Source organism: Oncorhynchus mykiss, chromosome 11 (genome assembly GCF_013265735.2).
Source record: "Oncorhynchus mykiss isolate Arlee chromosome 11, USDA_OmykA_1.1, whole genome shotgun sequence".
NCBI classification, from domain to species: Eukaryota; Metazoa; Chordata; class Actinopteri; order Salmoniformes; family Salmonidae; genus Oncorhynchus; species Oncorhynchus mykiss.
Window position 1 is genome coordinate 73,867,297 of NC_048575.1, and position 126,789 is coordinate 73,994,085.

Below are 126,789 nucleotides of genomic sequence, written 5' to 3' on the forward strand. Positions count from 1 at the left end.
ATCATGAAACATACACCTCCACCTCCACTTTTCCTGGAGAGTTCTTTCATCCTGTCCTCGCGATGTACAGAGAAGTGAAAAGACAAATGCCAACTTAAATGCCAGCGTAATTATCAAATGCACTGCAAAGGCTCATATTTGGCAAATCATCACTTCAGCCAAATAATTTACATGGGAATATTGACTGAGTCGAAGAACACAGCTTAGTAGTTTATGAGACCAATTTAGCTCATCCGTCAAATTTCAGCACAGCTTGTCGAAAGAAAGCAACACACAAAATCGAATTAGTGGATAAATATCAAAGCCTCTATATCCACAATAAAATGGCACGTGTAGTTTATTCAGTATGTAGGTTAGTCCATGGCATTTTAGATATACAAAGATAAGACATCAAATACCAGAATGAGGTGTTTATACAATGGGTGATTTTTGCTTTTAATCATCCTAATGAACTCTTCTAATGAGAGAGAGAGAGAGTGTGTGAGAGAGAGAGAGAGAGAGAGAGAGAGAGAGAGAGAGAGAGAGAAAGAGAGAGAGAGTGAGAGAGAGAGAGAGAGAGAGAGAGAGAGAGAGAGAGAGAGAGAGAATTGTTGTGGCACAGACAGATGTGGAAGGCAAACTGGATGTCATTAGGTTTATAAAATCATAAGGAGTAGGTTTGGGGTTGTTCTGTGGGTGGATAGGATAGGATATACTCTGTTTTGGCACATCTAACAGACCTGGTTTCAAATACTATTTTAAATAATTTAAAATACTTTATTGGGAGTTGATTGAGCTTGCTGGCCCAATAGAACCAATAAAACAGTCACACAACTGTATACCTTGCCCATCTGTCACTTCAGGCAGGCTAAAGCAAAAGCTAAAAGATTTCAAATACTACGTGAACCCAGATCTGATTGTCTTTAACCAACATGATGCTAGCTACAGTACAGTAGGTGAGCGGAAATAGTGCCAGTAGAGACAATAGATGGAGCAGAGTCACTCTCACCACTCACAGCACAATGGATTTATTTAAATGGTTGTTGTTGCTCCATTTTGCTCTGTGTCATTTATCTGCTGTTGTTTTGAGAACTTGGACAAAGAGCTAAATGGCAATTGTGATTTGGCACAGGATTTACATTTAGTACGCGGACTCCCCTATCATGTCAGTACAACAGCAGTGGAAAACTAGGTTGCAGTAAATTAACTAATTTAGACCTCAAATAATGTGTTTTGAGAGACACTAGTCTGTGAATCAATTGACACCAGCCCTACAGTACATTTATGCTAGGGCATTGTCACAGTGTAATCATTTGACATATTTTATTTTAAAGCATAATAGAAATAAAAATACAAATCTGTCAGTTTAAGCTAGAGATGCGTCTCAATCCACTACATCTGTCAGTTTTGGCCTTCCACACTTGTGGTGGAAGGTGGCAGAGCTACAGCGGTGTTTGTCCGACCATGAGACATCCCGAAAATCGTTCTTCTGACAAAAATGTCTGTACCTTCCGAACGATTTTGCCTACAACCCCCACAAGCATCATGGGACTCGTCTGAAGTCTGTACCGCTGAAGTCGGTACCTACAACACAAAGCAACATCTATACTAGAGTTGCTTACCAAGAACACAGTGAATGTTCCTGAGTGGCAAAATTACAGTTTTGAGATATACACTGAGTGTACAAAACATTAGAAACATCTGCTCTTTCCATGAAATAGACACACCAGGTGAAAGCTATGATCACTTTTTTATGTTGCTTGTTAAATCCCCTTCAATCAGTGTAGCTCAAGGGGAGGCGACAGGTTACAGAAGGAATCTTCAGCCTTGAGACATTTGAGACATGGATTGTGCATGTGTGCCATTCAGATGGCGTATGGGCAAAACAAAATATTGAAGTGCCTATGGTAGTAGTTGCCAGGCGCACCGGTTTGAGTGTGTCAAGTATCCTGTGTATCAAAAATGGTCCACCACAAAAAAGGACACTCAGACAACATGACACAACTGTGAGAAGCACTGGAGTCAACATGGGTCAGCATCCCTGTGGAATGTTTTTGACTACCTGTAGAGTCCATGCCCCATTGTAATTAGTCTGTTCTGAGGGCAAAAGGGGAGCAACTCAATATTAGGAAGGTGTTCCTAATGTTTGTACACTCAGTGTATGGCAAGACTTAAACATTAATGTCTAGTCATGATCCACAACACCTTGACAAAGCTTGTAGTATTTTGAAAATAATGGGAAAATATTGCACAATACAGGTGTGCAAATCTCTTAGACTTACACAAGAAGATGCAGCTGTAATCACTGCAAAAGGTGTTTCTAACATGTATTGACTCAGGGGGTGAATACTTATCAAATCAAGATACACCTTTTGAAAAAAATAACAATTTCTTTACACTTCGACATTAGAGTATTTTGTGTATTTTATTGACAAAATAATTTTTAATCCCACCTTGTAACAAAATAAAATGTGAAGGGGGGTGTAGACTTTCTATAGGCACCATAAGGAAGTGCATGATTTCTTCTAAAGTACCATGTATACTTCCATAAATGTTTTAAACTGATACCGTGCTACCTTCAGAACAGGCTTGTGAGACTGGTGGGGTCATATTAGTGTGTAGCCCAAACAGTTTGGACTCTACAGACAGAAGTTGGCAGATCGGCGGTACTGACGACAACAGTCCGTGACGCTTGTGGGGGATATAGAGCAAAACAGAGAAGTCCATTGTGTTCGTGAGAGTCTCCTCTTTCCATAAGAGGGTCATATTAGTTTGTACACTAAACCGTTTGGATGCTACAGACGTTTTTGTGACAAGACCGATTTTTGGGATGTCTGACAAAAACCGCTAGAGCTCTGCCACCTTCTACTTAGATTTTTGGGGAGTGGAAGAAACACATGTAGAAACACATGACTGTAGTGCTAACCTGTACCTGTGATACATATGACTGTAGTGTTAACCTGTACCTGTGATACACATGACTGTGGTGTTAACCTGTACCTGTGATACACATGACTGTAGTGTTAACCTGTATCTGTGATACACATGACTGTAGTGCTAACCTGTACCTGTGATACACATGACTGTGGTGTTAACCTGTACCTGTGATACACATGACTGTAGTGCTAACCTGTACCTGTGATACACATGACTGTGGTGTTAACCTGTACCTGTGATACACATGACTGTAGTGCTAACCTGTACCTGTGATACACATGACTGTAGTGTTAACCTGTACCTGTGATACACATGACTGTGGTGTTAACCTGTACCTGTGATACACATGACTGTGGTGTTAACCTGTACCTGTGATACACATGACTGTAGTGCTAACCTGTACCTGTGATACACATGACTGTGGTGTTAACCTGTACCTGTGATACACATGACTGTAGTGCTAACCTGTACCTGTGATACACATGACTGTAGTGTTAACCTGTACCTGTGATACACATGACTGTGGTGTTAACCTGTACCTGTGATACACATGACTGTGGTGTTAACCTGTACCTGTGATACACATGACTGTAGTGCTAACCTGTACCTGTGATACACATGACTGTGGTGTTAACCTGTACCTGTGATACACATGACTGTAGTGCTAACCTGTACCTGTGATACACATGACTGTGGTGTTAACCTGTACCTGTGATACACATGACTGTGGTGTTAACCTGTACCTGTGATACACATGACTGTAGTGTTAACCTGTACCTGTGATACACATGACTGTGGTGTTAACCTGTACCTGTGATACACATGACTGTAGTGTTAACCTGTACCTGTGATACACATGACTGTGGTGTTAACCTGTACCTGTGATACACATGACTGTGGTGTTAACCTGTACCTGTTATTAGGACTGTGGCGGTTACGACATTTCGTCAGCCGGTGATTGTCAAGCAAATAAATCAAATCAACAGGTGTAGACCTTACAGTGAAATGCTTACTTACAAGCCCTTAATCAATAATGCAATTTCAAGAAAATACCTAAAAAAAGCAGTAAATAACAATAGTGGGGCTATATACAGGGAGTACCGGTACAGAGTCAATATGCAGGGTCACCAGTGTCGAGGTAATTGAGGTAATATGCACATGTAGGTAGAGTTATTAAAGTGACTATGAAAGTGACTATGCATAGATAATAACAGAGTAGCAGCAGCATGGAAGGGGGGGAGTGTAGGGGTGAAATCAGGCGCAGGAAAGCAGAGAGTTCAATAAAGTGCTCCTTTAATGCACACACGGTGAACCACGACCACCCCACTTTTGGGTGCTCAAACAAAATGCCCCAGATACAGGGAACGAAAACAGTTTAGCATCAAATACACGAACACGTTCGTCTGTAGCAAACACCAGGGTTACAATGATCAATCCCGCACAAAGAAACGGGCGGGCCAGCTGACTAATAAAGCCCCACTAATATAACCAACTCAAAACAGGTGTAATCAATAAACACATAAGGAGGGGGAGAAAATAATCAGTGGCAGCTAGTAGGCCGGCGACGACGACGGCCGAGCGCCACCCGAACGGGAAGGGGAGACACCTTCGGTTGGCAATGCAAATATTCTAGGTAGCCATTTCATCTGTTCAGGAGACTTATGGCTTGGAGGTAGAAGCTTTTTAGAAGCCTCTTGGACCTAGACTTGGCGCTCCGGTACCGCTTGCCGTGTGGTAGCAGAGACAACAGTCTATGGCTAGAGTGGCTGGTGTCTTTGACAATTCTGACACCGCCTGCTACAGAGGTCCTGGATGGCAGGAAGCTTGGCCCCAGTGATGTAATGGGCCGTACTCACTACCCTCTGTAGTGCCTTGCAGTCGGAGGCCAACCCGTCAGGATGCTCTCAATGGTGCAGCTGATGGTGCAACCTTTTTGAGGATCTGAGGACTCATGCCAAATCTTTTCAGTCTCCTGAAGGGGAATAGGTTTTGTCATGCCCTCTTCATGACTGTCTTTGTCTGCTTGGATGCCAAGAAACTAGAAGCTCTCAACCTGCTCCAATACAGCGCCATCGATGAGAATGGGGGCATGCTCGGTCCTCCTTTTCCTTTAGTCCACAATCATCTCCTTTGTCTTGGTCACGTTGATGAAGAGGTTGTTGTTTGTGCACCACACGGCCAGGTCTCTGTCCTCCTCCACATAGGCTGTCTCATCGTTGTCGGTGATCAGGCCTACCACTGTTATGTCATCAGAAAAGTTAATGATGCTGTTAGAGTCGTGCCTGGACGTTCAGTCATGAGTGAACAGGGAGTACAGGAGGGTAGTACTGTCGGTCTCACAGTAATTGACAGTTAATTAACATGAACACATTTAACATCTCCTGGCTTCCACACTGATGCAGACCTTGGGAACATCTACATTTAAAAAGTATAATAAATCCATGTAATATAGCCTACACCATCACAATAAATCCATAATTTATTTTAGACAGGTCTAAAGAAATTATATGAAGAAAATGTTTATATGGCTGTGGGCTACACTAGATCATTTAGCAGACAAGATTTGGTTAGAATTCCGTGGCATTATTTTATATTATTTTATAGTATGAAGAATACAATTGAACAAAGCTGAATAAAATAGACAGGATATTTTCTTCAAACAATATGAGGGAGTGCGCACATGCATCTATTCTGTGTTGAGTGGTTAACAAAGAAATAGATATTCCAATACGCTTAACTTAGAGTAATTAATGTAACTTTAGTTGTTCTACAACCGTTGGTCGATATGTTTAGATGTTTAATACATTGTAAGGCTGCATGATGTGACTCTAATGATGATCTGAAAAAAGTTGCTTGAAAGACATGAGCTCTGCTTTCTTTTTTGTGCAGCCTGTACACAGGTAATCAGTCTCTCGTTAACAATTTGACAAGCACTTGATAATGCCTCGAGTTTCACGGCAGCATCCCCTTAGTGTGGTCGTAATGCACTCTAAAATAAATCCATCCCCTTTGTGTGGTCGTAATGCACTCTAAAATAAATACATGCCTTTTGTGTGGTCGTAATGCACTCTAAAATAAATCCATCCCCTTTGTGTGGTCGTAATGCACTCTAAAATAAATCCATCCCCTTAGTGTGGTCGTAATGCACTCTAAAATAAATCCATCCCCTTTGTGTGGTCGTAATGCACTCTAAAATAAATCCATCCCCTTTGTGTGGTCGTAATGCACTCTAAAATAAATTCATCCCCTTTGTGTGGTCATAATGCACTCTAAAATAAATTCATCCCCTTTGTGTGGTCGTAATGCACTCTAAAATAAATGTGTCCCCTTTGTGTGGTCATAATGCACTCTAAAATAAATTCATCCCCTTTGTGTGGTCATATTGCACTCTAAAATAAATTCATCCCCTTTGTGTGGTCGTAATGCACTCTAAAATAAATTCATCCCCTTTGTGTGGTCATAATGCACTCTAAAATAAATCCATCCCCTTTGTGTGGTCGTAATGCACTCTAAAATAAATTCATCCCCTTTGTGTGGTCATAATGCACTCTAAAATAAATCCATCCCCTTTGTGTGGTCATAATGCACTCCAATGGCCGTTGTTTCCGTCTTATTATTTTTATTTATCCTTTTCATCTTATTTAATTTAATTAAATAAGAACAAATTCTTATTGACAATGACGGCCTACCCCGGCCAAACCTTAACCCAGACGACGCTGGGCCAATTGTGCGCCGCCCTCATGGACTCCCAATAAAGGCCGGTTGTGATACAGCCCAGGATCAAACCAGGGTCTGTAGTGACGCCTCTAGCACTGAGAAGCAGTGCCTTAGACCGCTGCGCCACCCACATCTCCCTATGTGCTGCATGCTCCTAAGCAGCCCTCACTCACATGGCTCTCCATCACATGATCGGGTCTTTCTCACAGTCTATAAGTGAAGACAGACACTTTGGAGACGCAACTGCTTGAGTCCTTATCCAATTCCAAGGTGCATATTGAAGATAATGGAAGAACTGTCCACATTTACTTTTCGTCAGCCAACAAGATGAGTAGGCCTAAAGTACAGCAAAAGCACTAGCCTATGTCAATCTACTATCCCCATAGTACAAAAGTTGACCTATTCTATACTGAGAGAGAAATAAATATTCTGGGACAGTTGTGTGATGCGATAGATCCCAAATTAACACAATCAGTAGCATCCCGAAAACTTTTTCATACGATGCTTATGTATGCCAGTTAGCCTCTACACCCCTTGTAAGGCGGATTAATGTGCTTAATTTTAAGAAGTCATTTGGCTACGTTAGTTGTGATACAAACCTTATAAAAAAATATAGGCCTATGGGCTAGGATACATGAGGTGTGTGACTATGATTCGAAAAAGTAAAAAAGGCATTGTTTCTTGACTTACGCTAGGCATCATTCACAAGTGATACTATATCATTCACAAGTGATACTATATCATTCACAAGTGATACTATATCATTCACAAGTAATACTATATCATTCACAAGTGATACTATATCATTCACAAGTGATTGGCTAATATTGTCACCGGTCAGACTATTCTTGATTTAATCTTGTCTTTAGAAATACTAAATAATATATGTCTGAAATTTGTTTTGATTTAGAATGGACCATTATCATTCACCTGTCTCGAAACAGGGGTAGGGGGAAAAAAAATATGTCATTTAAATAGCGTGGTTCATTTTCATGCAAGCCAGGTACCACTAATGACCATCAGCAGCATCAGAGCTTGGAGAAGCCTAATTAAAATGAGTAAACAGTCACATGGAATACAACTGCCTTCATTTGATGTATTTATTCTTATGTAACCTTTATTTAACTAGGCAAGTCATTTAAGAACAAATTCTTATTTTCAATGAAGGCCTACCAAAAGGCAAAAGGCCTCCTGCAGGGACGGGGGCTGGGATTTAAAAAAATATATATATAGGCCAAAACACACATCACGACAAGAGAGACACCACAACACTATATAAAGAGAGACCTAAGACAACAACATAGCATGGCAGCAACACATGAGAACACAGCATCACCACATGATAGTAGCATCACCACATGACAACAGCATGGTGGCAACACAACATGACAGTAGCACAACATGGTATCAGCACAAAACATGGTATAAATATTATTGGGTACAGACAACAGCACACAGGCAAGAAGGTAGAGAAAGCAATCCATCACATGAAGCAGCCACAACTGTCAGTAAGAGTGTCCATGGTTGAGTCTTTGAATGAGGAGATGTTTTTTAAAGATGTTTTTTGCAGCTCGTTCCAGTCACTAGTTGCAGCGAACTGAAAAGACGAGCGACCCAGGGATGTGTGTGCACTGTATGTGGAGGATGAGGGCTGCCGTAGTTATCTCAGATAGGGGGGAGTGAGGCCTAAGAGGGTTTTATAAGCATCAACCAGTGGGTCTTGTAACCGGTATACAGGATACCAGTTTATAGAGGAGTATAGAGTGCAGTGATGTGTCCTATAAGGAGCATTGGTGGCAAATCTGATCGCCAAATGATAAAGCACATCTAACCGATCGAGAGTATCCTTACCTGCCGATCTATAACTTACATCTCTGTAATCTAGCATTGGTAGGTTGGTCATCTGAATCAAGGTTAGTTTGGCAGTTGCGGTGAATGAAGAGCGATTACGATAGAGGAAACCAAGTCTATATTTAACCTTAGCCTGCAGCTTTGATATGTGCTGAAAGGACAATGAACCATCTAGCAGCCATACTCCCAAGTACTTGTATGAGGTGACTACCTCAAGCTCTAAACCCTCAGAAGTAGTAATCACACCGGTGGGGATAGGGCATTCTTCATACCAAACCACTTGACCTTTGTTTTGGAGGTGTTCATAACAAGGTTAAGGGCAGAGAAAGCTTGTTGCACACGAAAATAGCTTTGTTGTAGAGTGTTTAACAAAAAATCAGGGGAGGGGCCAGCTGAGTATAAGACTATATGCAGATGATACAGTCTTATACTCAGCTGGCCCCTCGCCGGCCCCTCAGCTGCCTAAGCTTTGTTGTTGGTGTAAATTAAGAAGTGCATGAGGCCTAGGATCGAGCCTTGGGGTACTCCCTTGGGTACATGCAGTGGCTGAGACAGCAGATGCTCTGACTTTATACAGTGCACTTTTTGAGTGAGGTAGTCAGCAAACCAGGCCAAAGACCCATCAGAGACGCTAATACTCCTTAGCTGGCCCACAATAATGGGTATGGTCTACTGTATCAAAAGCTTTGACCAAGTCAATAAAAATAGCACCACCTTTTAACAAAGGACACACCGTGGTTGCCTTCCAAGCAATGGGAACCTCCACAGAGAGGAGAGGCAGGTTAAAAAGATCAGAGATGGGCTTGGTGATGATAGGGGATGCAACTTTAAAGCAGAAAGGATCTAACTCAGATGTTTTTGGGGGATAAAGTATAAGGAGATCCTTTAGCACCTCAGACTCAGTGACTGCCTGCAGGGAGAAGCTTTGCAGCGGGGGCAAAGAGGGAGGAGCATCGGGCGAGTCGCATTAGAAGGGGTGGGAGATGTGGACATGTTGGATGGGCAATGAGGCATGGCTGAGTCAAATAGGAATCTTGACTTAATGTTGTGGTGATTAAAGAGCTCAGCCATTTGTTCCTTGGTAGTAACAACCTTATCAACATTAAGGAACATGGTCAGCTGTGAGGAGGAGGGTTTCTTCTCCAGGTCTTTAACAGTATTCCAGAACTTATACTGGTTAGACCCACAGAGAGAAAACTGCTCCTTAAACTTTGGCTTTCCGGACTGCCTGAGTGCACTTATTTCTCATTTGCCTGAACGAGAGCCAGTCAGCCTGAGTATGCTTGTGCCGAGCCTTTCGCCAAGTACAATTCTTGAGGTGGAGTACTCTGCAAGATCACGGTCGGACCAGGGGCTGAGCTTGTTTTTAATGATAATTTCCTTTATGGTGGTGTGTTTGTTTACAATTCCACTGAAAATATTTTTAAAAAGGTCCAAACGTCTTAGACGGAGGGGATCAAACTGATTCTATATCAATTTACAGAGGCCAGGTCATGAAGGAAGGCTTGCTTATGAACATTTTTTAACAAGCTTCTATGACAAATCAGGACAGGCCGTTTCACTGAGCAATCATTACGAACACTGGCTGTAAAATAGTGATCACTAAGGTCATTACAGAAAACCCCAGACTGATACCTATCATTATTATTTGTGAGGATAACATCAAGGAGAGTAGCCTTTTCTGGGTTTTGGGAGTCATACCTTGTGGGATTGGTAATAATCTGAGAAATGTTTAGGGATTCCCATTCCTTAAGGACTTGGTCAGGTGGTTTAAGCAGGTCCCAGTGTAGGTCACCTAGGAGGACTAATTCAGACTTTCTGTAAGAGGCCAGGAGAGAGCATAGGGCAGGAGGGGTACAGGCCAGTGCTGATGGTGGACAATAACACCCAGCAACAGTCAACAAAGTGCTATTTGAAAGGTTAATACTTAAAACCAGCAAATCAAATTGTTTGGGGACAGACTTGGTGGAGATAACCGGGCACTGAACGTGTTCCTTGGTAAAGAATGCCACTCCGCCACCTTTGGAAGATCTGTCTTGCCGAAAAAGGTTATAACCAGAAAGGTTAACATCAGTGTTCAAAACTCTCTTTCTTAACCACATCTCAGTAATGACCAACACATCTTGATTGGAGATGTGAACCCACACTTTCAATTTATCCATTTTAGGAAATAAGCTTATAACGTTAACGTGCAGAAAACCCAGGCTTTCACAAGAGCAGAAATCTTCACAAGGTCCTTTGCTGTTGTTCTGGAATGGATTTTTTTGAACGTACCAAAGTATGTTCATCTCTAGGAGACAGAACGCGTCTCCTTCCTGAGCGGTATGACGGTTGTGTGGTCCCATGGTGTTTATACTTGCGTACTATTGTTTGTACAGATGAACGTGGTACCTTCAGGTGTTTGGATATTGCTCCCAAGGATGATCCAGGCTTATTTTTTCTATATTTTCTTTTGATTTTCCCATGTCAAGCAAAGAGGCACTGAGTTTGAAGGCAGGCCTTGAAATACATCCACAGGTACACCTCCAATTGACTCAAATGATGTCAATTAGCCTATCAGAAGCTTCTAAAGCCTTGACATCATTCTCTGGAATTTTCCAAGCTGTTTAAAAGGCACAGTCAATTTAGTGTATGTAAACTTCTGACCCACTGGAATTGTGATACATTGCAAAATAATCTGTCTGTAAACATATTTTGAAAAATACTTGTGTTATTCACAAAGTAGATGTCATTTGTGGAGTGGTTGAAAAATACGTTTTTATGACTCCAACCTCAGTTTATGTAAAATTCCGACTAACTGTATATAAAAGTTTTTGGACACCCCTTCCAATGAGTTGATTTGGCTATTTCAGCCACACCCGATGCTGACAGGTGCATAAAATCGTGCACACGTTCATGCAATCTTCATAGACAAACATTGGCAGTAGAATGTCCTTACTGAAGAGCTCAGTGACTTTCAACGTGGCAATGTCATAGGATGCCACCTTTCTAACAAGTCAGTTCGTCAAATTTCTGCCCTGCTACACTTGCCCCGGTCATGTGTAAGTGCTGTTTTGTGTTGTGGAAACGTCTAGGTCAACAAGCGACCGCCGAGTGCTTGTTTGCACTTACTACTGAGTTCCAAACTGCCTCTGGAAGCAACGTCAGCACAAAACTATTCGTCGGGAGAGTCATTAAATTAGTTTATATTGCCTAGCTGTCACAGCCTGACCTTAGTTATCTTTGTTTTCTTTATTATTTTGGTTAGGTCAGGGTGTGACAAGGGTGGTATGTGTGTTTTTGTCTTGTCTAGGTTTTTTTGTATATCTATGAGGTTTTGGTATTGTCTAGGTAATGTAGGTCTATGGTGGCCTGAATTGGTTCCCAATCAGAGACAGCTGTTTATCGTTGTCTCTGATTGGGGTTTCTTATTATGTTTGCCACTTTCCATTTTGGCTTTGTGGGTTATTGACTTTGTGTAGCTGCCTGTGAGCACTTGTGGTTAATAGCGGCACGTTCATTTTGGTAGTTTGTTTAGTGTTCTTCGTTTTATTTAAGAAGAATGTATTCATATCACGCTGCGCCTTGGTCTCCTCATTACGACAAACGTGACACTAGCAGTCGCACACAAGCCTAAGTAATGCCAAGCATCAGATGTAGTGGTGTAAACCTCGCCGCCATTGGACTCTGAGCAGTGGAAACGTGTTCTCTGGAGTGATGAATCACGCTTCACCATCTGGTAGTCCGACATACAAATCTGGGTTTGGCAGATGCCAAGAGAACGCTACCTGCCCCTGTGCATAATGCCAACTGTAAAGTTTGTTGGAGGAGGAGTAATGGTCTGGGGCTGTTTTTCATGCTTTGGGCTAGGCCCCTTAGTTCCAGGGAAGGGAAATCTTAACGCTACAGCATACAATTACATTGTAGACAATTCTGTGCTTCCATCTTTGTGGCAACAGTTTGAGCAAGGCCATTTCCTGTTTCAGCAAGACAATGCCCTCGTGCACAATGCGAGGTCCATGCAGAAATAGTTTGTTGAGATCGGTGCGGAAAAACTTGACTGGCCTGCACAGAGCCCTGACCGTAACCCCATTAAACACCTTTGGGATGAATTAGAACGCCGACTGCGAGCCAGGCCTAGTCGGCCAACATCAGTGCCCGCCCTTACTAATGCTCTTGTGGCTGAATGGAAGCAAGTCCCTGCAGCAATGTTCCAACAGCTAGTGGAAAGTCTTCCCAGAAGAGTGGAGGCTGTCATAGAAGTAAAGGGGGGGGGGGGCTCCAACTCCATATTAATGCCCATGATTTTGGAATGAGATGTTTGACGAGCAGTGTCCACATACTTTTGGTAATGTAGTGAATATTAAACATTTTATGAATTATGTTATAAATCATTGTTTCATACTTCAAAAGTTGCTTAGAAATGTGTGAATAACTAGCTTGCTAATATTCACAAATGTGGGAGTAATGAAAAGTAAATGGTGAGCAAACTGCTAGTAAATGCCTTATACATGGTTTATGACTGATTGTTATTATAAAGTCTTACCAGGGGATGTCTGTTTGGTAACTATGTTATAAGAAAAAACCCAATGATTGTCCACAATATTTGACTTATTAAATGTGGATGACAGGTACATTTTGTGAAATGTGTTAGAGAAGGTTCAATGGAACCTCGGGGCGGCAGGGTAGCCTAGTGGTTAGAGTGTTGGACTAGTAACCGGAAGGTTGCGAGTTCAAACCCCCGAGCTGACAAGGTACAAATCTGTCGTTCTGCCCCTGTTAACCCACTGTTCCCAGGCCGTCATTGAAAATAAGAATTTGTTCTTAACTGACTTGCCTGGTTAAATAAAGGTAAAATAAAAAAAATAAATAAAAAAAAAAGGGGGGGGGGGGTAATACAAGCCATGGCACATACTGGATGGAATCCAAATGTGTATTGTCAGCATGAAACCTGTCAGACAAATGTGTCATTTGACACCCACAAAAATCTGATGAGGAATCAAGACCAAAGCTTTCTCTCCCTTTCCTTCTCCCCCTCTCTTTCTTTCTTTCTGTTACTCTATCGTTCTCTCTCTCCTCTATCATTCTCGCTGCTCTCTTCATCCCCTCTCCCTCTCTCCCTCTCTACCCTTCTCTACCTCTGTTCATCTTCTTTCTCCCTCTCCATCCCCTCTCCATCCCCTCTCTCTCCTCTGATCCCTCTGTTCTCCCGTGTGTTTGAGGGGGATTTGTGACAGAACAGACAGCAGACAGATGTGTTTTTTTGTCTCTGCTCTCTCAGTTCCTCCACAGAACAGAGACACAGCGGCGTTAGCTTGGCTCTTCCCTCTGTCTGTTTGTTTAGGGGGATTACCACCCGGCTCTCTAGGGGCACTGACCTTGTCTCTCTCTCTGAGATGCGGACCTAGAACGGCCAAGACTGCCTGGAGAAGCAGCAGAAGCTGCAGAACACCACATGAGAAAAGCTGATGAACCGTTACAATTCTGAGGCATGACGAGTCGACCACTGAGTCCTATGTGATCTTCCCTTGCATTCAGGGTTGCAGGCACAGCAGCACACCTGAATCAAGACTGAATGTTGATTTAAGGCACATACGTGATGGCACTCTCAGCATCCGCAGTCCTCCCGGGTGTCAGTAAACACATGAGAGTGCTTTCATGTTTTTGGTCTCATGGGAAAAACAAGGCACTGGTTCCATGGCCTTTCCGTTATGCGGGTGTATTCACTGCATCTTTCTCTTCCTTTATGGAATCATCCAATTGCATTTCAAACGCTTTTAGTTATTGTGAGGTATGAAAATGGATTTCATCTCCCGGGATAAATCATGCACATGTATGCATAACATAACGTGACGTAAAATATGATTTGCTTAAACGTATATGTGCCGAGGAAATTCCCAAGTCCTTTCGACAAACAAGCTGAATGGAAAAGGGAAAAAAATATGAAACATACAATCAGCTGCCTAATATGCCTCGACAAGATTTTAGCTTGAACATTTCTCCTCCATTTCCCAGCTGAACTTCGACAGCTCTTTTGGAGCAGCAGAGGGGATTGGGTTTCCCGACGTATGGAGTATCCGGAATAATTGAAGTGTTGTGCTTGTGGGAGGAATATTACAGACTGGATGGAGAATTTCCTCCCTTGTTCAGTCACCTTGACGATCAAAGCCCTCTATCCTTTGAACACTGTGTGTATGTGTGTGTGCACCTCTACCCAAATTACACACGGGCATGTTATATACTGCTCAAACTCTCACGCTGAGAGCCATGTATGCATGGCAGGCTTAACCATAGGCAAAAGCAGGTCCCCTTGTAAGAACCTTCGGAGGCTAGCAGAGGGGAGCATGTCTGGAAAAAAAGGAGCGGGGAAATAAGCAGCAACTGTCCTACATAAAAGTGGTGTACATGAGGAGTGTATTAGTTCTGATACTACATATGAAACACATCTCCAGTATTGAGGGAATGATTTTAATTTGGAATGAAACACAGAATGTAGTGTTAGAGTGCTAGCCTGGGCTTAAAGAAATGATCCGGTACTTTTGTATACTTTTAAGCTGATAGTTCTGAAAGTAGCATTCACAAGCCAAAAGTGCCCCCCCTCGAAAATGGTGTACTGTTGTACGTCACATACTGTATATCCTCTCTCGTTCTCTTGCTCTGCTATGTGTACATCTTGCTAGCTGTAACTCAAATGGTGAGGAGCAGAAGCTAATTTACAAGAACTCAAATCGCTAAGTGGGGCTGACCCACATGGGGGAAAAGTAGGGAAAATAGTGCAGCACAGCTTCCAGAGTTAAAACATTTGCTTTCAAACTGAGTTAAAACAGTAATTCTGCTCATAGATCATGAACTACACATTGACACAACCAGCACAAAATGGGAGGTTTAAAAAAAAACGTAGTATTTCCCATAGTCTTTAAGGAAATTGGTCTTAGAAATGGATTGTATACACATACAGTTGAAGTCGGAAGTTTACATAGACTTAGGTTGGAGAGAACCTGTTAGGGACAGGGGGCAGCATTTTCACTTTGGATGAATTGCGTGCCCATAGTGAACTGCATCCTACTCTGTCCTAGATGCTAATGTATGCATATTATTATTACTGTTTGAATTATGTCTGTGAGTGAAGTCATCGCCTATTCACACCCTAATAATTTATGGGTCTGTTCGCACTTCCTATGCCTTCCACTAGATGTCAGCGTTCAGTACAACGTGGAATGAAGCCCCTAGTGTGATATTTGACCAAATGGGAGGGGAATGAGTCACTGTCCTGGCAGAATGCCATTTCCTGATTGCGCAATTTTCTGTTGATATTGCCTGCGTTCCATTACTCTGTAGACAAAAACGAATGCTCCGGTTGGAAAGTTATTGGATATATATGAAAATAACATCCTGAAGATTGATTCTCTACTTAGTTTGACCAGTTTATTTGACCTGGAACATATCTTTTTGAAGTTTTCGTCCAAGTTCGCCTGGACCAGCGCCAGCTTTTGGGCATGTGAGCTAAACGTGGTAGCAAATGCAGCTAATTGGACACTAGTAATGGACATTATGGAACATAACAACGATTTATTGTGGAACTACGACCCCTTCCACTGCATTCTGATGAAAGATCACCAAAGGGAATATTTTATGATGTAATTTCGTATTTCTGTGGACTCCAACATGGTGGAGAAATATATTTACTTCTGAGCGCAGTATCAGATGGTGGTGGTATACATGGTATACTGTTTTTGTAACGTTTAAAAAAAATCGGACACAGCGGTTGCATTAAGAACCAGTGTATCTTTAATTATATGTAAAACATGTATCTTTCGTCAAAGTTTATGATGAGTATTTCTGTTATCTGACTTAGCTCTCTGTAATTACTCCTGATATTTTGGAGGCATTTCTGAACATGACGTCAATGTAAACAGATATTTGTGGATATAAAATGCACATTATCGAACAAAACATACATGTATTGCGTAACATGATATCATATGAGTGTCATCTGATGAAGATTATCAAAGGTTAGTGATTCATTTTATCTCTAATTCTGCGTTTGTGAATCTATCTTTGGCTGGGAAAAATGGCTGTGTGTTTTTTTGGATTTGGCGGTGATCTAGCATAAATATATGTTGTGTTTTCGCTGTAAAACATTTTAAAAATAGGACATGATGGGTAGATTAACAAGATGTTTATCTTTCATTTACTGTATTGGACTTAATGTGTGAAAGTTAAATATTTCCCAAAAATATTTTTGAATTTCCCGCGCCACCATTTCAGCGGAATGTTGGGGGGGGTTCCGTTAGCGGAACGTGTGTCCTAGACAGGTTTTTTAAAAAGTGTTTTTCAACCACTCCACAAATGTATTGCTGACAAACTATGGTTTTGGCAAGTCAGTTAGGATATCTATGACAGAAGTAATTTTTCCAACAATTGTTTACAGACAGATTATTTCACTTATAATTCAATGTATCACAATTCCAGTGGGTCAGAAGTTTACATACATTATGTTGACTGTGCCTTTTAAACAGCTTGGAAAATGACAGAAAATTATGTCATGTCTTTAGAAGCTTCTGATAGGCTAATTGACATTATTCGAGTCAATTGGAGGTGTACCTGTGGATGTATTTCAAGGCCTACCTTCAAACTCAGTGCTTCTGCTTGACATCATAGGAAAATCAAAAGAAATCAGCCAAGACCTCAGAAAAAACATTGTAGACCTCCACACGTCTGGTTCATCTTTGGGAGCAATTTCCAAACTCCTGAAGGTACCACGTTCATCTGTACAAACAATAGTACGCGAGTATAAACACCATGGGACCACGCAGCCGTCATACCGCTTAGGAAGGAGATGCAATCTGTCTCCTAGAGATGAATGTACTTTGGTGCGAAAAGTGATAGAATCCTAGAACAACAGCAAAGGACCTTGTGAAGATGCTGGAGGAAACAGGTACAAAAGTATCTATTTTCACAGTAAAACGAGGAAGAAGGCACGGCTCCAAATCCGCCGTAAAAAAGTCAGACTATGGTTTGCAACAGCACATGGGGACAGATATCGTCATTTTTGAAGAAATGTCCTCTGGTCTGATGGAGAAAAAAAAGAACTGTTCAGCCATAATGACCATCGTTATGTTTGGAGGAAAAAGGTGGATGCTTGCAAGCCGAAGAATACCATCCCAACCGTGAAGCACGGGGGTGGAAACATCATGGTGTGGGGGTGCTTGTCACACCCTGACCTGAGATAGCTCTGTTTTCTTTATATTTTGGTTAGGTCAGGGTGTGACTAGGGTGGGTATGCTAGTTTTGTATTGTCTAGGGTTTTTGTATTGTCTAGGCTTTTTGTATGTGTAGGGTTTTGTAGGTCTAGGGTTTTTTGTAATTCTATGTTGGCCTGATATGGTTCCCAATCAGAGACAGCTGTTTATCATTGTCTCTGATTGGGGATCATATTTAACCTGTCTACGATACTGGTTCCCAATTGGGAATCAACCCTCCCACGTTCAGCTGAAACGGTGGCGCATGGAACGCAAAAATATTTTTAAAAATATTTAACCTCCACACATTAACAAGTCCAATAGCTCAAATGAAAGATAAACACCTTGTTCATCTAGCCAGCAAGTCAGATTTCTAAAATGTTTTACGGCGAAAACATAGCACATATATATGTAAAACCACCACCAGACACAGCTCATTTGAATAGCCAAAACATGCAATCAACAAACGCAGGATTAAAAAATAAATCGCTCACTAACCTTTTGAAAATCTTCATCAGATGACAGTAATATGACATGTTACACAGTACATATTTTTTTTTTTCAATAATATGCCATTTATATCCATAAATGTCCATTTACAGTGAGTTCACGTTCAGAAATTACTCAAAAATGCCCGCAGGAAATCTATGTAGCGCGGCAAGATAACGTAAATAGACATCATAAACTTTGACTAAATATACATGTTCTACATATAGTTAGAAAGATACACTGCTTCTTTATGCAACCGCTGTGTTAGATTTATTTTTAACGTTACAGAAATCGCACACTATTCCATATGCTGAGACAGCGCTCAGTTCCAAGCTACATTTCTACGTAATGTTGGAGTCAACAGAAACACAGATTTAAGCATAAATATTCCCTTACCTTCGATGGTCTTCGTTCAGAATGTTCTGGAAGGCTTCATACTTACCCAATACATCGTTTGGTTTCAAGTCTTGCGTCTTTGTATTAGCTACTGCTAATAACATCAGCTGAAATGCACCCAAAACGTCCTCTGGTCCGGAAAAGTTGCGCATCAAAACTTCAAAATTACATATTATATGTCGACTAAACAGGTCAAACTAAGTGCAGAAGCAAGCTTTATGATGTTTTAGACACGCAAAACAAACTTCAATTCAATCGGCCATCGTCTGCCCTTCTCCTGAGTGCTGGAACAAAGGAATGGCTGGGACCAATTCGCGCCCATACGCACAGCCTATTCTCTCGTGGCACGCACTAATTTCACTCCCATAGGGTCAATTCTCGCGGGATTTGAACGATTCAAAGCTCTACTGAAAGAGGACATCTAGCGGAAGAGATAGCAAGTGTCCCCAGAATCATAACTGGTTGGGAAGGGTGGGGGCCATGACGTCAAAGTTGCTCCAACTTTCATGGCCACAAAAACTAGTTTGGAAGAATGCCTGCCCTGTGAGTTCTGCTATACTTACAGACATAATTCCAACGGGTTTAGAATCTTTAGAGTGTTTTCTATCCAATAATAATTTTTATTTGCATATATTAGCAATTTTTGACAGATTTCTTTTCCAGTTTACTAGGGGTACCCAATCTCTCCAAAGGGGGCGTATGTCTGCCATATCCTTAACAGGTTGTAGCCATTTCCCTTTGGTGTTTGTGGGATCTTGTCTATGTGTAGTTGCCTGTCAGCACTCGTTTGAGTAATTTTCACGGTTCGTTTTGTTATTTTGTTAGTTTGTTCAGTGTTTCAATCTTGAAATAAATAAGAATGTAGGCATACTACGCTGCGCCTTGGTCCGGTCCTTATAACGAACATGACAGAAGATCCCACCAACAAAGGACCAAGCAGCATGTTCAGAGGAATGGACCTGGGAGGAGATTCTGGATGGAGCAGGACCCTGGAAGCAGGCTGGTGAGTATCACCGTCCTAAGGAGGAGTTGTACCAATGAGACAAGTATGAGAGGCAGCCCCATAAAACAATTGGGTGGGGGCACATGGGGAGATTGGCTGAGTCAGGTTGGAGACCTGAGCCAACTGCTCGTGCTTACGGTGGGGAGCATGTGACTTGTCAGACACCTGTTATGCAGTGATGTGCACGGTGTCTCCAGTTCGCATTCATAGCCCTATGCGCTTTTTTCCAGCTCCTCGCATTAGCCGGGCTAGAATGGGCATCCAGCCAGGATGGATGGTGCCGGCTCAGCGCTCCTGGTCTCCAGTACACCTCCTTGGACCAGGATATCCTGCGCCGGCTCTGCGTACTGTGTCTCCGGTGCGCCTGCACAGCCCAGTGCATCCTGTGCTAGCGCTCCGCACTTGCCGGGCTCAAGTGAGCATCGAGCCAGGACGCATTGTGCCAGCTCTACGCTCCAGATCTCCAGTGCGCCTCTGCAGTCCAGTACGTCCTGTGCCTCCTACCTGCACTCGCCCTGAGGTGCGTGTCTTCAGCACGGTACCACCAGTGCCAGCACCACGCATCAGGTCTCCAGGGTTTTTGTATGTCTAGGGTTTTGTAGGTCTAGGGATTTTTGTAATTCTATGTTGGCCTGATATGGTTCCCAATCAGAGACAGCTGTTTATCGTTGTCTCTGATTGGGGATCATGTTTAGGTAGCCATTTCCCTTTGGTGTTTGTGGGATCTTGTCTATGTACAAACGAGTGCCTGTCAGCACTCGTTTGTATAGCTTCAAGGTTCGTTTTGTTATTTTGTTCAGTGTTTCATTCTTGAAATAAATAGGTCTTGCTGCACCTTGGTCCAATCCATATAAGGAACATGACAGTGCTTTGCTGCAGGAGTGGTTGGTGCACTTCACAAAATAGATGGTGTCATGAGGAAAGAAAATTATGTGGATATATTGAAGCAACATCTCTTGACATCAGTCAGGAATTTAAAGATTGGTCGCAAATGGGTCTTCCAAATGGACAATGACCCCAAGCATATTTCCAAAGTTGTGGCAAAATAGCCTAAGGACAACAAAGTCAAGATATTGGAGTGGTCGTCACAAAGCCCTGACCTCATTACTATCGAACATTTGAACACAGAACTGAAAATGTGTGTGCGAGCAAGGAGGCCTACAAACCTGATTCAGATACACCAGCTCTGTCAGGAAGAATGGGCCAAAATTCACCCAATATATAGTGAGAAGCTTGTGGAAGGCTACCCGAAACGTTGACGTTAAATCATTTAAAGGCATTGCTACCTTTGACCCAAGTTAAACAAGTTAAACAAGGCAATGCTACCAAATACTAATTGAGTATATGTACACTTCTGACCCACTGGGAATGTGATAAAAGAAATGAAAGCTGAAATAAATCATTCTCTCTACTATTATTCTGACATTTCACATTCTTAAATAAAGTGGTGATCCTAACTGACCTAAAACAGGGAATTTTTTACTAGGATTAAATGTCAGGAATTTTGAAAAACTGAGTTTTAATGTATTTACCTAAGGGTGTATGTAAACTTACGACTTCAACTTTTGCATTGCACTAACCAGGATCGTGTCCTGAATGGTATTGTATACCCTATACAGTTCCCATGGGGCTCTGGTCAAAATGTGTGCAATGTGTAGGGTGAAGGGTGCCATTTGGGATGTGGACTATATACAGTGTACACTGAGTGTATAAAACATTAGGAACACCTGTTCTTTCCATGACATAGACTTACCAGGTGAATGCAGGTGAAGTTCAGGATGCTTTAGTGATGGAACTTGTTAAATTCACTTCAATCAGTGTAGATTAAAAACTTCTTAGGGCTGCAATCCCATTAACGGGATCAATATGACAACAGCCAGTGAAAGTGCAGGGCGCCAAATTCAAAACAACAGGTATCTCATAATTAAAATTCCTCATACATTCATGTATCTTATATCATTTTAAAGGTAATCTTGTTGTTAATCCCACCACAGTGTCCAATTTCAAATAGGCTTCACAGCGAAAGCACCACAAACGATTATGTTAGGATTTCATGTTACACAATACATGTATGTTTTGTTTGATAAAGTTCATATTTATATAAAACAATCTCAGTATACATTGGCTCATTGCATTCACTAGTTCCAAAAACATCCGGTGATATTGCAGAGAGCCACATCATTTTACAGAAATACTCATTATAAATGTTGATGAAAATACAATTGTTAGACATGGAAATATAGATATACCTCTCCTTAATGCAACCGCTGTGTCAGATTTTAAAAAAACTTTACGGAAAAAGCAAACCATGTAATAATCTGAGAACTGCGCTAGGAAGAAAAAAAATTATCTACCATGTTGGAGTCAACAGAAATCAGAAATAACATTATAAATATTCCCTTACCTTTGATGATCTTCATCAGAATGCACTCCCAGGAATCCTAGTTCCACATTAAATGTTTGATTTAGTTCGATAATGTCCATTATTTATGTCCAAGTAGCTACTTTTGTTAGGGCGTTAAGTACACAAATCCAAACGCTTGTGCAGGTCCAGCCGAACGTCGGACGAAAACTTCAAAAAGTTATATTACAGGTCGTAGAAACATTTCAAACTAAGTATGGAATCAATCTTTAGGATGTTTTTATCATAAATCAATAACGTTCCAACCGGAGAATTCAATTGTCTGTAGAGAAGCACTGGAACGCAGGTCGCGATCATGTGAAATGCGCATGACCAGGACCTGGCTCTCTGCCAGACCACTGACTCAAAGAGCTCTCATCTGGCCCCACTCACAGTAGAAGCCTCATTCAAGTTTCTAAAGACGGTTGACATCTAGTGGAAGCCTTAGGAAGTGCAACATAACCAATATCCCACTGTATATTCAATAGGGGCGGGGTTGAAAATCGACAAACCTCAGATTTCCCACTTCCTGGTTGGTTTTCTTCTCAAGTTTTTGCCTGCTATATGAGTTCTGTTATGCTCACAGACATTCAAACAGTTTTAGAAACTTCAGAGTGTTTTATATCAAATACGAATAATAATATGCATATATCAACAACTGGGACTGGGGAGCATGCCGTTTTCTCTGGGCACCTCTGGGCACATTTCATCCAAGCTACTCAATACTGCCCCTGCAGCCATACGAAGTTCAGGGGAGGAGACGGGTTAAAGAAGGATTTTTGAGACATGGATTGTGTATGCATCCCATTCAGAGGGTGAATGGGGAAGACAAAATATTTAAGTGCATTTAATCAGGGTATGGTAGTAGGTGCCAGACGCAGTGGTTTGTGTCAAGAACTGCAATGCTGCTGGGGTTTTCACGCTTAACAGTTTCCCTTGTGTTTCAAGAATGGTCCAGCACCCAAAGGACATCCAGCCATCTTGAGACACCGGTGGGAAGCTTCGAAGTCAACTTTGGCCAGCATCCCTGTCGAACACTTTCAATACCTTACAGCCCATGCCCCAACGAAATGGGCAGAAAATGGAGAGGGGGGGGGTGCAACACAATATTAGGAAGGTGTTCTTATTGTGTTGTACAGTCAATGCATGTGATTTAGTTCCTTGGCTGAACTGACGTCCCTGGCTGGTCCGACTGAGCTAGCTAGGCTGCTTTACTTTCTTCTCCAGACCACCACAGAACTTGTCAAACACTAATTAGGAAGCTTATTGGAATACAACAGCAATCTATATCCATATAATGGGTTGGAAGAGAGTGAGATGGGTTGTTTGGCACCATCTAATCATTGTTGATGGTTATTCAATCTCACTTAGCAACTGGATGGCTGGTTGACCAATGATGCTCATAGGCAAGGCCAGATAGATTGCTATTGACTGGCTCTCACAGTCCATTGAGCCAATTAAAGTGAATTACAGTAAGATGGCCACCGTTGGGCGCCACACAGAGCAGGCTGGGACAGCTTCTCACAGAGAGGTATAGCCAACTTGAGGTATAACAATAGCCTTCAATGGAAGCGCAATAAAATAGTAGATTTTCGCCCTCAAAGTTCATAAAAAATTACAAAGAAAGCCTGTATACTGCAGAGATAATACTTAGACAGGTGCGGAGCTTTAGTCTCAGGAACAGGTGAACTATACACTGAGTGTACAAAACATTACGAAGACCTGCTCTTTCCATGACATAGACTGACCAGGTGAATGCAGGTGAAAGATACGATCTATGTTGATGTCACTTGTTCAATCCACAGTGTAGATGAAGAGGAGGAGACAGGTTAAATAAATATTATTTTAGCCTTGAGACAATTGCGAAATGGATTTTGTATGCGTCACATTCAGAGGGTGAATGGGCAAGACAAAATATTTAAGTGCTTTTGAACGTGGTATGGTAGCAGTTGCCAGGCGCACCGGTTTGAGTTTCCACACTCAATAGTTTCCCGTTTATATCAAGAACGGTCCACCACCCAATGGACATCCATTGGGACAGCATCCCTGTGGAACGCTTTCAACACCTTGTGGAGTCCATGCCCAGACAAAATGAAGCTGTTCTTTTTGTGCAAAAGGGAGGTACAACTCTATATTAGGAAGGTGTTCCTAATGTTTTGTTCACATATTTACTGCGGTAGGCGCAGATCAGAAGAAGGTTACAGCAGGTTACAGCCGAACAAACAAGCTTTTCAGTTCATCACAAGGAAAAGGCGTTGTCACTTTCCTTATTATTCATCCTTTTATTGAGTGCTCTGAGGCCAGCCCAGATTAACTGATAAATCCTGGACATAAATCATTTGGCTAGATGCATTTTACTAGTGGTGTTGTTTGTGTTGTATCTCCGCTGTATACATTCATGCATATTCATGATTCTATTCTATATTTGATGTGTTTTAAGCCTGTGAGGGTTACAGAGTGCTTCAAAAGACACTCTGCTGCTTCCTCCTGTATGTTCTATGGAATATTTGCATAAAACGATAGGAGCAGGTCCTCAATGTTTTTCATCTGCTTACTTGCTCCTTTGTGTTTTCCTGTCAGCAGTATAGCATACGTGCATCTCCATGCATGTCTCTGTGTGTGTGTGTGTGCGTGCGTGCGTGCGTGCGCGTGACTGAGAGCTGACACCTGTAACATGTCATCCTTTATTAATTGAACAGTCCCAATTGAGTGATGGAAAACAGGTGATATTCATGCTTACAATGGCTAACATTAGCCTCTTACCCTAAACCTTGAATATCACTGTTTTAAGTTTCAGCACATACAGTTGAAGTCGTAATTTTACATAAACTTAGGTTGGAGTCATTAAAATCCGTTTTGCAACCACTCCACAAAGTTCTTGTTAACAAACTATAGTTTTGGCAAGTAAGTTAGGACATCTACTTTGTGCATGACACAAGTACTTTTCCAACAATTATTCACAGACAGATTATTTAACTTATTCACTCTATCACAATTCCAGTGGGTCAGAAATGTACATTTACTATGTTGACTGTGCCTTGAAACAGCTTGGAAATTTCCAGAAAATGATGTCATGGCTTTAGAAGCTTCTGATAGGCTAATTTACATTATTTGAGTCAATTGGAGGTGTACCTGTGGATGTATTTCAAGGCCTACCTTCAAACTCAGTGCCTCTTTGCTTGACATCATAGGAAAATCAAAAGAAATCAGCCAAGACTTCAGACAAATTGTAGACCTCCACAAGTCTGGTTCATCCTTGGGAGCAATTTCCAAACACCTAAAAGTACCACGTTCATCTGTGCAAAAAATGGTACGCAAGTATAAACACCATAGGAGCAAGCAGCCGTCAAAACTGCTCAGGAAGGAGACGTGTTCTGTCTCCTAGAGGTTAACGTACTTTGGTTGCGAAAAGTGCAAATCAATCCCAGAACAACAGCAAAGGACCTTGTGAAGATGCTGGAGGAAACAGGTACAAAAGTATCAATATCAACAGTAAAACTAATCCTATGTCATCATAACCTGAAAGGCCGCTCAGCAAGGAAGAAGCCACTGCTCCAAAACCGCCATAAAAAAGCCAGACTACGGTTTGCAACTGCACGTAGGGACAAAGATCGTACATTTTGGAGAAATGTCTTCTGGTTTGATGAAACCACGTTAGAACTGTTTGGCCATAATGACCATCATTATGTTTGAAGGAAAAAGGGGGACGCTTGCAAGCCAAAGAACACCATCCCAACCGTGAAGCACGGGGGTGGCAGCATCATGTTGTGGGGGTGCTTTGCTGCAGGAGGGGTTGGTGCACTTGACAAAATAGATGGCATCATGAGGTTGGAAAGTGATGTGGATATATTGAAGCAACATCTCAAGACATCAGTCAGGAATTTAAAGATTGGTCACAAGTGGGTCTTCCAAATGGACAATGACCCCAAGCATACTTCTAAAGTTGTGGCAAAACGGCTTAAGGACAACAAAGTCAAGGTATTGGAGTGGCCATCACAAAGCCCTGACCTCAATCCCATAGAAAATGTGTGGGCAGAACTGAAAAAGTGTGTGCGAGCAAGGAGGCCTTCATAGTGCTCGATGATTTTTGCGACTGCACTTGAAAACACATTCAAAGTTGTTGAAATATATTCCGTATTGACTGGTCTTAAAGTCAATATAGTCTGTCATTTCTCTTTGCTTATTTGAGCTGTTCTTGCCATATTACGGACTTGGTATTCTACCAAATAGGGCTATCTTCTGTATACCCCCCCTACTTTGTCACAACACAACTGATTGGCTCAAACTTTAAGAAGGAAAGAAATTCCACAAATTAACTTTAAGAAGGAACACCTGTTAACTGAAATGCATTCCAGGGGACTACCTCATGAAGCTGGTTGAGAGAATGGCAAGAGTGTGCAAAGCTATCATCAAGGTAAAGGGTGGCTATTTGAAGAATCTCAAATATAAAATACATTTGAATTTGTTTAACACTTTTTTGGTTTCAACATGATTCCATATGTGTTATTTCATAGTTCTGATGTCTTCACTATTATTCTACAATGTAGAAATTAGAAAAATAAAATAAAAACCCTTGAATGAGTTGTGTCCAACTTTTGACCGGTATTGTATCCTCATACTATTTATCAACCCAAGTATATGGACTATTTTGATTTCATCTTCAAGTTATAACCTTAATCTAAAACCAAGCTCATATTTTGCATTGCAAAACCTTGGTTCATGTGTGTGACTCAACCTTTTTTGGTCAACAAAAACAGAAATACATTACTATCATATCCTGTCCCATTCTACCATCCTCCTCCTATTAACTGTCATGTGAGCCTGTCTGCTGCATCTCTCAGGTAATTGCACTCTGGGGCTCTCTGGCATCCTCAACAGTGAGAGTAGACACAGTCCCTTAAAGTGCCAACTGAGAGAAGACATGCATATTAAGTGAAGATGTGTTCCAGACATGGGTTGAAATACTATTTGAACTCAATTCAAATACTCTATTTAGGCTTGATTGAGCTTGCCTGGTGCAATGAAACCAATGGAATAGTCTATAATATCTGACAGTCCAGGCAGATGTCAGCAAACACTAAAAGTATTTTAAATAAACACCCAGGTGGGTTGTGTCCCTATAAACACCCAGGTGGGTTGTGTCCCTATAAACAACTTTGTCACCACATGGAAGAAACAGACTCATGACACAACTAGTCTCTCAGCCTCTGTGGATCAACATAATCTTGTGTGTGTCTGTGTGTGTGTGTGTTTGTCTGTGTCTGTCTGTGTGTCATGCTGATACATGAGTCACTAGTCTATATACTGTACCACAAATCTCATTTACATTTACGTTTTTTCCGGGCTGCTATATTCTATATTCCGTGTCTCCAAAATGAATGAAATGGGAATGATGTGTTGGAATAATGATTAGGCTTCTTCATTGAGATAGAAAGGCAGAGAGGGGGGAAGGAAAAGCCTGTTTTATAATGATATCATAAACACACAGTAGTGCCAGTGCAGCAGCGGAGGACGAGCATCCCAGCTTAAATTGGCTGGAATCAAATCAAATTTGATTTGTCACATGCGCCGAATACAACTGTAGACTTTACCGTGAAAAGCTAGCTTTTTTAAATCGTAACACAATAATGGAGCTTTGTACAGAAAGTACCAGTACCAGATACAGTGCCTTGCGAAAGTGTTCGGCCCCCTTGAACTTTGCGACCTTTTGCCACATTTCAGGCTTCAAACATAAAGGTATAAAACTGTATTTTTTTGTGAAGAATCAACAACAAGTGGGACACAATCATGAAGTGGAACGACATTTATTGGATATTTCAAACTTTTTTAACAAATCAAAAACTGAAAAATTGGGCGTGCAAAATTATTCAGCCCCCTTAAGTTAATACTTTGTAGCGCCACCTTTTGCTGCGATTACAGCTGTAAGTCGCTTGGGGTATGTCTCTATCAGTTTTGCACATCGAGAGACTGACATTTTTTCCCATTCCTCCTTGCAAAACAGCTCGAGCTCAGTGAGGTTGGATGGAGAGCATTTGTGAACAGCAGTTTTCAGTTCTTTCCACAGATTCTCGATTGGATTCAGGTCTGGACTTTGACTTGGCCATTCTAACACCTGGATATGTTTATTTTTGAACCATTCCATTGTAGATTTTGCTTTATGTTTTGGATCATTGTCTTGTTGGAAGACAAATCTCAGTCCCAGTCTCAGGTCTTTTGCAGAATCCATCAGGTTTTCTTCCAGAATGGTCCTGTATTTGGCTCCATCCATCTTCCCATCAATTTTAACCATCTTCCCTGTCCCTGCTGAAGAAAAGCAGGCCCAAACCATGATGCTGCCACCACCATGTTTGACAGTGGGGATGGTGTGTTCAGCTGTGTTGCTTTTACGCCAAACATAACGTTTTGCATTGTTGCCAAAAAGTTCAATTTTGGTTTCATCTGACCAGAGCACCTTCTTCCACATGTTTGGTGTGTCTCCCAGGTGGCTTGTGGCAAACTTTAAACAACACTTTTTATGGATATCTTTAAGAAATGGCTTTCTTCTTGCCACTCTTCCATAAAGGCCAGATTTGTGCAATATACGACTGATTGTTGTCCTATGGACAGAGTCTCCCACCTCAGCTGTAGATCTCTGCAGTTCATCCAGAGTGATCATGGGCCTCTTGGCTGCATCTCTGATCAGTCTTCTCCTTGTATGAGCTGAAAGTTTAGAGGGACGGCCAGGTCTTGGTAGATTTGCAGTGGTCTGATACTCCTTCCATTTCAATATTATCGCTTGCACAGTGCTCCTTGGGATGTTTAAAGCTTGGGAAATCTTTTTGTATCCAAATCCGGCTTTAAACTTCTTCACAACAGTATCTCGGACCTGCCTGGTGTGTTCCTTGTTCTTCATGATGCTCTCTGCGCTTTTAACGGACCTCTGAGACTATCACAGTGCAGGTGCATTTATACGGAGACTTGATTACACACAGGTGGATTGTATTTATCATCATTAGTCATTTAGGTCAACATTGGATCATTCAGAGATACTCACTGAACTTCTGGAGAGAGTTTGCTGCACTGAAAGTAAAGGGGCTGAATAATTTTGCACGCCCAATTTTTCAGTTTTTGATTTGTTAAAAAAGTTTGAAATATCCAATAAATGTTGTTCCACTTCATGATTGTGTCCCACTTGTTGTTGATTCTTCACAAAAAAATACAGTTTTATATCTTTATGTTTGAAGCCTGAAATGTGTCAAAAGGTCGCAAAGTTCAAGGGGGCCGAATACTTTCGCAAGGCACTGTACATTTGAAGCTATATACATGGAGTATCAGTACCAGATAAATGTGCAGCTATATACAGGAATTACCAGTACCAGATCAATGTGCAGATGTTTGAAGTATTAGAGGTAGATACAGTATGTTCATGAAGGCAGGGTAAAGTGACTAGTCATCAGGATAGATAATAAAGTATTTGAGGTAGATATGTTCATGAAGGCAGGGTAAAGTGACTAGGCATCAAGATAGATAAGAATAAGGTATTAGAGGTAGATATGTACATGAAGGCAGGGTAAAGTGACTAGGCATCAGGATAGATAATAATAAGGTATTAGAGGTAGGTATGTACATGAAGGCAGGGTAAAGTGACTAGACATCAGGATAGATAATGATAGATAGATAGATAGAGGATAGATGTCTCAGCCTCCAGTATTTATGCTGCAGTAGTTTATGTGTCGGGGGGCTAGGGTCAGTTTGTTATATCTGGAGTACTTCTCCTGTCCTATTCGGTGTCCTGTGTGAATCTAAGTGTGCGTTCTCTAATTCTCTCCTTCTCTCTTTCTCTCTCTCGGAGGACCTGAGCCCTAGGACCATGCCCCAGGACTACCTGACATGATGACTCCTTGCTGTCCCCAGTCCACCTGGCTGTGCTGCTGCTCCAGTTTCAACTGTTCTGCCTTATTATTATTCAACCATGCTGATCATTTATGAACATTTGAACATCTTGGCCATGTTCTGTTATAATCTCCACCCGGCACAGCCAGAAGAGGACTGGCCATCCCACATATGCTCTCTCTAATTCTCTCTTTCTTTCTCTCTCTCGGAGGACCTGAGCCCTAGGACCATGCCCCAGGAATACCTGACATGATGACTCCTTGCTGTCCCCAGTCCACCTGACTGTGCTGCTGCTCCAGTTTCAACTATTCTGCCTTATTATTATTCGACCATGCTGGTCATTTATGAACATTTGAACATCTTGACCATGTTTTGTTATAATCTCCACCCGGCACAGCCAGAAGAGGACTGGCCACCCCACATAGCCTGGTTCCTCTCTAGGTTTCTTCCTAGGTTTTGGCCTTTCTAGGGAGTTTTTCCTAGCCACGTGCTTCTTCACCTGCATTGCTTGCTGTTTGGGGTTTTAGGCTGGGTTTCTGTACAGCACTTTGAGATATCAGCTGATGTACGAAGGGCTATATAAAATAAATTTGATTGAGATAATAATAAGGTATTTGAGGTAGGTATGTACATGAAGGCAGGGTAAAGTGACTAGACATCAGGATAGATAATAATAAGGTATTTGAGGTAGATACAGTATGTTCATGAAGGCAGGGTAAAGTGACTAGGCATCAGGATAGATAATAATAAGGTATTAGAGGTAGATATGTACATGAAGGCAGGGTAAAGTGACTAGGCATCAGGATAGATAATAATAAGGTATTTGAGGTAGATATGTACATGAAGGCAGGGTAAAGTGACTAGACATCAGGATAGATAATAATAAGGTATTAGAGGTAGATACAGTATGTACATGAAGGCAGGGTAAAGTGACTAGGCATCAGGATAGATAATAATAAGGTATTTGAGGTAGATATGTACATGAAGGCAGGGTAAAGTGACTAGGCATCAGGATAGATAATAATAAGGTATTAGAGGTAGATATGTACATGAAGGCAGGGTAAAGTGACTAGACATCAGGATAGATAATAATAAGGTATTAGAGGTAGATATGTACATGAAGGCAGGGTAAAGTGACTAGGCATCAGGATAGATAATAATAAGGTATTTGAGGTAGATATGTACATGAAGGCAGGGTAAAGTGACTAGGCATCAGGATAGATAATAATAAGGTATTAGAGGTAGATATGTACATGAAGGCAGGGTAAAGTGACTAGACATCAGGATAGATAATAATAAGGTATTAGAGGTAGATATGTACATGAAGGCAGGGTAAAGTGACTAGGCATCAGGATAGATAATAATAAGGTATTTGAGGTAGATATGTACATGAAGGCAGGGTAAAGTGACTAGGCATCAGGATAGATAGCAGCAGCAAATTATGAGTATAAAAGTGTGTGTGTCTGTGTAATGTGTATGTTTGTGTTGTGTCGATATGCATGTGTGTGTTGTGTATGTAGTGTATGTGAATGAGTGTGTATACGGTATGTGTATATATAGCCTAGTGAGTATGCGTAGGATCAGTGCAGATAGTTTTGGTACCATTAATTGCCCATTTAGCAAACTTGCTCTAACCAGAATAGAAGGAGGAGTGGGAGGCTCAGACTAGCCAATAAATAGAAAATATTAAGATGGGCAAAGGAACACAGACACTGGACAGAGGAACTCTGCCTAGAAGGCCAGCATCCCGGAGTCACCTCTTCACTGTTGACATTGAGACTGGTGTTTTGCAGGAGACTGTTTTATGAAGCTGCCAGTTGAGGACTTGTGAGGCGTCTCAGAAGAAAGTTATTTGTTTCTGGCCATTTTGAGCCTGTAATCGAACCCTCAAATGCTGATGCTCCAGATGCTCAGCTAGTCTAAAGAAGGCCAGTTCTACTGCTTCTTTAATCAGACAACCGTTTCAGCTGTGCTAACATAATTGCAAAAGGGTTTTCTAATGATCAATTAGCCTTTTAAAATTATCAACTTGGATTAGCTAACACAATGTGCCATTGGAACACGAGTGATGGTTGATGATAATGGGCCTCTGTACGCCTATGTAGATAAAAATCAGATTCCATTAAATATCACAGCAACAAGTCATTTACAACATTAACAATGTCTACACTGTATTTCTGATCAATTTGATGTTATTTTAATAGACAAAAAATGTGCTTTTCTTTCAAAAAAGAAGTGACCCCAAACTTTTGAACAGTGGTGTAAATTGTAATAAACATTTGATTTGGTCTTACTGCTATTAGCCCATACAAATACATTGAATGACAGATCCACTACATGGAATAACATCTAAAATAAGTGTATCCTATGACTATCACTATCCTATGTCTGAGAGATATAATAAAGATCAGGAAACACGTAATTATTTTATCATGTATTTAACCCCTTACTTTTCTCACTTAACAGTCTCCACATATACTGTACTTCCAAAATGTTTTTCAACTGGTACCGGGGAACCTTCAGATGAGTCTTGTGAATCTATATAATTGTTAAGGCATGTAGCCTAGGGCTGGGAGAGAAAAAAAATCGCTCCATGAAATTGATAAAGTATGATTTATGCATCTCTCCGTCCGTAATCAGTCTTGCCTTGCCCTGGAACCGTCTTGGGGTAGCAAATGAGCAGGGGTTAAATTGTGTTAACCTCTGTCTCTTTAGGAAGTGCAGGGAACGCTATGGCAGCGCCAAATAATCTAAATGTCATTAATCAATCTATCTCCACCACTCCATCCACCCTGAGATACTACAGTACCTCCTCTCCCTCTCTTCACCATCCCATCCACCCTGAGAAACTACAGTACCTCTTCTACCTCTCTCCATCACTCCATCCACCCTGATCTACTACAGTACCTCCTCTCCCTCTCTCTACACCATCCCATCCACCCTGATCTACTACAGTACCTCCTCTCCCTCTCTCCATCACTCCATCCACCCTGATCTACTACAGTACCTCCTCTCCCTCATTCCATCACTCCATCCACCCTGATCTACTACAGTACCTCCTCTCCCTCTCTCCATCACTCCATCCACCCTGATCTACAACAGTACCTCCTCTCCCTCTCTCCACCATCCCATCCACCCTGATCTACTACAGTACCTCCTCTCCCTCTCTCTACCACTCCATCCACCCTGAGATATTACAGTACGTCCTCTCCCTTTCCATCTCCCTCTCTCAACCACCCCATCCACCCTGAGATACTACAGTATGTCCTCTCCCTTTCCATCTCCCTCTCTCCACCACTCCATCCACCCTGAGCCTGCTGTGTCTGGAACACTGCTGCTACCCTCTCTATCTGTTCCTGCCAAAGCATCATCTGCAGCTCCAATCTCTCTCCTCTCCCACCCTGGGCTCACTGAGACACTACTACAGTACCTCGTGTAAAGTGAAAAGAGGAGAAGGCCTAGAAAAGAGGAGAAGGCCTAGAACTGAGCCCTGAGCCCTGAGAAAAAACATTCTCGTAATAACAGAGAGTAGCAGCAGCATAAAAGAGGGGGTGAGTGCAATGCAAATAGTCTGGGTAGCCATTTGATTAGATGTTTAGTAATCTTATGGCTTGGGGGTAGAAGCTGTTTAGAAACCTCTTGGAACTAAACTTGGCGCTCCGGTACCGCTTGCCAGTGCGGTAGCAGAGAGGACAGTTTATGACTAGGGTGGCTGGAGTCTTTGACAATTTTTTGGGCCTTCCTCTGACACCACCTGGTAAAGAGGTTCTGGATGGCAGGAAGCTTGGCCCCAGTGATGTACCGGGCCGTACGCACTACCCTCTGTAATGCCTTGTGGTCGGAGGCCAAGCAGTTGCCATAACAGGCCGTGATCTTCAATACTGAAGTGGTCAGACATCACGGAAGCTACGCAACAGGACGGTTTTGCTAGAACAGACTGGAATATGTTCCGGGACTCATCCAATGGCATTGAGGAGTACACCACCTCAGTCATTGGCTTCATCAATAAGTGCATCGACGACGGCGTCCCCACAGTGACCATACGTAGTACATATCCTAACCAGAAGCCATGGATTATGGGCAGCATCGGAGCTAAAGGCTAGAGCTGCCGCTTTCAAGGAGCGGGACACTATTCCGGACACCTATAAGAAATCCCGCTATTCCCTCAGACAAACCATCAAACAGGCAAAGCTTCAATACAGAATTTAGATTGAATCCCACTACACCGGCTCTGACGCTTGTCGGATGTGGCAGGGCTTGAAAACTATCACAGATTACAAAGAGAAACCCAGAGGTGAACTGCCCAGTGACGCGAGCGTACCAGACGAGCAAAATGCCTTTTATGCTCGCTTCGAGGTAAGCAACACTGAAGCATGCACGAGAGCACCAGCTGTTCTGGATAACTGTCTGATAACGCAATCGGTAGACGATGTGAGCAAGACCTTTAATACAGGTCAACATTCACAAAACCACGGGGCCAGATGGATTACCAGTACGTGTACTCAAAGCATCCGCGGACCAACTAGTGTCTTCACTGACATTTTCAAGCAGACCACCATAGTCCCTGTGCCCAAAGAAGGGGATGTAACCTGACTAAATGACCACTGCCCCATAGCGCTCACATCGGTAGCCATGAGGTTTCTTTGAAAGGCTGGTCATGGCTCACATCAACAGCATCCTGCCGGATACCCTAGACCCACCCTAATTCGCATACCGCCCCAACAGATCCACAGATGACGCAATCTCATTCGCACTCCACACTGCCCTTTCCCACCTGGACAAAAGGAACACCATGTGAGAATGCTGTTCATTGACTACAGCTCAGTGTTCAACACCATAGCGTCCACAAAGCTCATCTCTAAGCTAAGGACCCTGGGACTAAATGCCTCCCTCTGGGACCCACTGGGTCCTGGACTTCCTGACGGGCCACCCCAGGTGGTAAGGGTAGGCAACAAGCCTATAGAGAGGAGGTCAGATAACTGGCAGTGTGATGCCAGGACAACAACCTCTCCCTCAATGTTAGCAAGACAAAGGAGGTGATTGTGGACTACAGGTTAAGGCGGGCCGAACAGGCCACCATTAACATCAACGGGGCTGTAGTGGAGCAGGTTGAGAGGTTCAAGATCCTTGGTGTCCACATCACCAACGATCTATCATGGTCCAAACACACCAAGACAGTCGTGAAGAGGGCAGAACAAAACCTCTTCCCAATCAGGAAACGGAAATGATTTGGCATGGGACCCCAGAGCCTCAAAAAGTTCTACAGCTGCACCATCCTGACCGGTTGCATCACCGCCTGGTATGGCAACTGCTCGGCATCTGACCGTAAGGCGCTACACAGAGGGTAGTGCATACAGCCCAGTATATCACTGGGGACAAGCACCTGCAATCCAGGACCTATATTTTATTTACCTTTATTTAACTAAGCAAGTCAGTTAAGAACAAATTCTTATTTTCAATGACGGTTAACAGTGGGTTAACTGCCTGTTCAGCTCCATCCCGCCTCTAACCCCTCTATCCCCTCTCTATCCTCTCCACCCCCCCATCCCCTCTATCCCACTCCATCCCCCCTCTAACCCCTCCATGCTCCCTCTATAACCTCCATCCCCCCATCCATCCCCCCTCTATCCTCTCCATCCCCCTCTATCCTCTCCATCCCTGCCTCTAACCCCTATATCGCCCCCCCTGTCGTGTCTTTGGCATCATTAAACTGAAGATTAGTCTTTATCAAAGATTCTCTGTAATTATTATTACGCAATTAAACTGATTAATCATGTAACTGTAATTGACTAGGAAATCGGGGCACCAAGGAAAATATTCAGATTACAAAGTTATAATTTTCCTAATATAACTTTCAGATATTTTAATATCTGATCAATTAGACTTCGAATTAATGAATTATTATTTACCTCACGTTAGTCTCATTCTAAACATCGCAAATTGTTGGTTATCTGCACAAACCCAGTCTTCACTATGAGTCATCCATACATAAATTGTCTTAAATCCTTTATTTACTAACTAAGTAATTAACAGAAATGCATAACAAACAGTAGATATGGTTACAAGGAAATGATAGGGGAATGTGCCCTAGTGAGCTAAACCGGCATGGCGGCTTGGCTGGACTAAAGACTGAGGGGCGCGAAAGATAAAAGACACTACAAAGTTGATAATTATAACGATTGAAATGCTAATCCTTTGCACATGAACACTCACTCATTCGGGAGTAATTGCAATCATTATAAATATTTACACTCAGTGTGTCACGTGATCTCTGTTGGAATTGTCCTTTCTGTTGGAAGTTCAATTGTCTTTCGTGGTTAGAGTGGATACTTCAGAGTCCCATTCAGAAATGTTGTATTAGAATAGATGTTTCGGCGGTTGTCGGTCTTCGCATTCAAATACACCGAATTCCTAGCTACAGACTAGTAATTAATATCAAAGACTTGTTTTTATTCTGTCGGTATCGATAGTCTAAGAGTTTAACCACGTGAGATGGTTAAAAGATTCAGCAATCTACTTAAACCGTATTTCCCTCTTTGATAGATGTACTGGTCTGGTCTCAAACCTTAGCCCTCTCGTAATTGAGGTAAGCTAGGTCTGGTGATGGAAAACCCACGTGGGGGTTTAATTCGAAACATAGAAAAGGGCTGTCCCATGATTCCAGGTCCTGTCTGTGCCCCTGGGGGTGTGCCAGAAATACAATTATCTCACATTAACATCATTACCTAGCATAACATTACCTAGCATTACTCATTCATTTTATAAAACAATTAGATGTAAGCCTCATAACTGAGGCTATTGTATAAACAGAGTTTACCTATCTCTCTCTTACCTATCTCTCTGATTTGGTCCTGCCATACATACCTGCACGTACTCTACGGTCACAAGACGCAGGCCTCCAAATTGTCCCTAGAATTTCTAAGCAAACAGCTGGAGGCAGGGCTTTCTTCCATAGAGCTCCATTTTTATGGAATGGTCTGCCTACCCATGTGAGAGACACAGACTCGGTCACAAACTTTAAGTCTTTACTGAAGACTCATCTCTTCAGTGGATCATATGATTGAGTGTAGTCTGGCCCAGGAGTGTGAAGGTGAACAGAAAGGCTCTGGAGCAACGAACCGCCCTTGCTGTCTCTGCCTGGCCGGTTCCCCTCTTTCCACTTTGTGGGCTATACTCGGCCTTGTCTCAGGATGGTAAGTTGGTGGTTGAAGATATCCCTCTAGTGGTGTGGGGGCTGTGCTTTGGCAAAGTGTGTGGGGTTATATCCTTCCTGTTTGACCCTGTCCGGGGGTATCATCGGATGGGGCCACAGTGTCTCCTGACCCCTCCTGTCTCAGCCTCCAGTATTTATGCTGCAGTAGTTTATGTGTCGGGAGGCTAGGGTCAGTTTGTTATATCTGGAGTACTTCTCCTGTCTTATCCGGTGTCCTGTGTGAATTTAAGTATGCTCTCTCTAATTCTCTATTTTTCTCTTTCTTTCTCTCTCTCAGAGGACCTGAGCCCTAGGACCATGCCTCAGGGCTACCTGGCATGAGGACTCTGTGGTATCAAATCAAATCAAATCAAATCAAATCAAATTTTATTTGTCACATACACATGGTTAGCAGATGTTAATGCGAGTGTAGCGAAATGCTTGTGCTTCTAGTTCCGACAATGCAGTAATAACCAACAAGTAATCTAACTAACAATTCCAAAACTACTGTCTTGTACACAGTGTAAGGGGATAAAGAATATGTACATAAGGATATATGAATGAGTGATGGTACAGAGCAGCATAGGCAAGATACAGTAGATGGTATCGAGTACAGTATGTACAAATGAGATGAGTATGTAAACAAAGTGGCATAGTTTAAAGTGGCTAGTGATACATGTATTACATAAGGATACAGTCGATGATATAGAGTACAGTATATACGTATGCATATGAGATGAATAATGTAGGGTAAGTAACATTATATAAGGTAGCATTGTTTAAAGTGGCTAGTGATATATTTACATAATTTCCCATCAATTCCCATTATTAAAGTGGCTGGAGTTGAGTCAGTGTCAGTGTGTTGGCAGCAGCCACTCAATGTTAGTGGTGGCTGTTTAACAGTCTGATGGCCTTGAGATAGAAGCTGTTTTTCAGTCTCTCGGTCCCAGCTTTGATGCACCTGTACTGACCTCGCCTTCTGGATGATAGCGGGGTGAACAGGCAGTGGCTCGGGTGGTTGATGTCCTTGATGATCTTTATGGCCTTCCTGTGACATCGGGTGGTGTAGGTGTCCTGGAGGGCAGGTAGTTTGCCCCCGGTGATGCGTTGTGCAGACCTCACCACCCTCTGGAGAGCCTTACGGTTGAGGGCGGAGCAGTTGCCGTACCAGGCGGTGATACAGCCCGCCAGGATGCTCTCGATTGTGCATCTGTAGAAGTTTGTGAGTGCTTTTGGTGACAAGCCAAATTTCTTCAGCCTCCTGAGGTTGAAGAGGCGCTGCTGCGCCTTCTTCACAATGCTGTCTGTGTGAGTGGACCAATTCAGTTTGTCTGTGATGTGTATGCCGAGGAACTTAAAACTTGCTACCCTCTCCACTACTGTTCCATCGATGTGGATAGGGGGGTGTTCCCTCTGCTGTTTCCTGAAGTCCACAATCATCTCCTTAGTTTTGTTGACGTTGAGTGTGAGGTTATTTTCCTGACACCACACTCCGAGGGCCCTCACCTCCTCCCTGTAGGCCGTCTCGTCGTTGTTGGTAATCAAGCCTACCACTGTCGTGTCGTCCGCAAACTTGATGATTGAGTTGGAGGCGTGCGTGGCCACGCAGTCGTGGGTGAACAGGGAGTACAGGAGAGGGCTCAGAACGCACCCTTGTGGGGCCCCAGTGTTGAGGATCAGCGGGGAGGAGATGTTGTTGCCTACCCTCACCACCTGGGGGCGGCCCGTCAGGAAGTCCAGTACCCAGTTGCACAGGGCGGGGTCGAGACCCAGGGTCTCGAGCTTGATGACGAGCTTGGAGGGTACTATGGTGTTGAATGCCGAGCTGTAGTCAATGAACAGCATTCTCACATAGGTATTCCTCTTGTCCAGATGGGTTAGGGCGGTGTGCAGTGTGGTTGAGATTGCATCGTCTGTGGACCTATTTGGGCGGTAAGCAAATTGGAGTGGGTCTAGGGTGTCAGGTAGGGTGGAGGTGATATGGTCCTTGACTAGTCTCTCAAAGCACTTCATGATGACGGAAGTGAGTGCTACGGGGCGGTAGTCGTTTAGCTCAGTTACCTTAGCTTTCTTGGGAACAGGAACAATGGTGGCCCTCTTGAAGCATGTGGGAACAGCAGACTGGTATAGGGATTGATTGAATATGTCCGTAAACACACCGGCCAGCTGGTCTGCGCATGCTCTGAGGGCGCGGCTGGGGATGCCGTCTGGGCCTGCAGCCTTGCGAGGGTTAACACGTTTAAATGTCTTACTCACCTCGGCTGCAGTGAAGGAGAGACCGCATGTTTTCGTTGCCGGCCGTGTCAGTGGCACTGTATTGTCCTCAAAGCGGGCAAAAAAGTTGTTTAGTCTGCCTGGGAGCAGGACATCCTGGTCCGTGACTGGGCTGGATTTCTTCCTGTAGTCCGTGATTGACTGTAGACCCTGCCACATGCCTCTTGTGTCTGAGCCGTTGAATTGAGATTCTACTTTGTCTCTGTACTGACGCTTAGCTTGTTTGATAGCCTTGCGGAGGGAATAGCTGCACTGTTTGTATTCGGTCATGTTACCAGACACCTTCCCCTGATTAAAAGCAGTGGTTCGCGCTTTCAGTTTCACGCGAATGCTGCCATCAATCCACGGTTTCTGGTTAGGGAATGTTTTAATCGTTGCTATGGGAACGACATCTTCAACGCACGTTCTAATGAACTCACACACCGAATCAGCGTATTCGTCAATGTTGTTGTCTGACGCAATACGAAACATGTCCCAGTCCACGTGGTGGAAGCAGTCTTGGAGTGTGGAGTCAGCTTGGTCGGACCAGCGTTGGACAGACCTCAGCGTGGGAGCCTCTTGTTTTAGTTTCTGTCTGTAGGCAGGGATCAACAAAATGGAGTCGTGGTCAGCTTTTCCGAAAGGGGGGCGGGGCAGGGCCTTATATGCGTCGCGGAAGTTAGAGTAACAATGATCCAAGGTCTTTCCACCCCTGGTTGCGCAATCGATATGCTGATAAAATTTAGGGAGTCTTGTTTTCAGATTAGCCTTGTTAAAATCCCCAGCTACAATGAATGCAGCCTCCGGATGAATGGTTTCCAGTTTGCAAAGAGTTAAATAAAGTTCGTTCAGAGCCATCGATGTGTCTGCTTGGGGGGGGATGTATACGGCTGTGATTATAATCGAAGAGAATTCTCTTGGTAGATAATGCGGTCTACATTTGATTGTGAGGAATTCTAAATCAGGTGAACAGAAGGATTTGAGTTCCTGTATGTTTCTTTCATCACACCATGTCACGTTAGTCATAAGGCATACGCCGCCGCCCCTCTTCTTACCAGAAAGTTGTTTGTTTCTGTCTGCGCGATGTGTGGAGAAACCCGTTGGCTGCACTGCTTCGGATAGAGTCACTCCAGTGAGCCACGTTTCCGTGAAGCAAAGAACGTTACAGTCTCTGATGTCCCTCTGGAATGCTACCCTTGCTCGGATTTCATCAACCTTGTTGTCAAGAGACTGGACATTGGCAAGAAGAATGCTAGGGAGTGGTGCACGATGTGCCCGTCTCCGGAGTCTGACCAGAAGACTGCCTCGTTTCCCTCTTTTTCGGAGTTGTTTTTTTTTTGGGTCGCTGCATGGAATCCACTCAGTTGTCCTGTTTGTAAGGCAGAACACAGGATCCGCGTCGCGAAAAACATATTCTTGGTAGTACTGATGGTGAGTTGATGCTGATCTTATATTCAGTAGTTCTTCTCGACTGTATGTAATGAAACCTAAGATGAGCTGAGGTACTAATGTAAGAAATAACACGTAAAAAAACAAAAAACTGCATAGTTTCCTAGGAACGCGAAGCGAGGCGGCCATCTCTGTCGGCGCCCAGTCAACCTGGCCGTGCTGCTTCTCCAGTTTCAACTGTTCAGCACCTGAGGTGCTGACTTGCTGCACCCTCGGCAACTACTGTGATTATTATTATTTGACCATGCTGGTAATTTATGAACATTTGAACATCTTGGCCATGTTCTGTTATAATCTCCACCCGGCACAGCCAGAAGAGGACTGGCCACCCCACATAGCCTGGTTCCTCTCTAGGTTTCTTCCTAGGTTTTGGCCTTTCTAGGGAGTTTTTCCTAGCCACCGTGCTCTTCCACCTGCATTACTTGCTGTTTGGGGTTTTAGGCTGGGTTTCTGTACAGCACTTAAAGATATCAGCTGATGTACGAAGGGCTATCTAAATACATTTTATTTGATTTGATTTGACCTCCAGTTCTGTGAGGTGGACGAAATTCCTTTGTTCTCTCTATAAAAACTCACTCTCTCTCTATACTCTGGTCATGAGGAGAGGATCTCCTCTAGGAATGTACGACCTCTCTGACCACAGCAGCCTGGGTGTAGGAGACAGAGAGAAGGGGATAGGGCAGAGGTAGGGGCTTGGTGCTCGCTGTGTCCAAAGAGGGCAACGTCATGACACCCCTCTATATCCTCCATCCCCCATCCATCCCCTCCATCCCCCTCTAACCCATCTATCCCCCCTCTAACCCCTCCATCCCCCATCTATCCCCTCCATCCCCCCTCCATCCCTGCCTCAAACCCCTCCATCCCCGCCTCTAACCCTATCCCCCCTCTAAATCCTCCATCCCACCTCTAACCCCTCTATCGCCTCCATCACCCTCTAACCCCCTCTATTCTCTCCATCCCCCATCCTTCCCCTCCATCCCCCCTCTATCGCCTCCATCACCCTCTAACCCCTCTATCCCCCTCTATTCTCTCCATCCCCCCTCTATCCCTCCATCCCCCCTCTATCCCTCCATCCCCCTCTCTCGCCTCCATCCCTCTCTAACCCCTCTATCCTCCTCTATTCTCTCCATCCCCCCTCTATCCATCCCCCTCTCTCGCCTCCATCATCCTCTAACCCCTCTATCCCCCTCTATTTTCTCCATCCCCCTTCTATCGCCTCCATCACCCTCTAACCCCTCTATCACCCTCTAACCCCTCTATCCCCCTCTATTCTCTCCATCCCCCCTCTATCCCTCCATCCCCCCTCTCTCGCCTCCATCACCCTCTAACCCCTCTATCACCCTCTAACCCCTCTATCCCCCTCTATTCTCTCCATCCCCCTCTATCCTTCCATCCCCCCTCTCTCGCCTCCATCACCCTGTAACCCCTCTATCCCCCTCTATTCTCTCCATCCCCCTTCTATCGCCTCCATCACCCTCTAACCCCTCTATCACCCTCTAACCCCTCTATCCCCCTCTATTCTCTCCATCCCCTCTATCCCTCCATCTCCCCTCTCTCACCTCCATCACCCTCTAACCCCTCTATCCCCCTCTATTCTCTCCATCCCCCCTCTATCCCTCCATCCCCCCTCTATCCCCTCCATACCCCCCCCCCCCCCCCCCACCTATCCTCTCCACCCTCTCATACATATGATTATGTTATATATAGGCATATTATGCATGTTACATTGTTATAGCTACCATGAAGTGGTGGTTATGGAGAGCCATCTCTCCAGAGGTTCTGAATAGTTTATCACCTGTATCAGCTCTCTACTGCTGTATGGCACTTCTTATTGGTTACATCAGCAGCCTCTCGTACAGATAGTGGATTTTAAATTTGCCGTTGTTCTTACGACTCGATCCTATCCCCGCAACACCAGTATAGGTGCTTTGAAATATGATGTACTGCATATGGTGTTCAGGATGTGATGACAAGATTCAATTTAACAGAATTGCATTTCCTTTTTCACACATATTTCATGAAATAGCAATGCAGTGTAGGCATTCTAGTATTGTTATTGGAATGTAGCCTTGTTATTGGAATCTAGGCTACATTCCAATAACAATACTAGAATGCCTACATTGCATTGCTTTTAAACTAAGTGGTATGGAAGTGTGGATATTGCAACAGAACCCATGTCCTGTAAATACTTGTACTAAAAAAACGATATATAATTTAAAAGTAATGTAACTTATAATTGTGTCATGAAAGTGATACATAAGGTAAATGTGTGTACAAGAAACAAGCCTGCACCTTCATGTTCCATGCTGAGATTGAATTTTTATAGCCATACTATAACCTACTACATCTATTTCCATATAGGTATTTGAATTAGATTTCCATAGTTATTCAAGTAATGGAGCATTGGTATCGCATTGGGATCTGATAGATAGCTTTGCGCTGTGTCATTTAGCCACCCAACAGATGACTGTCTTTCAGTCAGAAAGTATGGACTAATGTGGAGGAGACCTACCGGTGTGACAACCATTAAATTCAAGTGTGGCTTTCAATTTGTTGGTCAAATATTCTCATTATCAATCATTGGCTTGTGACAGACAGAGGCTGGCTGGGGGAGGTTTTGTCAATCAGACACATGACTCTGTGAGAGTGCTTTGCTTGGCCCTGGATGACAGCTGGATGAGCTCTCTGTGTTGCCCATGGAAATACACTGACTAGAGCAAAATGGCTGCCGGGGGCCACCCATCATGGAACATCGAACATGAATGGGACTGTCCATTCTAGTCAGTTTATTGCTGTGGCCCTCGATGACAGGAGCTGGCCTGCTCATGGAATTAGAATTACTCCCATAGATACGTTCAATATGGCTGCCGGGCCAAACAGATCATTGACTTGAATGGGAATGTCCATTGTAGTAATATTTCCATCACCCATCTCTCATTGCATAGGGAGAAGAAGAGTCTCCGAAGGCCCATAATCAAGGTCATCTTTGACAGATATGTAATGTGATTGATTGGTTCGCTGGTTTATTCATGATCAACTGATAGATCTATTGGCTGATTGTTTCATGCTTGTATTTATCCTTGCTCATTTCGTTGGTGTTCGGTTTAAGTGTCATCAATACTGCATGAACAGTTGCCTAAAGTTACAGTTAATAGTCTTGAGCACACATTTGCATAGATTGGTAAGAAGAGATAAGATTCACTTTATTATCCCTGAAGGGAAACTTGGCCATCATATTTTGTTGTTGTTTAGGAATCCTTACCAGGGATGTATTGTGCACTTACACAAGCATCGCCTGAACCAACCTGACCGTGTAGGGTTGGGAACTCCCTATCACATCTGCACCATCTGCGTTGACTTAATACTGACGAGTTAAAGCCTCCATCTCCTCCATCCCGGTTGCTGTACACAGACAATTGTAGGCGCGAACACACACACAAGAGGCATGAGTGACACACACTCACTATCACACTCAGACATATGCCCCCCCCCCACACACACACACACACACAGTCGGTGTCCTCTCCCAGAGCCGAGGGTTAATCCCTCTAGCTATCCTTCCATTAAACTACCCGTCCACCTTTCATTCACCAGACCGTAGCCGGATCTTTAATCAGGGTGACCTTTTGACAAGGCATAGGGCTCAGCTTAGGTAGCCATTTTGCGCCCTCTCTCCTCTTTGTCATGCCATTGGTCCAATATGTGTCGCTCCATAATGGCAGGTCAGGAGAAAAAACATGTGGGTGGTGTTGTTAGTACTGATGAGATTAGTGGTGCAGGAGAGAGAGATTGAATAGAGAGCGCAAGAGAGAGAGAGAGACGGCAAGAGAGACAGAGATAGATAGAAAGAGAGAGAGAGACAGAGAGACAGAGAGAGAGAGAGAGAGAGACAGAGATAGAAAGAGGGAGAGAGAGAGAGACAGAGAGAATGAGAGAGAGAAAGAAAGACAGAGACAGATCGAAAGACAGAGAAAGAGTGCAAGGGAGAGGGCAAGAGAGAGAGAGAAAGAGAGAGAGAGAGAGAGAGAGGGGAAGAGAGAGAGGAGAGAGAAAGACAGAGAGAGAGCAAGAGAGAGAGAGCGAGACACTGAGAGAGATAGAGAGAGAGAGAGAGAGCAAGAGAGACAGACAGAGCGAGACCGCCCGTGGTTTCCTCAGACAGACAGAGGGTTGTGTCCGAAATGGCACCTTATTCCTTGTGTAGTGCAGTACTTTTGACCAGGGCCCATAGTGAGTAGGGTGCCACTATATAGGGACTAGGGTGCCATTTGGTAGACCCTAAAACCATCAGTGTCGACTCTGATAGCAACAGCTGGAGCGGGGTTCTCAGTCTACTGTAATACAGTGTGTCATCATCTGTTCTGTCTTTCTATTGGTGATGGTTGTGTCAGCTGTTCTGAATGCTTTAGATTAGAGCGATGTGACAGTTAATCACAGAATTGGAGTGTAATTCTATTTCCAGGAATGGAATCTAGTTCTGTTTCCTTTCAGTCCAATTTCTGGGTTTACGTGCCTGCCCCATCTTAAACAACGTTAAGATGTCGCCGACACATACGGCAGCTCTGCTTCTAGCTCCTACAAGCATTTCTCTTTACCCGCAATAACATCTGCTAAATATGTGTATGTGACCAATACAATTTGATTTGATATATTTGTAGCCATTTGTGTCTGTGTGTATTGTGTTTGTGTCGGTGTGTATTGTGTTTGTGTCGGTGTGTATTGTGTTTGTGTTTATGTGTATTGTGTTTGTGGCTGTGTGTATTGTGTTTGTGGCTGTGTGTATTGTGTTTGTGTCGGTGTGTATTGTGTTTGTGTTTATGTGTATTGTGTTTGTGGCTGTGTGTATTGTGTTTGTGTCGGTGTGTATTGTGTTTGTGTTTATGTGTATTGTGTTTGTGGCTGTGTGTATTGTGTTTGTGGCTGTGTGTATTGTGTTTGTGTCGGTGTGTATTGTGTTTGTGGCTGTGTGTATTGTGTTTGTGTTCATGTGTATTGTGTTTGTGTTTATGTGTATTGTGTTTGTGTCGGTGTGTATTGTGTTTGTGTCTGTGTGTATTGTGTTTGTGTCGGTGTGTATTGTGTTTGTGGCTGTGTGTATTGTGTTTGTGGCTGTGTGTATTGTGTTTGTGTCGGTGTGTATTGTGTTTGTGGCTGTGTGTATTGTGTTTGTGGCTGTGTGTATTGTGTTTGTGTCAGTGTGTATTGTGTTTGTGGTTATGTGTATTGTGTTTGTGTCTATGTTTATTGTGTGCATTGTGTGTATTGCGTTTGTGTGTATTGTTTGTGTCTATATTTATTGTGTCTGTGAGTATTGTGTTTGTGTCTATGTGTATTGTGTCTATGTGTAATGTGTTTGTGTCTGTGTGTATTGTGTTTGTGCCTATGTGTATTGTGTCTATGTGTATTGTGTTTGGCTATGTGTATTGTGTGTGTGTGTGTGTGTGTGTGTGTGTGTGTGTGTGTGTGTGTGTGTGTGTGTGTGTGTGTGTATTCTGTTTGTGTGTGTGTGTATTTTGTCTGTGTGTATTGTGTTTGTGTATCTGTGTGCATTGTGTTTGTGTATCTGTGTGTATCATGTTTTTGTGTTTTGTGTTTGTGTCTGTGTATTGTGTCTGTGTGTATTGTGTATTGTGTCTGTTTGTATTGTGTTTCTGTCTGTGTGTATTGTGTTTGTGTCTGTGTGTATTGTGTTTGTGTGTTTGTGCTTGTGTCTGTGTGTATTGTGTTTGTGTCTGTGTGTTTTGTGTTTGTGTCTGTGTGTATTTGTACCAGTATCTGTACCAGTATCTGCACCAGTATTTTTATCAGTATCTCTACCAGTATTTGTACGAGTATTTGTACCAGTACCTGCAGCAGCCTATATCCTACTGTAGGTCTGAGTAGCAGGATAATAGAGTTGGGTAACAGAGTGGCGTAGAGGGCACGGGAACAGCAAGGGTAGAGAACAGATGATCTCCACTCTCTGTGATACAGTACAGTAATCCTAGCCTGGAAGAAGTCTCAGCCTGCCATACAAACACACACACACATACGTCACACATGGGTAGAGAACAGATGATCTCCACTCTCTGTGATACAGTACAGTAATCCTAGCCTGGAAGAAGTCTCAGCCTGCCATACAAACACACACACACATACGTCACACATGCACAATCTCACGCATACACACATAGACACCTACACACACTCCTCGCAGTCCCCGCTGGCTTATCTCCACAGCCCCAAATCAGCAGGAAATGGCGTCTACACAGTCCTACCGCGAGCCTCACCCTGCAGAGGTGTTATGATAGTTCTCACCCACTGCTTATCAGACATTCAATCAGTTTGGGACCAAAATAGTTTGAGGGGAGGAGAGAGGAGGATGACAGGCTTTCTTTCTGTTGACTAATGGAAACCCTGAGGTTGAGCCCCCTCCAGAAAAGTATGTGAGAGAGAAGGGGGGGTGAAATATTAGAGTTTTGGCGTGTGTGTATGTACCCATCTCTGCCATGCGAATTTATAAGAGGCACTGTAGTTTGATTTCCTCCGATAAAAGGAAGGAAAAGCATGAGAGAGAGAGAGAGAGAGAGAGAGAGAGAGAGAGATGAGGGGTGAAGAGATATGAGGACAAGGATCCTGCACTCTTCTTCTTTCCCCCTCTCTCTCTCTTTCTGATGATACCCCTCTCTCACTCTCTTTCTGATGATACCCCTCTCTCTCACTCTATTTCTGTCTCTCACTCTTTCTGTCTCTCTCTCACTCTTTCTGATGATACCTCTCTCTCTGGCAGGATATAAACATGTGTGTAGACATGCCACCAGTTAAACATGTTCATGTGATGACCTTGTCGCTTACGTGTGTGTGTGTCTGTGTGTCTGTGTGTGTATGTGCATGTGCTTATGAAAAAAGATTATGATAATCCATTAAATATCAAGGTAGGATTTATGCAGTTTATGGCTGCTGCGTGCTGTTATCAAGCGACAATATCGTGTTGTTACTTCAAGAGGGTTTATAGGAATGGAACTCGTGGCTGGACAGAGACTGAGGGGGAAAAGTGGAATTTCTATGTGATGCACGACAGGAAGAAATAAGATATACATATGAGCCTGTGGTATTATTCCCTGATTAAGACAGGAAGAAATAAGATATACATATGAGCCTGTGGTATTATTCCCTGATTAAGACAGGAAGAAAGAAGATATACATATGAACATGAGGTATTCTTCCCTAATTAATAAAATAGGAATGAAGATATACATATGGGCCTGTGGTATTATTCCCTGATTAAGACAGGAAGAAAGAAGATATACATATGGGCCTGTGGTATTATTCCCTGATTAAGACAGGAAGAAAGAAGATATACATATGGGCCTGTGGTATTATTCCCTGATTAAGACAGGAAGAAAGAAGATATACATATGGGCCTGTGGTATTATTCCCTGATTAAGACAGGAAGAAATAAGATATACATATGAACATGAGGTATTCTTCCCTGATTAATAAAATAGGAATGAAGATATACATATGGGCCTGTGGTATTATTCCCTGATTAAGACAGGAAGAAAGAAGATATACATATGGGCCTGTGGTATTATTCCCTGATTAAGACAGGAAGAAAGAAGATATACATATGGGCCTGTGGTATTATTCCCTGATTAAGACAGGAAGAAAGAAGATATACATATGAGCCTGTGGTATTCTTCCCTGATTAAGACAGGAAGAAATAAGATATACATATGAACATGAGGTATTCTTCCCTGATTAATAAAATAGGAATGAAGATATACATATGGGCCTGTGGCTCACAGTAAAACAGATCTGCATTCTTCCCTGACTAAGACAGGAGGAAAGAAGATATACATATGAGCCTGTGGTATTCTTCCATGATTATGCTATCAAGGCTCTATGTTTCCAACCATGCTGTTCAGCAGCCCTGAGAGGCAGGTCCGACCCTTAAGAAAAAACATAAACCAAAATAGGTCAGCATGTAACCATGAATTTTCATAGACTAAAACAGCTTCTCGCTGGAGGACTAGCGGATGGAATGGGATGGTATTTGTGAGAGTAAAGGTCACTACTGCCCTCTGCTGTCGAGCTGTGGTACTACCTCCTTTCCTCAACCAGAATTGATTCTATCCAGGGCAACGCTCACCTCTATCTATATTTGCTATGTTTGAAGTGTGTGGGCTTAGCGGTATGAATCATGGTTTCAGCTCGGCCATGGGAGTGGGTGGACGGAATGCAACAGAGAAGCGAGAGGACATCCTTTTCTTGTGGATCACACACTGCCCGCCCGCCGCATCTCTCAAAGCCCACACACACACACACACACACACACACACACACACACACACACACACACACACACACACACACACACACACGGAGAAATCAATGAAGATGTTTTAGACTTGTCTGCTATTCAGCTGACTTTTATATGCTGCGTTCTACCATTGTGCCTGGGGTTAGGAAGAAGGAGTGGAAAGGAGCGGAGGCACTGTGCCGTATCTATCTCTACACTGACTCATCATCCTGAAATAAAACTAGTAATTATTCATTTCCTGTTTGGAGATGGAGAGGTATAATAAGAATGCAATGACGATGATGATGATGTGGAACTGTTCTCTTTCTTTCTCTCTGCTCGCTTCCCCCACAACACATCTCATGAAGTTATGAATCCACAGTCCCTCAGTGCAACCTGGTCTCACAGAATTTCGTATTATTCTGTATGTAAATTTGAGACACTTTATTTAGTATGATATGTTATGTTTCGTATTGTATTCATGGGTGTCCATCTCCCATGTCAAATGATATGTTACCAATTATAATTCATATTGTATGTTACGAATTTGCAAAATGTGCTATATGTTACACATTTTCAAAAGGTATGACATGTTAAGGATTTTAGCTAGGTGGTAAAGGTTAGCTAACATGCTAAGTAGTTGTAAAACTTGCTAATATGATAAAAAACAAAAGTATATGATGAGATTCGAACTCGCAACCTTTGGGTTGCTAGACGTTATGCCTTATACACCAAACCATCCATCCCCCCTACTTTAGTTTTTGCCTTAACTTGTTTGGGATATGGGGCAGTATTTTGACGTCCGGATGAAAAGCGAGCCCAAAGTAAACTGCCTGTGAATCAGGCCCAGAAGCTAGATATGCATATAATTGGTAGATTTGGATAGAAAACACTCTAAACGTTCTAAAACTGTTAAAATAATGTCTGTGAGTAGAACAGAACTGACATGGCAGGCGAAACCCCGAGGACAAACCATCCCAAAAACAAACTTACCACTATTTTCAATGGCTATCACTTTTATTATAAGGCAAAGTCCTCCCCGATTGCAGTTCCTAGGGCTTCCACTAGATGTCAAGAGTCTTTCAAAATAGTTTTAGGCTGGTTTTTGGAAAAATGAGCCAGATACTGTTGTTTTTCTAGGTGGCTCCCATTTTGGCTGTAGTGTTTCCAGGCGTGTGGAAGAGAGCGCGTTCTGTTATTTTTCTCCGGTAAAGACAATAACGATTCTCTGTCTTAAATTTGATCATTTATTTACGTATTAGGGTACCTAAGGTTCGATTATGAACGTTGTTTGACTTGTTTGGAAATGTTTATTGGTAAAGTTTGGGATTAATTTTGTATGCATTTTGATGGAGGAAAACTGGGCTGATTATTGACTGAACCACACCAGCTAAACTGAGTTTTTATGGATATAAAGAAGGACTTTATCGAACAAAAGGACCATTTGTGATGTAACTGGGACCTTTTGGAGTGCCAACAGAAGAAAACCATTAAAGGTAAGGCTTTTATTATAGAGCTATTTCTGACCTTCGTGTGGCACCTGCCTGGTTGAAATATGTTTTCAATTGTTTTGTATGCGGGGCGTTGTCCTCAGATAATCGCATGGTTTGCTTTCGCCATAAAGCGTTTTTGAAATCTGACACAGCGGCTGGATTAACAAGAAGTTAAACTTAATTTAATGTATTACACTTGTGATTTTATGAAAGTTAAATGCTTATTATACTGTAGTTTGAATTTCACACTCTGCAATTTCACCGGATGTTGTCAAGGTGTCCTGCTAGCAGCACGCCTTTCCCAAAGTTAAGTAACCATCTGTTTTATGTAACCATACCAAACATAACATATCATATATTTTTGAGGTTCCCAGATTTAACTGACTATGTTATGTCTAGTCTATGAGACCAAGCTGCTCAATATGGAACACTGTTTGGGACTTTGCACGTCAAAAAAATACACTTCAAATAACAAAGTTATATTATAGTATGTTGTGTGTCTTAAATTTGCACGTATCTTTTTTGACATGCAAAGACCCAGACGGCGTTCCATACCTCAGAGGGAGGAAGCACTGGAGAGGTGTAAGTAGGACGTGATGATGATGATGATGATGATGATGATGGTGTGGTTCTTTCTCTGCGCTTCCTCCCACAATACATCTGTCCTTCTTTTCTTCCTTCCATCTTATGAAGTTTTAAGTTCACAGTCCCTCTGAAGTCATCAGGCAGGAAAGAAATAAACAATTATATTCTATTTGAAGTAATCACCAAACACTATACAGTAGTCCCTAGCTGGAAGTGCTGGTGCAAGAAGAAAAAAATAAATTAGCTAGCTTTCTCTTCTTTTCTTTTCTTCTCTCTCCTCCTATTGACTAGGCAATATTCATAGGTAGACTACACCTGGGATGTGTCCCAAATGAGCCCCTGTTCCCTATACAGTGCACTACTTTTAACGAGAGCCCTATGGACTGTCGTAAAAAGAAGTGCACTATATAGAGAATAGGCTGCAGTTTAGGACGCCTACATACTGTTTTAGTTCTCCCCTGCATACAGTAATGTTTTTTTTTCATATTTAAAAAAAAATATATTATTTAAGAACAGGTTAAATATCTGTAACATAATACTAATTTTTCACCAGCCTCGTGCTTATTGAGCTGCAGGATGCCAGACTAATAATCCAAACATTCGCTCTGTCCCATTCATTCCTCAGCCTGACTGATGGGTCGGTGGTGAGGAGAAATCAAGGCCCTGAAATAACTCCTGGCTGGTTGATTTCCTAAGGGCTACACCACCATGGACCACCTGTTGGCCTGCTACTCTGCTGGGTACTGTAGCACAGAACAGAGGGCATCATCCTCCATTACAACTCTCACACACACACAGGCTAGCACACGTGTGTGTGTATGTTTGCATGCTTTTATGCTTGTGTGTGTATACAAGTGCACACACAAGCACACACACCTTACATCCCCACATACACACACAACCTCACGCACTATCCCTCCTTTCTGTCTTTCATCCGGTGGACAGCTTGTTCCTCCTCCTCATGATCGGCATGATCATTTTCAAAGGGAAAATGGGACACATCTCAGAGTACTGAGATGAAAGCAGCTTAATGATGTATAATACATGGCCACCATTCATTGGCTACAACAAAAGGAGGTGGTGGTTTGAAAGACGGAAAAGGGGAGAGATCGAAAGGAATCTGGTCAAGATTGATTTTTCTTCGCTTTTTGTGACTTTAGAGAAGGGAGAGGAGCTCGGGATTTCCCAAATGGAACCCTATTCTATGAGCCATGGTCAAATACAGTGCACTGTATAGGGAATGGTGTTATTTGAGACACAGATGTTGAGTTAGTTATTTCTATCAGGACAGCTCTGCCTCTCATCTTCTCGGAAAACCGAATGGAAACCAAATTAGAGAAATAGTCAGCCAGACAACGAACTGCCATGGAAGAAAATTCAATGAATTATTCCTGAGATGTGTGATGTGAACATCGTGTTCCCTTCTCTTCTAGACCCCCCTGTCTAACCCAGGTACTGATATCTGACACCCTGATATCTGACACACACACACATACACACACATACCCACGCACCACAAGTACATGCTCACAAAAGTACACGCTCACGAAAGAGGCTCCGGTTTAAATGAGAGGTACAATTGTCCCGGGGTCCCTATTAGAGGACAGAAAATACCAATGGGAGACAGGAATACAATCCACACTTTATTGCCACACAGAAAAGAGACACACACACAGGAAACAGACACACACACAGGAAGCAGGAAGATGAATTGAATCTGTGAAAGTAATAGTGATGGTGATTTTCTCTAGCACAAAAGAAACAGTGAGTATATATTGCACCAGAGTAATAGCAATGTAAGGCTGCACAATAGGAATGGCAATAGGTAGCTACATGCAGCAGCTGCAATGGGCTAGCACCCAATAGAAATGGCTATAGTAGAATTCGCTATGCTTGCATGCTAATGGTGTTGGCTGTGAATAGGCATAAAGTAATACAAAGGCTAGTAAGCTAGCATACTACAAAAAAGTAGTGTATGCTAACAGGCTACAGTAACTAGCAGTAGTTATGATATACCGTAGAAGGGGGCTAGCATAGCATAGAATGTAACAGTATATAATTAGCAACTAGCATTGCACACAAAATATACAGGAGAAGCTAACCTGCAAGGCTAGCAAGCCTCAGGTTATGGGCTTCCCTAATTAACATTCTAAAGGGTAACAGTTAGCAGCTAGCAAGGCTAATAGATAGCAGGGGCTATGGGGGCAAGGATGATAACATGTAACAGACACCATCAGGAAGCCCAAAGAGCGGCTTGCCCGTGTGGGGAGGTGTCCGGTTGGTTAGTTAGTGTGGAGGCCAGGAGTTTATAGAGCTGTGGTCAACCTGGGCTCCTGGAAACTGGGTGGGGGTCTCCACCCCCAGGCTAGGCCACAGATTGGCTGACCAGGTCAGCTGACTCTGTTAGCCGGCAACCTGGTCACTAAGCAATAGGTGTGAAGTTATCACGCAGTCTCACTGCAGAATTAGATGTGTATCCACATCCATCAAAACATCAAATTTCAAAGTTGCTCTGAACGTCAAATTTTGAAGTGTTTTTCACATCTTGCATTGACTATTCCTGCTTAGTATAGATCCATTTCTCCAAACTTCAAATTTAGAAGGTTCAGAGTTAAGGCTTTAGATAGGGTTAAAACATGAGGTTTAGGCCCTCATTCCAAATGGTTAAGGTAAGGGTTATGGTTTGGGATAGGGTAAAAAAAAAAGAAGTAAAATAACAAGTGTCCACCACTGGGATCAAACACTCAACCTTCTGATACAGAATCATGGGGTTATGCAACCTTGCTATGCAGAATCATGGGGTTATGCAAACTTGCTATGCAGAATCATGGGGTTATGCAACCTTGCTATGCATAATCATGGGGTTATGCAACCTTGCTATGCAGAATCATGGGATTATACATCCTTGCTATGCAAAATCATGGGATTACGCAACCTTGCTATGCAGAATCATGGGATTATGCAGCCTTGCTATGCAGAATCATGGGATTATGCAGTCTTGCTATGCAGAATCATGGGATTATGCAGCCTTGCTATGCAGAATCATGGGATTACGCAACCTTGCTATGCAGAATCATGGGATTATGCAGCCTTGCTATGCAGAATCATGCAACCTTCTGATACAGAAACATGGGATTATGCCCATCTAGCCTTGCTATGCAGAATCATGGGATTACGCAACCTTGCTATGCAGAATCATGCAACCTTCTGATACAGAAACATGGGATTATGCCCATCTACCCCTGTCTCTAAAAATAAGGTGCTATCTGGAACCTAAAAGGGTTATTCGCCTGTCCCGATAGGAGAACTCTGAAGAATCCTTGTTGGTTCCAACCCTTGGTTTGTACGGTAAACTACAAGCATTGAATTGATAATAAGCCTCTCTGTAAACTATCACTGAAATAGAAACACAGCAGAATACATCATAAACATATGATCCCCATAGTCCATTAACCTAATACATGTTTATGTTACCAATCATTCTATGCTGTGTGTGTCTGTGTGTGTGTGTGTGTGTGCTTGCTTGCTTATCAGCACTGACATTGCCATGTCACTGGAGAGTTCATGTAATGTTGCTGAGACAAGAGAAAAGGCACACATTGCTGTCTGATAATCCATTAAATCCTAACCACAAACATAAGGCAAGAAAAACAAACAAACCGTCTGAGGGCTGAGCCGCTCCACCGCCACGGGGGCTCTCATGAGACGACGCTGCACAGAACCTCTTGCATAAGAAACGTTGACGTTCATAAAGTAAATTAGGAACAGCTGAGTTTAGAATGTTCTGACAGTAAGATCTGGAGTTGTATTGTTTTCTAATTGGAAGAAGAAAAATAACATCCTGAAAGTTAAAAAAAGAACACTTGATTCAAATAGTTTATTGGATGATAAAATGGTTGACAAATGTGAGTTGAACTCTATGAACAAAGCACAGCAGGAACTTACATTAGACACAGTGCATTCTTCTGTTCTTCTGAACAATTTGGTTATGATGATTAACGCGTCCTCTCCCTCCCCTATTCAGTGTGAGAGCACAATATCATGGCCAATTTAATCATCATCTGCAGAAGGATGGTTGCTGTCACAGAGTCGCAGGTTGGTCATTATTGGGAAGCCTGATTAGTTTCTGAATGAGATATTAATGGACTGTCTGTAATGAAACCATCTCTAACATACAATTAACATTCACAGTGACCCATACTGGGAGTCTCTCTCAAAAGCTCAGCCAACAAAAGAGAATGATAACTTGTGAATTATCAATTGTCTTTATCTTTTTTTTTAAATATGTGAATTCTTGAGAGTTTGAGGCCTTGTGGATTTATCTTTACATTCTTCTTGTCAGCCATTTCGATCAATAACTTACCTGATGAAACATGCTGAATAAATAAAATAAACTGCTTTCATATTTACAAGGTTGCTGTGCTAAATTGAACATATTCTAAATATCATATTATTTACATTGCCAAATGGACAAATTAATAGCACACTGGGTTACAATGATTTGAAGTGCAGAATAGTTTAAAGTAATGCCATTCCTGGACATCAACACAAGCAAACTAGACTACTGCAGAACAAACCTTCCAGAGCCTTCAGAAATGTACAATGTATTCTACTATCGATTTCAACTAAACTACAAGACAGTTTATTAACTTTTAAACCAGCTCCAACTTTGATATTTAATACAGTACTATAGAGACACAAGGGTGTAGACAAGTATACATTCTTACTCTAGATGTATGAACACTTTACAATATTACAATACCTGTGAATCATGTAGGACATCTACAGAAATGCTCCTAAGGAGTTTTATGGAGCCTTGAATCAAGAATCATTACAGAGAAAAATAAACATTGATGGATACTTTACTGCCATTTAAATCAAGCCTGTTATGTTTTTATTATTGCTGTCCTTCTCCAGGATAAATAGAGAGATAAAAAAGCAGCGAGCGGCGGGTGGACTGTGCCAGCCCAACATTTTAGGGAGTCCTTTTGGAATAGTAAAGATGCCTGTCTGATGTATGCGGGGCTCTGAGGTTGCTGAGAGGACACAAAGAGGAACGCTTACAGAGAGAAAATTAAAAGGAGTGGGAGAGAGACGAAGAGAGAGACAGAGGGAGGGAGAAAGATAGCTAAGGGGAAGAGGGTGAGATAAACAGTGGAAGAGGCTTAGACCGAGACGGAGCGAGAGACAGTTAGCAAGCTGTGATTTCATAGTGCCGGCTCAGGTTGATGCCTGTAGAAGACCTGTCCAAAGGCCAACCTGCGTTTCAGCTTTATCCACAGCAGCTCTCTCTCCCTCTGGGAACCCTTCATGAAGCCCCTGTTGTCCTCGGCTAGACGGCACGGGTATGGGATCACTACGTTCACAGGCCCATAGCGAGCACACTTATACACAGAGAAACCTGCCTGGCCTGGAGGGAGGAGATGGGTAGGATAATAGAGAACAGACACAAAGGTCACAGGGACATTTTGTAGAGTAACACAAAGCTATACGATACAGTAGTAACAGGGATTTCACTAGCTAGAACAAAAAGAAGAAGGCAACAATAAACATGTCGTCCCCCCTAAATGATGCAGTGCCCCCTTTGGGCCAATTGAGATATTGCATGTAACTTACAAATTTCAGTTAATTACTATAGCTCCCGCCTTGGGCAAATCAGAGTAATTTTGTAGATGCCAGATCTCTATGGCAAGACGCATCATTCCCCCAGGTTTCGTCAAAATCGTCACAGTGCTGTCTCAGATATTGTGTGTGACTAACGCATGACAGAACGAACGTACGGATGGAGACAGATCCAGTCCCCTCTCCGATTTCATCGTGGGGGACAATCAAAGAAATATTGACGAGTTCAGAAGTGGAAAGTTATGGACAAAATGTGCTGTTTCTGTGATGCGTTGGAACAAAAGCATGCATACCATGTGGAGTTGAACACCCCTGATCTGTTTGATTGACAAACTTGTGTCTGTGAGAAGAATTCCAAAAATGCAATTCAAAATAATTTAAAAAATACCCTGTTTGTCATTTTGTGATGTGTTATTGTTCAGAAAGAAAACACCACATAGAAATATGTTTAATCCTTTAATGAGCAATGAATAATGCAAGTCTTGGCAATATGGAAACAGGCCCAACGTATTCCTCCTGCGTGTCAATGTACACAAACAAGAAAAGTAAAAATAGGTTAAAAGCACTTATAGTTTGAGAAAATCAATATTTTTATAGAAATGTAATATCCATGTGTGAGCAGTCAGTGTAGAGCAGTCAGTGTAGGGAGCCATCCTCCTCAGAGCAGTCAGTGTAGGGAGCCATCCTCCTCAGAGCAGTCAGTGTAGGGAGCCATCCTCCTCAGAGCAGTCAGGGTAGGGAGCCATCCTCTTCAGAGCAGTCAGTGTAGGGAGCCATCCTCTTCAGAGCAGTCAGGGTAGGGAGCCATCCTCTTCAGAGCAGTCAGGGTAGGGAGCCATCCTCCTCAGAGCAGTCAGGGTAGGGAGCCATCCTCTTCAGAGCAGTCAGTGTAGGGAGCCATCCTCTTCAGAGCAGTCAGGGTAGGGAGCCATCCTCCTCAGAGCAGTCAGGGTAGGGAGCCATCCTCCTCAGAGCAGTCAGGGTAGGGAGCCATCCTCCTCAGAGCAGTCAGGGTTGGGAGCCATCCTCCTCAGAGCAGTCAGTGTAGAGCAGTCAGGGTAGGGAGCCATCCTCTTCAGAGCAGTCAGTGTAGGGAGCCATCCTCCTCAGAGCAGTCAGTGTAGAGCAGTCAGTGTAGGGAGCCATCCTCCTCAGAGCAGTCAGGGTAGGGAGCCATCCTCCTCAGAGCAGTCAGGGTAGGGAGCCATCCTCCTCAGAGCAGTCAGTGTAGAGCAGTCAGGGTAGGGAGCCATCCTCTTCAGAGCAGTCAGTGTAGGGAGCCATCCTCTTCAGAGCAGTCAGTGTAGAGCAGTCAGGGTAGGGAGCCATCCTCTTCAGAGCAGTCAGTGTAGGGAGCCATCCTCTTCAGAGCAGTCAGTGTAGAGCAGTCAGGGTAGGGAGCCATCCTCTTCAGAGCAGTCAGGGTATGGAGCCATCCTCTTCAGAGCAGTCAGGGTAGGGAGCCATCCTCTTCAGAGCAGTCAGTGTAGGGAGCCATCCTCTTCAGAGCAGTCAGTGTAGGGAGCCATCCTCTTCAGAGCAGTCAGTGTAGAGCAGTCAGGGTAGGGAGCCATCCTCTTCAGAGCAGTCAGTGTATGGAGCCATCCTCTTCAGAGCAGTCAGGGTAGGGAGCCATCCTCTTCAGAGCAGTCAGTGTAGGGAGCCATCCTCTTCAGAGCAGTCAGTGTAGAGCAGTCAGGGTAGGGAGCCATCCTCCTCAGAGCAGTCAGTGTAGGGAGCCATCCTCTTCAGAGCAGTCAGTGTAGGGAGACATCCTCCTCAGAGCAGTCAGGGTAGGGAGACATCCTCCTCAGAGCAGTCAGTGTAGGGAGCCATCCTCTTCAGAGCAGTCAGTGTAGGGAGCCATCCTCTTCAGAGCAGTCAGGGTAGGGAGCCATCCTCCCCAGAGCAGTCAGGGTAGGGAGCCATCCTCCTCAGAGCAGTCAGGGTAGGGAGCCATCCTCCTCAGAGCAGTCAGGGTATGGAGCCATCCTCCTCAGAGCAGTCAAGGTATGGAGCCATCCTCCTCAGAGCAGTCAGGGTAGGGAGCCATCCCCCTCAGAGCAGTCAAGGTATGGAGCCATCCTCCTCAGAGCAGTCAGGGTAGGGAGCCATCCTCCTCAGAGCAGTCAGGGTATGGAGCCATCCTCCTCAGAGCAGTCAAGGTATGGAGCCATCCTCCTCAGAGCAGTCAGGGTAGGGAGCCATCCTCCTCATTGTGTCTGTGATCTATGCCAGGCCTTGGCAGTAGATTAGATTATGGAGATTTGCCTCCTGATGGTGTGCTTCACTGTGTTCTCGTTGTGTGAAGCCAACTTGACATTGGCATTTCTGTCAGTCCAATATCATCCAGAATGTAGTCTAGACACCTTGTAGTACAAGTAGTACTGTCCCTGACACGTTGTTACACAGCTGTGACCAAGCAGTGTCTGAAATGTCACCCTACATCCTATAAGTGCAGTACTTTTGGTCAGATCAGAGCTATAAGTGCAGTACTGTTGGTCAGATCAGAGCTGAAAGTGCAGTACCTTTGGTCAGATCAGAGCTATAAGTGCAGTACTGTTGGTCAGATCAGAGCTATAAGTGCAGTACTTTTGGTCAGATCAGAGCTATAAGTGCAGTACCTTTGGTCAGATCAGAGCTGTAAGTGCAGTACTTTTGGTCAGATCAGAGCTATAAGTGCAGTACTGTTGGTCAGATCAGAGCTATAAGTGCAGTACTTTTGGTCAGATCAGAGCTATAAGTGCAGTACCTTTGGTCAGATCAGAGCTGTAAGTGCAGTACTTTTGGTCAGATCAGAGCTATAAGTACAGTACTTTTGGTCAGATCAGAGCTATAAGTGCAGTACTTTTGGTCAGATCAGAGCTATAAGTGCAGTACCTTTGGTCAGATCAGAGCTGTAAGTGCAGTACTTTTGGTCAGATCAGAGCTATAAGTGCAGTACCTTTGGTCAGATCAGAGCTGTAAGTGCAGTACTTTTGGTCAGATCAGAGCTATAAGTGCAGTACTTTTGGTCAGATCAGAGCTATAAGTACAGTACTTTTGGTCAGATCAGAGCTGTAAGTGCAGTACTTTTGGTCAGATCAGAGCTATAAGTGCAGTACTGTTGGTCAGATCAGAGCTATAAGTGCAGTACCTTTGGTCAGATCAGAGCTATAAGTGCAGTACCTTTGGTCAGATCAGAGCTGTAAGTGCAGTACTTTTGGTCAGATCAGAGCTATAAGTGCAGTACTGTTGGTCAGATCAGAGCTATAAGTGCAGTACTTTTGGTCAGATCAGAGCTATAAGTGCAGTACCTTTGGTCAGATCAGAGCTGTAAGTGCAGTACTTTTGGTCAGATCAGAGCTATAAGTGCAGTACTTTTGGTCAGATCAGAGCTATAAGTACAGTACTTTTGGTCAGATCAGAGCTATAAGTGCAGTACTTTTGGTCAGATCAGAGCTATAAGTACAGTACTTTTGGTCAGATCAGAGCTGTAAGTGCAGTACTTTTGGTCAGATCAGAGCTATAAGTGCAGTACTGTTGGTCAGATCAGAGCTATAAGTGCAGTACCTTTGGTCAGATCAGAGCTGTAAGTGCAGTACTTTTGGTCATAACAGAGCTATAAGTGCAGTACTTTTGGTCAGATCAGAGCTGTAAGTGCAGTACCTTTGGTCATAACAGAGCTATAAGTGCAGTACTTTTGGTCAGATCAGAGCTGTAAGTGCTGTACTGGTGGTCAGATCAGAGATGCAGTTTAGTTATTCAACACTATTAAAACTTTTTTTAAACTATAACTATGTGTTAAGTATGTTTTTAAGTATTCAGTGTCTGTTAGTATGAATAGATTCATCCTTTACTTGTGGTACATCATTTTAGTGGTCCCACAGTCAGGGTCAACAGGGTCCTCATATCCAATCTCTTCCCCCTGCTACATGTAGGCTCCATGCACAAGCCCTCCCTTCTCTACAACTCAACATCTATGGTCATGTTATTATAGGCCTCCTACAATGGAAGAGAGAGGAGAGGATGACAACTCAACATCTATGGTCATGTTATTATAGGCCTCCTACAATGGAAGAGAGAGGAGAGGATGACAACTCAACATCTATGGTCATGTTATTATAGGCCTCCTACAATGGAAGAGAGAGGAGAGGATGACAACTCAACATCCATGGTCACGTTATTATAGGCCTCATATGGCAATGTGTGACTACAGGTTCACTAACCTTGAGGTAACACTGGAAGGAAGGCAACTTGTGACTACAGGGTCTCTAACCTTGAGGCAATACTGGAAGGAAGGCAACTCGTGACTACAGGGTCTCTAACCTTGAGGTAACACTGGAAGGAAGGCAACGCGTGACTACAGGTTCACTAACCTTGAGGTAACACTGGAAGGAAGGCAACGCGTGACTACAGGGTCTCTAACCTTGAGGGAACACTGGAAGGTGATGAAGATGGGAGGTTTCAGACGAACACTGTGCTCCTCTGCATGCTGCAACACAGAGGAACCAGGTTCTAGTCAACAACGATTAGTTCTACTTCAATACAGACACATAAGCTACATGCTTTTCTCAAGAATCAAAGGAAACATAACTTTTAGAAAGCAGTAGTGTGATTACATTACATTACATTACATTACATAGCATAGCATAGCATTGCATAGCTATGGCTGTGTCCATAGCAGGCATTTTGGATATGCGCAAATAGAACGTTTTTTAGTATATTACATGTAGTATGCTTTAAATGCCAGCATGTCATACTCATTTTGACTTTTCACGTAGTAAAATTCACTGCACACTATTGAGGAAGGGAATTGTTGTTTGACAACAGAAGGTAATCAAAGAAGGTAATGCACTGTACCAAAATTAACAATGGTGGGAATCAATGGAATTCTGCATTAAATGGCGCGTTCTCAGTAGGACGAGCCTAGTATGTTGATAATAGTTGCCATACTGCATTAGTGTTTACTAAACAGTGTGTTCTTAATAATAAAGTATGTAGTATGATTAGTACATAGTATGTAGTTTTAGTAAGTAGCAGGCAAGACTGATTTCGGCCAATGACTTTACATAGCCCTTTAACATGTTTACCTTGGCCAGGTCAACCTCTGCAGCATTCTGTTAATCTGTTTCTCCCCCCTCCTCAGTGAACTCACTGAGCAGCGGTTCCAGCTGACCTGTCTAAGCAAACAGAATATGTTTACCTGTCTGTGGCACAGTGAATCACGCTGTCTCAGCAAACACAGGAGACAGGGCCTTCTCAACCATTAAATCTTGCTAAGTCTGGCACTGGAGATAGTGTGTCACACAGCCAGAGAGGACAAGAAAGACTTTATCTGAGGCCCACCGAGACACTTTCCAATTGATGCCACTCCTTTCAAGCACCCATTATTTTCTAAATCCTGGGATCAACTCAAAAATGTCAATCTTACCAATTTAATAGTGCAAACAATTGAACAAGTCAATTGAAACGTACCGCAGGGTTTGGCAGTGTTTTCAGAATGACTTGAGTGTGATACAAATCCATATTGTGTCTGTCTAGGCTTATCTCCTACAGTATTTCCATTGGCTTGCATTGCTTACCTCTAAGGTTGAGACAACGGCTATTTGAATCCAGCATGTCAATGGTTCTGGAGGGGCAGAGAGCGAGAGAGAGACAGCCTTTAGCAAGGAAAATATAAAGTATGAAGTGATATTTACGACAGTATTGAATACTAGAAATCAGTCTATGCAAATCCCTGACTGTCACTCAGAAACTTATTCCAGTGTCTGCCTGCCAGTGTGTGTGTAAACTCTCCTCCCCCTCTGAAGTACAGTCTACTGCAGCTACAAGCATGATTCAGAAATTAGGAAGAGAATGGATTCACTTTTTCAAAGCTAGTAAATGTTTCACATTGGATTTATTAACTACAAAATAGATGTTTTTTATTTTAATTCTGGTGCCACTCTGCACACACAAGTTTGTTAACCAGCAAGCTACCTCTGGTTTATTATGTAATGTCTCAGTTCCATTATTATTATTATGTAAAGGAACTGAGAGTCATGATCAAGGGGCTAGCTCTGGTTCAACATTAGTTTATTTTTTTACCAGGTGAGTCAGTTAAGAACATATTCTTATTTTCAATGATGGCCTAGGAACAACTCAGGGATTTGAACTTGCAACCACTTGGTTACTAGTCCAATGCTTTAACCACTAGGCTACCCTGCCACCCCAGTTGAGAAAATTTTGAAGTTCAAAAACATTCAAAGTTCCTTCATAGAAGCCACTCCTCCGTAGGTATAATTCTCTCAGCCTTATTTAATGGGGTGGCAGGGAGCCTAGTAGTTAGAGTGTTGGCCCAATAACCAAAAGATTGCTAGATCAAATCTCCAAGCTGACAAGGTAAAACGCTGTCTTTCTTACCCTGAACAAGGTAGTTAACATATTGTTCCTAGGCTGTAATTTAGAATTTGTTCTTAACTGACTTGCTTAGTTAAATAAAAAAAAATGACATATCACATGTCATGTCTCCTCACCTGCATAATTTCAGTAGCATCTCACAACCTACACTTGTCTGTCTAATGCATGTTCAAAAGTTTGGGGTCACTTAGAAATGTCCTTGTTCTTTTTTGTCCATTAAAATAGCATCAAATTCATCAGAAATACAGTGTAGACATTGTTAATGTTGTAAATGACTATTATAGCTAGCAACGGTTGATTTATGGAATATCTACATAGTAATACAGAGGCCCATTATCAGAAACCATCACTCCTGTGTTCCAATGGCACGTTGTGTTAGCTAATCCAAGTTTATCATTTTAAAAGGCTAATTAATCATTAGAAAACCATTTTGCAATTATGTTAGCACAGCTGAAACTGTTGTACTAATTAAAGAAGCAACAAAACTGGCCTTCTTTAGACTAGTTGAGTAACTGGAGCATCAAGTGAACATGATTGGACCATCCAAGTGAACATGATTATATATGATTATATTATGCTACAGTGTATGTTGTATATACCTGTAGAAGATCCAGCTCTAACCTTCTCTCTGATGCCTCCATGCCCTCCTTCCCCTGCTGTGCTACAAGGAAGCTGAAGAAAACATCTCTATTTCATCAGAACCTCAGAGAACCGGAGCTATAGAGAGAGAAGTTGAGAGTAATAACAAGCACTACAGCACTTTACAAGAGAGTCAAACCCCTCAGCTTAGTGGGTGCAACATGTGGTGGTGGATAAGGTGAGTTTCCCCCTTAATACGTAAAGCACTTTGATAATCTTGAAAAAGCTTTATATACAGTAAATCCAATCAACTATTATAAGTTGATATTCTGATCCCTTCCTAACCCAACCTACCAGGAACTGAGGTCGGTCCAGTGCAGTCATCTTGATACCAGAGAAGCCATCCATTGAGCTCCCACCAAGACAGGTCAAATGTGCTTAGTGTGTAAGCCACAGTAATATCAATCCAAAATGTATTACAAATATAAACATTTCACTCAGTGTTCTTTCCATGACATAGATTGACCAGGTGAATTAATGTGAAAGCTATGATTCCTTATTGAAGTCTCCTGTTAAATCCATTTCAATCAGAGTAGATGAATGGGAGGAGAAAGGTTAAAGAAGGATTTTTAAGCCTCGACACAATTGAGACGTGGATTGTGTATGTGTGCTGTTCAGAAGGTGAATGGGCAAGAAAAAAATATTTAAGCGCCTTTGAACAGGTTGTGGTAGTAGGTGCCAGGCGCACCGGTTTCAGTGTGTCAAGAACTGCAACGCTGCTGGGTTTTTCACGCACAACAGTTTCCCGTGTGTATTAAGAATGGTCCACCACCCAAAGGACATCCAGCCAACTTCATACAACTATGGGAAGTATTGGAGGCAACATGGGCCAGCATCTCTGTTTCAAGCTTTCGACACCTTGTAGAGCCCATGCCCTGACGAATTGAGGCAAAAGGGTGTACAAACCTATTCCCCCTCAGGAGACTTGATTTGGCTAGAGTCCTCAGATCCTCAAAAGGTTTTACAGCTGCACCATCGAGAGCATCTCGACAGGTTGCATCACTGCCTGGTATGGCAACTGCTCGGCCTCCGACCGCAAGGCACTGCAGAGAGTAGTCCTGTTCATCACCGGGGCCAAGCTTCCTGCCATCCAGGACCTCTATACCAGGCGATGTCAGAAGAAGGCCCTAAAAATTGTCAAAGACTCAGTCTCCCTAGTCATAGACTGTTCTCTCTGCTACCGCACGGCAAGCAGTACCGGAGCGCCAAGTCTTGGTCCAAGAGGCTTCTAAACAGCCATAAGACTCCTGAACAGATATTCAAATGGCTACCCAGACTATTTGCACCCCTCCCCTCCCACCCACCCCCAAGAACAGGTTATATTAAATAAACATAAGGTACATAAGGTTACGTAAAGGAGTATTTTCCTAAGTATTGTAATAATTATGGTCTTGAAGTTGTGAGTGAGACTATCATAATCCCAAGAAACTATAAAAAAGTACATGATAATTACTATTATACTGCACAGAAAAAGTACTGTAACTGAACTGTAACTGAATATAAAAAAGACTCTCTAACCCCACAACCACCCAGTCTTCCTCTCTGTATTGTGTATTTCTGCAGGCATACCAGATGCTTTGATACACTTGAGGAAGGTCTCCATGTTTTGATCACATTTAGCCTCGTCTGCTTCGAAATACGTCTTGGCTTCGGCCACTCCCCCTTGGCGGTCCGCGAACTGTCGGTGAGCCTTGTACTTGTTTTCTCAGCGGTCATCGCCTACGGGGGAGGGGAGGGGGCAACAAACACACCAGCATCCCTCCCTATATTGCAACCAATTGCATCATACACTACCGGTCAAAGGTTTTAGAACATTGACTCATTCAAGGGTTCTTCTTCATTTTTGCTATTTTCTACATCGTAAAATAATAGTGAAGACATCAAAACTATGAAACAACACATATGGAATCATGTAGTAACCAAAAAAGTGTTAAACAAATCAAAATATATGTTATATTTGAGATTCTTCAAATAGCAACCCTCTGCCTTGATGACAGCTTTGCACACTCTTGGCATTCTCTCAACCAGCTTCATGAGTTAGTCACCTGGAATGCATTTCATTTACCAGGCGTGCCTTCTTAAAAGTTAATTTGTAGAATTTCTGTCCTTCTTAATGCGTTTGAGCCAATCAGTTGTGTTGTGATAAGGTAGGGGGTACACAGAAGATAGCCCTATTTGGTAAAAGACCAAGTCCATGTTATGGCAAGAACAGCTCAAATAAACAAAGAGAAATTACATTCCATCATTACTTTAAGACATTTAATTTCTTCAAGTGCAGTTGCAAAAATCATCAAGCGCCATGATGAAATTGGCTCTCATGAGGACCGCCAAAGGAATGCAAGACCCAGAGTTACCTCTGCTGCAGAGGATATGTTCATTAGAGTTACCAGCCTCAGAAATTGCAGCCCTATATAAATGCTTCACAGAGTTCAAGTAACAGACACATCTCAACATCAACTGTTCAGATGAGACTGCGTGAATCAGGCCTTCATGGTCAAATTGCTGCAAAGAAATCACTACTAATGGACACCAATAAGAAGAAGAGACTTGCTTGGGCCAAGAAACATAAGCAATGGACATTAGACCAATAGAAATGTGTCATTTGGTCTGGAGTCCAAACTGGTTCCAACCACCGTGTCTTTGTGAGATAATTTGAATAATCTCAAATATAAAATGTATTTTGATTTGTTAAACACTTTTGGTTACTACATGATTCCAAATGTATTATTTCATAGTTTTGATGTCTTCACTATTATTCTACAATGTAGAAAATAATAAAAATAAAGAAAAACCCTTGACTGAGTAGGCGTGTCCAAACTTTTGACCGATAGTGTGTACAGTGGCTTGCGAAAGTTTTTACCACCCTTGGCATTTTTCCTATTTTGTCACTTTACAACCTGGAATTAAAATAGATTTGGGGGGTTTGTATCATTTGATTTACACAACATGCCTACCACTTAGGTTATGCAAAATATTTGTTCTAATGAAACAAACAAGAAATAAGACAAAAAAAAACTGAAAACTTGAGCATGCATAACTATTCACCCCCCTAAGTCAATACTTTGTAGAGCCACCTTTTGCAGCAATTACAGCTGCAAGTCTCTTGGGGTATGTCTCTATAAACTTGGCACATCTACCCACTGTGATTTTTGCCAATTTTTCAAGGAAAAACTGCTGCAGCTCCTTCAAGTTGGATGTGTTCTGCAATCTTTTTTAAAGGGGTGGATCAGCTTAAAACCTCTCTGGGATATGTGGGACGTGTCCCACCTGGCCAAAAGCCAGGGAAAATGCAGAACGCCAAATTCAAATAAATTACTCTAAAAATCTGACTTTCAATAAATCACACATGCAAGATAGCAAATTAAAGCTACACTTGTTGTGAATCCAGCCAACATATCAGATTACAAAAAGGCTTTTAGGCGAAAGCAAAATATGCTATTTTCTGAGGATAGCACCCCAGTAAACAAAGAGAGAGAAGAATATTTCAACCCTGCAGGCGCGACACAAAACACAGAAATAAAAATATAATTCATGCCTTACCTTTGAGAAGCTTTTGTTGGCACTCCAATATGTCCCATAAACATCACAAATTGTCCTTTTGTTTGATGAATTCCGGCGATATATATCCAAAATGTCCATTTATTTGGCGCGTTTGATCCAGGAAAACACCGGTTCCAACTTGCGACTACAAGTGTTTTGTGACTACAAAATATCTCAAAGTTACCTGTAAACTTTGCCAAAACATTTCAAACTACTTTTGTAATACAACTTTAGGTATTTTGTAACATAAATAATCGATACAATTGAAGACTGGATGATCTGTGTTCAATACAGGAGGAAAACAAACTGTAGCTAGCTTTCTGGTCACGCGCCTCTATCTAACAGTACACTTCAAGTGACCCTCGTTCAAGATGGCCGTACTTCTTCATTACACAAAGGAATAACCTCAACCAATTTCTAAAGACTGTTGACATCCAGTGGAAGTGGTAGGAACTGCAAGAAGGTCCCTTAAAAATCTGGATTCCCAATGAAACCTCATTGAAAGGAGAGAGACCTAAAAAAAAATCGGAATGGTTTGTCCTCGCGGTTTCGCCTGCTAAATAAGTTCTGTTATACTCACAGACATGATTCAAACAGTTTTAGAAACTCCAGAGTGTTTTCTATCCATGAGTAGCAGGCAGTTGAATTATGAGTAATATGAGTAGCAGGCAGTTGAATTTGGGCATGCATTTCATCTGGACGTGAAAATACTGCCCCCTGTCACCAATAACTTTTTATATTGCGGAAAGATTGTTGCTTCCATCAATGTAATTGTCTGCATAATTTCCAATCCCCAAAATATTTTGGGGGGTAAATATATATAGCCATATACATACACGTATGCATACATATACAAATATATACATACACATACCTATATAGACATACATACTTTTTAAAGAATATACCTTTATTATTCCCCGCAAACCCTACCACCCTTCCCCCAATTGGAGTAAACTAATAAACACTTAGGCTTCTACCTTCAGTTTATAAATCTTATACACATTTTACAGACACAATCTATTTTACAATAGTTACATTTTGTTTGTTTTTAGTCCTTCTTCGACTTCTGATGTCCATCCAGTTGGTTTTCTATTTGTAACTATGCTATTTCACAAAATTTCTGAACCTATATACAGTGCCTTGGGAAAGTATTCGGCCCCCTTGAACTTTGCAACCTTTTGCCACATTTCAGGCTTCAAACATAAAGATATAAAACCGTATTTTTTTGTGAAGAATCAACAACAAGTGGGACACAATCATGAAGTGGAACAACATTTATTGGATATTTCAAACTTTTTTAACAAATCAGAAACTGAAAAATTGGGCGTGCAAAATTATTCAGCCCCTTTACTTTCAGTGCAGCAAACTCTCTCCAGAAGTTCAGTGAGGATCTCTGAATGATCCAATGTTGACCTAAATGACTAATGATGATAAATACAATCCACCTGTGTGTAATCAAGTCTCCGTATAAATGCACCTGCACTGTGATAGTCTCAGAGGTCCGTTAAAAGCGCAGAGAGCATCATGAAGAACAAGGAACACACCAGGCAGGTCCGAGATACTGTTGTGAAGAAGTTTAAAGCCGGATTTGGATACAAAAAGATTTCCCAAGCTTTAAACATCCCAAGGAGCACTGTGCAAGCGATAATATTGAAATGGAAGGAGTATCAGACCACTGCAAATCTACCAAGACCTGGCCGTCCCTCTAAACTTTCAGCTCATACAAGGATAAGACTGATCAGAGATGCAGCCAAGAGGCCCATGATCACTCTGGATGAACTGCAGAGATCTACAGCTGAGGTGGGAGACTCTGTCCATAGGACAACAATCAGTTGTATATTGCACAAATCTGGCCTTTATGGAAGAGTGGCAAGAAGAAAGCCATTTCTTAAAGATATCCATAAAAAGTGTTGTTTAAAGTTTGCCACAAGCCACCTGGGAGACACACCAAACATGTGGAAGAAGGTGCTCTGGTCAGATGAAACCAAAATTGAACTTTTTGGCAACAATGCAAAACGTTAGGTTTGGCGTAAAAGCAACACAGCTGAACACACCATCCCCACTGTCAAACATGGTGGTGGCAGCATCATGGTTTGGGCCTGCTTTTCTTCAGCAGGGACAGGGAAGATGGTTAAAATTGATGGGAAGATGGATGGAGCCAAATACAGGACCATTCTGGAAGAAAACCTGATGGATTCTGCAAAAGACCTGAGACTGGGACGGAGATTTGTCTTCCAACAAGACAATGATCCAAAACATAAAGCAAAATCTACAATGGAATGGTTCAAAAATAAACATATCCAGGTGTTAGAATGGCCAAGTCAAAGTCCAGACCTGAATCCAATCGAGAATCTGTGGAAAGAACTGAAAACTGCTGTTCACAAATGCTCTCCATCCAACCTCACTGAGCTCGAGCTGTTTTGCAAGGAGGAATGGGAAAAATGTTTAGTTTCTCGATGTGCAAAACTGATAGAGACATACCCCAAGCGACTTACAGCTGTAATCGCAGCAAAAGGTGGCGCTACAAAGTATTAACTTAAGGGGGCTGAATAATTTTGCACGCCCAATTTTTCAGTTTTTGATTTGTTAAAAAAGTTTGAAATATTCTATAAATGTCGTTCCACTTCATGATTGTGTCCCACTTGTTGTTGATTCTTCACAAAAAAATACAGTTTTATATCTTTATGTTTGAAGCCTGAAATGTGGCAAAAGGTCGCAAAGTTCAAGGGGGCCGAATACTTTCGCAAGGCACTGTACGTATGCATATGAGATGAATAATGTAGGGTAAGTGACATTATATAAGGTAGCATTGTTTAAAGTGGCTAGTGATATATTTACATAATTTCCCATAATTTCCCATTATTAAATGCAAATAGTCCGGGTAACCATTTGGTTACCTGTTCAGGAGTCTTATGGCTTGGGGGTAAAAACTGTTGAGAAGCCTTTTTGTCCTAGACTTGGCACTCCGGTACCGCTTGCCATGCGATAGTAGAGAGAACAGTCTATGACTGGGGTGGCTGGGGTCTTTGACAATTTTCAGGGCCTTCCTCTGACACCGCCTGGTGTAGAGGTCCTGGACGGCAGGAAGCTTTTCCCTAGTGATGTACTGGGCCGTACGCACTACCCTCTGAAGTGCCTTGTGGTCGGAGGCCGAGCAAATGTCGTTCCAGGCAGTGATGCAACCGGTGAGGATGCTCTTGATGTTGCAGCTGTAGAACCTTTTGAGGATCTCAGGACCCATGCCAAATCTTTTTAGTTTCCTGAGGGGGAATAGGCTTTGTCGCGCCCTCTTCACGACTGTCTTGGTGTGTTCGGACCATTCTAGTTTGTTGTTGATGTGGACACCAAGGAATTTTAAGCTCTCAACCTGCTCCACTACAGCCCCGTCGATGAGAATGGGGATGTGCTCGGTGCTCCTTTTCCTGTAGTCCACAATCATCTCCTTAGTCTTGGTTACATTGAGCGATAGGTTGTTATTCTGGCACCACCCGGCCAGGTCTCTGACCTCCTCCCTATAGGCTGTCTCGTCGTTGTCGGTGATCAGGCCTACCACTGTTGTGTCGTCAGCAGTGTTGAAGTTGTGCCTGGCCATGCAGTCGTGGATGAACAGGGAGTACAGGAGGGGACTGAGCATGCACCCCTGGGGAGCTCCAGTGGTGAGGATTAGCGTGGCAGATGTGTTGCTACCTACCCTCACCACCTGGGGTCGGCCTGTCAGAAAGTCCAGGATCCAGTTGCAGAGGGAGGTGTTTAGTCCCAGGTTTCTTTTTTTAGTGATGAGCTTTGAGGGTACTATGGTGTTGAACGCTGAGCTGTAGTCAATGAATAGCATTCTCACATAGGTGGTCCTTTTGTCCAGGTGGGGCAGGGCAGTGTGGAATGCAATAGAGATTGCAGCATCTGTGGATCTGTTAGGGCGGTATGCAAATTGGAGTGTGTCTAGGGTTTCTGGGATAATGGTGCTGATGTGAGCCATTACCAGACTTTCAAAGCACTTCATGGCTACGGACGTGAGTTCCATGGGTCTGTAGTCATTTAGGCAGGTTTCCATTTTGTTCTCGGGCACAGAGACTATGGTGGTCTGCTTGAAGCATGTTGGTATTACTGACTCAATCAGGGGCATGTTGAAAATGTCAGTGAACAGTGAACAACACCTGCCAGTTGGTCAGCACATGCCCAGAGAACACGTCCTGGTAATCCATCTGGCCCCATAGCCTTGTGAATGTTGACCTGCTTAAAGGCCTTACTCACGTCGGCTATGGAGAGCGTGATCACACAGTCGTCCGGAACAGCTGATGCTCTCATGCATGCCTCAGTGTTGCTTGCCTCGAAGCGAGCATAGAAGTGATTTTGCTCGTCTGGTAGGCTCGTGTCACTGGGAAGCTCGCGGCTGTGCTTCCCTTTGTAGTCTGTAATAGTTTGCCAGCCCTGCCACATCCAACAAGCATCGGCGCCGGTGTAGTATGATTCAATCTTCGTCCTCTATTGACGCTTTGCCTATTTGATGGTTTGTCACTGGGCATAGCGGATTTCTTGTAAGCTTCCAGGTTAGAGTCCCGCACCTTGAAAGCGGCAGCTCTACCCTTTAGCTCAGTGCGAATGTTGCCTGTAATCCATGGCTTCTGGTTGGGGTATGTACTTACAGTCACTGCGAGGACGACGTCCTCAATGCACTTATTGATAAAGCCAGTGACTGATGTGGTTTATTCCTCAATGTCATCGGAAGAATCCCGGAACATGTTTCAGTCTGTGATAGGAAAACAGTCCTGTAGTTTAGCATCTGCTTCATCAGACCATTTTTTAGAGACCGAGTCACTGATGCTTACTGCTTTAATTTTTGCTTGTAAGCAGGAATCAGGAGGATAGAGTTGTGGTCGGATTTACCAAATGGAGGGCGAGGGAGAGCCCTGTACGAATCTCTGTGTGTGGAGTACAGGTGATCTAGAATTTTGGTTGCAATAATGGTTGCAATAATCACCCAGTATTGCTATCTGCAGCGTTAGTTCTAGGCAAATGTTGCAATTCTTCAGCAATTCCTGGTCCTGTGACCAAAAACGAGCTACATATGGACAATACCAAAATAAATTATCTAATGACTCTGCCTCCTCACAGCAGAATCTGCAGAGCTGGGAAGATTGTATCCTCCATATATTTAACATTTTATTGGTTGCAAGAATTTAGTAATAGAAAAAAGTAGTAATAGTAATAGTATTTTACATTGAAAAAATTTGAAGTTTTGAATCCGGCGTTGTTTTGCGTGTCAATTCATAAACCATGTGCCATGGAATAGGTACATTGAAAATCTCTTCCCAACTATTTTGCAATTTATATGGCACAGCTGTCAGTTTTTTGGTCCTTAAATTAAATTGGTATGTTTTTATTTATCACACTTTTCTTTAACCATTTATGTTCTTTAATACAGGGCCGACATACAAGTTCTTTACTTTTTTCCCCTTCTACTTGCCTCTTCCATTTTTGTGGTAATGCTGCAATTAATTGGTTGTAATTTTGGGTAGAGCAGACATTGCCATATGTCTGTGTTAGCTGTATGTGTGACATCAAATCAAATCAAATTTTATTTGTCACATACACATGGTTAGCAGATGTTAATGCGAGTGTAGCGAAATGCTTGTGCTTCTAGTTCCGACAATGCAGTAATAACCAACGAGTAATCTAGCTAACAATTCCAAAACTACTACCTTATACACACAAGTGTAAAGGGATAAAGAATATGTACATAAAGATATATGAATGAGTGATGGTACAGAGCGGCATAGGCAAGATGCAGTAGATGGTATCGAGTACAGTATATACATATGAGATGAGTATGTAAACAAAGTGGCATAGTTTAAAGTGGCTAGTGATACATGTATTACATAAAGATGCAGTAGATGATATAGAGTACAGTATATACGTATACATATGAGATAAATAATGTAGGGTATGTAAACATTATATTAAGTAGCATTGTTTAAAGTGGCTAGTGATATATTTTACATCAATTCCCATCATTAAAGTGGCTGGAGTTGAGTCAGTGTGTTGGCAGCAGCCACTCAATGTTAGTGGTGGCTGTTTAACAGTCTGATGGCCTTGAGATAGAAGCTGTTTTTCAGGCTCTCGGTCCCAGCTTTGATGCACCTGTACTGACCTCGCCTTCTGGATGATAGCGGGGTGAACAGGCAGTGGCTCGGGTGGTTGTTGTCCTTGATGATCTTTATGGCCTTCCTGTGACATCGGGTGGTGTAGGTGTCCTGGAGGGCAGGTAGTTTGCCCCCGGTGATGCGTTGTGCAGACCTCACTACCCTCTGGAGAGCCTTACGGTTGTGGGCGGAGCAGTTGACATACCAGGCGGTGGGTGATACAGCCTGACAGGATGCTCTCGATTGTGCATCTGAAGAAGTTTGTGAGTGCTTTTGGTGACAAGCCAAATTCACGATGCTGCGCCTTCTTCACGATGCTGTCTGTGTGGGTGGACCAATTCAGTTTGTCTGTGATGTGTACGCCGATTAACTTAAAACTTACTACCCTCTCCACTACTGTTCCATCGATGTGGATAGGGGGGTGTTCCCTCTGCTGTTTCCTGAAGTCCACAATCATCTCCTTAGTTTTGTTGACGATGAACAGCATTCTCACATAGGTATTCCTCTTGTCCAGATGGGTTAGGGCAGTGTGCAGTGTGGTTGAGATTGCATCGTCTGTGGACCTATTTGGGCGGTAAGCAAATTGGAGTGGGTCTAGGGTGTCAGGTAGGGTGGAGGTGATATGGACCTTGACTAGTCTCTCAAAGCACTTCATGATGACGGAAGTGAGTGCTACGGGGCGGTAGTCGTTTAGCTCAGTTACCTTAGCTTTCTTGGGAACAGGAACAATGGTGGCCCTCTTGAAGCATGTGGGAACAGCAGACTGGGATAGGGATTGATTGAATATGTCCGTAAACACACCAGCCAGCTGGTCTGCGCATGCTCTGAGGGCACGGCTGGGGATGCCGTCTGGGCCTGCAGCCTTGCGAGGGTTAACACGTTTAAATGTTTTACTCACCTCGGCTGCAGTGAAGGAGAGTCCGCATGTTTTGGTTGCGGGCCGTGTCAGTGGCACTGTATTGTCCTCAAAGCGGGCAAAAAAGTAGTTTAGTCTGCCGGGTAGCAAGACATCCTGGTCCGTGACTGGGCTGGTTTTCTTTTTGTAATCCGTGATTGACTGTAGACCCTTCCACATACCTCTTGTGTCTGAGCTGTTGAATTGTGATTCTACTTTGTCTCTATACTGACGCTTAGCTTGTTTGATTGCCTTGCGAGGGAATAGCTGCACTGTTTGTATTCGGTCATGTTTCCGGTCACCTTGCCCTGATTAAAAGCAGTGGTTCGCGCTTTCAGTTTCACGCGAATGCTACCATCAATCCACGGTTTCTGGTTTGGGAATGTTTTAATCGTTGCTATGGGAATGACATCTTCAACGCACGTTCTAATGAACTCGCTCACCGAATCAGCGTATTCGTCAATGTTATTGTTTGACGCAATACGAAACATATCCCAGTCCACGTGATGGAAGCAGTCTTGGAGCGTAGGATCAGATTGGTCGGACCAGCGTTGAACAGACCTCAGCGTGGGAGCTTCTTGTTTTAGCTTCTGTCTGTAGGCAGGGAGCAACAAAATGGAGTCGTAGTCAGCTTTTCCGAAAGGAGGGCGGGGTAGGGCCTTATATGCATCGCGGAAGTTAGAATAGCAATGACCCAAGGTTTTACCAGCCCTGGTTGCGCAATCGATATGCTGATACAATTTTGGGAGTCTTGTTTTCAGATTAGCCTTGTTAAAATCCCCAGCTACAATGAATGCAGCCTCAAGATATGTGGATTCCAGTTTGCAAAGAGTCAAATAAAGTTTGTTCAGAGCCATCGATGTGTCTGCTTGGGGGGGAATATATACGGCTGTGATTATAATCGAAGAGAATTCCCTTGGTAGATAATGCGGTCGACATTTGATTGTGAGGAATTCTAAATCAGGTGAACAGAAGGACTTGAGTTCCTGTATGTTGTTGTGACCACACCACGTCTCATTAACCATAAAGCATACGCCCCCGCCCCTCTTCTTACCAGAAAGATGTTTGTTTCTGTCGATGTTTGTTTCTGAGTAACCAGCTGGCTGCACCGACTCCATTAGCGTCTCTCCAGTGAGCCATGTTTCCGTGAAGCAAAGAACGTTACTCTGGAATGCTACCCTTGCTCGGATTTCATCAACCTTGTTGTCAAGAGACTGGACATTGGCAAGAAATATGCTAGGGAGTGGTGCGCGATGTGCCCGTCTCCGGAGTCTGACCAGAAGACCGCTTCGTTTCCCTCTTTTACAAAGTCGTTTTTTTGGGTTGCCGGCTGGGATCCATTCCGTTGTCCTGGGTGAAAGGCAGAACACAGGATCTGCTTCACGAAAGTGATATTCTTGGTCGTACTGATGGTGAGTTGACGCTGCTCTTATATTCAGTAGTTCTTCTCGACTGTATGTAATGAAACCTAAGATGACCTGGGGTACCAATGTAAGAAATAACACGTAAAAAAACAAAAAAACTGCATAGTTTCCTAGGAAAGCGAAGCGAGGCAGCCATCTCTGTCGGCGCCGGAAGTAGTAATCTCCGCCAGTCCTATTTATTTATTAAATTTCATTGAAAAATATGTTTTTTTTAATCAATTAGTATTTTTGAGTTTAACCACAATATTTGTTATATTATTTGTTCTGTCTTTCAGGTGGATTAAACTGAAATTGCCACCACCTTTCTAAGGCTTGTTTAAAAAATAACGATATTTTGCAGATTGTAATGTAATCTGAATAAAGGGGAATTTACTAGAGAACCAGTTTGGATTTACGCATAACTTTTGCATGACTGATGCCTTTAGTGAGAGGTCTAATGCTTTAATATTTAATCATTTCTGCCCTTCGAATTCATATTCATTATAAAAATTGGCCCTCTTAATTTTGTCTGGCTTGCCTTTCCAAATAAAATTGAATATTTTTTGTTCATATCATTTAAAAAGCAGGTGTAGGCAAAACCATAAGCAAACAGGTAAACTGTGATATGACTGAAGAGTTAATCAGGGTGATTTTTCTACAAATAGACAGGTATTTTCCTTTCCATGGTAGCAATATCTGATCTATTTTTGCTAACTTTGTATACCGAGTATGTCCACATCTCCGTCAGACCATTTAATTGGTAAACTACATGGTAATGTAAAATTTGCATTTTTTTTTGTGATCCAATACGTAATATAGTACACATATCATCATTTGGTTTTAATCCAGTTAGGATAGCAAAAACAACTAGATCCTCTATGAGGCCATGAAGAGATTGTAATTGTGGTTTTAAAAGAAAACATGAATCATCAGCGTTCAATGACACCTTAGTTTTTAAACCACGGATTTCTAATCACTTAATATTATTATTTTATCTAATTTTAATAGCTAACATTTCGATGGCAATAATGAATAGATATGCCGATGAATGGGGCCTTGTTTTACTCCTCTAGATAGTTTTAAACTTTCTGAGATGTAGCCATTATTTACTATTTTACACCTACGGTTCCTATACATAATTTTAACCCATTTTTTAAGACATTCCCCAAAATTGAAATATTTTAGGGATTTATATACAGTGGGGCAAAAAAGTATTTAGTCAGCCACCAATTGTACAAGTTCTCCCACTTAAAAATATGATTTAATCATAGGTACACTTCAACTAGGACAGACAAAATGAGAAAAAAAATCCAGAAAATCACATTGTTGTATTTTTAATGAATTTATTTGCAAATTATGGTGGAAAATAAGTATTTGGTCAATAACAAAAGTTTATCTCAATACTTTGTTATATACCCTTTGTTGGCAATGACAGAGGTCAAATGTTTTCTGTAAGTCTTCACAAGGTTTTCACACACTGTTGCTGGTATTTTGTCCTATTCCTCCATGCAGATCTCCTCTAGAGCAGTGATGTTTTGAGGCTGTTGCTGGGCAACACAGACTTTCAACTCCCTCCAAAGATGTTCTATGGGGTTGAGATCTGGAGACTGGCTAGGTCACTCCAGGACCTTGAAATGCTTCTTACGAAGCCACTCCTTCGTTGCCCGGGCGGTGTGTTTGGGATCATTGTCATGCTGAAAGACTCAGCCACGTTTCATCTTCAATGCCCTTGCTGATGGAAGGAGGTTTTCACTCAAAATCTCACGATACATGGCCCCATTCATTCTTTCATTTACACGGATCAGACGTCCTGGTCCCTTTGCAGAAAAACATCCCCAAAGCATGATGTTTCCACCCCCATGCTTCACAGTAGGTATGGTGTTCTTTGGATGCAACTCAGCATTCTTTGTCCTCCAAACACGAGGAGTTGAGTTTTCACCAAAAAGTTATATTTTGGTTTCATCTGATCATATGACATTCTCCCAATCTTCTTCTGGATCATACAAATGCTCTCTAGCAAACTTCAGACGGGCCTGGACATGTACTGGCTTAAGCAGGGGGACACGTCTGGCACTGCAGGATTTGAGTCCCTGGCGGCGTAGTGTGTTACTGATGGTAGGCTTTGTTACTTTGGTCCCAGCTCTCTGCAGGTCATTCACTAGGTCCCCTCGTGTGGTTCTGGGGTTTTTGCTCACCATTCTTGTGATCATTTTGACCCCACGGAGTGAGATCTTACGTGGAGCCCCAGATCGAGGGAGATTATCAGTGGTCTTGTATGTCTTCCATTTCCTAATAATTGCTCCCACAGTTGATTTCTTCAAACCAAGCTGCTTACCTATTGCAGATTCAATCTTCCCAGCCTGGTGCAGATCTACAATTTTGTTTCTGGTGTCCTTTGACAGCTCTTTGGTCTTGGCCATAGTGGAGTTTGGAGTGTGATTGTTTGAGGTTGTGGACAGGTGTCTTTCATACTGATAACAAGTTCAAACAGGTGCCATTAATACAGGTAATGAGTGGAGGACAGAGGAGCCTCTTAAAGAAGAAGTTACAGGTCTGTGAGAGCCAGAAATCTTGCTTGTTTGTAGGCAACCAAATACTTATTTTCCACCATAATTTGCAAATAAATTCATTAAAAATCCTACAATGTGATTTTCTGGATTTTTTTTCTATTTTTGTCTGTCATTGTTGAAGTGTACCTATGATGAAAATTACAGGCCTCTCTCATATTTTTAAATGGGAGAACTTGCACAATTGGTGGCTGACTAAATACTTTTTTTGCCCCACTGTATATAAACTCTAGTCATACTTTATCAAAAGCCTTTTCAAAATCAGCTATGAAAACCAGGCCTGGCGTCCCCAATATTTCATAGCATTTTATTGTTTCCAGTGCTTGTCTTAGATTATCTCCATGTAAAAAACCTGTCTGATTAGGATGAATAATATTTTACAATACTTTCTTAATTCTATGCGCCAAGCATTTTGCTAGAATTTTTGCATCGCAACACAGAAGTGTAAGCGGTCTCCAATTTTTTTAATGGACTGGATCTTTATATACCAGTTCCTGTTTTCCTGTTTTCCTGTTTTCCTGTTTTCCTGTTTCAGGAATAATGATATCAGACCTTCTTGTTGCGTGTCTGATAATCTACCTTTTATATAGGAGTGGTTAAAATATGCTAATGGTCCTCTGAGTATATCAAAAAATGTTTGGGTATACTTCCACTGGTATGCCATCCAGCCCTGGAGTTTTCTCAGCCTTAAAGGCCCCAATTGCCTCAAGAAGTTCCTCCTCTGTAATTTGACCTTCACATGAGTCTTTCTGTACAGATGTTAATATTACATTATTATTAGGAAAAAAATCCATACAATTGGTTTCAGTTAGTTGAGATGGAGGAGACTGGAATGAAAACATATTCTTAAAGTACTTTACTTCCTCTTTCAAAATATCATTCGGTGAATCATGCATGACTCCATCATTTGTAAAACTTTTTATAACATTTTTTGGTATCATTTCTATATTTAAGATTGAAAAAGAGTTTGTTGCATTACTCCCCATATTCCACCCAGTTTGCATTATTTTTATGATATATTCCACTGGATCTTTCTTGAATAAGTTCCTCCATTTCTTTTTGTTTTTCCTCTAACTTATTCTGTGCCTCTATAGTACCGTTTTTATTGCTATCTAACTGTACTGTTAGTCTTTCAATTTCCTTTGTTAATAGTGACTCTTTTGATCTAAATTGCTTTTGTTTTATAGATGAGTACTGAATTGCATGGCCTCTAAAGGCACACTTAAAAGTGTCCCATACAATAAGGGAATCTGCTGTACCTATGTTATGTCTGAAAAAGTCAGTTATAAATTCTTCTGTCCTAGTTCTAAACTATTTCTAATCTAGTAGGCTTTGATTACATTTCCAATATCCTCGCCCACGTGGAAATTCTGTAAGATAATTATATATGCCAATTATGTGATGATCTGATCGCATTCTGTCCCCTATCAACAATTTTTTAACTTTTGGTGCCAGAGATAATGGCATAAGAAAGTAGTTAAGACGAATAGCTTGATTAAGCCTCCACCATGTATATCTCACTAGGTAAGGTTATTTAAGCCTCCATATATCAACTAATTCCAATATATCCATGACATTCTTGATTTCCTTAAGTGCCTGAGGGTGATAGTTTGTAGTGTGATTTCCTTTCCGGTCTATAGAGGTATTTAAGACCGTATTAAAATCTCCCACCATAATAATAGGGTCTAGTGTTGCTTGTAGACTTGATAGATTCTCATATATATTTTCAAAGAAGCTTAGATCATCATTATTTGGACCGTATAGGCCATATCTGTTAATTGTCCAAAAGCATATTCAAAATAATCCATCTACCTTGATGATCTGTTTGGACAATTTGCACATTTGGATCAAAATGACTGTTAATTAAAACCATCACCCCTTTTGAATTTCTTTGCCCATGGGATAAATATATCCCCCCCCCCCCCCCCCCCCGGTCCTTTTTCAACAAAACTACATCTAAAATTGTTGAACGGGTTTCCTGTAAACAATAGGTATAATATTACTTCTCTTTTAGCCAGGTAAATACCGATCGCCTTTTCTTATTATCTGCTAGGCCATTACAATTGTAACTGGCTATACTTATTTCACCACTTACCATAATGAGACACAACTTTCAATTATATTTATCAAAATATATGTTTGTAAACGTACCATTAAAAAGTAACATGATGATTGAGTGTCTATATAGCTGTACCATGATATTGCATTGCTATTAAGTAAACACCTCCAATTGGTTCCCACTATTCCACCCCCTAAAAGCCCTCCTCATCCCGAGTTGGGTTGTCATCCCAATGCCCAGCAGACCACCCCCGACCTCCCATATCCCATAGCCTTGAAATGACTGGGATTCATCCTTCGAAAAGAGCACACAGTGCCATTTACAGAACAGAAGTAGATCAACTGCCAAATGCATTTCCATTGCCCTCACCTCGATTTGTATTATATTTAGCCATCGAAAAAAAATAATGTATATAAGAATCCTATTTCTAATTTTCCAAAATTAGCTATTAATATTTTTAGTAATGTAGGCAATTAATAGGCAAAAAAATACATCATTACAAGCCATTATTATTTTAGCAAACAATTGTTGTGAATCATCCTCTATTGTCCCTAACATCTTTTACTCCATACGCACTCAACCCTTTCCTCCCACACAACCATAGGCTCACATTCTCAACAGTTGCACCATCCCAGAGCCCAACTCAAGAAAGGTCTTGATTTACAAATGCATTTACAGTTGTAGCTGTATGAGAAGGCCTGCAAGACCGTGCAAAACAAATGGGCAGAAATTGAGAGATTTTATTAACCATTGTCACGTCCTAGATGATGGAGGTCAAATGTACACCTTTTCCCTGAAACACCCACAACACGGTCCCCCGTATTGACCATATTCCCAAGCATCTCCATGCAGACAGAATTTTGAATTTTGATTTTGTGTCACCAGGGCCACAATAATATACCGCCCTCTCTGAATGTCCGAGTGTGACCCCCTCCCCATGGGTTACCGCAGCAAGTGTTCCCATTAGCAGCTTTGAGAATTTCCTTGAATAGTATGCTCTCCCTTTAGGGGGCTTTGGCTTTGCAGGACCAACCCTGCCAAGCAGGCTCAGAATCTTGAAGATGCAGTGCTGCTCTTGGTCTCTGACCATCATTTTGGCTGCATACATACCGCTTACAGCAGGCCCATAAAACAGTTAGGGACTTCTCCTTAGTGTCTGGGTCATTCAGGTGGGTGTCTAGGGCATAGGGTTGTGGACTGTTCCATCAATATAGGATCATAAATAAAGAAATTAGAAATAATTTATTTAAAACATTTTGTACCCCATTATAGGACAATAAATAAATTAAATGTATAATTATTTTTAAAACTGTTCCACCATGATAGGACAATAAATAAATAAGACGTATAATTCATTATAAAAAGTCTATCCATCATCTGAACAACATTGAAAGCTCTCTCACACCCCCGCTCACAGCAATACATTGCAACCATTTAATTTCTCACTCAACGCCACACTTTCCCAAACATAACAAATAAAATAAAAAATAAACACACACCACATCTTCACCATGTTGGATTAGTGCTTGTGATTTCCAATTGGTTATATTTGAAGATATATAGAAAATATATATTTTTTTATTGTATTGTTACAATCCATAACCGGGCGAAAATTGTGTTTCAATATTTTCCTCGTCTATGAGAACTTTGTAATTTCTAAAATAACCATGGAGTAGTCTTTGTGTCTCTGAACAACGGGTTATCAATATATAGTTATCAACGACGAGAGCTACTCGTTTCCCTTTTAAATCTATTTTCTTTGAAATTGGACACAGAACTTTACGCCGTTCTGCAATTTCCTTCGGGAACTGATCATTCATGCCAATTTTGGTCCCAGCAAGTCTTTTACCCAGGATTTTAGTCATTATTTATCTTTAAAGGAAGCAAATTTGGCAACGATTGGGCGTTCATACCTTTGCCCTCTCTGTCCGAAGCCGTGTACATGTTCCAGTTGGATTTTGTCGATAGCTTCGCATGGAATCTGAAGCGTTGTAAGGAAGAACTCTCTAACTAGAGATTCAGGAACTTCTCCTTCTTTCTCTTGGATACCTGTAAGTACCAGATTCTCTCTCATGGATCTAGTCTGCATGTCAAGTAAGGCTTCTCTCAGAACAGTGTTCTCCTTTTTAAGTTAATTCACTTCGGTTTCAATCTTATTGAGTGTCCCTTTTAGCTGGTGTGTTTCCTTCTCCAGTGTCGCAGCTTTTTCATCACTCATCTCGAGGCTTGCCTTCAACTCTTTTATATCCTTACTGACTAATTCAAGTATACCCAGTTTGTCATTTATTGATTTTAACAGATCGGTTTCGACCTTCACCAGTGGTGATGAAAATATTAAATCGTCTGTGTCTGTAGAACAGTCACGTTTTTGTTTAGAAATCGGTTCACCTGTCTTACTCTCCGTCATGTTTGGGTGTTGCTTGTTTTCGTAATATTTGTCGATAAATGTCTCTAGTCTTAAGATTTGTTTTGTGTTATTATCCAGATTGAAAGTTATCACCCACCCAGATTGTGTAGTGCTAATATTTAGTCTAACTTGACGATATTTAATATTACGTTTTTATCTTAAAGTGCTCTACATAACTTAGTTCAGTCCACCATTACCTGTCTCAGTCCCGCCTCCAGCCTTGTGTACAGCAAGTCAAACCACAGATTCTCAATTGGATTGAGGTCTGGCCATTCCAGTACCTTTAAAATGTTTCCCCCTAAACCACCTGAGTGTTGCTTTAGCAGTATGCTTAGGGTCATTGTCCTGCTGGAAGGTAAACCTCCGTCCAAGTCTCAAATCTCTGGAAGACTGAAACAGGTTTCCCTCAAGAATTTCCTTGTATTTAGCACCATCCACCATTCCTTCAATTCTGACCAGTTTCCCAGTCCCTGCCGGTGAAAAACATCCCCACAGCATGATGCTGCCACCACCATGCTCACTGTGGGGATGGTATTCTCGGGGTGATGAGAGGAGTTGGGTTTGCGCCAGACATAGCACTTTCCTTGGTGGCCAAAAATCTCAATTTTAGTCTTATCTGACCAGAGTACCTTCTTCCATATGTTTGGGGAGTCTCCCACATGCCTTTCGGTGAACACCAAACGTGTTTGCTTATTTTTTTTTTTAATTAATAAGAAATTGATTTTTTCTGGCCACTCTTCCGTAAAGCCCAGCTCTGTGGAGTGTACGGCTTAAAGTGGTCCTATGGACAGATACTCCCATCTCCGCTGTGGATCTTTGCAGCTCCTTCAGGGTTATCTTTGGTCTCTTTGTTGCCTCTCTGATTAATGCCCTCCTTGCCTGGTCCATGAGATTTGGAGTGCGGCCCGTTCGTGGCAGGTTTGTTGTGGTGCCATATTCTTTACATTTTTTAATAATGGATTTAATGGTGCTCCGTGGGATGTTGAAAGTTCCTGATATTTTTTTACAACCCAACCCTGATCTGTACTTCTCCACAACTTTGTCCCTGACATGTTTGGAGAGCTCCTTGGTCTTCATGGTGCCGTTTGCTTGGTGGTGCCCCTTGCCTAGTGGTGTTGCAGACTCTGGGGCCTTTCAGAACATGTGTATATACAGTGGGGCAAAAAAGTATTTAGTCAGCCACCAATTGTGCAAGTTCTCCCACTTAAAAAGATGAAAGAGGCCTGTCATTTTCATCATAGGTACACTTCAACTATGACAGACAAAATGAGAGAAAATGAATTTAATGAATTTATTTGCAAATTATGGTGGAAAATAAGTATTTGGTCAATAATAAAAGTTAATCTCAATACTTTGTTATATACCCTTTGTTGGCAATGACAGAGGTCAAACGTTTTCTGTAAGTCTTCACATGGTCTCTATTGCATTCCACACCGCCCTTTCCCACCTGGACAAAAGGAACAGCTACTGTATACTGAGATCATGTGAAAGATTACGTGACACTTAGATAGCACACAGGTGGACTTTATTTAACTAATTCTGTGACTTCTGAAGGTAATTGGTTGCACCAGATCTTATTTAGGGGCTTCATAGCAAAGGGGGTGAATACATATGCATGCACCACTTTTCTGTTTTACCAAAAAAGTAATTTTTTTCATGCCCATTACATGAAATCCAAATAAAAATCTATTTCAAATACAGGTTGTAATGCAACAAAATAAGAAAAACGCCAAGGGGGATGAATACTTTTGCAAGGCAATGTAGTTAGTTCCCTCAAATGTAAGCCTAACACCCCAACAGACGGACTTGCTTAAGCTTTCTTTCTCTGAGGGGACACGTGATCTGTCAACAAAAAAGGATAGAAAAAGAAAGCTGAATGATTCACTCGTTATGGATGTGAACAGTATTATAGTGTTCATTATGTTGGAGCTCGCCACAGTCCACACACACAAACATTGACATTAAATTCCTTGGTGAACATGAGCCTGGCACATCAAATCCCATTCCATTTGTTTAAATAACCACAATTCCATGAACTGTATTGCCCTTGAGGCACCAGCCGGTGGATATAGGACACATCTCACCACAGGTGGCCCAGATAGACTGCTTGTGCTGTCCCTGCCCATGTTTAAATTGGACCTTCACGAAGGGCACTCAGACACACTATACAGCTGGACCTATGTCCATACCATTACAGATCACAGAAATGAGATCTGACTCATGTGACCACACAGGGGCCAGCAAGTTTGATGGCTATTCAGCCTGGTCACACCAGATCCAGTGCAGTATTCGACATTCATCCTGGTCCACATAATGTTGGGAGATGCCTTCAATACCGGGCCACTAGGGGCAATGGTGAGCACTATTACCATCAAGTGGGCATTGTGGATGGGGATGGACGTAAGCCATGAGCTCCGGCTCCAAGGATTGCAGGTTCAATCCCAGTGCTAGGCACTCTTTTCTTCTATTTATTTTATTCCCAAACCTTAACCCTTAACCAATCGGAATCAATGCCTAAACTTAACCGTCAAACTCTTAATTAAGTTTATCTCCCATTTGGACCATGGTCGAATACCGTGTCAGTCCGTGAGATATTGTTGGGGTATTTGGACGTAAGAAAGTTTGGTAACGGGGTAGATGGTATGATGGCATGTCTGGACTGTAAGTGGAATACATTCATCATACATGAGATGGAAATGTAAATATCTAGGGGGTGGGTTGTTGGTTGGTTATTTGTGTGTAAATGTATGAGCTTGTTGTGAAAAAAATAAAAAATCTTCTCGGGAACGATTCTATTCTATTATTTTATATTCCATTCCATTCCCCTCTTGTTCATACTGTCTCTCACTCACATGCTGCTGAGATGCTGCCTGGTGCAAGTGTCTTTGATAAGTCCCAAGCACAATTGTATCAGAAAGTGGTCTTGCATCAAAGTGGACAAGCTAACTCTTCCTGGCTTATGCCTTGCAAGTCTGTTTTTTACCAATACAAAGGTCTGACTGTCTTCTGATGGCAGACAAAGTCCAGACTAAGCCGAAAACTAAACAGCAGAAGTGACTGGGGTGTCCTGTCCTAATAGTATTTTCATGGTAGAGTTAGGAGATTTTTCAAACAGGGCAGGGAGTGAGTAAAAGCCATACTGTCTTACATCTGTTTTTGCATATTAAACAAGATCTCAGGCAGCCATTGATCTGAGTCAACAGAGCTGATCGCTTGCTGATTCTGAAATGTACCTGACCAGAGTGACCTCTTTCAGAGAGAGACAGACACAGAGAAACACTCAGTCCTTTGGCATTATGTCCCTATTGCTCTCTCTCTCTCGCTCACACTCTCCCTCTCTCTCTTTCTCACTCTCTCTCTCGCTCACACTCTCCCTCTCTCTATTTCTCACTCGCTCTCTCGCACTGGATGCAATTCAGACCAATTTACTTATTTTTTAGGCGTGTAATCTCAAAGTTAAAGTTATCCTCCAAAGAGGGGCTAATGAAGGTGAGTTCAAAAGAAAAACTTAGCATAACTCAGTGTGACTACATAGCTGCATGATCTAACCCATATGAAGCCTAGCTCTCCTCAGAGAGAACGGTTGTGTAAGTTCTTCCTGGCCTGTCATACAGGTTTATATCAGATCAGGGATCCGACTGTCTCTACTGACTCTCTTGTGCTGCTGCAGCTTGCCTCATGTGACAGAATTCCTGAAGAGTGAGAGTTCCGAGAGGACAGCCAATCAGGCGAGGAGGGCCTTGACCCAACCGACCAATGGGGTCTGGACAGACTAGTGTTTACATCCTGAGAGGGATATCAAATTATAGCCTGTCCCTGGCTTCAAACGAGGGGAAAATCATACTGTGGTCATTCACCCTGGTTAGATCTGCATGCCTTTCATTCAGAATAAGGAAATAACCTTTGTTTGCGGAAACATTTTTGATGTGTGAAAAATAAAAACTGGTTTGCTTAACAAGATGTCTGTGTGCTCTCAGAAGTATATAGTACTTCGAATTCATACACAAAACAATCCCCTATTTTCATTCTGATAAAGGGACACACACACGCATCTGTTTTCTTATAAGCCAACATTAACATGTGATGTTGTTCTACTAACGATGGCTGCTGGGACCCCACCAGAACATATAGTAAAACCTGAAGTTCTAGCAACATTCTGTTTTTTGGTCTATGAAATAGGTTAGGAAGAGCATTTAAAGTAATAAGCAAATCTCTTCAGTCACTGCCTCCTGTGTGAGGTCCTCCTTTGCATGGGGCGGAAGGGTAGCCTAGTGGTTAGAGTGTTGGACTAGTAACTGGAGGGGTGCAAGTTCAAATCCCTGAGCTGACAAGGTTGTGCTGCCTCTGAACAGGCTGTCATTGAAAATAAGAATTTGTTCTTGGCCTAGTTAAATAAAGGTAAAATAGCACTGTGGTCCAGGATGGAGCCCTGTTCTTCTGAATCAGGGGCTTGAAGGGCCTAATTTATTTCTGACTGATTTCCTTACATAAACAGTAACTTAGTATTGCAGAAATGCAACATTATATTTTTGTTCAGTTTAATTAAAGTCAGCATCACAGGACAGACATATCAGAAGGAAACCTTTGATGTAAACAGAGAAGATAGCATGATGTGCCTATTTTTTATTTAAATAGGCAAGAGAAATCGTTAAGCAAAATTTCTTATTTTCAATGACAAAGTGCCTTGTTCAGGGGCAGAACGACATATTTTTACCTTGTCAGCTCAGGGTTTTGATCTGGCAAACTTTTGGTTACTTGTCCAACACTATAACCACTAGGCTACCTGTCGCCCCTCTAATTTTGATTTATATGCACTTAGCCAGTTTGAGCTTTACAACAGGGGGAGGAAAACAAAAAAGGCTTGATTAGTATAGGCCTACCAAACCTCCTTATCAATCAAAACGTCATAAGAGCATAGTGTGAAAAACACCAAACTTCTGAACAGTTCTAAATTGTCTTTACTCTTGTATGCTTCCTGTGTATGCTCAAAATCAATAGAGGTCTTCGGCGTGGGGGAAGCATTTCTGCTTTTCCGTGGAGTCCAACTGTGTGCTCACGTCCTACTTTGTCTTCAGATGTTTATATCGGCGCCTGCCGGTGCAAGGTCGGATACAGTTTCGACGTAAAACACGTGTGTATTCCTCCTTGGTAAAGACTTTCAGGTGGATTCCAGCTCGAAAATTGAAAACACCTGTCCCAATAAATATCCCATCAAACAGGAAATCGTCGTTTTTATTTTCCAGATTAATGTAACAAGTTGATGAAAATAACTATTGTATTAATCGCACAGTAAAGTACTGAAAACTATGGTGAAATGGTAATAATCCATAGTTAGGTCATGCGGTTATTTTGTCAGTTCATTCAATGAAACAGACGGGGGCGGCATTGCCTTGCGGAAGTTAACTGTAGGAAGGGTGCTGCCAAGAGCTTTTTCTTTCTGTTAAATTTCGATCCAATGAAGTTGTCCTTGAATAATGATTGATTGGGATTAACATTAATGTTACAAACATTTGAATAAATAAATACAGTTTGGGTACCTCATTGCCTAAATTAAATTATTCCAATTATTTTACTATAAATAAAACCACTTTTTTAGACAAAATTATTATTATTATTAAAGTATTTTCTTATATTTTGAGGAAATGTGGACATTAAAGAACCAGACATAGGCCTATATCATAATATTGTCTATTTGTGGCACTTGTGGCACACCCACTTTCTTTAGTTGCTTATGGTTTCTTTTCTCAGAACAAGAAATCAACTGTGGCGCACGAAAAGTAAATCCACTTGACCCTGTGTAACGACTGCGAAGGCTAGACTAGGCTAAATCGGGAATTTTCCCGACACACGTGAGAGCCCAAGAAAGAGAAGACAATAAAGGAATAAAACTTTATTAATCTTTGATTTAAAGAAATGTTGACATTTTGACTCGGCCTGTTGAAAGATTTAGTTTTCTACTCGTTTGCTGCTAGTTTAGTTATTCCGCTGGGCACAAAACAAGATTTGTGGCCAAATTATGGTTGGTGGCAATAAACGCCTGTTTATATTGTCGAAGGAGGATGCCTGTTGTTGGCTTCCGCTACTTTCCTGATACCTGTTTCCTGCTTGCTTAGTCTTTTGAAAATGTATGGAATAACGAATAGTTCTGTTACAAATCTGCAATGAACGAAAGTCATCATTCGAGGAGATCGAATTGCGTGCACATCTTTGGGTTTTATAACTTATTTGGAACAGTACTCTGCGTGGTTTGGTGTCGCTACACTTTCTTTCGACTCTTGGGTACGTCGTTGGCGTAGATTGCGCAGTGGTAAACATTTTCTCCTCAACTGGAACCTGTATTATACCATACTTGGATAACGTTTCTGAAGTTCCCACAATAACAAATAAACACATTTTACCGCTGTGGATTATACATAACGAAACCCTGGGTAACACAATAGTAGGATAAAGTGTTGTTTTCTGGAGAGGAGGAACGCAGAGTGTAAGATGCGTCTAGAAGGATGCTGTTTCTTGTAAAATGGAATTGAATATTTTTTTTGCAGTTGTTGTGGTGGTTTGTTCATTTTTTTCGAGTTTCAGCCAAGAACTCAATCCCAAAGGCAGGAATGTATGCAAACTACCAGGGTAAGTAGAATAACGGTACTGTCGAGTAAAAAAGGAGTTGCCTGCCTCTATCGCTCTCCATATCGTGCAGCTAACCTACTTCTTGATGCATTGTGCTTTTATTTATTGATTGCTCACATTGCAAAATACTTTTTTTGACGTTGTCTTTCCCTCCACTAACATTTTACATCTTTGATATTGCGTACTAGTTGGTCGTATTTATTTTCATATGTACAACGTCTCCTTACACAAGAAGGAGTCCATCTGAACAACCATCCCATCCAGATGCGATATGCATCTGGAACCGTAGATAATGTTCCATATTTTCTTATAGGGGGCGCTATATATTGAGTGACACTGGCCTGAAGTCGTGGCATCTGATAGTTCAGTGTTTCCCAACTCCAGTCCTTGAGTACCCCAACAGCACAGATTTTTGTTGTTGTAGCCCGAACAAGCAATCTGATTCAACTTGTCAACAAATCATCAAGCCCTGAATGAGTTGAATCATGGGAGTTTGTCCGGGGCTACAACAAAAACGTTTTCTGTTGGAGGTACTCAAGGACTGGAGCTGGAAACATTAAGCTAAATGACTGAAAATAACCACACAAAATGTTATGGCTTCAGCTGCCAGAGACAAAGGAAAGTTATAGACTGAACGTAAACAGCTCAGTCTTCCAATGTTTTCATTCGATTCTGAACACCCATGAAGTGTGTGTGTGTGTGTGTGTGTGTGTGTGTGTGTGTGTGTGTGTGTGTGTGTGTGTGTGTGTGTGTGTGTGTGTGTGTGTGTGTGTGTGTGTGTGTGTCATTGCTGTGCACGCACGCACACAATCTATTAGCTGAAGCATTCATTTCTTACTCTCCAGTAAGCACCTTTACTATGCAAGCATGTCAAAGGAGGGTCAGGTGCAAGAGAAGAGTGTATGGGATCCAAAGTAGAAGTCATAGCCCGTCTGTGTTCTGCCCTTCAACACACTGACATTAGAAAGGAGACCCCAGGGCCCAGCCTGCTTCTATCCTTACCTTTCCTGTTAGAATGTCTCCTGACAATACAACTCCAATAGCTAATGGTGAGCATTTACAGTACCTCATGTAGTCTGTATAAAACATGTTTCTTTATTGTCGTAGTTGTTGCCCAGGTCTATATAGTTGGTTTGATGGTCAATACTTTGACTTTTAGCATCCCCATGGAGTGTTTTTGGTTAGGGTACAGTAAACTCTCCATTCTTCATCCTCACCACATACACATTTGACATTGGCCCAAATCTCAATCACAATCATATCCTTAGTTTTTTTTTTTACAAGCTTGAGTGCTTGCTTAATGGCAGTGCACCATCCCTATCATTTTCTTTCATTTGTGCCTTTTGTTTTATATTTTTACTGGGTTCAGTCACAGGATGAATTGAGGGAAGTTGTTTTTAATTTGTCATTGCTGCCCAGCATTTCTTATGTGTGTCCTCAAGTTTCTATATTAGCTCTACTGTAGCTGGGCGTTGGTAAATCAGCTCTACTGTAGCTGGGTGTTGGTAAATCAGCTCTACTGTAGATGGGTGTTACTAAATCCACTCTTCTGTAGCTGGGCGTTTGCTTAATCAGCTCTACTGTAACTGGGTGTGACTAAATCAGCTCTACTGTAGCTGGGAGTTTGCTAAATCAGCTCTACTGTAGCTGGGAGTTTGCTAAATCAGCTCTACTGTAGCTGGGCATTGGTTAATCAGCTCTACTGTAGCTGGGTGTTGCTAAATCAGCTCTACTGTAGCTGGGTGTTGCTAAATCAGCTCAACTGTAGCTGGGCGTTGTTAAATCAGCTCTACTGTAGCTGCGTGTTGCTAAATGAGCTCTACTGTAGCTGGGTGTTACTAAATCATCTCTACTGTAGATGTGTGTGACTAAATCATCTTTACTGTAACTGGGTGTTACTAAATCAGCTCTTCTGTTGCTGGGCGTTTGCTTAATCAGCTCTACTGTAGCTGGGCGTTGCTAAATAAGCTCTACTGTAACTGGGTGTTGCTAAATCAGCTCTACTGTAACTGGGCGTGACTAAATCAGCTCTACTGTAACTGGGCATGACTAAATCAGCTCTACTGTAGCTGGGTGTGACTAAACCAGCTCTACTGTAGCTGGGAGTTTGCTAAATCAGCTCTACTGTAACTGGGTGTGACTAAACCAACTCTACTGTAGCTGGGCGTTGCTAAATCAGCTCTACTGTAACTGGGCGTGACTAAATCAGCTCTACTGTATCTGGGTGTGACTAAACCAGCTCTACTGTAGCTGGGCGTTGCTAAATCAGCTCTACTGTAACTGGGTGTGACTAAACCAGCTCTACTGTAGCTGGGAGTTTGCTAAATCAGCTCTACTGTAGCTGGGTGTTGCTAAATCAGCTCTACTGTAGCTGGGTGTGACTAAATCAACTCTACTGTAGATGGGTGTTACTAAATCCACTCTTCTGTAGCTGGGCGTTTGCTTAATCAGCTCTACTGTAACTGGGTGTGACTAAATCAGCTCTACTGTAACAGGGTGTGACTAAACCAGCTCTACTGTAACTGGGTGTGACTAAATCAGCTCTGCTGTAACTGGGTGTGACTAAATCCGCTCTACTGCAACTGGGCGTTGCTAAATCGGCTCAACCGTAGATGGGTGTGACTAAATCAGCTCTACTGTAGCTGGGCGTTTCTTAATCAGCTCTACTGTTGCTGGACGTTTGCTTAATCAGCTCTACTGTAGCTGGGCGTTGCTAAATCAGCTCTACTGTAACTGGGTGTGACTAAATCAGCTCTACTGTAGCTGGGCGTTTGCTAAATCAGCTCTACTGTAGCTGGGCGTTGGTAAATCAGCTCTACTGTAGCTGGGCGTTGGTAAATCAGCTCTACTGTAGCTGGGTGTTGCTAAATCAGCTCAACTGTAGCTGGGAGTTAATAAATAAGCTCTACTTTAGCTGGGCGTTTGCTAAATCAGCTCTACTGTAGCTGGGCGTTGCTAAATCAGCTCTACTGTAGCTGTGCGTAGGTAAATCAGCTCTACTGTAGCTGTGCGTAGGTGAATCAGCTCTACTGTAGCTGTGCGTAGGTAAATCAGCTCTACTGTAGCTGTGCATAGGTAAATCAGCTCTACTATAGCTGGGCGTTGCTAAATCAGCTCTACTGTAGCTGTGCGTAGGTAAATCAGCTCTACTGTAGCTGTGCTTAGGTAAATCAGCTCTACTGTAGCTGTGCGTAGGTGAATCAGCTCTACTGTAGCTGTGCGTAGGTAAATCAGCTCTACTGTAGCTGTGCGTAGGTGAATCAGCTCTACTGTAGCTGTGCGTAGGTAAATCAGCTCTACTGTAGCTGTGCGTAGGTAAATCAGCTCTACTGTAGCTGTGCGTAGGTAAATCAGCTCTACTGTAGCTGTGCGTAGGTGAATCAGCTCTACTGTAGCTGTGCGTAGGTAAATCAGCTCTACTGTAGCTGTGCGTAGGTAAATCAGCTCTACTGTAGCTGGATGTTTCTAAATCAGTTCGCTGACTGTAAATGGGCCATTGACAACATCAACAATGTCTGTTCACACAACATTGTTTGTCGGTATTCAGTGCATCATAAATTACCATGGGAAAGTGAGAAATGCAAAGCAAACCCATAAAAAAGTGGGAATTTTGATTTTGTCAGTCTCAATAAACGAATATAATGTTGAATGAGGAGTTCAGTACTAGACGCCCTTCGAAGTGGCAAATAACAAATATAGGAGTTACAAAAATACAAATGTGGGGCCTACTTTATTTCAAAACCACATCTTTCACACAAATAAAAAAATCGGTCTTCTCCAGAGCTGTGATGGATTGAACTGTGTGTCGAAGGTCAGATGGGTTCAACCCCGTACATGAACAAAAAAATGTGATTTATCTACATTACACAGATACCATTGACCACCTTGGAAACACCTCACTGAGAGTGGACCTGGTTCATAGTTTACAAAGGTTCATGGCATTAAAGTAAACTGCACAGCTTTTGAGCCATGTTTGCATACCTTTAAATCCAGAATTGTAAAGAATCTCTCAAACTCAGCCTACCTCCGTGTCACAGGAGTAGCTTTGAGACATAACAGAGGAGATAAGCTGGCGTAGTTTTAGAGTAAAAAAAGTGTGTGTCTCTCTATTGGTGAGTGTGTGTATGCGTGCACTCCCTGTGTCTGACTGAAGGCAGAATGCCATCCCCAACCCTTCAGAGGAAGGAAAAGTGTGGATGGGTCCTCTGGGAGGTCAGTGGTGTGGAAGCAAAAGGAGAGATCAGATCAGTGCAGTGCACGGTGTTGCTGCCACCAACTAGACCGCCATGCCTCTCTAAACTCACACTCCCCACTACTTTCTGGCTAGACGTGGGGTCATCTTAAAACAGTATTTGTTTTCTTTAAGATATTTTAGCTGTAGCTTGCCTGGCGCAATGGAACCAATAGATTAGTGCAAAACCCTGTCCATCTGACACTACAGGCTCAATGAAACACTGAAAGTTTTTAAATGAAAACAAATACTATTTTGAGGTGGTGGTAGTAGTAGTGATGGTAGTAGTAGTGATGGTAGTAGTAGTGATGGTAGTAGTAGTGATGGTGGTGGTAGTAGTAGTGATGGTGGTAGTAGTAGTGATGGTGGTAGTAGTAGTGATGGTAGTGATGGTGGTGATGGTAGTGATGGTGGTAGTAGTGTTGTTGGTGGTGGTGATAGTGGTGATGGTATCAGTGGTGGTAGTATTGGTAGGGGGATGGTAGTTGATGCTGGTGTTGGTAATGGGGGTGGTGGTGGGGATTTTAATGGTGGTGATAGTTGTGGTGGTGGTATCGGTGGTGGTGGTGGTGGTGGTAGTGATGGTAGCAGTTGTGGTGGTGGGGGTAGTGGTGGTGGTAGTAGTTGTGGTGTTGGTATCAGTGGTGGTAGTGGTGTTGGAGATGGTATTGGAAGTGGTGATGGTGGCGGTTCAGGGCTGTGGCATGTTGTTGTGCTACACTGAGTGTTTCCTGTCTTATCTTCTTCCTCTCTGACACGCTCCATTTTCTTCCCCTCTGTTTCAGGTCACCAGGCTTGGTATGCTGCAGCGGGTGGGGGCAGCTAGGCAATGAATGTTTGACACGTATGTATACATATCAACATCAAAACACAGTATTTCCATACCTCTTCATATTCACATTTGTAATGTATCAGTAACATCACAACAAAGTATTACAACATGGTAGGTTTTCATGTTGTGGATATTGCTAATAATAATTCAATATTCACCTCCTCCCACCAGCTCTTTGTGTAGGGAACTTTACCTGTAAGGAGAATGAGGTGTGTGTCAGGCCCAATGAATGTCGCTGTCGCCATGGATATTTCGGAGCCAGTTGTGATACAAGTAAGCAACTTGCTTTTGTGATACTATATTTGAAACGTATATATTCAAATCACTTTCATGGCCTTGACTTGTACTTTCATTGTCAAGGGAACCATTATGTTACAGTTAGTAGTTGAAATGAAACTGAACTGTCAGCTCTGAATAAATGGTGTTGAATATGCTGTCCTAAACCAACAGAAGGGACATGTTGAAGCCATTCTACATTATATTCCTTGACTTGTGAAGTTCCAGTGATCATCTGAAAAGGTCTCTATCCTTCTGCCCCAGAGTGCCCAACCCAATTCTGGGGCCCCGACTGCAAGGGCAAGTGCCAGTGCTTCCCCAACGGCCACTGTGACGACATGACGGGCAAGTGCACGTGCAACCCCAACCGCTGGGGGCCCAACTGCGAGAAGCCCTGCCTCTGCCAGAAGGGCAAGTGTGACCAGGACACGGGCTCGTGCACATGCCACCCTGGCTTCTGGGGCCCTCAGTGCGCTAACAACTGCTACTGCAGTCTCAACTCTGTTTGTGACCAAAACACAGGAAGGTGTAACTGTAGTCTAGGTTGGTCGGGGAGGAACTGTGCCATCCAGTGTAACTGCAATAACTCACCATGCGAGCAGTTTACGAGTCGGTGCCAGTGCCAGGAGAGACATTGGGGCCAACGGTGCGAGAGGTATTGTCAGTGTATCCATGGGAAGTGCAACCAGGCGGACGGCTCGTGTACCTGTACGCCGGGGTACCGAGGGAAGTTCTGCAGGGAACCGTGTCCCGCTGGATTCTATGGACAGAACTGCAAGAACAGGTGAGGAACCAAAACACTGGAGGGAAACATTTGAGTTCACTGGAGAGGGAGTATTATTCCAACAGAATAGGGAACATACATTTTGAAGGAAAATGTAACAGATGTGAAACATAAAAAGCCAATGATCCTAAAGCACAAGTTTCTCTTTATTTTTGCTAAGGATCTTAACGTTCAAATCCAAATTATATTCTATCTATATTATACAGTGTTTTTTGAAAATATGAATTGACATAAGCTCCAGCTGATAACTCCTAACATACAGTGCCTTGCGAAAGTATTCGGCCCCCTTGAACTTTGCGACCTTTTGCCATATTTCAGGCTTCAAACATAAAGATATAATTTTGCACGCCCAATTTTTCAGTTTTTGATTTGTTAAAAAAGTTAGAAATATCCAATAAATGTCGTTCCACTTCATGATTGTGTCCCACTTGTTGTTGATTCTTCACAAAAAAAATACAGTTTTATATCTTTATGTTTGAAGCCTGAAATGTGGCAAAAGGTTCAAAGTTCAATGGGGCCGAATACTTTCGCAAGGCACTGTATCTTCAACATGTTAGGTCAGAGCAACAGTTTAATAGGGAAATACTGGGGAATTTGTGTTCACATTATCTCATAATAATCATCCAATATGCTGAAGCCATTCAATTGAAGTGGATAACCTTGTTCAGGGTCTGCAGAACTGGTGTTATGCAGTCGTGACCAAAAATATTGGCACCCTTTTTTCAGGTAACTCACAATTTTCCCTAAAAATAAGTTGAAATTGGACTGCATCGCAGTGCTAGCTGTGCCACTAGAGATTCTGGGTTCGAGTCCAGGCTCTGTCGCAGCCGGCCGCAACTGGGAGACCCATGGGGCGGCGCATAATTGGCCCAGGTCGTCCGGGTTAGGTGAGGGTTTGGCCGGCAGGGATGTCCTTGTCCCATCACACACTAGCGACTCCTGTGGCGGACCGGGCGTAGTGCATGCTGACATGGTCGCCAGGTGTACGGTGTTTCCTCCGACACATTGGTGTAGCTGGCTTCCGGGTTACGTGGGCATTGTGTCAAGAAGCAGTGCGGCTTGGTTGGGTTGTGTTTCGGATGACGCACGGCTCTCGACCTTTGCCTCTCCCGAGTCCGTACGGGAGTTGCAGTGATGAAACAAGGCTGTAACTACCAATTGGACACCACGAAATTGACAAGTATTTGGTCTCCACAATTCTTTATTTCACTGTTAATATTACAGAACCTTTGTTTTGATTCAGAACTTAATATATCCATTTAAATCAGAAAATAAACAGAAATGGCAAATTTCTAGACTTAATATCTGGTAGCACAGCCTTTGGTAAAAATAACTGCAATCAAGTGCTTCCTACAGCCATTGATGAGCTTCCTGCACCTCTGTACTGGCAGTTTGGCCCACTCTTCTTGTGCAAACTGCTCCAGCTTTCCCAAATTAGAAGGGTGCTTTCTCCTAACTGCTGTTTTCAGATCTCTCCACAAGTTTTCAATGGGATTTAGATCTGGACTCATTGCTGGCCACTTCAGAACAGTCCAGCGTTTGTCTTGAATCATTCCTGAGTGCTGTTTTAAGTGTGTTTGGGGTCTTGTCCTGCTGGAAGAACCATGACCTTCCTTCGACGGAGACCCAGCTTTCTTGACACAGGGTCCGACATTGCGCTCAAAAATGCCTTGGTATTTCCATGATGACATGAACATGAGTCAGCAAAGCAACCCCAAATCATCACTGAACCTCCATGTTTGACTGTAGGGAAGGTGTTCTTTTTTGTATTGCTTCGTTTTTATTTTCTGTAAACAGAGAGATGGTGTGCTTTACCATAAAGCTCTAATTTGGTCTCATCTGTCCATAGGACATTCTCCCAGAAGGATTTGGGCATGTTCAGGTGTGTTTTGGAAAATTGAATTCAGGCTTTCTTATGTCTTTCTCACAGCAGTGGGGTCCTCCTGGGTCCCCTACCATATAACCCCCTTTCATTGAGTTGGCAACGATGGTGTGCGTTGAAACTGTCCTACCTTGTGTCTGAGCGTCAGCTTGAATCTGTGGGACAGTTGACCGAGGTGCTTTCTCCACCATTCAAACAATCCTTCACTGCAATCTTCCATCAAGTTTTCTCTTGTGGCCACGTCCAGGGAGGTTGGCTACAGCGGCATGGGCCTTAAACTTCTAGATACGTACAGTGGAAAAGTAACTTCAAGGTCTCTGGAGGTGGATTTGTAGCCTTCGGATTGTCCATGCTTAGCTACAATCTTGTGTCTGACCTCCTATTTTAATGATTTATATATTGCAGGCACCTGCAACTCACCACAGGTGAGCTCATTTCCAAAGTAAAGGAGAATCACATGCTTGAAATTTAATTATTTCAAACTACTTCTAGAAGGTTCAAATAATATTGTCCGGGATATTTTAGGATTTCTTTGTGGAATAAGCTTACTATATTATTCAGATTTTTTTGTTTGTTGTTGTTTTGTTCAACTGCACACCAAGCGCATACATACAGTATGTGGATACCAAAATATGTTTTAATTTCAATGGTTTTCTGGAAGAAATGGTGCATTATTTTACTAAAGTACAAAGGTGCCAATATTTTTGGCCACGACTGTACAACCGCAATGTAGCAACTTTCCCACACCTCTCTAACCTCAGTGTTATTGATATTCTAAGGATAGGTACATGTGTAGAATCTTAATTTGAGCCAGTTTGCTGCAACAGGACATGTGAATTATTATGTGGATTATAATTAATGGACAATTTTGGAGGAGTTGATACATTTTTCTTAAGGGAAAATCAGGTATAAAATGTAAAAGTGGAAATTACAAAGTTCAGAAGCCTTTTTAAAACCTCAAATACATTAAAAGTTCTGCATCAGGGTGATCAAATTAAGATCCTACATCTGTACTACACACATTGAATATGTATACGGGTCCCAAATGTAGCAAATCATCAAGTGTTGTCTTACACATAAGGCATTGTTTTGACAGCACTAAAACTATGAGATATTACCAACACTGACAAATGTCATCGAGTAGTCATGCTGCTCCCAAATTGTGATGAGACTCTGCTTCATCCAAACAGCTCCCTATTTCCATATAGTGCAATACTTTCTCTCTGCACTACTTAAGGAATACGGTGCCATTTTTCACACAACCAATGTTTCCACTTCTATTCTAATGCCTCCCCCTCTTTCGGCCTCTCTCCCCCCAGGTGTTCTAATGTCCCCCTCTCCCCCCCCCCCCCCCCCCCAGGTGTTCTAATGTCTCCCCCCCTTCCAGGTGTTCTAATGTCCCCCTCTCTTCCCCCAGGTGTTCTAATGTCCCCCTCTCTCCCCCCCCCCCCCCCCCCCCCCCCCCCAGGTGTTCTAATGTCTCTCTCTCTCTCCCCCCCCAGGTGTGGGCACTGTAAGGGGCAGCAGCCCTGTAAGATAACTGAGGGCAGGTGTGTAACCTGTGAGAGGGGCTGGAACGGGACCAAGTGTGACCAGATGTGCCTGTCAGGCTTCTTCGGAGAGAACTGCCTGGATGTGTGTCCTCCGTGTAAAGACGGCCACTTCTGCAACCGCATCGACGGAAAGTGCTCCCACTGCAACCCCGGTTGGATCGGGGACAGGTGAGAGGCCTCTTGTATACACTTGGAACCACGGACAGGGGTACACAAACGTGTGTGTGTGTGTGTGTGTGTGTGTGTGTGTGTGTGCAAACAAACACACACAGAGACAAACACACACACAGAGACAAACACACACACACACACAGAGAGACAAACACACACACACACACACAGACAAACACACTCAGAGACAAACACACACACACACACACAGACAAACACACACAGACACACATGTTCACATTCCATTAGGGTTCATTGTAGTTGTTTAGTAGGAGACTAAATATTTATTGCCCTAATGGGGATTTAACTTTGTAGAATTTCAAATAACATTTCATGTCGACAGATGATGTGGAAAAACACATTATCTTTATTGTTTAGTGCAGTCATGTTGTCCACTTGTTCTCATGCCAACATATCATTCACATACTTTTTGCATTTCCATTTCAAGCACTTGAAAGAATAATTTCTAAGATTTGAACTTGTACTAACCAATGCGCTCGTGCTGTGCTAATGTTCTGAGTGTACACAGTACTTTTCAGTATGTGATTTACGTAGGTTCTGTCTTATAGTCACTACATCAGAGGTTTGAACTTGTGCTTGCATGCATCGCTTATGGCTCTGAGACTCATTATTTTCTTTGTTATTTTTTATCATTACAATGACTATAATCAATATTGCTTCTTGTTGTGTCCCATCCTGTCCTGTCCTCTAGGTGTGAGGTGCGTTGTCCCAACGGGACTTATGGGGATAACTGTGAGAATGACTGCAGCCACTGTTTTAACGGCGTCTGTCACGTTGCCACCGGAGAGTGCCTGTGTGACCCAGGATTTTACGGGACATAGTAAGTCATGAGAATGACTCTCGCATCAAAGCATCCTGTTTACGCCTCCCCTCATGTCTACAATACTCAGACAGAATGTTCAACTTTTTTTTTTTTGTACTCACTCATGCTTCACGCCTAGAGGTTTCCTGATTACCTGGCCGAACCAGGAAACCCTTTAGACCCTAACATATTTCTAGTGCCCAGGTCACTAGTGGTTGGGAAAAACTCATTTTTGTACGTACAGATGTAGGATCTTAATTTGACCCCTTTTGTCACAGTAAAATAATCCTGCAGCACAGGATTTGAACGTTTAGTCCATAATGTCGCTTGATCGGTGGTTAGGCTATTATTTGGCAAAAAGTAGGCTACATTACATTTTTAATATAACCTTGTTTGTGTGGGTTTTCTGTGAATCTGCATTCCAGGAAAATTCTCAGCAACAAAAGAGTGATCAAATTAAGATCCTATACATGAAAGCATTATTCAGTCAGCGCCAGTAGAAGTAGTTAGTCAGTGCAGAGGGAGCTTCATATAGTCATTGTAGTACATTACTAGTTTATTCCCTGTCAATTTCAATGCACCTGTCTCAGTCACTAAGATGTTGTATCTGTCTGTCTTCTAGCTGCAACATGACGTGTCAGATGGGTCAGTATGGAGTGAACTGTGTCCAGACCTGCACCTGTCACGACAACAACTGTAACCCAGTGTCTGGGGCCTGCAACCTACGTAAGGAAACCGCTCTCTATTTCCTCATTCACTTTTCCAGATCTGGGAGAACGTTAGGTTGTTGTTTTTGAAGGCAGCCACGCCGCAAGACTGAATATTAAGATGTAAAAAAGGTGTTCTTAGCGGAGTACTAAGGGCGTCAAACCCTGGTGCTTCTAGTGTTAAAAAACTCTGGTCCTTCTAGTGTTAAAAAACCCTGGTCCTTCTAGTGTTAAAAAACCCTGGTCCTTCTAGTGTTAAAAAACCCTGGTCCTTCTAGTGTTAAAAAACCCTGGTCCTTCTAGTGTTAAAAAACCCTGGTCCTTCTAGTGTTAAAAAACCCTGGTCCTTCTAGTGTTAAAAACCCCTGGTGCTTCTAGTGTTAAAAAAAACCTGGTGCTTCTAGTGTTAAAAAACATATAGTAGATTTTTTTTAAGGAATGTAGGATGTAAAGAAAGCTCACCCCTGCCTACACGCGACCATAGAGATCATATAAAATGTGTGCAATCTACATGAAGGTCCCAAATGTCTAAATAGCCAGTTGCTAACAGCACATTTCTGTCTGTGAGTTGGACGGTGACAGCAAGCACTAACACACATTTATTCAGGTTACTGTAGTAGAGTTAACATGAAGGAGGCCTGATGGCCTTTCCAGAATGCCTGGTGTCCTTTGTTACGACTGTGTTTGTTGGCCTTGTTCCTATCCAGCCGGAGAGAGAGAGTCAGGGGGTGGGGGGGTGGTAGGAGGGAGAGACGGAGGAAGGTGAGAGAGAAGGAAAGTAAGGGGAAAGAAAGGGAGAGCGAGAGTTAAAAGATACATAGTGAGGGAGGATGGGAGAGGGAGAGTGAGGGAGGATGGGAGAGAAAGAGGGCGAGTGAGGGATGATGGTAGAGAGAGAAAGAGGGAGAGAGTTAGGGAAGATGGTACAGAGAGAGAGAGAGAGAAAGAGTGAGGGAGGATGGGAGAGAGAGTGGGAGGATGATAGAGGGAGAGAAATGGAGAGCGAGTGAGGGAGGATGGTAGAGAGAATAAAGCAAAGAGAGTGATAAAGATTGAATAGCGCGTAAGCGAGAGAGAGAGAACTGGAGGAGGAAAAGAGATGGGATAGCGGGAGGAGAGGAAACGAGGTCACCAGAGGTTTCGGCAAATGGGCATGTTGGGAAGCGGCGAGGATGTCACTGGGTCAGGCCATTCAGCTGTGCCAGGCCAGTCCCTTCCTTTATCCAGCTGTGAACATGCCACACCAAGGACACACAACCATTCTTCCATAGCCTCTATGACAGCAGAGGGGCATAGAGGGCCAGGGGCCACCAGTATTTATCTAACTGCTAGGTTAGTGACGGTGCCATCTGGCTGCAGTGTGTCTGTGGTGATTTAAGGCTGCGTCTGAAATTGCTCTCCTTTTACAGAGCACCACTTTTGATCAGGGCTCCATAGGCCTAGAGATGCGTGCCAATCAAATGTATTTATAAAGACCTTCTTACATCAGCTGATGTCACAAAGTGCTGTACAGAAACCCAGCCTAAAACCCCAAACAGCAAGCAATGCAGGTGTAGAAGCATGGTGGCTAGGAAAAACTCCCTAGAAAGGCCAGAACCTAGGAAGAAACCTATAGGGGACCCAGGCTATGAGGGGTGGCCAGTCCTCTTCTGGCTGTGCCTGGTGGAGATTATAGCAGAACATGGCCAAGATTTTCAAATGTTCATAGATGACCAGCATGGTCAAATAATAATAATCCCTGTGGTTGTAGAGGGTGCAACAGGTCAGCACCTCAGGGGTAAATGTCAGTTGGCTTTTCATAGCCGATCATTCAGAGTATCTCTACCGCTCCTGCTGTCTCTAGAGAGTTGAAAACAGCAGGTCTGGGACAGGTAGCACGTCCGGTGAACAGGTCAGGGTTCCATAGCCGCAGGCAGAACAGTTGAAACTGGAGCAGCAGCACGGCCAGGTGGACTGGGAACAGCAAGGAGTCATCGGGCGAGGTAGTCCTGAGGCATGGTCCTAGGGCTCAGGTCCTCCAAGAGAGAATTAGAGAGAGCATACTTAAATTCACACAGGACACCTGATAAGACAGGAGAAATACTCCAGATATAACAGACTGACCCTAGCCGCCCGACACATAAACTACTGCAGCAGAAATACTGGAGGCTGAGACTGGAGGGGTCGGGAGACACTGAGTTGTATGTGTAACCAGCCTAGAAAGGGAGAGTGCTTCTAAATCATGAAGGAATTATGGGAGTAAAGGGAATCGTAGCAGAGGGGTAATAGAGTGAGTGAAGGATAGGGTTCAGTGGATGCTTCTAGAAGTCAGTTAAGTGGATCCACAACAGGAGATGGATAAAGAGACTGGTGATTTTTAGAGAGGAGGGCTGTTGCATGCATGGCTGAATTTAACATCTATTACTTAACTCTATTGGATATCTCTTCAATGCCCACATCATGGTACAGACGCTTGAGTTTCAGCTCCAGAGTCTTGGTTCTTGGAGTTCAGCACCAGATATATACAGATGGCTCTGGTTGGCACTGGCAATCTGTACCGGTGTGTCACACCCATAAACCCCTGCTTGTGTCTGTCTGTCTGCTGTTTCAGAGCCTAACCAGCGGATGGGTGTGATCGCTGCGGGAACCCTGGTCTTCTTTCTGCTCATTGTCCTCCTCTCACTCCTCTGCTGCTGCTGCCTCTTCAGAAATAAACACCACCAGAAGTGAGTGACAGACACAGGCCTGGTGTAGGGTGAGGCCGCATGATGGGATGGAGGGCCATTCCTTGTTAAAATAGCAGAGGGCTACATCCTTTAGAGTTTTTACCCTTTTATCTTGTATCGTCAATGTCGGGGGAAAAAGGCACAAATGGAATTACAATATTTTTATTATGACAGCAATTATATATATATAGTATTACAGTATATACAGTATAGTTAGGGCCATGAGTTTTTTGATATATAGTATTACAGTATATACAGTATAGTTAGGGTTATGGGTTTTTTGATATACAGTATTACAGTACATACAGTATAGTTAGGGCCATGAGTTTTTTTCTGGTCGTGATACCTGATCAGGAAAGACTGTGGGTCCTTTTTATAGGTTCCAACCGAGTTTAAAGATCCTGCACAGTATATCTTATGTTGCCAAATCCAAAATGGGTCAGTGTGTGGTCTTTTTCTTCAAGTGGCCCATGGCATGTAGCTCGTACTGCAAGCGTGTCAATGTAGATGAACCTCACCCACATTTGAATCGGTTTGTATGGTTTAGTAATTTAGTATGTTTTCCATGGCGTCACCCTCCCTCTTTCCCTCAGTCCTGACCAAGACAACTCTACCAACAGTAAAAAAGCCAGGCGGATCCTGTGTGGACGATTCAGCCGAATCAGCACCAAACTCCCCCGGATCCCACTGAGACGGCAGAAGCTGCCTAAAGTAGTCGGTAAGCCCTAATCCCTCCTCCCTGATAGGCCTTCATCATGCCAAGACAGAGGCTGCTTTTGTGTCCCAAATGGCACCCTATTTCTTAAGGGCTCTGGTGAAAAGAAGTGCCATTTTGGACACGAACAGAGCCACTGTTGCTGTCCTTATACCTCCTTAGTTCATGTCTCTTGATGACCTAATAGTTTCTGTGTCTCTAGTCATTACAAACCTCGATCTCTTCAGCAAAAGAGAGAGAGAGCATTTTAATTTTCCCTTTGCTCTGTGACCTGTCTCTGTGACTATGTTGAGTGGTTTTCAGACAATAAATAGGGTTGAAAAGTGTACTGCAGCTGCCAAATGGGTTTGGGGTTTCATCTGAGAGGAATGCAATGGTTGCGGGCCTTATTATTCTTGGCACCTCTTAAATACCAAGTGTTCATATTATTACAACCCCTCACTTCCTCTCTCCTGAGCTCCTCTTCTAGTGGGATGAAGGCTGAGACAGAAAGGGTCAGTGTAGTGGTGTGGTGCTCCGGTACGTCTGATTGGTGTTGAGTGATACCTTATCAAAGGCTGCTGTGTTATTAGTAATGTGGAGAGTAGCTCCTGTCTGTCTGTCTGTCTGTGTGTGTGTGTGGAGGGAGGGAGGTTTGGATTGTCTGTCTGTCAGGACCCATCTCAGGTCAGCTTTAAGGACATTACACATGGCTTACATACTGAATAACTCTTCCCTTTCTACCCAGATGCCTTCTGGAATATTAAGACAGTCCATGTTCTGAATTGGCGTTGGCCAGGATGCATTGGCTCTGCTATGTAGGAGATCAATTGAATCATGGACATCTGCCTTTGAATGCGTGGATGGTCTGAGTATAGTATATTTTGAAGGGCTGGAGAAGTGCCCTATGTGTGGACATCATTGTAGTCACTCTACAGAGTAAATTACACCTTTTAAAGGCCTTTGAAACACCAGTGGTGATGAAGGAGTTAAACAGTGGTGACCTTGTTTCACTTCTCCTCTCTTTCACAATGAGTAGCATGCGCTTCTTCTCTTCTTCAGCGGACTAGTTCAGCTAACAGCTGTCTTCATCACGCCTGCATAGAAACACACACTGGAACAGTGTTGTCTTTGTCAGAGACTTGTCTTGTGTCATGGCACATTAACAGTATTTTTTTTAAACACCCTCAAAGTTTACTGTAACTTATAAACAATCGGCCCGAGGCTTTAGAAATTGCATTTGTTAAAAGTCAGAGCGTCCGACCTCCTTTCAAACAAACAAGCCCTTTCATTCTTGTATATACAAAGCATATGCCATGCCTGGGTTGCAATCAACTAGAACAAACTACCACTTTGGGAATTTCAGAGAGTAGAATAGAGTTTTTGGTCCAAGCCAAAACCAATTATCTCTTAAGTTTCCTCCCTCACATTCAAGAATACATGACAACACACAGCTATTAAACGACAACCCAATTCATTTTACAGTCATTCTCCCACTGAAGCTTATAGATTATCCTCTTGTTCATAAGGGGGATAAACTGGTCAGCCTCTCCCTCCCTCCCCAGAGCCAGGCCACTCTGCTCTGCTTTCCTCGTTGCCTGCCTACAGAAGCGTGGCCTGCCTGCCAGCGTTTTGAAACTCTACCCTCCCAGGGGCTCCTTCAGTCCCTGCAACATTCCGCAGGAGGCCCACTGGACTCAAAACAGGAAGTGGCCAAATTTACCCCAACCTGTGTCAGACCTATGATTTATCCACACTGGGGTCAACACACTACAACAGATGTGGAAAAGGAAAGAGGAACAGGGGAGAAATAGGAAGAAATCATGTGTGCTGTTTTTGCATAGGTAATTTAGCTCCTTCAGACACAAACTCTCACCCATCCCAAGATAAAAGGAAAGAGAAACAGAGGGAGGAGGACGAGGAAGAAAATGTTTGCTCTGTCTTTTGCATAGCTCCTCCGCTCCTCTGCTTCTCAATATGTAAACGTTCCCCCATCCCACTCCTCTACTTATTAAACCTCCAAACTGCTTAGACTTTGTCATTCCATGCCCTATACTATAGCTAGCTATCTGAACCTCGGCTGGCTTCCCCCATTCCCATTCCGTGGCACTCTGTGTGTGGGCTCTGGTCAAAAATAGTGTACTTTATAGGGGATAGGGTGCCATTTGGGATGCAGTTACATGTCCGAATGCTTCCCTGTGAAAAGTGATGTAGAGTGGGACCACCTGCTCCAGTGCTGTTGGCCTGACAGGCAGCTATTATAGGACTGTGCAGCTGGGGTACGGTTGTCCAATGTTGGCCTCTGTGTAGGCAGGCCTTTGGGCTTTCAGTGGCGTCCTGTCTCTCTCTCAAGAATGAATGCGGCTCTGGACATTTAGTCTGGTGTGAACATCCAAGGACAGCAGTTGTTTGTTTACTGTTGCGTTAAGATAACGGATGCCTAGTTACTTTACAATAGACCCTAGACTCATAGAAAAAATATAGTTAAAAATAGCCTAAAACGGTTCTACTGCTGTCCCCATAGGAGAACTCTTTGAAGAACAGTGTATTATTTCTACAGAGGATTCTACTCGGAACCAAAAAGGGTTCTACTTATCGGTTCATACGTTATCCTATGGGGACAGCCGAAAAACCCTTTTGGAACCCTTTTTTCTAAGAGTGTATACCAGGGGCCGGCAACAGGCGACGCCCACCAAAGTTTTTAGTAAAACTATGATTTTAGTTTTTGTAAAAAAAATAAATAAATAAGAAGACTGTAAAATCACCAGGAATTCAGATTTAAAAAATAATAATTTAGAAAAGTATTCCCGATAATAAAATAAAAAAAGAGATATATTTGATCGTGTCTCAATGTAACCAGGGTAGGAAATGATTTATTTTTAAATGCAACCTCTTTTTGGGCTTAGTTGTGGTCAATATGCAATGTACAAATTATAATTATGTTCCGACCCCCCGACCACCTAGTTGCCTCCCCTCGTCCTATGCTATACCAAATGGCCACTGCACCAGTACTGTCTGTCTGCTATAGTCTAGTACAGCATTTGGTTATGAGTTTGAGTGAGTTTAGGGCCACTCTGCTACCCACATTGCATCGGTATTGTCTGTTCTCTTTAGTCTATCACAGAAGGGCTGCTACAATAGAGAAAGTGCAAACCACTCATAAAGACAGTCAGATGTATGTATGTATGTATGTATGTATGTATATTTTTTTGTCTTGAAGAAAAGCAGCTATGAAGTTATTTTCCTGGATAAATATCTGGGTGGGTATTGTTTACAGTTTATTGTTTCAAACTTACTGCCATTGCTACTACAATCCAACCAATGTAATCTACATCAAGTCAAGTTCCTTTAATATGATCATCCACTCACCATTGTACAGTAGTATTGCAATTTTTCCAGGAACAATATCCGAGGTATTCATTCCTAGACTGTGCAGTCTGCTGGATATCCTTATAATAAGCTCAGCTGTCAGTGGAAATTCCCACCAATAAAGTCCCCTGATTTCACTAGCGTTGTGAGAGTAATAGAATTCTGCTGCCCTTGTGTTGACACATCTCCTGCTAGTCATTTAGTTGTAGCTGTACTACACCTGGCCATGTTGTTGTTACTAGAAGTCAGTTGTTTTACAGTTTGGAAGACGACGTCCATGCCACAACCATATCTTATACCACAATAAGGACCAAAATGGAAATATGTTGTAAAACTTTATTGGTTCTTCCTCGATGATTTTACATGCAGTAAATCTGCTTGTGTGGCGGAATTGTGTTTCAAACTGTCAAATAAATCAAATCCAATACATAGAGACTCAGAGTAGTTAGTGGGGATCTTTCAGCCGAAACATGGTTTAGGGTTAGCTTAGCGTCAGCGGAGAACAAATGGATGGGCTCATGTGTCATCGGGTAGACGAATCTGATGTGGTCAGTGTCCAGTTAACGCCCAGTCACACACAGTCAGTTAGTCCACTGCCAGATGGGGAAAGGAGAAGAGCAACCACAGGCGTCACAAACAGATCACAGCTGTCCTCAGACTGAAGGGTCAGCAGAATACACCAACATGGAGGGAGGGAGGGAGAACCTACATTTAGGAAAAATAGCATTCGCTAGCTAATTTCTCAGTAAATGCTTTTGCTCAAAAAATAGATAGACCAGATATTAAAATGTGCAATGCACACCCACAAATCAAAGACTTGATCATTCCCGTCATCACACAATAGTTTTATATCTTTTCAAACATAACTTTGTCTCAAGCCATCCTTTATCTTTCATTACAACCCCAACAAACCCCACATCTCCATCTGTTGTTCTTGTTAGGTAGTCCCATTCCCTTCCCCCTCCTTCTCTGACCCTGTTTCTCTGTGTCCTAACCCCTCCAGTAGCCCACCACCCTGAGAACACATTCAACTGCAGCTTCATCGAGCCCCCCTCTGTAGCCGAGCTGCCCAGCCCCTCCTCCTGGTCCTCCCAGGAGTCGTTTGATTCCTTCGAAGAGGAACCCAGTGATGATGGCCCTGTGTACTGTGTTCCCCATGAAGGTGAGTAATTACGCACGCACAAGCAAACACACCCTCACAAACACGGACGCATGCACACACACACAGTGAAGGTGGCCCCGTCTAAACAATGTGAAACCCCATGAAGTGATCAGGACAGAAAAACAAACACTGTGATTTGATTTGACACGGCAACTTCACAAATAAACACATGTAGGCACGGACGGATGCATGCACACTCACACGTACTAACACTCTCTTGGAGTGGGATTTGTTTGTCACAAGGGTGCTGTGAGTCACACACCTCTGGAAAGCTAATTAGATGAATAGGAAAGTAAGTTCTCCTTATCGTGTGCCATTGAGCCCAGTTCCTTCCCCCATGTGTCATTTTTTTATAATAAAAAATAAAGTTCAAATTATTACCTACAATAGAGAATGCTGTAAAATATGATGATGGGCGTGGTTTCAGCAAACATACATTTGTAAATTTACTCAACAAGCTTGTTTAAATTCAGCTCACCTCAGGTAGTATGTGTTGGTTTAATGTACAATTGTAAGGCAACCAGCTGCAATAGGATTGTGAGTTTGCTCAACATTTGAGCATAGCTGAACCGAAGTACAGTGTAACCTTCCAAAGGGAAACATATGTTTTTTTTTTTTATTCTTATAGTTCTTATACATTTATACATGTGAGCAAATTTGTTGACTGAACAAACGTTCATACATTAAGCTCAATTTATTTTCCTGACAGAATAATGCTCAATAATGCTCAAGCAATTGGTTATATTTGCTTTTTACAGTGTGGCTGCAAAAGCATGAACAGGAAATGTAATGGTAAATTTAGAAAATGGCACATGTGCAATTCATGACTCACTCCTTGCAGTTTGTTGGAAAATATCCATGCCCACCAGTTTTTTGTATTGTTTGGGAAGTTAGATTTCCCAGAAACAATTTTAGTTAAAGACCGGTACTCCGGTACTTTGGCGACCAAGTAAGTATTTAAACCTCCCGCTTTGGGCTGAATGTGTCAATGTGTAATTCATACATACATCCTATGAGCAGAATTACTGTCTTACCTCAATTAGCTATGAATCCCTAGCTTGAAAGTGACTGTTTTCTGGAAGCTGTGCTCGCAATTTTGAGTACTGCAAGCTTTGACCCATAGCAATTTGAGTTCCAGCCAATGAGGTTCCACCCCTTGCCATTTGAATAACAGCTAGCAAGAAACCTGTTCAGTGTTTTCCAATGAGGTTGCAAGGTGGAGAGAGAGAGAGAGAGAGAGAGAGAGAGAGAGAGAGAGAGAGAGAGAGAGAGAGAGAGAGAGAGAGAGAGAGAGAGAGAGAGAGAGAGAGAGAGAGAGAGAGAGAGAGAGAGAGAGAGAGAGAGAGAGAGAGAGAGAGAGAGAGAGAGAGAGAGAGAGAGAGAGAGAGAGAGAGAGAGAGAGAGAGAGAGAGAGAGAGAAATTGGTGTGGCACACTTATCTGCACATATGTGATGTTTTCGGGAGCACAAAAGTACCGTAGAATATCTTTAATAATTCTTGGAGGTCTCAATATCGCTTGATATTATTTTCAAATGGCAGTAAGAAGAGATACTGTATGATACAGCATGTTCTAATTCTGTATTTATAATGACCACACATTCTAAATACTGTAAACATGCCTCACATCTACATCCTTTATCCCTGATGATGCAGTCATACTGTATTTCCTGACCACCATTACCATCCAATCTAAACCTGACTCTCATCCATGTTCTCTCTTCCTGTCCTATAGAGTCGCTGAATGAGAATAAGGTGAAGGGCAGTCCCCCTCTGGCTGAGATGCCAGCAGCAGCCTTCCACAGTGAGGATGATACAGGTGGGTATACCTCCCTAAAAGACACCAGCGCCACCACCTACAAACCCCAGGATTGGAGTGAAGCACCCCTCAAGTCCTCAGACAGCGAGGGCTCCACCAGCAGTTCTGAGTCAGCCATTGGGGCTCTTTATGCCCGCATTGCACACCTCTCCAAGAATTCCAAGGAGGAAGAAGATGGGGGCGACAGCATGGTCACCATCGAGGTCAAGGGTAAAAGGAAACCACCGTCCCCGGGGGGAAAGACCAGGACCAAACCACGCCCGCCGGACCCCTCCACCAAACCCAAGGTGTCGTGGATCCATGGGAACAACGGGGGTACCACTCTCCAGGTGGAGAAGCCGAACCAGGGGGACAAGGGGCTAACATTTCCCAAGGTGAAGACAACCAGGAGCTCCAGCAACAGCCCAGCCAAGAGCGAACAGAGGCTGAAGGAGAATTCCAAGGAGAAGAGCAACCGAGAGGAAAAAGGGACGGTGGTCAATGGCTCCCCTAGCAAACACAAGGCCCACTGGGTGGGGAGGTCCAGAGAGAACATGAACCACATGGAGCACATCAATGGGGTGGTGCAAAACGCTCTCAAGAAGATCGGCAACTTCCACAACTCCGATAAGAAGGCAGCCGCTGTGGAGATCCCCAAGGAGGCGCCCAAGAGCCCCAAAGTGATCCACCCACACATGAACTCAGAGGCCGCCACACTCCTGGCCGCACAGCTCAAGGAGAAGACTCAGAGCATCACCCGGAACGAGGGCACAGGCCTGGTAAAGACTAACGGCCTGTCCACCCCGATCCTCCGGGGCCGAGGAGACCGGGAAAAGCCCACCCCTCCGCAAAAGGCCAAACGGACCACCGCTCCCACACCAGGCCACCAGGGCTCCAACAAGCCTCTGCTGCCTACTACCACCAGCCTCCAGAAGATGGTGGGTGTTGAGGACCCAGCTACCCCCGAGGTCGCCCCCAAGAGCCCGGAGAAGCAGGACTTGAACGGCTCTAGAGTGGTAGAGGGTTTTGGTGGTGCGGGTGACCCCACGCTAAAGAAGACCCCCATCAAAAAGCCTCCCCGAAAGAAAGGCAAGGACGGGACTTTGGATACTACTCTGGAAACTAAGACACCGACAAAGACAGCGATTATGCCACCGCAGATCGTCAAATAGACAGTTTTTAAAAATGGTTTCTCACAGACAGGACAATGGTGACAATGGTGAATTAATGACTTTTCTTCCAAAGGAGACATGCAAAAGGACTTGGTGGTTGTTCATCAAAGGAATGTATTATTTTTGCGCGTGTGTGTGCTGTGTGTCCAGAATCAGCGGAAAGTAAGTGGAACTTGTTTTTAAACTGTGGTTCTTCTCATTGGAGTGGGTTTGTAATCTATTGAACTGTATACCATACTAGTAATACGTTGACTGATGTTGAAAGTAAATTCATGGACTCTTTTCATAAACCTGCGATGTATCCGTTTTCCACTACAACGCCAAACATAACTGGATGCTGACAGTGGCAAGCAATCATATTTAATTTCCTCCATGTTTCTCCAATGCTCACAACTAAGTATTCATGTAAGAATCTCATCATTGTATCATTATAATTTAAAAACATTTTTCCTCTATTCTGTGTGATGCAATCAAATTTATGCAATGTGAGGTGGAGTAAGGCTAAGTTGAACCATGGTACTGAGAATACAAGTACAATAGTTTTCAGTTTGATTTAAATTAGCCACTACACTCCATACCGGGGTTGTTGGCCTCTTTTTGTTGTCCTTTTTTGTTGTTATATGTTGCGTAATAGCGAATACAAACCATTTTAATTTTTTAGTGTCTTCAGAGAGTACATTCTTTCACAATTTTGTCAGTCATGGTTTGTTGAAAAACAAATTAGCTTTTTGAAGTCAAGCGAACTGTTAAGGAAGCATTACGTTGTCATTCTTCTCCTAACAGAGCTATGGCCTCGTGAGACTGCAATTATTTTATGTCCTCTCTAATTGTTATTCGTTTGTGGTCTGTATCTCTAAGGCCATACACTGTGTTAGGTCCTGTTGTCCCTTTTGAGAGGACATTCTGCAATTTTTCAATATCATCACGTGTGGGGGTGTCGTCTTCATAAAAAAAAACAAATCTGGTTCAAAATGGCTCTATTACAATTTCCATCACAATTAACACATTTTATTGTGTTATAATTTTTGTGAGTTTGATATTCAAATCGTTTCTATTCAAATCGTTTCTAATAAGTAAATATCTCAGGAATAGTTTGGTAAGTTTTCAGAGCAGTGTAATACATTTTCCACATAAAATAAGAGTAACTTTTGGATATGCTCTCTTTTTAGAAGTAAAACCAGCAAAAAAAATGCTAAGCAATTTTTTCCTTGTGCTTATCGAATAGCGTGTAAATGCCATACTTTTAGGTTCTTTCCAAATCCTTCCTTCAATCTCGCCCACATACGGGTAAGCAACGCTCCGTATCAAGAAGTAATAAAGAACATCCTTGCATAATGTTTCATAAAGGGCATGAAACAATGGCTACAGTGCAAGAGGCGTGACTACAGGTTGTATCACAACTGGCCGTAATTGGCAGTCCCATAGGGCGGTGCACAATTGGCCCAGCTTCGTCCGGGTTTGTCCGGTGTAGGCCGTCATTGTAAATAAGAATTTGTTCTTAACTGACTTGCTAAATAAAACATTTTAAAAATGTAATGATGGATTAGTCATCTGGTCTTATCACAATGTTGTCTATTAAGGTTGAAGGCATTGTGGAAGTTTCCCTATAAAAAGGCAGTGATCATGGATGGAGTCAGTCTGGTCAGACAAACAACTTTTGGTTGTGAACTGATACCTCCCTTTTCTTCTGCTCAGATACATTAGTGCATTATTATTCAGTGGAAGGCCCTAAGTAGCCACATCTTCTCTGATTTATAAAGGCATGGTATAGTGGAACACTCGCTATGGCACGTATTTCAATTGCGATAATAAATAGAAAAGCAATAAAGAACATCCTTGTCTTACACCTCAAGATAATTTAATACTTTCAGAAAAATTACGATTATTTATCATTTCACATGCAACGTTGTTGTGCATGACTTTTCTGCTATTTTGCCAAGAGATTACACCACTGATGTCTGATGGTACCATTCATTGTTACTGGGAAATATTACGTAGCAGAAGAAATACAACACAAACGATTTGATACTTCAAGTCAGTAACTTCCTGTGGTTTAATTCACTATTGCATGACTTTAGTCTAGACATGTTATATTGGTTTTATGCCAAGTTTACTTTGTCCCAACTTGAAGTGTGGTAAATTAGTTTATCAAAGCCAGCTAATTGGGGCGGCAGGTAGCCTAGTAGTTAGAGCATGGGGCCAGTAGCCGAAAGGTTGCTGGATCAAATCCCAGAGATAACAAGGGAAAAATCTGTTGTTCTGCCCCTGAACAAGGCAGTTAACCCACTGACTTGCCTAGTTAAATAAAGGTAAAAAAAACATATATTTAATTGAAGCTAATTATCTAATTATCACCCTATCCTAGACCCAAAGGAATGCATTGTGTCTTACTGTAATCAGTCTAAGACATGGGAAATATGATGATGGGTGTGGTTTTGAGCAAATGTACATTTGTACATTTACTCAACAAGCTTGTTCAAATTCAGCTCACGAGTAGAATGTACAATTGGAAGGCAACCAGCTGCAATAGGATAAGTTGACATCTAATTGTTTTAATGGTCATACCATTTAGCTCATTTAGCTATTTGATTTAAAATTTTAGGTATTTGTATTTGATAAAATATAGAATTTGGCCTTTAGTACCAAATCCCATAGAAACGCATTCAATAACACATTCATAAATGGAAAAAATTGAATAAGGTTTTATAGTGTCTGTCCTATATCTTTGAGATGTAAGAAAGCTCAGGAAATATATAAAATATATATTTTTTACACATATTTAACCCCTTTTTTTGGGTAGTCACACAACTACCTCCATATTTCCATTCATTTTTAAAAAAACTGGTACCGGTTACATTCAGATGAGTCCCGTGGGGGTCGTAGAGCAAAACAGAGACCCCCATCGTGTTCGTGGGAGTCGCATATATCCATAGAGTGGACTCTACAGCAGTTTTCATGAGAAGTCCGATTTTCGGGATGTCTCATGGTCTGACAAACACCACTGTAGCCACCTGTAGCCACCTTCCACCACAGAAGAGGAAGGCCGTCATAGGCGGATGTGGTGGGCTGAGACGCAGCCCATGCAAGAACGGATTTCTTTAGCTTAAACTGAAGGATTTTGATGGGGATTTGTTTTATCGTGGTAATTAGATTGATGCACCGGTGTGTCAATAGACTCTAGGGGGATAGCTACAGTAATATAGTTGTGTGTTTTTATGCATATGATAGTAACTACATTGCAAGAGGAAGCTCACAGAACTAGAGCGTATGGGATATGAATAAAACATATTCAAATAAAATGACATGTGCATACTATAGTACATGAGTGACAGTGGTTTATGCTGTGGATTCAAACTTACATTTCACTTTCACAGTTTGAAAAGCTATTTGAGTGCCTACGATTCCTACACATTTGTTATTGCTTGTTTCCATTTTTTTTAAATGTGGGTTTCAACGATACAGCCAGTCTCCTCTTTTATCAGTTATTTTTTTCTACATGTGAAAGTATAATTGTATATGTCTGTAAGCTGTGCTTATATAAATTGTTTTGCTACTTTACTCTGTATGTGTCAATGAACTGGCTTTCATGTTACATTTGATTTCTTTGTGTCAGGTTCTCTGCAGCCACGGTATGAGTACTTCCTTGGCTTGTCATTTCCCCTTTCTCTGTGGATGTTGTTAGTTTAACACTAAACTTTATGAAGCAGAGTGAAATTATATGGAAACCTATATCCTTCTCTCTTTATCTTATCGACTTTTCTTAATCCTTTTGTCCTTAGGAAATATAAAATATCAAAACTTCAAAGTATTGTACAGGACATGTATTACTGTGTCACCACTGTTATTAAGTACATGTAACTGAAACCATACAAGTTGTGTGATTATAAAGTGCCATTTTAAGCAAGCAGGAAACAAATATTTTTATATCTGACTGACTGGCCTCTGCCTGCTTTCACAGGCTACAGTACATATTTGTAAGCAGGGCCTCAAAACGCTGCAGAAACATTATCAGCGATACGGTTGTAACTCGTCATTCTGTTTGTCTGATTAGATTTTCAGTTGTTTGTCTTTACTTTTACTTTGAAATAAAAGCGATACATGTAGTGGCTATGTGGAAATTCTCACCTCTCTCACATTAATCTGTGAACATATACCTCAGTCAACCTTTTGTGTGTGAAAAGAGTATCACTTTCCATTCCCATGACACAAACATCTCACAGCTGCCCTGATGTATTGATTTCAGAACCAGCCATATAGCTCCTTCCCCCATCTAGAAACCATCCATCCCTGCAGCAATAAAGGATATTTTACAGTTTCCGGTGACTCCTGGCCACCGCTCTCCTGAAGACGAAGAGGATCCAGAGGCTTTTTCACACTGGATCATTAAAGAGCCAAAATAGCCATTAGGCCCACTGCTGCGCTCCTCCTGAGGGGGGGACAAGAGCCTCTTTCATGGGGATAACAGTGGGAACTCTGTGTTTAGGGCCTAGAGTTAATGAATCACACGTTGCATATTTGTATTCTTTTGGAGGTGAGAGGGATTTTGCTGGGACCGAGGCAGAAGGCTGTGTAGAGGAGTGTATGGATGGATCATGCGGTCGTGTAATTGAATCCAGAAGACTGGGCCGTTTGCTTGGGCCTGACATGTTGCTCCACTTACATGTTTTTTAACTGGTGTGTGTGAGTAACAGACTAAACAAAGCCCCCCCCCCCCCCCAAGCTCAGCTAGACTGCGAACTAGGGCACGGTCAAGACATGACACAGAGGTCGACCGCAGCTTCAGACCACACTGTGACTACAAAGAGAGAGTCTGATCCATTCATACCCCAGACGGAACCGAAAAAAAACAGCAGTTTAATTTGTCTTGACTGACACATGGATTTTCTACAATGTTTTTTTAATGTAATGACCTTTCTAGAATAGGCCCTCCCTCCACTACCTACCACATACAAACCCTGTTTATACCTGCCACTAACATGCGTCCTTCATCCTGATCTTATCCTAATCTTAACCTAGTCTGATCTTGTCTGTTTACACTTATAAGATCTGATCACAATTTGTCTTTTAATCCTCTAAAAATGGGGCACAATAAGAATGTGGACAAGATCAGGACAAAGGCTGCATGTTAGAACCAGGTATAAACAGGGCTAAAGTCTGTCATACTAACTCACCACATCCCAAAGAGTTAACTCTCAACTGTCCCTCTGTAACGGATGTGAAACGGCTAGCTTAGTTAGCGGTGCGCGCTAAATAGCGTTTTAATCGGTGACGTCACTTGCTCTGAGACCTTGAAGTAGTGGTTCCCCTTGCTCTGCAAGGGCCGTGGTTTTTGTGGAGCGATGGGTAACGATGCTTCGTGGGTGTCAGTTGTTGATGTGTGCAGAAGGTCCCTGGTTCGCGCCCGGGTATGGGCGAGGGGACGGTCTAAAAATTATACTGTTACACCTCCACTCACAAGCACACAGTCATGAAGAAGGCACGACAGCGTATCCTCCCCCTCAGGAGTTGAAAAGATTTTCCTCAAATAGTTCTACAGCTTCACCATTGACAGCAGCTTGACTGGCTGCATTACTGCTTGGTATGGCAACTTCATCGCCCTCAATGGAATGGTGCTACAGAGGGTGATGCGGACAGTCCAGTACATCAGAGCTGAGCGCCCTGCCATCCAAGACCTCTACAATATGTCAGGTGGTGTGAAAGGAAGGCCCAGCCACCCATATTTTTTGTACTTACTCTATGCACACTCAGTCACTCACAAAGAAACTCAAACACACACACACAAACACTTAATTTGCTCACACACACACATAAGACGCACACACATTCATACTGACTACACACACTCACAAATAATCATATATGTTAAATACAGTGCCTTGCTAAATTATTCATCCCCCTTGGTGTTTTTCCTATTTTGTTGGTGTTCTAACCAACTTGCCAAAACTATAGTTTGTTAACAAGAAAGTTGTGGAGTGGTTGAAAAACGAGTTTTAATGTCTAAGTGTATGTAAACTTCTGACTTCAACTGTATATTAAGGAGTTTGGTGTACAGTGCCTTGCAAAAGTATTCATCAAACTGCGTTTTGATTATTTTGTTGCATTACAACCTGTAATTTAAAAGGATTTTTATTTGGATTTCATGTAATGGACATACACAAAATGTTCCAAATTGGTGAAGTGAAATTCTAAAAAATTACTTGTTTCAAAATATGTTAAAAAAAATGAAAAGTTGTGTGTGCGTTTGTTATCACCCCATTTGCTATGAAGCCCCTAAATAAGATCTAGTGCAACCAATTACCTTCAGAAGTTACTTAAATGAAGTCCACCTGTGTGCAATTTAAGTGTCACATGATCTCAGTATATACACTGCTCAAAAAAATAAAGGGAACACTAAAATACATCCTAGATCTGAATGAATTAAATATTCTTATTAAATACTTTTTTCTTTACATAGTTGAATGTGCTGACAACAAAATAACACAAAAATTATCAATGGAAATCAAATTTATCAACCCATGGAGGTCTGGATTCGGGAGTCACACTCAAATGGTTGGTGGATGGAGCGAGACATGATGTCCCAGATGTGCTCAATTGGATTCAGGTCTGGGGAACGGGCGGGCCAGTCCATAGCATCAATGCCTTCCTCTTGCAGGAACTGCTGACACACTCCAGCCACATGAGGTCTAGCATTATCTTGCTTTAGGAGGAACCCAGGGCCAACCGCACCAGCATATGGTCTCACAAGGGGTCTGAGGATCTCATCTCTGTACCTAATGGCAGTCTGGCTACCTCTGGCGAGCACATGGAGGGCTGTGCGGCCCCCCAAAGAAATGCCACCCCACACCATGACTGACCCACTGCCAAACCGGTCATGCTGGAGGATGTTGCAGGCAGCAGAACTTTCTCCACGGCGTCTCCAGACTCTGTCACGTCTGTCACATGTGAACCTGCTTTCATCTGTGAAGAGCACAGGGCGCCAGTGGCGAATTTGCCAATCTTGGTGTTCTCTGGCAAATGCCAAACGTCCTGCACGGTGTTAGGCTGTAAGCACAACCCCCATCTGTGGACGTCGGGCCCTCATACCACCCTCATGGAGTCTGTTTCTGACCGTTTGAGCAAACACATGCACATTTGTGGCCTGCTGGAGGTCATTTTGCAGGGCTCTGGCAGTACTCCTCCTACTCCTCCTTGCACAAAGGCGGAGGTAGCGGTCCTGCTGCTAGGTTGTTGCCCTCCTACGGCCTCCTCCACGTCTCCTGATGTACTGGCCCGTCTCCTGGTAGCGCCTCCATGCTCTGGACACTACGCTGACAGACACAGCAAACCTTCTTGCCACAGCTCGCATTGATGTTCCATCCTGGATGAGCTGCAGTACCTGAGCCACTTGTGTGGGTTGTGGACTCTGTCTCATGCTACCACTAGAGTGAAAGCACCGGCAGCATTCAAAAGTGACCAAAACATCAGCCAGGAAGCATAGGAACTGACAAGTGGTCTGTGGTCACCACCTGCAGAACCACTCCTTTATTGGGGGTGTCTTCCTAATTGCCTATCATTTCCACCTGTTGTCTATTCCATTTGCACAACAGCATGTGCAATTTATTGTCAATCAGTGTTGCTTCCTAAGTGGACAGTTTGATTTTACAGAAGTGTGATTGACTTGGAGTTACATTGTGTTGTTTAAGTGTTCCCTTTTATTTTTTTGAGCAGTGTATATCTCAGTATATATATATATATATATACTTGTTCTGAAAGGCCCCAGAGTCTGCAACACCTCTAAGCAAGGGGCACCACCAAGCAAGCAGCACAATGAAGACCAAGGAGCTCTCCAAACAGCTCAGGGATAAAGTTGTGGAGAAGTAACGATCAGGGTTGAGTTATAAAAAAAAACTGAAACTTTCAACATCCCACGGAGCACAATTAAATTCATTATTAATAAAATGGAAAAAATAGGGCACCACAACAAACCTGCCAAGAGAGGGCCGCCCACCAAAACTCACAGACCAAGCAAGGAGGGCATAAAGGGCATTAATCAGAGAGGCAACAAAGAGACCAAGGATAACCCTGAAGGAAATGCAAAGCTCCACAGCAGAGATTGGAGTATCTGTCCATAGGACCACTTTAAGCCATACACTTCACAGAGCTGGGCTTTACGGAAGAGTGTCCGGAAAAAAAGCCATTGCTTAAAGAAACCAATAAGCAAACACATTTGGTGTTCACCAAAAGGCATGTGGGAGACTCCCAAACATATGGAAGAAGGTACTCTGGTCAGATGAGACTAAAATTGAGCTTTTTGGCCATCAAGGAAAACTCTATGTCTGACACAAACCCAACACCTCTCATCACCCCAAGTACACCATCCCCACAGTGAAGCATGGTAGTGGCAGCATCACGTTGTAGGGATGTTTGGGAAACTGGTCAGAATTGAAGGAATGGTGGATGGCACTAAATACAGGGAAATTCTTGAGGGAAACCTGTTTGTCTTCCAGAGACTTGAGACTGAACGGAGCTTCATCTTCCAGCAGGACAAGGACCCTAAGCATACCCAATCTCACTAATTCTCTTATAGCTGAATGGAAGCATGTCCCCGCAGCAATGTTCCAACATCTAGTTGAAAGCCTTCGTAGAAGAGTGGAGGCTGTTAAAGCAGCAAAGGGGGGACCAACTCTATATTAATGCCCATGATTTTGGAATGATCAAGCATGTGTCCACATACTTGTAGTGTATATACTACTACTCCCGATGCTACTCCTCATGCCTAGTCACGTTAACTCTATACATATCTACCCCTACAACTCCAGTATCCCTGCACATTGTAAATATGTTATTGGAATTGACCCTGTATATTGATGCCATACTTGGTCATGTTTTTCTTATTTCGATGTGTGTTTTTGTTATACTTTATTTTAGAGTACTATATGTTGACATTGATTACTGCACTGTTGGGAAAAGAGCTTATAAGAAAGGCATTTCACTGTACCTGTCCATGTGGCAAGAAAACTAAAGTACTAAAGTATTTACTTATGGAACTGAAGGAGTAGAACGTTATAGAACTGAGACTAAACTGTTATAGAACTTACTGAGTAGAATGCTATAGAACTGACCTAGTAGAATGTTATAGAACTGACCGAGTAGAATGTTATAGAACTGACAGTTTAGAATGTTATAGAACTGACCTAGTAGAATGTTATAGAACTGACAGAGTAGAATGTTATAGAACTGACCGAGTAGAATGCTATAGAACTGACCGAGTAGAATGTTATAGAACTGACCGAGTAGAATGTTATAGAACTGACCGAGTAGAATGTTAAAGAACTGAGACGAGAATGTTATAGAACTGACAGTGTATAATGTTATAGAACTGACAGTGTAGACTGCTATAGAACTGGCACAGTAGAATGTTACAGAACTGACAGAATAGAATGTTACAGAACTGACAGAGTAGAACATTATAGAACTGACCGAGTAGAATGTTATAGAACTGACCGAGTAGAATGTTATAGAACTGAGAGTAGAACGTTATAGAACTGACCGAGTAGAATGTTATAGAACTGACCGAGTCGAATGTTGTAGAACTGGCAGTGTAGAATGTTAAACTGACAGTGTAGAATGCTATAGAACTGGCACAGTAGAGTGTTACAGAACTGACAGAATAGAACGTTACAGAACTGATAGAGTAGAACATTATAGAACTGACAAAGAAGAATGTTATCAAACTGACTGAGTAGGATGTTATTGAACTCACAGCGTAGAATGTTATAGAACTGACCGAGTAGTGTGTTATAGAACTGACCGAGTAGAATGTTATAGAACTGAGAGTGGAACGTTATAGAACTGACCGAGTAGGATGTTATTGAACTCACAGCGTAGAATGTTATAGAACTGACCGAGTAGAATGTTATAGAACTGACCGAGTAGAATGTTATAGAACTGAGATGAGAATGTTATAGAACTGACCGTGTAAAATGTTATAGAACTGACCTAGTAGAATGTTATAGAACTGACCGAGTAGAATGGTATAGAACTGACCGAGTAGAATGTTATAGAACTGACCGAGTAGAATGTTATAGAACTGACCGAGTAGAATGTTATCTAGAACTTACTTAGTGTTAGAATGTTATAGAACTGACCGAGTAGGATGTTATAGAACTGACAGAGTAGAATGTTATAGAACTGACCGAGTAGAATGTTATAGAACTGACCGAGTAGAATGTTATCTAGAACTTACTTAGTGTTAGAATGTTATAGAACTGACCGAGTAGGATGTTATAGAACTGACAGAGTAGAATGTTATAGAACTGACTGAGTAGAATGTTATAGAACTGACAGTGTAGACTGCTATAGAACTGACCTAGTAGAATGTTATAGAACTGACCTAGTAGAATGTTATAGAACTGACAGTGTAGAATGTTATAGAACTGACTGAGTAGAATGTTATAGAACTGACCTAGTAGAATGTTATAGAACTGACCGAGTAGGATGTTATAGAACTGACCGAGTAGGATGTTATAGAACTGACAGAGTAGAATGTTATAGAACTGACTGAGTAGAATGTTATAGAACTGACAGTGTAGACTGCTATAGAACTGACTGAGTAGAATGTTATAAAACTGACAGTGTAGAATGTTATAGAACTGACCGAGTAGAATGTTATAGAACTGACAGTGTAGAATGTTATAGAACTGACTGAGTAGAATGTTATAGAACTGACAGTGTAGAATGTTATAGAACTGACCGAGTAGAATGTTATAGAACTGACAGTGTAGAATGTTATCTAGAACTTAGTGTTAGAATGTTATAGAACTTACTGAACATTAGTAGATCAACACAGGACAAGACCCAAATGCAGACACAGGAGGCAGGTGGTTAGAGTCTCTGATATTTATTAATAGACAAGGGGCAGGTCAAGGACAGGCAGAAGTTTGTAAACCAGGTCAGAGTCAGATGGGTGCAGGACAGCAGGCAGGCTCGAGGTCAGGGCAGGCAAAATGGTATGGCAAGTGGGCTCAGGGCAGACAGAAAAGGTCGGAACCGGGAGGACTAGACAAACAGGAGTATGGAAAAACATGCTGGTAGGCCTGACAAGACGAACTGGCAACAGACAAACAGAAACCACCGGTATAAATACACATGGGATAATGGGAACAAATGGGAGACACCTGGTGGGGGGTGGAGACAAGCACAAGACATGTGAAACAGATCAGGGTGTGACAGTAACACAGAACCCAAACCGTCTGCGCACGTGCGCCATCGTGCATGAATTAATTTTGCCACCCTACACCAAACGCGATCACAACACGCAGGTTAAATTATCAAAACAAACTCTGAACCAATTACATTAATTTGGGGACAGGTCGAAAAGCATTAAACATGTATGGCAATTTAGCTAGTTAGCTTGCACTTGCTAGCTAATTTGTCCTGGGATATAAACATTGAGTTGTTACTTTACCTGAAATGCAAATGTCCTTTACTCCGACAATTAATCCACACATAAAACGGCCAACCGAATCGTTTCTAGTCATCTCTCCTCCTTCCAGGCTTTTTCATCTTTGAACTTATGTAGGTGATCGGCATCTAAACTTTCATAGTATTACCACAACGACCGGCAAAACAGTTCGTCTTTCAATCACCCACGTGGGTATAACCAATGAGGAGATGGCACGTGGGTACCTGCTTCTATAAACCAACTTACAGAACATTGGAATGTTTATAGAATTGACAGAATAAAATGTAATCTAGAACTTACTGAACTTTAAAATGTTATAGAACTTAATGAATGTTAAAATGTTGTCGAAATTACTGAATGTTAGAATGTTGTAGAACTGACTGAATGTTAGAATGTTGTAGAACTGACTGAATGTTAAAATGTTGTAGAACTGACTGAATGTTAGAATGTTGTAGAACTTACTGAATGTTAGAATGCTATAGAACTTACTGAATGTTAGAATGTTGTAGAACTTAATGAATGTTAGAATGCTATAGAAATTACTGAATGTTAGAATGTTGTAGAACTTACTGAATGTTAGAATGCTATCGAACTTACTGTCAGTAGAAACAGAGCCATGAAGTTACATGTAAATACATGGCCCTGAGTAGAACTTACTGTCGTGTAACTTGCAGATGGTGGAGGTTCTCAGCCTAGAATTGCAACATCTGTCACACAGTTGCTCTCCCTCAACATGCCCTATGAGACAGAAAGGAATGAGAAGGCATATTGGCATGTTGTCAGTGGCTTTGAGAATGACATGCGCAATCTAACTTTCAACCACAATGTTTTTGTACTAGTAAGTGTGCAGATAGTGTTCTACGTCTTTTCTTGTAACTCAGCCAGTTAAAATACCATTCTTTAGTTGAAATTAGACAATGACTTTTTTTCTACGTACTGAAACATTCCTGTTTAAATTGTTGTGGTTTTGGACTGAGTTGCGATTCCATCCAAAGTGAAACATTGTTTAGAGAAATATGAAAATATTTGTTCTCTCTTTATTCAGATGATCAAAGCTTCTTGTGCAAATTGTCAGCAACAGCATTAAGAAAAACAAAAGAACCATGCAGAATATCTTCTAGGTTTGGCAGTTTAAACGTTTGGGGGCGAATAAAATACGTGGGAACTACAACCACAAGTTGACTGCCCGTCTAAACAGAACTTGGATCTTGGCCCATATTACTCTTAGAAAAAAGAATTCCAAAAGGGTTCTTCAGCTGTCATCATAGGATTACACTTTTTGGTTCTGATTAGAGCCCTTTTTGATTCCATGTAGAATATTCTGTGGAAACGGTTCTAACTGGACCCAAAAGGGTTAAACATGGAACCAAAAGAGTTCTACCTGGAACCAAAAGGGGTTATCCTATGGGGACAGCCGAATAACCGTTTTAGGTTCTAGATAGCACCTTTTCTAAGAGTGTTTATTGTACCAGGTCTATAGAAACAGCAACTAGGCCTTAAAAACTAGAGCTGCAGTGAGTCAGCCAAGCTAACAGCCCTATAACCTGGATGTCTTATTCAGTAGCCTGCATTACCATGGTAACAGGAACAGATTGCATCCACATCTGGTAGCCATTTCAGCCTTTGCTGCAAAAAAAGTGGAAGAAATAAATTTATGGGTGAGGGAAAAAAATGCAAATATTTTTGCAATGCAAAGCAGAAATGAAACTGGGGTAAGGTTACACTTGAAAGGAGTTGAAAATATAAATGTTTCTGGCGGCTAGAATGCGTGTAGAACATGTTTTATATCTCCCCATAAGTTATCGGTATTAGAGTGAGCTCCACTGTTTGACATGTACTACTTGTAGGCTGACATATTGGACAAAGCAGAGTATTTCAACATTGAGGGGGCAGTACAGGTTAAGATATACACAAGGCCTCTAACCTAAGGGGATACAAAGAATGTCACACTTCTAGAAAAAAAGGCTTTGTCCCCATAGGAGAACCATTTTTGGTTCCCCGATAGAAACCTTTGGTGTTGAAAAAGGTTCTACACCAGGTACACACCATCCCTCCATCAGTGCTCAGACTGTCCACAATAGGCTGAGAGAGGCTGGACTGAGGGCTTGTAGGCCTGTTGTAAGACAGGTCCTCACCAGACATCACCGGCAACAACGTTGCCTATGGGCACAAACCCACCGTCACTGGACCAGACAGGACTGGCAAAACGTGCTCTTCACTGATGAGTCGCGGTTTAGTCTCACCAGGGGTGATGCTCGGATTTGCGTTTATCGTCGAAGGAATGAGCGTTATACCGAGGATTGTACTTTGGAGCAGGAATTGATTTGGAGGTGGAGGGTCCGTCATGGTCTGGGGCGGTGTGTCACAGCGTCATATACCGAGCTGGTGTCATTGCAGGCAATCTCAACGCTGTGCGTTACAGGGAAGACATCCTCCTCCCGCATGTGGTACCCTTCTTGGAGGCTCATCCTGACATGACCCTCCATCATGACAATGCCACCAGCCATACTGCTCGTTCTGTGCGTGATTTCCTGCAAGACAGAAATGTCAGTGTTCTGCCATGGCCAGTGAAGAGCCCGGATCTCAATCCCATTGAGCACGTCTGGGACCTGTTGGAGGGTGAGGGCTAGGGGGTGAGGGGTAGGGCCATTCTCCCCAGAAATGTCTGGAAACTTGCAGGTGCCTTGGTGGAAGAGTGGGGTAACATCTCACAACAAGAACTGGCAAATCTGGTGCAGTCCATGAGGAGGAAATGCATTGCAGTACTTAATGCAGCTGGTGGCCACACAAGATTCTGACTGTTACTTTTGATTTTGAACCCGCCCTCTTTGTTCAGGGACAATTTTTTAAATGTCTGTGGAACTTGTTCAGTTTATGTCTCAGTTGTTGAATCTTGTTATGTTCATACAAATATTTAATGTTAAGTTTTCTGAAAATAAACTCAGTTGACAGTGAGAGGACGTTTCTTTTTTTGTAGAGTTTATGAGTTTACCTTTACTGGAAATGGAACTGCCGTTCCCTAAACCACACACACACACACACACACACAAACACACACACACACACACACACACACACACACACAAACACACACACACACACACACACACACACAAACACAAACACGCACACACACACACACACACACACACACACACACACACACACACACACACACACACACACACACACACAAACACACACACACACTAACCACCCCATGCTGAGGTCAGTGTATCACCATAAGGAAGTAGCACTGGGATCCCATGTGTGTTTATATATTTCCAGTGCCATCTACTCGTTTCGTGATTTATAATTGTATAATATTGCCCAAAACTCCTTTACAATGGCACCACACTTAAATAAAAACATTTTGACATTCTGTAGCCATTGTTGGTTGACTACAACCAGATTGCATGACGTCCCAGATAGACATTTGTCAACACTTTACTTTCATTTTCTAAATCACTTATGTCTATTATGATGTAGCTATGCAGTGTTTAAAATAAGTCTGCAATAACGTAATTAAGCTACATGTGGGGTTTGAAGTGTCAGCAGACATTGAAGGGGGTGGCAGGTAGCCTAGTGGTTAGAGCGTTGGGCCAGTAACCCGAAGGTTGCTGGATTGAATAGATGAACTGATGAATTAGAAATCTGTCATTCTGCTCCTGACAAAGGCAGTTAACCCACTGTTCCCTGGGCGCTGTGGATGTCAACTAAGGCAGCACCTCTCTGAATCAGAGGGGTTAAATGCGGAAGACACATTTCAGTTGAATACATTCAGTTGGAC

The 126,789-nt window shown here is 42.5% G+C and overlaps 1 protein-coding gene and 1 long non-coding RNA gene across 6 annotated transcripts; one reads left to right on the forward strand and one right to left on the reverse strand.

Annotated features, from left to right (window-relative positions):
* Window positions 1-57,193: 57,193 nt before the first annotated feature.
* LOC110535111 lies at window positions 57,194-63,923 on the reverse strand. Its single transcript, XR_005034739.1, has 4 exons — window positions 63,722-63,923; window positions 62,306-62,352; window positions 61,814-61,903; window positions 57,194-61,215 (listed from the first exon to the last, which is right to left on the reverse strand). It is a non-coding gene; the product is annotated as an uncharacterized LOC110535111 (long non-coding RNA).
* Window positions 63,924-82,275: 18,352 nt separating this feature from the next.
* On the forward strand, window positions 82,276-115,663 carry LOC110536373 (scavenger receptor class F member 2). Of its 5 annotated transcripts, none has more exons than XM_036936294.1 (11): window positions 82,276-82,419; window positions 94,416-94,474; window positions 94,634-94,735; window positions 95,003-95,522; window positions 98,907-99,125; window positions 99,841-99,969; window positions 100,574-100,677; window positions 103,249-103,363; window positions 103,957-104,081; window positions 108,430-108,588; window positions 110,322-115,663. In XM_036936294.1, exons 4-11 carry the CDS (start codon window positions 95,077-95,079, stop codon window positions 111,554-111,556), a joined length of 2,532 nt encoding a protein of 843 aa, XP_036792189.1. In that variant the 5' UTR covers window positions 82,276-82,419; window positions 94,416-94,474; window positions 94,634-94,735; window positions 95,003-95,076; the 3' UTR covers window positions 111,557-115,663. The 5 variants fall into 5 exon arrangements, with proteins under 5 accessions (XP_036792189.1, XP_036792185.1, XP_036792186.1 ...); XM_036936290.1 differs by lacking the exon at window positions 82,276-82,419 and adding an exon at window positions 88,541-89,399; XM_036936291.1 differs by lacking the exon at window positions 82,276-82,419 and adding an exon at window positions 88,541-89,399 and having other exon boundaries at window positions 108,433-108,588.
* Window positions 115,664-126,789: the final 11,126 nt, after the last annotated feature.

Excerpts from the sequence above, each read along its gene's own strand:
- LOC110536373 (XM_036936290.1), top strand. The coding sequence starts at position 89,293 with ATGGAATTGAATATTTTTTTTGCAGTTGTTGTGGTGGTTTGTTCATTT. Across the intron at positions 89,400-94,415 it reads AATGTATGCAAACTACCAGG|GTCACCAGGCTTGGTATGCT; the intron begins GTAAGTAGAATA and ends CCTCTGTTTCAG. Across the intron at positions 99,126-99,840 it reads CCCGGTTGGATCGGGGACAG|GTGTGAGGTGCGTTGTCCCA; the intron begins GTGAGAGGCCTC and ends CCTGTCCTCTAG.